Consider the following 107608-nt stretch of genomic DNA (forward strand, 5'->3'; position numbering starts at 1 on the left):
CTAAGTTCAGAGTTGAAATTTCGACGCCTGGACGATGTTTTGGTTTGTTCATGTTTTTTAAAATAATACATTTAACAGACGCGATGGTAGCAGAAGAGTAGGCTTCCACTCGCGGGCCCCCCCCCGCCCCGCAGGGTCTCTGGCAGGCGGGAGAGCTGCCGGGCGCGGATTGCACAAGCCGCGCTCCGCCGGGGCCGCGGCGCGTCCCTCCTCCGGCCCCCTCCGCTGCGCGGGACAGCGGCGCGCCACGTTCCCGTTCCTAAACAACCTTGCACCGGCACCGGCCCGCTCCGTCGGGAAATGACACGCCGGCATTCAAGCCTGCGCGCGGTGGCGGCCGGGGCTCGGCGCTGCCAGCCAGTGCCTTCTGCCGGCCGCGCCCCGCCGCCAGCCCTAGCCGGCAGCGGGCGGAGCGGAGGCGGGCGGGTTTGAAAGGGAGGCGCCGGCTGCCATGTAAGCGCTGGCCGGGAGGCGCCGCGGCCGCCAGGGGCTGAGCTGGGAGCGGCCAGCGCTCCGGCCCGGCGGTGCCGCCCTCGCTCCGGGCATGGGAGCGGAGCGGGGCGCTCGGCGCGGAGGGGAGCTGCCGCGCGGCGCTGAGCGGGCGTGGGGGCGGCCCCCGGGCGGCCCCCGGCCCGTGGCCTTCATCATGATGAAGAAGAAGAAGTTCAAGTTCCGCGTGGAGCTGGAGCTGGACGAGCTCTCCTCCGTGCCCTTCGTCAACGGCATCCTCTTCTGCAAGGTGCGGCTGCTGGACGGCGGCAGCTTCAGCGGGGAGTCCTCCCGGTAGGTGCCTCCGCGGCTCGCGAGCCGAGCGGCTGCGGGGGCGCCCGCTCCCCCGCAGGCAGCCCCGGCCCGGCCGCGGCCGCCCCGTTCCGACGGGCTCCGCTCGCGTCCGCGCCTCCGGCGCGCCGCGTCCCCCGAGAGGCAGGGCGGCCGCCCGCCCCCGCAGCCCCCTCCGCCCGCTCCTCGGGTCCCCTCGGCGGCGCCCCGCGCGGGGGCAGGGCCGGGGCGGGCGGCTGGGGCTCAGCCGGCTCCCGCGCTGCGGCGGCCGTTGGCCGGGCGGGCGGGGGTCGGGGGCCCGGGGGGGGAGCGGCCGCGCCGGCGGCCGCCCCGGGGCTTCTGGCGGCTCCGGTCCCCAGCCGGGGCCGGCGGCGGCGGGCGTGCTGTGCTGCTCGCCTTTCCCCTCGGGAAGGGAAGCGGGCACGGACGTGGAAAGCTCCTGTGGCACGGCTTGCCGGCGGGCGGGCTGGCTGTCTTCTCATGCCGCCCGCGTTATCAGCATCAACGGCAAGAGAGACCAGACCTGGGGGCACTTGTAGACTCCTCGTCTGCGTGGTTGCTCGCTGCTTGAAGTCGTAACGCTTTAAAATAAATGTTGAGGCTCTTAAACACTGAATTAAAGGGGAAATGAATCCGTGAGTGGATGAGGGTTGTCCTAGAGAAACGGGTCGCCGGTGCCAGAACGCCTCGCGCTACAAAGCCTGCCGATTGCAGGGGTAACGGAGGGGAAGGAATTGCTTGCCACCAAGTCTGGAGTCAGAGCTGTCCCCCGTGAATGTGAGCTGTGCCACCTCCATGTTTTATTCTGTTGGACACCGGCTCACTGTGTTTCCTTCTGTGGATATCTACATGGAGAGTTAACATAAACAGCTTCATGGAAAAGTCCCTTCTTATTTCCTGTACGTATTCAGGTCGTGTGCATTTGACTGACTTTGTTCATGCTTAATTCTGCAGTGCACGTGCAGCAGTAGACAGGTGTCTTTTTGCTTTTTCTTTTTTTTCCTACTTCTGTGCCTCAGCAATAGAGCCCTCATCTGCTGTGACGGTGGCTTCCCCATCCACTGGTGGCGATGGGTAACCCACAGAGCACAAGTGGGTTAATTTTTTCCAGGTACCAGGCAGAGGCAGAACCTTGTCAACAGGAAGGGCATGCTGTGGCTTCAGGTCTGGGCCAGAGGAGACTACCTTCCCATTACACTTGTTCACGTTGTATGGGTTATGATATTAGTTTAATGTTATTACAAAAAGGATTTACTGAAAAATGTCTCATAGAATTCTGGGAGCAGACAGAAATCAGTAACAGATCTATGAATATTCAGTTATTTTCTTATTAAAATACTGCTGTTACAGAGCTTGCTAAATTATCTGCTTTTGATTCTGTAAATAGAATTAATCAAGGAGAATAAAGAGCATAAAAATGGAACTTGGCCTAAACCTCCTTATTTCACCATTCTGTTATACTAGCATGTATAATTGAAGATTAATTTTTCTTCTGTGCGGCTGGAGGGTCTTCAACTCATCAGTGTTCTGTTCCCATTTCATGTCTCTTTTTCTTTAACGTTTTTCTTGCGAGCAACTTCTTCATGAGTAATAGATGATGATGATAATCATGATTTTTAGGCACTAATGCGCCATTGCTGTCCTAATGCAGCCCTTACTGCCTTGAATTAATTTTCACAGGTTGACATATCTCTTTGTCCAGATGCTTCTGGACAGCATCTCTATTTTAAAGGAGTTAATTTCAGCTGAGCTGATGTTTTTGATACATTATTGTGATCTTAGCCTTTTTTGCCTTGCCTGTTTACGACGCTAAAATTAAAAGCTTGAAAGCATACATGCATATCTTTATGAATGTGAACAGCGTATTAGAGTAAAATATGCATGACAGGAGGTAGTATGTGTACGTAGGAAGTGTCAGTGGAAGTGTGACGATGTAAAAAATTGTGCTGAAGTATTGTGTTGGAGTCAAAGCAGCTTTGAAATTCTTCCATTTTCTTTTCCTGGGGGTATGGCTTAACAATATAAACAGCAGTGAAACATATGCTGGTATATCAAAGTCCCTGTGAGTGTAACTGGCCCATTCCTGCTGGACTGAGAAGTGTTGAGGTATGCTGGTAGGAAGGTAAAGAATTCCTCTGCAGTGATCCTTCAGTGCCAATTTAGGGAGTGCCTTTGCTCTTGGCTTAAGAATTAACAGATGGATTTTCACAGTGGTGATTCAGCAAAGGTCTGAATAAATAAGGAAGAAATTAAGTTAACATCAGTGGCAGCATTTCAAAACTTGTCAGCTGCAAACTTTTTTTAGTGGCCATCATCTTCTAGTTTTATGTGTTTATTAGTTTCAGTGCGAGCTGGCAGTCATATCCTTAAAGGAAGTGATCTTTGTAGCGTTATAAAATAAGTTTGAAGAACTCCATTGTGTTTCAGAAAGTAATATACAAACCTATCTCAAATATTGTATAATACATGGAAAAACTGATCATGTCTTCTTAATAGCTTTTATTTTTATTACTGACTGAGGTCTAGCAAACTATAATTTTTGGGAGGAGAAGTTATTGAGAATTAAGTTCTCAAGTTTGTACTGATACAAACCAATACCCTGCTGCCTCTTGCCTTAAAAAAAAAAAAGGCAGTCACATCAACAGGCTATAAACCATTATTAGCATTTTCTTTCCAAAGCTTACTCATTGAGAAAGAAATGTCATAAGAACACAGGTTGGCAGCATTGGAGTAAAGGCCTATATGTAGTGAGTTGTAATGAAAACAGTTTCAAGCGGTCTTTTCGGCCCTGTGTGGATCATGCTATATGAATGATTAAAGCCCTGATCCTGCAAGCAATCTGATACCTACATCATCCCTCTGAACATTGAAGTGGGACAAAAAGACGACAGATAAAAGTTCAAGCTATTGAAAAATATTTTTTTCACTTCTCAGATCTTTACTGAGAAAGAGATATAGAAGAAATACGTTACGAAGATATGGCCCATGTTATTGGAGACTTGTTGTCGGAGTCCAAGTGTGTTTCTGGCTGACACAGGGGTGTGCCTGAAGTGTATAGAAATTCTGTGACCAGATAAAGCCAACTTGTATAGTGCAGTATGTAGCAATCTGGTTTGTGTACAAATAGCAACCATAGTAATTGTTTACACATCGCTGTGGTTTTTCTGTGTTTGTATGTAGTTTTTTTTAGAACCGCAGTTTGAAAACTTCTATTTGAAACTTCCCTATGCATATTTGTGAATATTTACTGTAGGAAAAGAAAATTCTGTATTATAATGCTAAATGCTTAAGTACCTGACAAAATATTCAACTTTAAAAAGTAATCTGCCAAAAGTAAAAAGCCAAATAATGTTTTGATCAAAGGACATTGAACAGCCAAGCAGTAGCAGTTTTTGAACCTGGGGGGAATGTCTGAGTGTGTGTGCAAGAACCGGACCCTGGAATTCCAGGGGGAATGAATGGGTTATAAGCTTTGACTCTACAACATGGAAAACGGTGAAGAGAGTTGGGGGGGAAGTTTTTTTTGGTTGTTTTGGTAAACTGCCAGTCAGCCATGCAGTGCAATTCCTGCCCTCCCCTGGCTTTCTAATATGGCTTCTGGATCTTTGCAATAGTGTTTTTGGATTTTCTAACAAAGGGTGGATTTTCAGCAAATAGACTGTGGATATGTGCAAGGTTATGCTAACAAACTTCATTTTCATTTAGAAAACTTTCTGGCTTAAGCCTGGCTTCCTATGTGGAAAGGCGCCGCTCTACATTTCTGTTTTTCCCTGGGCCAATGATAATAGGTATCTCTCTTTGAAATTGGATACATTAATACAGGATACTTGTGCAGGTTCCCGGATACCATGTATCTATACACTGTCTGGTCATAAAATATTGTGCAGATAATGTCTATTGCACCATGAAAGGACAGAAGTTTATTCCAGGGCAGAAATCACACCTATGAATGTTTTGAACAGAAAAATACTATTTTGAGGTATAGACTTGACTAAATACTAAATATATTCATTCAAGGCTAGTCTAATACGGACATAAATATATTGAAAGCATAGGCTGTCTGCATCTGCCCTCATTTTAATAGGCTGAAGAAATAATTGATGGGCCCCTAGAGTAGATAACTGTTCATAGGCTGAGTTGTTGCTCAACCAGCAGCAAAAGAACAGATGGGATATGAGGAAATCAAAGAAGTTTTGGAAAGTAAAAGATCTTATTTCTTGAGGGTGTATTTTCAACACTGTACTGTATAGATTTAGGCTACAGTAGCTGTAAGCCTGGTAGTCACGTTTTTAGCTCTATTTCCACCCGCACCCCACTCAAGGAAAAGACTTCTTGGTTGGTGTGTTCTTGCGGCTGCAGTCTTCAGTTTGGTCATATTCCCTTGCCTTTGACATCTGATTTCTGACACTTCAGACTGCTGACGTTTCTCTCTCCCTTCTTTTACAAAACAACATTCAAAACTAAGCAGCTGATTATGATCAGTATCTGTGTGACAGGTAGACATTAGGGGTGGCTGAGAACTATAACTTTTTCATCAAAACATTTTACTCTCCAACAGATTCCAGGGAAGCTTTTTTATGTACAGCACACCCTTGAGTCCTGAGAGGCAGTCTCGGAGATCTTGCATTACTCGCATGAACATATTCTTATTCCTAATAGATACAGGCTAGAGTATGTAATTGTCTTCTGTAGAAATTGATTTGTTATCTTCCAGATAATAAGTACTTCTTACTTCTAGTGATGCTTGGCTACCTCCTTCTCAACTGCCTAAAACTACATCTGGCTTTTGTGACTCCAGCAAGTACATTTTCTGCCTCACTGGACTCTTAAATTGCTTTTTAACCATTGTTTTCCCTGTTGCTGCTATTGTATTTGAAAGGGGAAATTTCTCCTGATATTAACACAGGTTAATCAGTTTTCTGTTTTTAAACAAAAGTACTTGTTAGAAAAACATACCTGTCACATGGAATTACTGTCCCTACCACTCTCATCTTCCTGCATGATGTATGAATCCCGTTGACAGTCTTCAGAGTTGGTAATGCATAATGCTACTTCTAATAGCTTTTCAGCTGTAACCGGATTTGCAGTTGGATAAACTGAAACAAAATAAGTTTTCAAGTGCCGTGAGGCAAATCGGCAGTGGGATAAAAGTCCTGGCTTGCAATTTTGTAGCTGCTCTTTTCAGATTCCCAAATACCCACTTAGTGTTTTCTCAGTTGTGAGACGGTTGAGCAGCTTCCAGGCCCTGTCCCTCTCTGTAGAGAGGAAGAGGTAAGAAGAGGAAGTTCTCTACACAAATTATAACTTCTTTTTTTTTTAATGTGGTTTCTTTATACCTCTTCAGCCTTTCATTAACAGTTAAAATGGGTTTAGTCAACAGATTTAGAGAACATGCTTGAGGAAGGTAGCGTGATGTGCAAGGGTTGGTGTGGATATTCCGGACAGGGCTGAAGGGGAAGAAACTAAAGCCAAAATATTAATGGGAGAGTCCATGTATAAAGGTGGAAGAGTAATGGTGTGAAATAAGAGGGATGAAGAAATCAAATCCGTGAAATAGATTGGAGGAAAATCAAAGAATTAATCAAAGGAGTAAAGAAAATAAAATCAGATCTGGAGAGAGTCGTCTTTGGGCTACAGTAGGAGATAAGGAAATATTTGTACAGACTGCATTTTGCATGGAATGTAACTGGTTATTGCAGTTACGAAAAGAGCTCATTCTTGTGACGCTTTTGTTACTGTAACTGTAAGCACTGGTAAGAGATTCAGCAACAGCTACCTTTTCAGGAAAAAGTTGCTGAAAAGAGACGCATGACAGGCATCTGTTAAAGAGGAGGTGGGGGGGAAAAGCTTTTATGCTTGATGTGTCTGGCTTGTGCAGAATAGGCACTTTGGTTTAAAAGAGCTGATGATGTTGTTGGGTTTTTTTTCCCCTGACCCCAGCACAGTACGTGGAGCACAGTATTTTGCTGTCATAAACTTGCCATTTGCAAGCACCGTAGCGACTGATTGCTTTCCTATTTTAAGGACTACTTCTGTTCATGGAATAATTTAGGGTGGAGGGGAGTGGTAGAGATCATGTAGCCCAACTTCCTGCTCAAAGCAAGACGCACGTCAATTAGATCAGGAAGCTCAGAGTGTTGTCCTGTCAACTTTAGAAAATCTGTAAGATTCCAGTCTTTGTAGACAACCTGCCCGTCTGCTTCACCACTTCTATTGTGAACATTTTTTTCCCTTATTTTATTGGAATTTCTCTTGTTATTGCTTTTCCTTTCTCCTCTCCCCACTAAGAAACATCTGGCTCCATCTTCTCTCTAACTCAATAGAGATAGCTGAAGATAGCAATTAGATCTTCCTTCACCTCTTCTTCAGGCTGTAAAAATCGCATGTTCCCAACTTCTCCTGCATGAGGTGCTTCATCTTCCTCATTCCTGACTCCAGACCCTCATCTCATAACCCCTGGACTTGCTTCGGTTTATCAGTGTCTTACTTCTACCAAGAGGGCCCCAAAAACAGATGCAGTGCTGCAGATACAGCCTCGCAAATGTTCCAACGGAGGGGAACAATTACTTTGAACTGCTGGCTACAGTCTTGCTACTGCAGTTTGCCTTCACAGTGCTAATTCCCTTTTAGGTCCCTGCACTTGCCTGTAACCAGCAGTTTTTCCTAAGTAAAAGTATTCCAAAGCTGCTCTATTTCCATGTGATGATGGGTTTATACGTATTTTATAAGAAATACTTGACATGAAATGTTGCTAGTTGAAGTTTTAACCTGTTTATTATGAGTAAAAACATGTGGAATAGAAAAGGATTGCTCTGTTACAGTTTTGCATGTACTAACAGCAAATTAACTGGGGAGTTGTGCACTGTAAACAAGTGGAGCTCTTCCTGCAGAGCCAGCTGTTTGCTGGTTTGCTTCGTGCTGAAATTTGGGAAACATTGAAGCTCTGTTTGTAAATGACTGGTTTTGTTAGGTTTTTTGCAATGCTTAGGAAAAAATGTTTTTGTTGGAGAGAATGTATCTTCTTATATGACTCAGGCATGGAGGAAGCACAGAATATTAAAGGAAAAGTAAACTGTATTTCTTCCTGAATATAAGAAATAAATTGAAACTTTGCATAAATTTATTACTACGGAGTATACTTTGGAGATCACGCTCGGAGCTCTAACTTCGAGATGCATCTTTCTATATGAAGACTAAATTTAACATTCTGGTTGTCAAATAACTTAACAATCTAAAGTAGAGCTTGGTATTTGAAAAGTTATATTGAATATTTTTTTGCTCCTTTGTAGCTCAACGTTCTTTAAATATGATGAGGTTGGAATTGGTACATGCGTGGGCAGCATGTATGTTACATGTATTAAGTTATGTGTATTAGATGCATAGAATAAATTTTAATAAAATTGGTAGTGGTGTTGATGATAGATCTCTTTTTATTTGCTTTAAAATACCTATGTTAATTTCATATTTGTCTATTTGTTTGTTTCTACTTCCATTATCAACTTAGTAGTAAGGATTTTAGTTTAATTTGAAAATGAAGGATGTCTTTGTTGGGTGATCTTGTTTACATTTTGTTTGTGTGTAGAGTAGAGATATTAAGAGAAAAGACATGAGTAAACCATATTGTTTGACCCTTCAGCTGCATGGATCTAAACCAAACAGGAAGACTACATTTCTGTGTAGTAAGAGTAATTTTCTTCTGAGGATCTTAACGCTTTACGAACACCAAGCTACTTGGCAGCTCTTGGGAGACTGAATAGTAGTGCACAATGTTTTACCTGAAAGAGGACCGATAAGACAGCCACTCAACTGCTCTGGGAGCCTGGTGCACGGGTACCTATATCTTTCCCTCAACTGTGAGACTGCACGCATTTGAAATGGAAGTAGATTTTGGGTAAGGGGGGTGCAAGAGGGTATTCTCTTGTATGCCAAACCATTATGTGTTCCTCAGTATAAATGAGAACTCTATATCCAACAATACCTTCCTAATGCTAAAGATAGCCTAGGAAAGGTGAAATCTTACTGTAAAGTACCTGAACCACTGAGGGCACTGAAAGTGTGGCTGAAAAACTTTTAGATTATAGGCTAATGCTTTAACTCCTGTCTCTGTAAGGTGGAATCATGACATTGGCATTCTTTGTTAGGTGCTCTGGCATTCTGCAGAAGAAAGATGTTTGGTTTTATATATGTATTAAAAAAGCATATATATTATATATATGAATGGGATATTGTTCCCATTTTAAAAGACCATTTCCTACACTAAAAATAACTCTGTGTTACTCCAATCTACTAAACACTGTATTTGTATCAGAAGAACAGAGCTAACTATTAAGTTTATTCAGCCAAGGGTTGATCAAAGGGAGCTGTTAGGTGATAAAAGTTCATACGCACACCCACAAATGAGCACAGGAAACAAAGGCAGGGGAGGGTGGGGGAGCTAAAATAATACCCTGCTCCAGCTACTCCCAGGCCTGTCGCAGGAGCCCTCAGCCCATCAAAGGCCCACCTACACAAGCCCAGGCACCCAGAGGCAGGTGGGGAACTGAAATTATGGACTTGAACCAGGGGACACCCTGTCCAGGCCCCTCCCAGGGCTGTCCCAGGAGAGCCCCAGCCCCCTTGTCCAGGCAGGAAAGCCATCGTGTTGAGCTAACACTAGAGCACCTTTTGGACTGAGGGGAGTTGCTGCATAGCACTGTGAGACACATTACGGGATGCAGGGGAAGAGGCTTAGTAGGGGATGCTTAGGGGAGGAACTAAAGGTGGAGGAAGGGATGAATTTAGGTGACTTGGGGAGGAACAAGTGTGGGGAAAAGAGAGAGGTAAGGGGATAAAAAGGCGAGGTAAGTGTAAATAGTTTGCTGGTGGGTACATTTGTCTGGCCATGCCCTGTTCCTAATCAGTGCAGTCTATTTTATCTTCATGTTAAGCTACTTTCTAACTCTTTCCTGGGTAAAGGGCACTCTGTTTTGTGTGTATGGGGGGGGTCTGAGTGCCAGCAACTGGAGTCAAGACTGCACATCAGAGGGCCCAGGTGTCTGTGGTGCCGGCAACAGGAGAGACCTGAGTGAGTGGACTTAAGTGGCAGCCACGGGAGTGGGACTGTGGGTCACAGGGGCCTGTGTGTCTGTTGTGCCAGCAACTGGAGTGAGAGAGAGTCTTGGTGCCAGCAGCTGACCTGGGATCGTGGGCCAGTGCACCCGTGTGCCTGGGTGCCAGCAACTGGAGACCAGATGAGTGAAACTAACTGCCAGCTGCCGGGCTGGGACCAGGAGTCAGAGCCCTGTGTGCCCGTGCTGCCGGCACCTGGAGCGAGTGCAGGTGTGCGAGTGTGTAAATGCTACCAGGGATCAAGCCGGACTAGCTGTCAAGCAGGTGGTGTAGCCTGGGAGCCATATATATATATATGGGTCTTGCTAGCAGACCTCTGTCCTGTTCGGCCCGAGAGGGGAGTGCGGTGAGGCTGTTGGCGCTGGCTGCCTTGCGAGTGCTCGGTGTGGCCGTGCTCGGTGTGGCCAGCGGTGTGTCTGTGGCATGTGTGGGTGCTTACCAGGAATACATCTTCAGCCTCGCTACTAGTTGGATCTGAGGAGTGGAGCTGCAGCAGCCTCACTTCTCTTGGGTTCTCTGATCAACATGATATATTTTCCCCTAAAAGAAACACGCAAAACTTAGGCAATATTGGAAAAGTTGCACTCACTCAGAGACAACTCTTCTAAGGGTATTTTATTCACTGTACTTTGGACTCTAAGAACCCGGCCTCAACAATTCTTAGAAGTCCAAAGCAACCCTCCCATCAAACTACCAGCTTTAAAAAATAATAATCACAGAATCTCGGAATCGTATAGGTTGGAAAAGACCTTTAAGATCATCGAGACCAACCGTAAACCTAACACTACCAAGACCACCACTGCACCATGTCCCTAAGCACCTCATCCAAACGTCTTTTAAATACTTCCAGGGATTAAAGTGTTCCAGGGATAATATTCCCATTTACCTCATGGAGTGAAAAAGCTTTTTTTTCCAAGGTATTTATAGTGAGGTGTTAGGTAACTCATGTTCTGTACAAAAGCTGTAAGTTGTCTAAGCAAACACCCCTTTCCTTAACATAAAGAAGTGTACTGACCCAACTGATTCCAAAAGTATTTCTAGAAGTAGTTTCATATGAAAGTAGTCTAATATAAAGACTGAATGGCATCTTAAAACTGAAAACAAATGCTCCCAATCTTTTGTTTCCTTAGTCACCAATGATTCTAAAATAATTGCACTAGAAAAACCATCCATTCAACATAATCATCTGCATATGGTTAAATGTTATAATTGGCTGTCTAGAATAATTCAGATAAAAACTTGAATAAACAATTTTCTAATTAATGGAAGACAGTAATTTGGTAAATGCCTATAAGGAGTTTTGGCTTCTTTGTTTCTAAGCCTCTCCTGCTAAAGTTTTTCCATTTAGCAAGAAGGGATTTTTCCCATGACACTTAAGGTCCTTAAAAGTAATTTATTTTTGCATTTGTGGCTACATGCTGAAAGAAGCCATTATTCATACCGTTTATCCATGTGGAAATGAACAAACAATCTGCTGGTCATAAACACCTTCAAAAAAAAAAAAAAGAGCCCATCGCTTGTTAACGAATTAGGATGAGGAATTGATTAGATTAGGATTTGTTGTTTCTTTTGTGTTGGTTTTCCTGTTGATTTTCGCTTTTGTGGATGAGAATAGAAAGAACAAGACTTTTATTCATCATTCTAAATTGCAGTTGTGTACAGTACATAAAATATATACAGAAGAATACTTGTCTACAGCTGAAATCTTGCATTTGAAATTTAGTCAATGTTAATTGTCCCTCTAAAGAAAAAATGTTTAATTTGTTAAACTGATGGTGACTTAAACTATACTTTGGAATTTATTTTTAAATATCTGTCTATTCGATTTATTCTTGGCTAGGTCTTACCGACAGCATTCGTTAAGTTACACCAAAGCACTACAACCTAGTATGTATTTGAATGCATCTTAGTAACCAAGATATATTTTGATTCGTAAAACAACTGTTTTTGCTTTGCATGTGGTAAAGTGACTGTGAGGCTCATAGGAAACTGACTCATAACGGAAAGCTTTCTCCAGGATGCCCTGTAGCACAGGCACCAGAAGTTATCTGGGTTCATTTCCATAGTGACCAATCAATATAACTGTTTATTCTCTAAAGGCCTTGCACTTGAACTAAGAATCTCAGAAACTTAGATATGACTCTTCCAAGTTAAAGGTTCTGATTATTTGACTTGTTTTTTTCAGCACAACTTGCTGGTGCTTTTCTTCACACTAAAATTATCTTCATTAAAGTATGTCAATTTTTTCTTTATATAATGGAATTAGAAGAACTGTTCAGGGGGGGCAGTTGGTTGGGGTTTTTTTTTCAGATTGTGTACGAATCTTTCAAATATCTTGTTTTTTAAAACAGCATGCCAGTGAGAGAAACTAATGATACTTTTTTTACATCCTTATGAGGAGGAAGGGGTATTCCTGGTTTTACTTGATTTGATTTTTACAAGGATTAGAGCACCAGTATCTCTAACTGAGGCATTTTTACTGTAACTTTTACTTTCTTCTTTGTAGGAGAACTTAAAAACCTGATCATCCCATTTAATGTTTATTAAATTATTTGCCTGAATAAATCCTGACCTGAAGTATGAGTGGATTGAGTCTTCCAAAAGCAGAGTGGTTTTGTACTATCTTCCTTGCCTGAACAATGATATACATATAGTAGTATTGGTATGTTGAAATAAATTCAGAATCCTTAAAGGTTTTAAGGACACTTACATTTATCAAGCAGGTGTTACTTACATTTATCTTGTATTTACAAGCAAAAATACTACATTTAATGTTCACTAAATTATCTTTTACTATAATGTTAGTGATACCTGGAATACTATATAACTGTACAATGTAAAGCTGCTTTGACTGTAGTTTGCTGTAGAGGTGGAAAGCTGTTCTGAAAAGCAGAAACATAACCTGAACCATAATGCTGACTTGTACCAAGATTTCGGTTCATTATTTTGACCTTATGAGTTTACAGAAACATCGAGAAAATCAAAGGCATTATTTGTAGGAAAAAGCATTTTTAATAACTGGAAATGTTACAGATGTAAAAACGCTACAAGAACTTAGTGAAATGATGACCAGGAGGAGGAGTGATTCTGTTACCGGTAGTCCCAATGGTGTCCTGAGTGATAAGGGAAGGGTGGGAAGGGTGATGACAACTGTCCTACTTGTATGATGAGCAGATGCTATGAGAAAGGATTTGCTGACCTTTATGGATGACAAGTGAACACTTTCAGTCTTGTAGCATTGTTTTATAGCCTTATAACGAATAACAGAAAACTTACATTGCTTCTAGTTTCCAAAAGGACACTCGAGACTGGATTGTTTTGCAGATATTATTGGATGCATAGTAATGTGCAAATGCAGGCTCCCCGTGGATTCATGGCCATAGCTGATATGCCTTGATCTGAGACTAGGGATAGAGCTTAAGTCAAAGGATTGCTCAGAGTTCTTGCTTTCTGAAATTGAATAAAGGTTTGTATAATTGCATGCATTTTAGCATTGAATAGATATTTCTGGTAAGATTTAATTTCAGTAACTCTTTAAAGGCCAGTAAAACAGCCAGCCGGCTACAACAATCGCTTTGTTTAGGCAACAGCATTTTTAATTATCCTCTTAATGTAGAGCTTTTTAATTATAGTGGTGTGTTAAAACTGAGATCCTTACGCTATGCTGAAACTACATACAAAATCTGATTCTGGGATTTTTTTGTGTTTATGCGTTTGGATTTTTTGGGAGGAATACTACCAGTGTGCCAAAATGTGATGTTTTAGTGAAAGAAAATCTTGACCAACCATATCACTTAGTTAATCTGCATTCAAGTTCACCTTCCCGCTCAGTCTTTTTAGTCTGACAAGCTCCTGACAGGGTAACTACCAGCAGGGTTGAGGGCGTGAGCAAGTCTATTGCCTTTCAGTATCAATGCAGGCCTGTTGCTTCTGGTGCTCACAAGAGGACGTTAGTATTGTTTCATAAGAACTTCTAGCATTCTCAATCTGTCCTGATAGAACTGTTGACAGAAGGATCAGAGTACTACAGTGAACCTAATGGCTTAAGATAGTGACGTAAATATCCCTGCTCTATTTGAAGCAAAACTTTGTAGCTAGACAGCTCATGAAAAAGGTAAAACTCATTTTGATGTGGTGGTGTTTTTGAGAGAGAAGAGGGTCTTTTATTTTTTCGCATAAAAACTTTTTTATTTTAGGATAAGCTCAAAATGTTAGACATTTTGTTAGACTTAGACAAAAAAAACCTTTAAAAAAAGAAATTACGGAGATTTCATTTCTCGGTTACCGGACCACTGTGATCTGCAGAAAAAGAGTGTTATCAGAAGTTGCATTATCTTTAAGCACAGTGTATGAAACCTGCAAATACGCAGACCCTGGGACACCCATGCAGTTGGATAGCTGTGTTCTGCTTGACAGTGGACATCTAGTTGACTATTTTCTTTACCTGAGAGTTGAGCAACTATCACATAAGTGCTACAAGTTATTCCTAGGCCTTCTAAGTGTAGCAAAGGTTAGCAGTTATCGAATATCCCTTTAAGGTTGTATTTTACTTGATGACTTCTTGCTTGAGCCTGTTTCCAGTAGAGGATGTAACTACTAGTAATTTGCCTTTTTTGAATTCAGGTTCTATTTTGGATTTAAATAACTGATATACTGGCAGTTTGGGATTTTCTTTTTCCAATCCAAAGCACAGGAAAGTTTACAATATAAAACATAATGGATAAAGGTAGGTAGCTCGTGGTGTACAGAGCCTGTTCCTTTTAGGTCACATGCTTGAATATGACTCAGTGTTGCATCATCAGAATCCGTTAGTCTGTTGTGGTCATTGAACTGACTCATTTTAGGCAGGCTAGTTTATTCCCACCTCAGGAAGTCATGGTGTCAGTGAGCGCTGTAGCTGGCAGCCCCACCAGCACAGCAAATCGGAGCTTTTGCGTGAGCCTTGCGAGTCGTCATTTGTCCACAGGTCATAAACTCTGACTCCAGCTTATGTGGAACCATAGAATTCTACCTCTGTTAAAGATGTCAGACTGGATCTTCAATAATAAGCTGCTGTAAGAAGTTAATATAAAACATAGGAATGTATGTATTGGAAAAATGGAAGAGAAAGAAAAGGACAAATAATGCTTTAATATGTGAAGACTGTACTTGAACGATTAAAGCAGTAAAAGAAATTAGCACAGTTTCTCCACAGTTCCAAGTTCTAAGTTTAGAAACATGAGACTAGAAAAGAGTTTTTGATCATTGAGGCAGGTCCCTCAGAATCACCAGCCCTTATGTCCCCTGTTATTGACAAACTGGCCCACCTTGTCTTTAAATACAGGAAGGTATTTTGCTCCTACTTCTCTTATTTGAAGGCCGTTTTAGAAACTTGCTCTGTGGTTTGAGACCTTGTAATTTTCAGTTTTAAATGGGTGTTTGATTATGCCTTATTTTGGTCCTAACTGCTTTTCATTTGACTTAAAGTTATTTGGTCTCTAAAGTATTTGAATTACTTAGTGTATTTTTATTATATGTAATTTTTTCTTATAAGATACAGTTTTCTAGTTGTCCTTCCTGTACCTGTTCCTTTTGGAGTCCGTTCTCGCTCAACCAGAGTTACCCAAACAGAATAATGTGTTCTGTTTGAGCCTTATATAATAACATGAATATAGCTGAAAGCATCCTACATTTTGCCTTCTTTTCAGCTGCAACATATTGTCAGCTTGTAATCCTCCTGCAATGAACAAATCCGTACAGATATTAGTCGTCATATTTTGCTGTCAAATGGCAAGCTCCCAGGATGTAGCTGAAATTCTTGTTTGCCCCAAGTGTATTACTTTGTATCTGGTTACGGTACACCATCTCCTTTGTACATTTCCAGGCCTCAAATTTATCTAGTTCTGCTTGTATGATGCTCCCTTTCTGTGTACTGAAAAACTACTTGTCAAAGATGGTATCTTGAGCACATTCCAAAGCTCAGCAGCTTGGAAGACAGTGCCTGGGAGCTGATGTTCAGGAAGACTTCACTCTCCTGAGGCAAACTGGAGAAATCACAGTCTCATTCATTTGCAAAAACACATGGCTGTTGAATTTTTCTGTAGGTCTGATATTGTGTTCAAGGTTTGAAACAGTTATTAGTCTTGCTACACAAAGAGAAGAATGAAGGATCATTATTCAGGCCTTGGATCAGATTTTGCATGAAGTGACCACTCTACAAACAGTGGAACCAATGTTTGTTCTTGAGCTGCTCTATTGCATTTTATGGTCCTGAGTGTATACGCAACTGATACTAAGCATATGCTCTCTATTTGCAGGGAGGTAGTGCAGGCAAACTGTGTCCGCTGGAAGAAAAAGTTCTTATTTATGTGTAAAATCAGTGCCAGTGCCACAACAGGGATTCTGGATACTTGCATTTGCAGGGTGTCTGTACGGAAGGTAAGCTGCTCTTTTTCCTTCCTTTCCTCTTTCCCTGCTCTTTCTTCGATTGTTTTGGTTTAATTTTTAAGTGTCTGATAAACTTCATAAAGCAAATTTTAGCTGCAACCATGTCAGTTATTCTTCTAGTCAAAATTTCATAGTAATCTTATTAATTACCTTATTTTGACTCATTCATGCCTTTTTACGTTTTCACTGAAAAGAACACTTATTCCAGTGGGATGGCAAAAGAATCCCTCATCAGTCTTTATGAAGTGAGCCCATGATAGATACATCTAGCAAGCAGCAGAAAACTTAGAAACCTTGAACTGTGCTAAGTACCAGAATTTTGTATGCAGCACTTTCTACCCGTGGGGCTAGACTTTGCGAGAGCCAAATGCTGGTCGGCGTCAGGCGACCCCCCATCTTCCCCCCCTCCGCAAGATGACAGTCTCCTGCTGGCCTGCACCGAGGACATTATTAACACCAAGTTCTAAATGACAACAGTACAGCCTAGCAAACGTGTGCTGAGCTATTTTAAAACGAAGATTAGTATTTGCTTTTCTAAAAAACCAAACCAAACAAAAAAACCCCAGTCAGTATCTTTAATGGCTTAATGGCATGTCTTTGTTTCTTTTCTCCTAGGAGTTAAAAGGAGGAAAGGCATATGCAAAGGTAAATTGAGATGTATCTAATTTTGCCTACAAATTAGCTTTTCTTTCTTGTCATTTTATGCCCTTTAAATTAATTCCAGAATAGTACTCTAATACCCATGATTTCATTATGTGCGTTATAGTGACACAGGGGCGTTGGAACTCTTGATCAGTGTGTTTAATAAGTATATAATAATATTATATCACCAGAACGTTTTTTTTCTTTCAATTTAGTATGTTGAAAGAGTTGATAAAAGTAACCCCTTCTGCATGTGTTTACTTTTAAAAAGAAAGAAAACTCTCCTTGTTCTTTTTTCTCTTGAGACTTTAATTTTTAACTGAAAATAGAGCTATGCTCTATTTTCTCTATTCTCAATAGAGAATTTGACACTCAGAGTTTGTTTTCTGCTTTTTGCCTTGGGCCACTCCCTTTAATGGGCATCCTCTTATTCATATTTGAGAGAAACCGCTGTTGCGTGGCACTCAATACTGTACATGTAGCAAGTACCTTCATTTAGTAATATGCTTACTACTGACTTTGTCATTTTCTCTTAACAGCTGGGATTTGCAGATCTAAATCTAGCAGAGTTTGCTGGATCGGGAAATACCACTCGTCGCTGTTTACTGGAAGGTTATGATACCAAAAATACAAGACAGGATAACTCCATTCTCAAAGTAATTTGTTTCCTTCATCATACTTAAACTAATAAAGCAGGGAACAAGTGGTATTATTAAGCACTTAATGAAATTTAAAACATATTTGCTGAACCTCTTTCTAGAACGAAAACTATTTAAAGTAAAAACATCAGCGTTGTTCAGAGAGAATCATTAAAATCCATGCCGTCAAAACCAGAATTTGTCCTACCCTTTGAAATGGAGCTGGACAGCTGTAAAAGAAAAGGTTTCAAAAGGTATTCCTATTCTAACAGGAATTGAAAAGTGGAATAGGGAAGCACGATGAAAAAGATAATACATTCATATAAATGTAGCAATTCTATCTTTAAGACTGGGCAACTTCCTGGGCAGCTTTTCTACGAGTGAATCTCTTAATTGGCTTATTTATGTGTAAGCCAGCTTCAACACCTCCATGACTCCTGGAACTTTCCCTTTTCTATTTGATAGTAATCAATGTAACAATTGGTGAGCATTGTTGGAAGAAACCCTGCCATTCTCTCCCATTAGTCCAAGGACTTTAAAAAATTGAATAAGCTGCATTAACCGGAAAATAATTACATACAGAATGTTACAAGTAAATTTTTAAAAAAAATTCTTTTCCTACCAAGACACTAGGATTAATTTCTCGTACTATTGAGTATACCATGTAAGCATGCACTTTCTGATTTCTTTAAGACAGTCATAGACTTTTTCCAGAAAACTTTTAATTTATGGCTTTGACCCAGCTAACAAGCCTTCTCAATGCATTGTTGTCCTATGGCATTATTTACCTTTTGTGGTTTTACTTTATCTCTGATGTTAGCACAACCAGTTCTCATACGCTAGCAGTTTGCTAAATGCTCTCAGCAAAGAACATACTTCAGCACCCGCTGTTTTAAACAATATTCTGTTTGCTCATTAATCTTTTAGATTCCCTGTCTCTCTGTTTTTCCCTTGAAGCCATCTTAACTATTAATGATTCTAAGATTCTTCTTGATCTACGTATCTTTTGCAGAATCTTGTAGGTGCAACTATGTTACTTTAAATGCTATTTTGTTTTGTTTGCATCTGTATTAAGAAAAAAGATGTATTTTTTTGTATAAGTGTGTTTATTTGCATATGTGATGATGCCATTTTATTTTACTTCAATGTAAGATTTGTGGCAAGTATAACTTAGTGACATGACCATGTATCACAGACCAATTCAATTTTTTTTTCTTACAGTGAGTTTTATTTTCTTAATGTGTAGGTTTTGATCAACATGCAGCTAATGTCTGGAGACCCATGCTTTAAAATGTAAGTTTATAAAAAAATCTGTGTGGGATAGTGTTTTGGTCATACAGCCCATGTGCAGAATTACACTTCTAATTTGTGTTTATAAACCTCTCAAATCTGGCAACAATTCTAAAAAAAAAAAAAAAAGAAGGAAAAAAAAAAAAGGCATGAAAAAATGCGATGGTAGCTGAATAATGGCTAACATGGTAAAAATACCAGTAGAAATATCACAGTTGTCCTTGCTGTTAGTTAGGGTATTTTCAAGCAAAGAATACTAGCCTGTACATCTGCAATTAAAAAAAAAGAAAAGAAACACTTAAAGAAAACTGTTCCTGCAGCAAGCTTATACAAATATACTTGGTATGGGGTGATCTGACTAATGCTTGTGTTTGGAAAATGTGCTGTTACACCTTTTATTCACAAGTCTCAGATGATTTAAAAAGATTTATTAAAAAAAACCCAACAAAAACAACAGAAGTGCGATATGACTTAGTACAAGAGAAAGCACTTACAGATATTTAGTTAGCAAAGACATTATGCAACTTAGTAAAAGATGTAAGAGGTAACATCTGAGGGGGCAGGTACCTAGGAAAAGACACTGCTATATATTCAGGACCCTTTGGCCTCATCGTCCTTAATCTGTAGTTAAGGAAATAGTTTTGCTAGAGCATGTTAGCTTCCATAAGTAACCAGGACAGAAAACTCACTCATGCTAGGGAAAAACCTAGTAATGAGTAAGATTAAATTGTTGCCTTCTTTCTAGACTAATAAGCCATTTTGTTATGAGGCACCCAAGCTTAGTGGATAACTAAACTGAAACAGTGCAATAGGCAAGCTCCCTATTTCCAGAGGACACCACTATCTTGCTAACCATGACTTAATTATCCTGATCAGTAGGAAGTGAAGAACTCTCACATGTCATTTGTATTATAAGAGATATTTTATAATAACTTAAATGCCATTCATTTTAAGGATAGGCTTAGAGATATGTATAGACTCTGCTTCCATGAATGCAGTGTGTGGAAAATTCCTCAATAGTTGCCAAGACTCTTAAAGCCACTGCTTTTCTGTAATTTAGAATGTTGGTAGACTGGGTTGTTCGAAGTGTATGTGCTTTTCAGTTTAATGTCAATCTTTTGTAATTCTACATGACAGTAGATGGCAATTTTGTCTAGATCAGGGTTAAACCAACTTAGTTGTATTTTACTTGTCACAAGATGTTTGGGGAGGGGGTTGATGAAATAATTCCTTCAAAATAAATTTGATCCCTTAAGTTCTAGTTTAATTTTTCTTCAGTTCACTTCATTGACCACGTTGTGATACTGAAAGTAGTAGGAGATGGAATCAAAATGAGAGGACGTATTTTCTTCCCTCAACATGCAATTAAGCTGTGGAACTCCTTGCTACTACATGTGGTGAATACTAAAAGCTCAGGAAAGAATTAAGAAAAATTCCTGAATAAAAAAATTATTGAGGGCTATGAAGTATAAAACATCTTAGGAGGCTCAAGAAATACCTAAGCTACAGATGAGGAGATGCTGGAAAAATATTCAGGAGATACATTACTATGTGTGCCATATTCTCTTAGCATCTGTCGTTTGCTGCTGACAGAAACAGGATGCAAGGCTAGACGGAACTCTGGTCTGAGAAAACGCGCTTGTTCTCATGTTAGCCTTTTCAAAAACAGTCTAAGGCAGAGTTCCAAGAATTACATATAACTTGAAAAGAAAAAATTAGCTTAAGGAAAACAATCTGGAAAAAATTGCTATCTTCACCCTTGTTATGTCAATCTCAACTTTTTGTGTAGGTTCTCAATTTTCATTTATACTTTCAGACTTTATGTTGGATCAAAGATATCTTCCACTGTAAAGATATAGTGATTACTTACAAACTGCTACACTAAAACACTTTTACTTCAGTACAGATTAGGTTTTTTATTGAAAATATTCTCATAAACTGAATTTAAACTCATCTTTTATCAGATTAATGTAGGCAATCAATGTCCCTCTGAATAATCCAGTGAAGAGGGATAATAATCTCATACAGGCTTAATCTGTAGCAGTAAACATATACTGAAGTCTTCCTTAAGTAAAAAAGATGGTGTTTAAAGTGAAATGAGGCTGCAGCTCCAAGAAAAGCAGCATGATCTCCTAAGTCAGTCTGAGGTGCAAGTATGAAGTAACTCATGATTTGTAGGTTTTATTAGGACAATCGAGAACTGTTTTCTGTAGCAGCTAGGGACTTCGTGCATTACTGCTGTGGCTGGATCCTTACCATTGTTTCTGAGGAGATCTGAGAATGTTGCCTGCACCAGCCTAGCTCAGATGATTCACTGCAGGAACTCTTCAATGTCCCCTTGCACCATTAAAGGCCCTTTCTCCTCTCTTCTAACCTTCAATAAGAAGAATAGAACACTGTGAAATCTCATCTTGTGCTTACTGAATAAATAGTAAGAGGGTATTATCTGAATTTGTTTGATTGGGCAAAGCTTTTCTGTATCCCTAGTTATGTAGCACCTCTTGATTGACTTTGAGTCAGACCTATTAACAAATACATCACTGATACTGATAAACAGTTTCTCAAAGGCAACTAACCAATCATTAGTCTTGTATACTAATAAAACAATGTATTTCTGTTCTTTACTGGCTGGTACCGAAGCAGTTGAAATTAGTACCTAAATAGTTTTCTGGCTCCCTAGGAAAAAATCTCTAACTGAAATTGTTCAGACTTGGCATTTTCTTCCAAACTGATGATATAACCATTTCCTGGAACGTAAACTTTAAACACAAACAGAACAAAAAATTTATCTAATCCAGATGTTCTTCGTAGAAGGAAAAATAAACCTTGAAACAATTTCACAATCTGGAATCAGCTATATATTTTATGAAGAAGCCTAGAAGGCTTGATGTTTAGCATTTAGTTCTTGCTTTCAAAAGTATGTTAGGCAGTTAAGTCACACAAGCATTATATTTCCAGAAGTGCTTTTTCTCTTTCTCTTTCTCTCTTTACTTTCAAACATGACATAAGAGGGGATATGTTACTGTACATAAAGACAGTGACTAATTTATTGAATGTGTCAAATCTAAAAATGTCAACAAATCTCCATTTGTATGCAGACCAACAGTCTGTTCCCAAAGTAAAAAATAAAAAAGCATTAAAACAACTGTAGGTAACATCTTGAAATGTATTTTAGTTGTACTTGCTTGCAAGAGAAGATTACTTTCACTTTGTCATTTTCTAATTAGTTTCTTTTGCACTAGCAAAACACAAACTTAGAGGTTTAGTCATTTTAATAAAATATCCCTTTGGGTCTTGGTATAAAATGAAACAAGCATGTAAGCTTTATTAAAAACTTTTTTAGTACTGAACCAAATTTAAATTATGTCATACATGATGCTTTTTTTAATTTGCAGGAGGTAGAACTTAGAGGGGAATACGTGGAGATGGTAACATAGGCCCCTTTGTTAGGTGGGAGGGTTGTCAGCCCAGAATCTCCTCATGTGCTGTAACAGAGGGGAAACAAAGCCAGGAGTACATCGCAGTGCACAAGCCAAGTAGGCCAACTGTCGTTGTGCGGGTTTGGGTTGTTTTTAATCTTACCATCTTGTCATGTATTCCACGAAGTACTGAATTATATATATTCTTAGCACATAAATTATCCTGTGATACATACACTTAAAAAAAATAATTAAGAACTTCAGAATAAACACATATCACTCCACCAATCATCAAAAAAGGAAAAGCTTTTCCAAGGATCCCCAGAAGCCTGAAGGACTGAGGGCTGAGCAGGTTGATTCTGTAAAATGTCCTGAAGCTCAACAGCAAAAGCCTTTTTTTTTTTTTTTTTTTTTAAAACGGGGGCTAGACAGCATGTTTTCAGAAAAAAGTTACAAGCCTATTAACTTGAAGCACAGTATGAATTATGCCAACTTACTTGAAAAGAAAAATCTATGCTGATCAATTTGGAGGGATTACAGCAAAAGTACAGCAAATCTTAACCACCTTTTTCTTACAGGCCTCCTTCCACAGCAATGTCTATAGCGATTGCTGGAGAATCAGAATCTTTGCATGAAGACAGGAAAGGCGGAGAAAACTTAAAAGTAGTACATCTGGGCATAGCAGGTATAAAATAATGCTCTTAATTTCTCAATTCTTTTATAACTGGCTTCATAGCTTCGAGGCGATATACGAAATACTTCAAATCTTAAAGGGATGCTGACAGTTGGCCCACAAAGGGACTTTCTTTGGTTGTTTGTTGAGACACACTCTCCTAGACAACATCAGTGGAATCTTTCTTTTTTACTTTTGTAACAGTTTATTTAATGGAAAGAAAGAACAGAAATTGGATTGATAACCTGCCTTTTTAACATTTAAAATCTTTCATTTTCTATGTGACACATTTCTTGATTTGCTTTGGATTTGTGTTTTGACTGAGCATTTAATTTGGCCCTTGATTTTTCAACTGATGAATCATAGGGATATGCATAACTGAGTAAATTTTGAGTGGTAGAAGTTCTAAGTATTGTTTAAAATTGAAGTAGTTACTCTGAAATTTAGACTGCTAGAAAAAAATACTGTTAAAACACTTTATTACAGGTTGAAATTTGGGGGTTTTTTGGTGGGGTTTTGGTGTTTTTTTTTTTTTTTTACAGGCTTCAGGCTCTTGCATAGCTTATTGATTTCCACCCTAAACACAGCTTAAGTTGTCCTAACCACAGTTACTTTTTCAGCAAGAAAACATCTTGCACACCATTCTACTACGGTACTATGGAAAGGATGGTGATCTCTTTAATGTCTACAGTGTAGACAAATCTAAAACTACATTTTATACAAATCTTTCTAACCCAATGGTACTCTCTGTTTTACTCAGACAGAAACGTATTATGATTTTTTTTTTTTTTTAAGGAATGCATATTTGCTAACATACATGGTATTTTTGCAGCACTTGAATCTTCAAAGGGTTTGTAGAAAACCAGTGTCAAGTCCCTAATCCCTCTGGGAAATCTGACATTTGAGTCTAATCAAGATTACAGGCAAAGTAATAACAAGCTGGCTTTAGCAACAGTATCTGACTTGCACATGTTGCAGATGTCTCATCAAAGAGTGCCTCAGTCCCCGATGAACTTGGTGCATGTGGACATTCCAGAACATCAAGCTATGCCAGTCAGCAGTCAAAACTGTCAGGTAGCTGTTAACAATTTTGTTATGAATTGTTGGAGTTTACTTACTTTCACAGTTTTAGACTGTAGAAAATAAGTATACTTTATATGTTTAAAAAAACAGTTTGAAGTTGAAAGGTTTTTCCTAGGAGCTTCAGGTGTGGGGAGGGTAACATTTTTTTCCTCTTAAAAGCACAATGAATTATCTGTTCATATCCGTTCAGATGTCGGACAGCTTTTTCCCTTAGCTCCCTCCAATTAACATATCTGAATGAGATTTTTACCTTTTCCATGTGTAAAAACAAATAACTTACAAATGGAGACTTACTTGTAAAAGCTGAAGGGGAAGTAATGACACCAAGTCATTACATTTATTAGGAAGCAAGAGTTATTTAGAACAAAAAGAAAACAGCATATGCTAGAATACAAAACCCAAAGTAAATTGCCTAGTTGCTGTATGCACATACATTCATAAGGCTTTTGAAGTCGCTTTATAAGAAGACAAAACACAAATTCTGCTTTCAGGATGGTAATATACAAGTAATGGCCTTGGCTGTCAACCACATGCCTAACCTAGCACTTTCCTCTTGCACTTTCCCAACAGGATATAGCACATGTCACTCTAGATCATCCAGTCTGTCTGAACTCTGCCACAGGAGAAACACCTCAGTGGGTAGTACCTCAACAGGAATTGGAAGTATTCTAGAGCCATGTGAAGAGACTGAGCCAAAAGTAACTGAAGCTAATATAGATACATCTGTTAAAGACGCACCATCAGAAAAACTCTGCAGGTACAGTTAACTTGGAAAGCCTTACCTAGCAGAAGTAAAACATAATTTACTATATCACTTTTAAGAGCTCTAAATATATTTTTGCAGACATCCTGTAAAGCAAGACTCTGTGGAGTCACAGCTGAAGAGGGTCGATGCTACCAGAGTTGATGCTGATGATATAGTTGAAAAAATACTCCAGAGTCAAGACTTCAGTTTAGACTCAAGTGCAGAAGGTATGGAGATAAATAAGGAAGCTTAGGGAAAACTGATGCACATTGCAGGCCTTAGGAAAATCCACTCTCTTCATAGTCCCTGTTGCTTGTAATCATAAGGACTGTGCATATGCATCACTACATTTTCTGCTTCATCCTGTCTCCCAGAAGTTGAAAACATCCTTGCATGACTCGGGTAACTTTCCCAGAGGATTACTTTAAGCCTGAAATAAAAGAGCAGGGGCAAATCTATGAGGAAGGTAGTTCTTCCAACCTATACCATGTGAAGTTTGGTTCTTCATTACTTAAAACATTTGCATCTGAAAGTATCAGTTACAAAACTGGTAGATTTAAAATGACTTAGTTTTAGCTAGAGCAACATTAAAGGAAGCTAACATATGTTAATTCCCTTGCTTTTTAGAAGAAGGTTTAAGATTATTTGTGGGCCCTGGTGGAAGCACTTCTTTTGGAAGCCATCATCTACCTAACAGGTATGTAGCCTGAACAACTAATCCATAGGTAATACTAAAGAAAAATGCATCTTATACAGCAATTATTCTGTATATACATTCTTGATCTTTGTATCTTTCTATTCTGTATCATTTAAAGGCACCAAAAGAACTAGATCATCAGGTTTTAAAACAAAACACATAGGTTAGTTCCAAAATAAAACTGGTGTGTCAGCCATAAGAATTATAACTTTTGGAGGTTCTGAAGAGTCTCAGTTCCAAAGTTTTCAGATATGAGCAATGTTTCAGTATGGACACAGGAAACAGGCACCAGTTTGAAATCTTAGCTCTGCAGACTTACTATGTTACTCTTCGGAGCTGGAAGAAAGTCTTAAATGTTTTTCACATCCACCTTTACAGTATCAAACTTTTATGTCCTCCTGATACCAAGCCTAATTTTCTTCACTTCAGTTTTGCTCACAGCTCCTTCTGTTTCCACACGCTATGCTACTCCTGTTTCAATGGCTTGTTCATCTTTCAACTATTTGTAGCCCTAAACGCTCTCCTTTGATAATCTGCTTCAGATTATCTTCTTGTAGTTGTTTTAGAACCAGGGAGATTTTTTTTCTTCTCTAAACCCTCTTCAAATACTCTGATATATGACTTGAGCAGAATGTATTAGAGTCTTCTCAGATGAGAAAACATTAAAAACATGTAAGAATATGCTCTAATACCATGATTCTGCAGTCCAGGGTAACTCTTAAGATTTTTCTTTATCTCACAAAATTAGTATAGCATCAGTATTTCAGCAATTTCAGCAAGTACTTCTGGAATTAGGTATAAAGGCAGCTGATAATGTGCTGAAAGTTATAAAACAAATCCATTTTACACAAGCAAGCAATACTGATGGTTAAAAGATAATTCATTGGCTTATTTGCAAACTGAGCACGCTATTTTCTATCTAGGATAATGTGTATGGTTACAGAGCACACTACAGTAGTATATAGAGATCTGTCCTAATTCAGTTGCCAGAACAGTCCAGGCAGAATATTATACTAAAGCAGAGCTTTGCCCTATTAATTTTTTACATAGTACTGCAATTTGCCATGTAAAACAACCCCCTATACTCTGTCATGTGGGGGGTGAGACAGTTTTGTAATTGTGCATTTACAATTCAGTGTGAACAAAAGACTGGAAGATGTTTTTGTTGTATCTTAACATAAGAAGACTATAACTTACTGGTTTTTTAGAGACATTTATCTATTTATGTGTAAATGTATATAAAAAGTATTAGCTGCATATGATATAGCTGGGGTGGGAGGGGTACCCGAAAGATAATGTTTAAGGAACTATAGAGAAGTCCAACAGTACCTTCTTTTTCAGTAACATTATTTATCATTCTTCATTTTGACTGTAGTACAACACAAAATGCATTAATGCATTAAACTGTAGGTTACTCAGTGGCATGGTAATTACGCACGTTCTCTACCTCTCACATTTAGCTGTTCCGGTACTAGCTGTTTGGTTGGGGGGGTTTTGTTGGGTTTTTTTGGGGGGAGTGGGTGGGGGTTGGTCGTTTGGGTTTTTTTTAAACGGTAAACTTGCTGATCTGTGATACTTGCTGTTTAGATTCCATTTAAATTGGAATTGAACTAACTTCTTTCAAACATTCTTTCAGAGAAGGATCTGGAGCATATGAGCAGGTGGTGATAAAACGCTAGACTAGAATGACAAGAGGAAAACTTGGAGCTTTGGCATTGATAGTTCTGGTTTTGTTTGCTCTGTTGCAAGAGTTGTGAAAGCCAAAATGAACTCAATGTGATCTTTTTTTGCAAAGTAATGGAATGCCTGTTGCTCATAGAGCTTCATCTTCTGTGGTATGAAGGCAATGTTTAGCTGTGTATACCTTGTGCAAGCACGTGGACTGTTTTTGTAAGCTCTACCTGATGTTAGTGGAATTACTTGCTTTTTAAGTTGTGTGAAACATTTTTGGAAGCATGATTAAGTGAGTCCCATTTCAGTATTTTATACAGGAGATCACTTGTGGTGATATACTTTGTAAATTCTTTTCTAAAGAAGCTTCTAAAAGTTGGTCTTAAATGAACCTGAAGAACTTAATTAATTTAATCCTACCTGCCATTTTAGTCTTACAGAAGCTAATTACTTTGATCAAGTCAAAATTAATATCAAGTCAAAATTAAGGCCTCCACAAAAGAGCCCAGCTATGTTTTAACACAACCAAAACCTTCTCTTAAGAGTACTGAGCATAACTTCATTGTAAGCTTGAACAGTAGAGGTGAACTTCACGTGCATTTAAAAAATAATACTAAATAGATCTAAACCAGGCAATACTCAGTTGTGTTAACTGTAAATGAAGTCTAGAGGCTTAAATGCATCAAATGTGATATCTGTTTTCGTGCAAGTGACAAAAGAAGTGGGATTCCACATCAAAATACTAAGGCACAGTAGTGTATTGTCAAGATAGCCAGCTTGATTGTTAAATCTGGAGTTCAAAAGCTGCTTCCATAGAAACTCACTTCAATAATGCATGAACCTTGAGATTCAATGGGATGGTACTGTTTACAAACCTAGTCAGTAGTTTACTACCACTTAGAACTTTTTATTGTAGCTTAATCCTTCACAGCTAGTTTGTGCTTTGCTTGTGTTTTGAATGTGCCTTGTATGATTGGGGAGGTACAGGGAGATAAAACTATTTACTAAGCAACTTAAGCTTTAAAACTAGGTAAACATCTATACTATTATCAATATAACTTATTAAGAGAAGCACTTTATTGTAGATGTACTCTGCACTCTGAAAAAGTCTTACTTTGTTGAACACTTCTTCCTTCATTATCGGTCCACTGTTACATTAATGTCAATGTACTGTATTTAAATTTGCACAAATAGTGATTTGCCTGACAGGCAAGAAAGATTAAAGATGTCTTAAAATTTTCATTGAGAATTATGAAAGAATCGATTTTTTTTTAAAGGGATGTGTTAAGTGATACAGTTCTAATTCAGGCTTGGCTCTGCTGTATTTAATTGTAAACTGCAAATGACCTTAATTTTGTTATGATTAGTTGTATTGGTTATCAGTAAGGCTTGGATTAAATAAAAATACAAACAGCTTGGCCATTTTTTAAAGCTCTGAACGCTTCAGATTCTGCTCACAGTGATGTTTGACATCCTTTTATTGAAGTAGGCCATACTTAGTAGGGTAAAGCAGACTTTGTTTTCCATAAATCCATAGTAAAGTTATTAAACTAATTTTTATTTGTGCTTTTTAAGGAAATTTCAGATTTTCAAGCTTGAGTACTGTTATTGAATATGATTAATATGAGCTATTTCTCAGTTATGGTACTTAAATACTTTTATTTCCTACTGTTAATTATAATCTCTTTGAAATGTTTTAATGGGTAAAAGAATTAATACAAAGATTATATTTTAGCTGCTGTTAATAGAAGTGTGGTATGATCCATTTCTGTCCTCCACAGGAATTTTAAACAGAAGCTACATAACTGCTAGTATACAACTATCTCTCAGAGCATGATAGTTTCCTTTCCTGTTATATAACTAATTTCTACCAAAGAAATCCTATTGCAAGCCAAAAGATGCATGAAATTTGAATAAATTAAGTTGCTTTCAGTACTCTTTAACACTGCTACACTTCTTGACAAATCTATTAAAACCAGTAGTAGTTAGATGGTAGTTTACTTAAGTTTACTAGGAAAAATAGGCATAGTTTGAGGAAAACAGACTTTTAAAAAACATTGTACACCTACTTACGTAATTCTTACGGGAATTTCCATAGCCCAGATGCATATTCTGTTAAAAGACATAGCTAACTGCCATAGGTTAGATATTTTATTTACTAGAAACCAATTATTTTCTTGCCTGAGCAGATCTCTTAAATAGGAGGGAAGTTTACATGAAAATCAGGCTTTTAATAAAACTGTATTCTAGTAATTTATTGTTCTCACTTTCAGTTACAACTCTTTATGAAGTGATTCTCTAATTGTGCATATTTTAAGTGGAACATAACCTTCATATTTAGTTGTAGTATTTTCTTTTTTGTAAACTGTTATAAGAATACTGGAGACTCATATAGTAAACTCTTCGGGATGTGTTGGGGTTTTTTTACTGTATTTAAATGCAAATGTCTCAGACATTCAAATAAACTCATGTCTTCAGCTTGGAATATGTTTCTAAACAATTATGTCTTTTTTTTAAATGCAAAAATGACAAACTTAACTGGAAGTTTGTGTCCATTTCAGTTTCTCTACTGCTTTTCAAACTTTACCTCTGCAGCTTATTAAACTTCATCTCCAGACCACAAAGTATTTAATGGCACTGTTACTAGTACAAAGTTATTCATCTGTCTCCTGGAGAGCAAAAGTAATATGTCAGTCTTATGCAAATGAAAATCAGTTTTAAAGTGTGAGGCATATTGGTAGGTTAATTATTAAGCAGACTCCACAACTAGCAGTATTTGGGGAAAGTGAGGGTACTGTGTATAGTCCCTCTGCATCTTGCAAATGACAAAATTAATCATCCTCATCTGAGTGTGAAGACTTACTACTACTAAAACTTTTCATAAAGTTTGTATAACTTTATAAATTACCTTCTTATTTTTCTAACAAAACTGCTTGTGGTATGTATTTCTTTTCTCATCAACGCATTCAAAATAACCAGTCTTTTTGGTACTGCAGTAAGCACCTGTTCTTACATAAAAACAACTAGATTGGTGAAAATTGCAGCTACCGATAACACAAACTATTTGGCACTCAGATCAGTAATCAATTAATTGTATAGTAAGGATTAAGATAAGTAACCGTACCATGTATAACCAAGTCTCAGTCTCAGCTATTTCAATTCAAAAGGAAGAAAATTTTTCAAAAATCTCAGCAGAATATCCTAGAATTTCTTTTGTGGGTTGTTGTGTCTCTTCTAGTTTTATGGATCAACAGTTTCTACACAGAATGAAAGGCAAATATCATCAGCAAACAAATCCTCCAGTTAAGGACTTCCCAGTGGAGAGTTTTCTCAGAAATATGAAGTATACATGTATATACATAAAACATTCATAGATACTAGTCACCTTACTGAATACCAGCAGCTGCAAGTATAATCACCAGGGGAGGTTTTTTTTTTAAAATGCTTTGCTTTTTCTACTTCTGTGTTTTCGCACTGTTTTAGTGACATATATTTTGTAAGGAAAATGTATCATTTAGACATGGTTCTTTAACCTGGAAGGAAAACATCTCATGAATGAAAACAAGGCTATGCAGCACTGTTGCATACACATATGTAATATACCAAGGCAAATCCATTATTGTGGTATAGGAAAAGATTTTCCTTTACTACTACAGAAAAAAAAAAGTAGAGATATGAAGTACCAGAACTTCAAATGCTGTCATTGAACACTTAGGTGCATTTTGTGGGCCCTCTGACGTGGGGCAACAACACCACAAAGATTAGCATGAGAAAAAATTACTTTCTATAATTCTTGAGGCAAAATAAGTAGTTCTGCCTTCTCCTCATCCAACTACTTGTTCTTGCTGGCTCTCCTCTTCCCACCTGTTGTACCACTACAAGTTTCTGTGACAGATTAGTTGATTGAATTCCCTGTATGGCCTCACAGCAGGATCTGCTAACAGGAAGGGGAAAGGCAAACACATCTTAATACATTTGTTAACATTTCTGTGGGACAGGTTATTTTCATTTCTTTGCTTCCTTGTTAAAAACTAGAAATTATTAAGTAACTTTTTTTTTCTTTATGTGAAGGGAAATCTTTAAGCACAAGCTAGCAAAGCTTTGCCTAAGTTCAGGGTTGTATGCACTGCCCTTCTGATCACAACTAAAATTGTTCATACACTTGTAAAGAAGGCACTAGTTTTCTGGTGGTGTGTTTTGTTTTTTTTTAATTGCCTTTTCTTATGATCTAATAATGATTTCCCAGCATCCTCATTTGAGCATATGCTAGTGCCAGTGCATTTTGTGTTGGGGATGTTCCCAGTGAACTGCTTGCATACAGGACTGCATTAAAATGTGTTAGTTTTGTGAATGAGGAAGAAAGTGCAAAGGACTTTTGCCTAAGAATTTTTCTGTCATTTCAGAAGCCCCTTCCTATATTTCTTCCACTCAGTTTAAATAGAAAAACAAAAAAGTCCCAACAATTAACCATTATGAGTTACACATAAACCAGCTGTAACTGAATGATCCAAACCTAATTTATCAACATAATGATAACAAGTATGGAAGAGCCCAATACCATGGAAACCCATGGGAGACAGGACAAACACATCAGAAATTTATTAGCTGCAAGATCTATTTGTTTGAGAAATCTCTGGGGAGACAGACAATTAACTCCTCTGGCTCTCACAATTAGGCAGTTGTTTTTTATTTATTAAAATAAGTGAGGAGATATTTTTAGAATTTATTTGTACCACTTTCTCACTTTATTAATCAGAAACATTCTGTTCAGCTATTCTGACCACAATCAATCCCTACTAACTTGCTCAATAGCTATCAAGTTATTTCCTTTATATTCAGGATACTGCACTGGGTTTTTTTGTTGTTGCTTGGGGTTTTGTTTTTTTTTTTAAATCTACTTTATTTGGATTTTACAGTTTTGAACTACCTAATGTTGATCTGTTTCGAGATGTGTGCCATCTCCTGGTCAGTGACATTGCCACGAGTCTAAAACATTTCATCTTCATAAACTTCCTTTCAGCATCCTGATTTGAGACATCAGAATTGACCTTGGTCAAACTGCAAGTTTAAATGGGACACAAATACTGTGTTTATTCACAAATATGCATAATAGTTTAATCAAAAGACCAACCGGATAATGAAGAGCTGTGCACAGTGAATCCTGTGAGAGGGTTTAACTGTTCCTGAAAAGATAGTTAATTCAGTAAAGAAAATCTTGATTAAAATTTATTTAAGCCAGCGGAAACATGGAAAGCTGGCACACAAAATAGCGTACCTTGTTTTAGTAAAAGCTAGCAGTCTCAATTAAAATGTATGTATTGTAAATAGCACTTCTGTATATGATATGTAATAGCTTCTTCAGCTTCAGTATGCATATGTACACTAAGGAGCACTGTGAACAGATAGGGCCAAACATCTGTAGTTTGACTTTAGATTTTCCCCAGGAAAGGCATAAGCAAGAATGTGAGAACTGATATTTGCCCTAGCTATCATTAAAAACTAAACCCTGTTTACAAAGAAGGGGGAGAGGATCCATTAACCCCTTAAAAATTGGATTAAGGTTTAGGCCTCTTCACATCAGCCCACCAAATACTCCCATAAACCATTTTCCAAATATAGCTACAAAGCCCTAAGGGTATAACGTTTTTCCTCAAAACAAGCATGTATTCGTATAGTCTTGTCTGTTCACATGACATTCCTGTAACTAGATGTTTTCCTGGATACAAAATTCAAGGCAAATATCATTCCAAATCTGACAGGTCCTCCTTCTCTTCCCTGTTCCTCATTTTAAAGTGATCACACTATAAAGTACACTAAAGATACAATGTTTCAAAAAGAAATGACACGGGGAAGAAGTTCTGTGGTCCAGAAATCTTCTAACTATAGTAAACCATATAGTGAACTGCAGAGATACTGTCTAGTAACAAACCAATGCTATTCTCAAACAGCTATGCTTATTAGTGTCCAAAGAATATTTACCAATTTTGAATTTTACATATATTTTAACATACCAACTACAGCAAGTTCATCGTATTAAATATTAATATCAAATTAATTCTTAGAATTAATTATAAATGATTAATTTTTAATAATCCCTGTGTATTTGTTGTAGGAAAAAAAACTCCCACAAAAGACAAAGCTTATTAAGTAAGCATTTTTTAATCATTACGACAGAGCACTGCAGATCATTCTTTTTTCCCTGAAATTCAGGCTGTTATAGATTCTGTACCATTTCTCAATTCAGAGAATTACAGCTGCCTTTTCCCTTAGTGTCTGATCTTTCACCTTAATAATTTCAAGTGAATTCCAAAAATTTAGAAGGTAGAATGCAGCCATCTTCTTTAAGAAACAGTCAGTCCTTACACAGAATTTTTTATTTTCAGAAAGTTGTGAAAGTTTCATGTTTCACAAACATGAAATCAGTTCTGGTAGTGCTAGCTCATTCAAAGCGCCAATGATATTGTGAAACATACACAGAATGAGGCCTTTTAATTAACCATCTCTTTAATCACAAGAAATACTCAGTTGAGATATTAAAATTATTGGTTAAAAAAATTTGGGCATGCGAATAAACTTAAAAAAAGAACTGCACTGTGTTGCTTCATTCATCCTGTATGAACAAACCAATCCTGAGCATCCTTCAAAATTTCTGTCCTCATAAGTCCGTTGTCTAACATTTGCTTACTGTGCCTTTACACATACAATTCAGCTCTACTTAAGAAGTCATCCTGGCCAAGCCAGTAAGCTCTACTATCTATAACACCTCTCCTTTTCATTTCTGCTGAATGTGTCATCAAGACTTTTTGGACAACAGCTGCACATGAAAACACAGAATTTTTTCTTCAGATATACCAAGGCCAGTTTAGCATTCACAATGACAGATTTGTTTGTTTGTTTTTTCAAAAACAGAATAGTCAAAGATACCAGTTTCAAATTAATTAAATTCAGCTTCTGGAAAGTTACAGGATGCAAGTTCTTTCCCAAGCAGCAGTTATCAAGAAAGTGGATAAAACAATAGGGCTAAATCTACCCTTTTTTTTTTTTTTTTTCCCACCTTACATCCAACATCATGGCACTCTTCCCCAGTATTGAATTTACTGAGCTATCAATGCTTGTGGCATATTCCAGTTTATCTGGAACGATAAATTTTATTTTCACGAAGGCTGAGTATGTGCTCATCTTGAAGAAGGCATCTATAAATTTTATTCTATTAAGAAAACACTTGCCCTAAACCTATGTTTGACTCATTATTCAGCACAACCACATAGTTCTGTGTTATCATCAACTATCCTTGGAGCTAACAAAAGATGACCAAAAAGAATCTAGTCATGATAGCTACAATATGGTAATAGAAAACAAACAGAAATACCTAAAAATTTTCTTCACAGGAATTAATTTTTTCCTTTTAGTTCCTGATACTCTACTTCAAAACCCTATGAGTTACTGCGATATTTGTCAGAAGCACTCATCTTCACTAAATGAGAAAGGTGCTGATAAATACTGGAAGGTTTATCAAAGATTTTGTGGTTCTAGTTAGCACACAGAACACACCATTTGACAGCTACTAAAAAAATACTTTGATTACTTTAACTGAACTTTGTATGAGAAATGTGTGATCTAATTCTCTTCATTTTCATGTTCAGTATTGAACATCACAGCAGAACCATCACTGCTCAGTGCGACCTTGCCAGCAACAAGCTTGCATAACTTCTCAAAGGTACCACAAAGTCGATTCACTTTGGGAAAAGAAAAGATTGTTTTAAGAGGTATATAAACCACATTTCCATTGACAAATGGTTCCATGCTTTTTTCAACAACCCAATTTCCAAGATCTTCTGAAAAACAGTTCATTGAAGGTTGGAATTTGGATTTTCTCTCAGTAGGATCATCATTATACTCCTCATGTTCTGACATTAAATGGTCCAGCAGACTTCGCTTAATGATTTGTGCTATGAAAATAACTTCACTGACCACTGCATTCTGTAGGTACTTCTCATCTTTAAGACTTGGATACACTGCTTTGAAGACCTTTACAACACATAAGAACACATAAAATATTTATAATTATCATAGGCTCAGATTTTAACATTTGCTTGTCAAAAAGAGCTTCTAAAATGTGAACATAATTTTTTATTCAATCCTGTTTTGCTTATTACTTTAAACATTTTCAGATAACAGAAAAACTAGACAATATGACTTGATTTTATGTATTACAACTACAATGGCAACTAGGTAAGTTAACGGAACTTCAAAAAAATCAGGCTTATATCTGCAAGCTACACTTGTAGATCAGGCAAGGTGAGGCCCTGCAATTCTTTAATTCTTTTTAATAATTCTCTTACATTCTACATTACTCATCATAAGGCTCTGGTGACAGTTCCACAGCTACATAGATTCTAAACTACTTCTGAACTATCATCTGGAAGCTGGGACTGCAGCTACATATTTCATTCTGTTTTCAGAGTAAAACACTAAATATGCTCACACATGCAGAGAATGCTAAAAAATAAATTGTGACATCAAAATCTGTGAACTTGTAGTGTGTTCTACATTGAGCTATACCTCCAAGGAAAAGAAGGAAACTAGGCAATCTCATTGCCGCTAGTTTACTAGGAAGTGCTTTATATCAACACACTACCACTGAAGTTCCACAGTCTATAACTATTTCTTCTTACTTTCTGATTACATCTTGAAATGTTGATTTATTCCCATAAATTAGTTACATAATAAAAACTAATTTGATAAGAAACATGAGATATAACTCTCTTGTTTAAACTCAAAGGATACTGATGTCAAAACTCCCTCCATAATGACCATGTAACAGAAGATAATGAAAGCAATTTCTAGTACATGTCAGTCACCTAGACATATTTCCAAGTTTGCTGAGCATTAAAGAGCACTTCATGATTCTGTTAAGGGCAGTAGATGACAGGTGAAATTTCAAATGTATAGAATGTCTTTATAGCTTGGAAACTACAAAAGACATTCCCATAATGTCACTTTACATTTCACTTCAGGTCACATGTCACTTGAAGATACATACGTATCTTTAAACAAAGAAGTGAAATATTAGAATATGTTCACTAAAACAAATAATTTAAGGCCTCATAACTGAAAAAAAACCCCCAATACATTTGTCTTTTTGCATTATTACTTCATGTTATCTCTGGAAAAAAAAAGTCCTTTGATTTATACCACATGGCACTCAGATGCACTAGGCTTTGTCAGTGTGACACACTGCAACATACAGCAGAGTACTTTACAAAAATATTACCTGATGTTATCTAAAGTGAAAGCCATTTAGTGCTAAAAACCAAAAAGGTTTGATGTGCGCCACTGGAGAACAGGGTACTTGGCAATATCCTAGGCCTCTGCAAAAACCAGAACTGGCTACCTGAAAAGACTGAAATTAGGGTGTAACATCAAATGCTACTGAGTAAGGCAAACCACACAAAACAGGTCCTGTCAATCCAACTTCTGGGAAATGCCTTCCTTCTGATAATATATTTGACAAGACTATGCAGTTCTGCAAAACATACACTCTGTTAGAAATGCTTTTTTATACTTTTTTTTACATATCTGGGAAAAAAATCTGTGTCAGTGCCAACAACCACATGATGAAAAAAATTATTAGAGGAACAATTATAAAAATAGTGTCACAGTATACCTGGCAGAAAGGAGAATTTTCATTCTAAGAATAACAGTATGTTAAAATAAGAATTATTATCCATATTGCTATTTAGCAAATAACCTAAAAGTTAAAGGCCTTTATCCAATTAGAAACACAAATCATGTACTTAGACTCTTTTGATCTGATGGTGTGTGTCAACCATCAGAGCTAAGACTGGATAGCAATAGCACACCACAGTAAGAACACCTTCACAGGCAGGTCAGAAAATTTTACTCTTTATTCATCCTCCTAAAGGAAGAAAATAATACTTACCGTTTTGTAAACTGCTTCAGTGGGTTTCTCAGACTGAGCAGATTCACTGGTTTGAGGATATTTTCTAACAAACACTCCTATTTGGGTACAAAACCCAACATTCTCCATTCCTGTTGGTGGATGCCCTACGCCAGTAAATTCCACTGAGTAATCATAGCGTCTAGCAGTCTCTAGAGCCCTAAGAAAGACAAATTATTCTGATCATACTAGTCAGCTTTTAATGTGCTAAAGATGCATCCTCTAACAGAAGCAAGACCCTGAGCCTGTGAATGCTTGAGCATAATTTATCTAATACTATTCACATGCCTGAAGATAAGCACTGTCAAAACTTGCTGTATCAGAGCTGTAATCATATGCCTACTGTAGCCTGAATCATGCAGTATTGGTAATTTAGGCAACCAAACATTACTGTTATTTCTAAAATACCTGCATAGAATATGCATGTTCACAGTTGCTTACTCACTGCCTTAAATGCATTGAAAGTGAGCTAAAACCTACCAATTTTAGAGAACAAAATTATTTGAGAAGAACCTATAAAAAACATACACACCCCAAACCCACAAGAGACCAGTTAATAGGAAAAAAAAAAAAGTGAGGTTTGTTGTAAATATATAAAGTCTACCTAAATCAAGGTTACAACAAGGTACATGACACCTAAACAAAAACCAGTCTTGTAGTACTGTGCATCAGCCAGTGTGAAAAAAGCGATGGGGCAAGGAACTAAAATGGCACTACCTACCTGCATCATTGTCCATGAAAATTAGTAAACTAGATTAATATCTCATGTATTTTAGAGAATATTGCAATACTTATATTTCACAACACAAACGTAAAGACTTTCTGATGTCTGCAGCTCAAAAAATATCACTCCTTCAGTTATATCAATATTTTTAATTCACATGTATGCAAAAGCAGAATCTAAATTTACTTTAGGTCATATAAATGGTCTCTAAGTTATTCATCCTTTATCTAATAATGCAGTATTTTAGTATTGTTACCTGGGGAAAAATGTATGCTTCAAGCTTTGCAAAACTATATACTCAAAAATCACTCCATACTTCAAAGTCTATGGCAGAAACAACCTAATTTAAGGGGCAAATTTTCCAAGATATAATTTCTGTCCAAGAGTTGGCTATTGAGGTATGGCATCCTTTACTGTACCATATATTTTCTTCCACAACTGCCTGACAGTTAAATGTTATCACAGGATATATATCCCACTCCCTCTTTGTTTTTATTACATCTACTGATATCAGAGTAAGATACACCTCATGCAACCCTCTGTCATGTATACATGTTTTGCATAAAATCTTTCATTGTGCCATGATCCACTAAACTATCCTTAACTTTATTCAACATGCTCTGCTACTGTGATTATTTGATAAATCCGCTTGCATACTCTTACAGAAAGGTCTGGAATAATTGAGTGGTTTGATTACACACCATACACGGTGAGCACACTTCTTAGGTTTTTATGAAGCGTTTCTATAGCAGGCTATTATTATGTGAAAAGGTTAATTAATACCTTACACTTCAAATGCATTAATTGTAATAAAGATATATAAAAAGGAAAGTAAAAGTTTTAAATATTTTTTGCAGAGCAGTTACAGTAAAAGCAAGCCAACTTAACAACCATCATAAAATGCAAAAACCCACAGAGCACGCTTAACTATTTACAACAGCAAAGAAATGTTTCACCAAATCAGTAGGTGTGAAACTCCACTGACACCAAACCACATAAACTATTTTGAAAATGTATAGCTATTCCTTTCTCACATTACTGAACACTAGAAGGCGTCTGCATACGATGTTCAGTAAACTTACCAGCTTTGAAACTGTTCTCGGTTCCATTCAAATTTGTGGTCTGGGTGCCTGAATAATGTCACTCCTGGAAGCAAAGGGTTAAATTCAGAATTCGGAGTACTGATCACAACTATGCTTGGAGCCATGAAACCAAACACCACTGCAGGAAACTTCTTCAGTTCTGATTGGTCCAGGTGCTCTATTCTGTAAAGGGTAAGTTTATGTATGTCTTTCAAAACACTCTACTATATTTCAACCTTCTTAATCAGTCAAAAAAACCCCCAAACCTGTATCTGTACCTTGTAATTTTAAGCCTAGCTCTGCAATATTAGCACTGGCACTGTGGCTGAGTGGCAGCTTAGAGGTTTTTGTCTGAGAAAATCTCCTCTTGCATTTTGTAGTTTTCATCAATATCCTTTTTCCACCAGAAGTTAGCACCACTTGAGTTTCTCAGTATGGTTAATTTAAGCACAAGTTAGAAGATGCCACATTCTGCTGCTCTTCTGCTTGAAAGGTTTGACCAAGTCTGTTTAGAGTATGGACAAAATTCCAAACTGAACCCTAATGAACTTAGAAAAATGTAGTATGTTGGCCTAATACTCACAGTTCAATACACGTCACCAAGTCAAAACCAAGCATGCAAGGATCTTTATGGGCAACTGAACCATGATGCAAGGTAACAGTTAGGGATCTTTCAGCTGGTTGCAAATAATCACCAGGAAGAGGAGACAACCTATGCCTACAAAAGTATTAAAAACACACGTGTCATAGAAAGGACCTTAGGACACGATAAATTGTGCATGTAACTGAACTAGCTAACACCCTACATAGATACCTTGTAAATCTCAAAAAGGGTAACTATTTTACAGGGATTAAAAAAAAAAAAAACCAACTTCTAATACAAACACTTTTTAAGACTATCTACAATAGGACAGAAAGAGCAGAGGAGTTAATCCAGCAGTTGTCCTTCATGTTTACAAAAATTTCCACTATACTCTCAAGCCACTTGCAAAGCTGCTTGTAAATTCTGATAGTAGCTCAACTCTAAACACATAGTAAGGCTGGCTTAGACACACTTTACAGGGTTTTTGGAGAAGTTATTAGGCAAGCATATTCATCTTTTTTTCCTAAATAAAATAGATTGAGAACTAAAATATATGTGCAAATCTCATTCTCAAATACTGCATCAGACAAAACACACCATAAACCTTAACTATAATAAAAGGCTACCCTTCTTCATTCTTGAGAAAGAGCAAGTGATAACGTCAGCATCTAGATCCTACATATTCATTGAAACCATATTAATCAGCTTTCAAAAGAAAAACTTTGGTGTTCCTCACCAGTCTGACCCATGCTTCAAAGATCACAGACTTCACATTTTAGAGCTTTCTAAGCCAGACATAAAACACTGAGCTAACCTTCCCATTTTGAAAGGATTAACAAGAATAAAATCCCCACCACGGTGGCTAAGAGTCACATGCACGTTTCAAAAAGATCAGACTTGCATACCACAGTAATGTCATGTATAAGCATTAACAGATACTACTAATACAATGTGTTAGTACCTTTACAAACTGTGTATTTCTCAGATGTACACACCTTCAGGGCCATTCCATGACTTGGACGTTTGCTATATTAGGTGATGCTATAGGCATCTACAGCCCAGTAGTCCCCAGACACAGGTGCAACGTAACTAAATAACAACAATGGGTAGCTCTTCATTTGCCAAGTTGGTATTTCTGCATTTACCTTCATTTTGAAATTCTTGACAAGAAATTATGTAACATGCCACTAGGTCAAGCCAAATACAAACCTTAAACTAACACAATGCAAGAGCTTACATTTTCTCTTTCATTACACTTGCACAGATATCTAGCCCAGCTAACACTTCAATGCAACTGCAGAATTTCAGCATCCAGAGAAGCGTACAGTCAGCACATCCTAAATCTGCCACCTGTAAATTAGATATTCAACAATGTATAAATGCTGCATATTCCAAGTAATTTGAGACTTTCATAAAATAAAAATTCCATATTTATGTCAAAATAACATTTTAGCAATAAAATAAAGCATTTCACACTCACAACTAAAATTTATAGCTGCAAGTAGGACAGACATGGATTTGAAAATTCTTTTTAAGAAATGTATACGAAGATCCTACAAGATGTTTTAAATGTATTAACCTTTTTTTATTACACCTATAAACAAGTACATGTAGAACATCTGACTTGAGGGAGAATGTCTTCCACATGAAGGCATATTCCCTCAAATAACTGTAAGGTAAGATTTTTAAGTATTAAAGCTGTAGCAATTTTCACATTCACCACTGCTCTTCACTGGCCTACTGTCCATCCAAAACACTGAGAATAGGCTCATCAGCAGCCAGGTTAGCAGCAAAGGATCTGCATAAAACAAGTTTATAGGCTCAGTCTAATGTTTAATTGGGGAAAGCTGGGGATATTCAGGCCACAAAGTCAAATATATAATAGATATTCTTTCCTGTAAGCTTAAGAGGTAGTTAAGTACGCAAACCAAACCCCAGTGTTCTTTTGCAAGCTAAGTCAAGGTTGAAGAACACTGTTCAGTACTCAGTGTGAAAATCCTGAATTGTTTCTACTCAGCTTACATCTACCCCGTGGGGAAACAGAAAGTTTACACACACCCCACCCCCATTTCACATCCTAAATCAGAAAATTCAAACCTTTAAATACAGATGCAATACTCCTGAATACGTTCTATTTAAAAGCAGATCATAGTGCCATGACCTCATAGACTGAATTAGATTTTTATTAGCTGCTAGAAGTATGATTACGTGACTGCACTACAGGTGCATTTCCCATCAATTTCTTGCACGCTCCCTAAGACATTAACATCAGTTTCAGAGTTAAACACTGAAGACAGAGGTATTTCTCAACTTTTTACATTTTGGAAGGAGGTGCTGGGAGGGAGGACATACTAGAAAAGAGCAAACACTACACAACATTACTTAAATTATTTAACTTTTCAAGATAAGTATTGAAACAAAAGCCCTGGTATATTGGGGGGGGGGGGGGGGGGCAGAACAGGAGGGGCTGACAAGACCTTAAGAAAGTGGAGGAGAGTTAGCCTTGCATAATCCCACAGTCTTAATGTCACTTGTCATCTGAGAACACCCATGTGAATGACGAGGTAACCCTGATACCGTAGATGGAACTAACAGCTCTAGAAAGCAAAACCAAACTATGATGAAAGCAGCTTGAACCAAAATCCTCAGCACTAAAACCAGAAAGCCACCTACTCTCCATTTTTCTTGTTTAGATTTTCCCCTCTTCCCATCAATTAACATTATTTATATGCAACCCTGAAAAACAAAACATTATTACCAAGTGTCTGTTAAGGCAATTCAGCTTTAACAACAGCTCCTCCACTGCTGTCATTTGGTAATAAGGTCAGCAGGTTATCTAGGCATTTCTCGTCTTCCTGAGATACCTAATTTTAACTTTTTTTCAAATTTATAACATAAAAAGACAAAACATACCAACCTTCTTAGGCTTATATTTCCCCACTAAATCTTTAATGAACTGGTAGCGTTGTTTGTACAAAGGAGGTGTAAATTTAATAATTCCTGTAAATTGTTCTTCTTGAAAGTTCTTATCCATAATATTTTGCTAATGCTAAAATAAAAAAGTTAACTTTTATTTTCTGAAGTACTTTGTAACACATCAAATTACAGAGTTTGCTGTTTTCAGTGGTGTTCAATTCACAATTAAGCAGGGGTAGACCTGATCCCAGCTCTATTCAGAGAATTACAAAAACATAGGAATTAGTGAAATTAGGCACTAGCTGCTCCCTCCACATATAATGATGTAAATAACCTTTTTATAAACAATGATAAATCGTATACAATCATAAAAATGCAAGTTTCATAATTTATCACTCTCCATCCAGCACACCTACATAGTGTTTACACAACTGCAACATATTTAATCTTCCTTAGCTTTTCTGGCAAGTGCAGAAAGATAAGTAATTTCTCTCTCAGGTGCCTGGTTTCTTGTCTCTCACCTAGCATTTTTTTCATCTTACAATTCAGATGATTTTATATCTAGATTTGTGTACCTGTGGCTCAATACAATTTCTACAATGTAACAACTAGTAGGAAATATCTGAATAATTACTGTGTTGTGCAAGAGGAAAGGTTCTGCTACGCCTTAGCTTTAGATTTACTATGAGCTAAACCTTGTTATTAGTGCCTGCATTTTATAGGTAATCTAACATAATTCAACATGGTATTAGAGTCATAACCATTAGTGCATTTCCAACTCTCTCACCTTCTATTAAAAACTACATTTTAGCACACAAATATTTAACAAAATAAGGCCCTAATGAATGAACTCCACAGGAGTCACGTAAGTGAACGTCGTCCTGTGCGCACATGGCTTTCTAGAGCCATCCTCCCAGACGGCAGCTGCAGCCCAGGGCTCACTCACAGGTCTAACGGATACCAGGTCCAACACAACCAAAGCAGCTGGGCCGAGCCTGCTGGCAACTTGACCACACCATAAGGTCTTTTATAAATAAAAATATTTAATTTTTTATATATGTGTACAAAACCAGGAAACAGGCTCAGTGTTCAGGCCAGTCATTTGCCTCCTCAGGAGCAAAGAGAACCTGCTGGACTCCCCTCACCAGTAACCGGCTGAGGAGCAAGCCCCCAGGCACCCGCCTCCTCATCCCCACACGCTCCTGACCCGCAGGCTGCGCCCCAGCCGCTCCCCAGGCTTGGTACCGGGCAGCCCGCGGCTGCCTCAGCCCTCGCCTCCCCGGCCAGAGCCACCTCAGCCCCGCAGCGCCAGCCCGGCCCCGGCCCTCTACCGGCACCAGGTCTCTCCCAGGGGCTGCTCCTCGCTCTCCGCAGGGCCCGGGAGGGGTACGGCGGAGCGGCGCTGGCTGCCCCCAGCCCCTCGACAGCCATTTCCTCACGCCCCTGCTGGCCGCCCGACCCAGCCATCCCCCTGCCCTCTCCCCGAGGTTTCTCCCTCCATCTTCTCTCCCTAACGCTGACCTCCCGCCTCGCGCGAGCAACCACCTCCCCTGGCGTGCAGCGCCGCCAGCGCCCGTCGCGGCGGGAAGCGCGCGCGGCGCCGCCTCAGGCGGGAGCTGTGAGCGGCCGGCCCGGCCCCGCGTCCTTCCTAGTGCGGGGCAGGCCTTCGCCGGGGCGCCTGAGGAAACGGGGCCGCCTTTCGCTCTCCTCTCCGCCAGGCCTGTACGCGTGTGTACGGATTCCTGAGTCAAATCTGCCCCTTCGAGCGGAAAGCCTCGACGCTTCGGCGTCAGCGCCGGGAAACTGCCACTCAGCAGCAGGAGGCCTCCCGGAGGGGTTCCCTCCGACCCCGGGTGCGGCTCCCCACGGCCGCACACCAAAACATTTGTTTACATCTTTTAACGTAGGGGGATATCCTCTAATCCTCTTTAATGCAAGACGATAGATTAGCATCACATGAGCATCCAAAGGTCCACCTGTTGTATTTATCTCCGCCTGTGCCAGCCTCCCTCTGTGTAATTAAAAGGGGATCAGCGGGAGGGTGTCCCTAATTTTTACACTAAAAAACAAAAATCCCACTACTCCTTGTGCTACTTCTTTTAGGTTCTGTGTGACTCGGTACAGCTCCTGTGTCTGCAGACATGTTTGTTATTCTCCATAGGGGAAGCTTACGCTATTGCACTGGTAGTGACATGCAGTGAAAGAGCTCTACCAGAGTGAGTGAGGTAGAGACACAAAAAAAGAGAATTGATGTCTTTTGCAGGATTTCATTAAGTATTTTCCACTTTGGGGCAGGATTTGTCTCTCAAAGAGCAAGCAGCTGTTTAGATGCACAGTGAAAGCAGAAAGGAAAACGGCTCCAAATTTCCTGCTACTTTTTCTGTTCACATGTCAACCATTTTGCTAATCACAGGGTGGGGCTGCTATATAAAAAGGGTAGTGTATATTGTATGTCTGTGACCTAAAAGGAGGATTCTAGTGGCAGTAAGGGTTGAGATTTGTTAATGAAACTAGACCATAACTCAATGCTTTTTGTTTTAGTTTTCAGAAAATACTGGAAATTTATATGCTGATTATCTGCCTGTTATGGCTTAAACTTGAGTCTTGGCTAACATTGTACGTTTTGCAGGATGTGGCCTAGACAGAGCATACCTAGTTAACAGCAGGTTAGCTATGTTGTTTACTCCATAGCTAGGAAATGTATGTAAGTGTGCTTGCAAACTGGCAATCCAGACATTTTTTCAGAAATTTCAAGTTATTGGAATGGTTCAATTCTGTTCTGTTTGAGCTTCTGTGTTTTTCAGGTTTTGGAATACAATAACCATTAGCTTTTCCTTATATTCATTTAGGTTTTTGAGTAGTAGAAATAGGGAGCTTTCTGTACAATTTTACAATTGTTTTTCTACCATTATAACAGTGAAGTGCTAACAACAGTGTATGCAAGTAAGGCAGCCTGAAAGTTGCTATTTCAATTGGAGTTTGGATTGCAAACAGGTTTTAAGTAAGTGTTGTAATATTACCAATCTTTACTTACATAGGAAATTTATTTTAAAGTATATATAACATCTGGTCAATTACTTTTCTAGGATTTTTTCCCCAACAAGATTTAAAGCAAAGACAGAAAAACAAAGACACTGTAATTGAAATAAGGGTATGAATACCTTGTGCAAGAAAAAAAAAAGATAGGTTGGAGGCTCTTTGTTTTATAATTCAGTTGCTCTTTTTGGCTGTTGAGTCATTAGTTAACCTTGAACTACCATTTAGTACTTATGTCTCAGACTGTAGACAATCATCAAATCTATATTGATTATAGACAATCTATAAACCATGCATAATATTTTTTGACCCCAGAGAGATATTGTAAAGTTTATTAATAGAAGTTGTGCTGGTTTTGGCTGGGGTAGAGTTAATTTTCTTCCTAGTAGCTAGTATGGGGCTGTGTTTTGGATTTGTGCTGAAAACAGTGTTGATAACACAGGGATGTTTTTGTTATTGCTGAGCAGTGCTTACACAGAGTCAAGGCCTCTTCTGCTTTTTATATCACCCCACCAGTGAGTAGGCCAGGGGTGCACAAGAAGCTGGGAGGGGACACAGCTGGGACAGCTGACCCTGACTGACCATATGATGTCATGCTCAGCATATAAAGCTGGGGGAAGAAGAAGGAAGTGGGGGGTGGAAGGTGTTCAGAGTGATGGTGTTTGTCTTCCTAAGTAACTGTTATGTGTGATGGAGCCCTGCTTTCCTGGAGATGGCTGAACACCTGCCTGCCGATGAGAAATAGTGAATTAATTCCTTGCTTTGCTTTGCTTGCATGTGTGGCTTTTGCTTTACCTATTAAACTGTACTCATCTCAACCCATGAGTTTTCTAATTTTTACTCTTCTGATTCCCTCCCCCATCCCACCGGGGGGGAATGAGTGAGCAGCTGTGTGGTGCTTAGTTGCTGGCTGGGGTTAAACCATGAAGTCTTTCACTTCCTGGCTTAAAATGCTATAGATCCTGGTATCCTGTAAAATTCTACTCATAATTCAGTATGACATACTTAAGAACAAAAGAAGTACAGGGAAGAACAGTAGTAAAGTTATAGTATACAGTAAAAGTAAATTTGTAACACATTGTGAATTCACACAATTTCCTAATAGTCTGAGGCTTCACCCCAAAATGTACCACTAAGTGAAACCTTCAGAATTATCAGACATTTCATTTTCCATTATCAAACAATATAATCACAGAAATATCTTTTTTGATTGTTCCATATTAGGCAGTGAAATTGTATTGGAGATCCAATCTTTTGAAGAGTGGCAGCATGAAAGAGATGGAGAACGCTATTAGCAGGTTTCAGCTGGACAATCTGCTTTGACTCCAGGGTGTTTGATCTTTTTCTTGCTAGAAAAAAGTTTTGAAAAATTCTTCTGATTGTTCCCCATTACATCAAACAAATTTTTTGTATTATTCTCTCCCTGAAAAAAAAAAAATCCTTTGATTTAGTCTGTCTAAAGTTTTCAGGTTTTTTTCCTTATGCAGTGGTACATCTACTTGACAGTCTCAAGGAATCCTAGAATAATTTATGTTGGAAGGGACCTTTAGAGGTTATCTAGTGCAACCCCCTGCTCGAAGGAGGTCTAAGTCCATGAGGTTCCTCAGAAACTTCAGTTCAAAGGTAATTTTCACATTACCATCTGTAATTTCAAACTGAATATTCAAGTTGTATTCAGCTCAATATGCCCATAAATTAAGCAGGTGACTTTTAGAGAAGCATGTTACTTTTGTACTATACAGAGAGCAACAAATTATATGACTATAATGAAATAAAAGTATCTCACAGTATAAAGTCATGAATCAAGAAATCCTAAACCGCTGAAACTTATTTTATCCTTCAGTAACTGGGATGAGAAAGACAACTGTATGCAATTCCTGTACTTTCCCTTTAAAGTTGCAGTGCATATAATTAAATGTGATAGCAAAAGAAATCTAATGGAGCACTACTGCCAGAAGACACTAGTCCACGCTGATATTTGTCAGGAAAATACATGCAGTAATACTGCTTAATCTATAATCCAAGGGTTAACAATCATTCTTTTCAAACCAGATTCAGAGGATGTTTAGTAACCAAGTACTAGTATCTTTCTCCTCAGCTTCAACTAACAGATTAGGCCTGTTTGAGAAAATTCAGAATTAATCTGTGTGAATGAGAAGTGAGGCTAGGCTCTTATGCACAGATCAGTGTACTGTGATCTGTATGTAAGTGAAAATCACCTCCTGGTTGATTTTTTTTTTTTCCCCCTTTGGCTCTATTCTGTATAAAGACCAGCTGGGATGCTTGAGGGAAGGAAATCTAATTTGGAGCAAATGAATTTATAGGTTGCAGCTATATCAAAGGTTTCAGCATTGCCACCAAAGAGGGACTGCATAAGTACAAAAATGCTATCTTATACAGAGGAAAAACACTGAGCTTTTGGAACATATTGGCTAAATATTCCAACAGGAAAAGATAAATGCATGAAAACACAACTTGGGTAATATTTGAAGTGATTATACAAGACAAATTAAGGAAGTGCTCGAAGAGTCAAGGGTACCATAAACAACAACAAAACCACTCAGCTTCCAAGTTACTACTCTAGCTAACTGTCTCCAGAGCAAGATTACTTCACTGCTATAAGGACACTTTCTTAGAATTAATTTTGTGATTAGTTCTTTAATTTCATGTGAGATTGTTAAATGGATATTTACAGCATCAAGACGGTAGAGTCCTGCGATAAGTAATAAAGGTTTTGTGAACGTCTTTGGAAATCATCCAAGATGGGAAGAGGAGGCTAAAAGGAGGCTGGTGAAGTTATTCCTGGAAAAGGGGAGCGAAGAGCCTAGATAGCAGAACAGGCAGCTCAGAGAAACTGTTAACTGTCAGGGCCCTGATAAGAATGCTTTTCTGCTATAGTACGAGCTCTAAGGCACGTTAAAGGGCCAGAGTAACAAAGATGAATTACTGTTTCTCAGGCTTTCAATGTGTCATGAAGAGTGAAGATATTCTAATGTTACTTCCAGCAGTATTTATCTCCTCGTTTTTAAATTCAAAATCTAAAGTAGTTTTAAATAGCACATATGTAGAGATGCTATTTCCATGGATGCTTCCATACCAACTTCTCTCTGCACCTGTTTCCTGACGCACTGAGCAATGTGGAGCCCTCCTCTGTGCATATAACAATGTATTTTGTCCCACTATGCCCAGTCTGCAGTCATTTTGGTGGACTTTCAGTTATTTTTTTGCAGTCATTTGATGTTTAGAATCTCTTGGCAATTGTTCTGAATTGTGCATTCAGTCTCCCTTTTGTATTTCAGGTTAAAGCTTGACACCAAAGTACGTAACTAGGTTTTTTGCTTTTGCAAAAAAGCATGTAATTCAAAACCTGCTGGAAACCTTTGACTAATGAGTTAAATGTAACGTGGAAATTCAAGTTCAATTCATCTATCAGACATATTTCAGGCAAAACTGGAGGATTTTATCTTTTCTCTGTTTCCTGTTAGCATTTAAATGTAGAAACTTTCATAAATCCAGCTGTTTGTTTTCAAATGCATTAACCTAATTCTGATTGTTCCACGTCTGTGTGTAGTGTAATTTCAGAAAGAGGTGTTCAGCTTGAATTCAGCAGCAGGATATAGTTATTATTTCCTTGTGTATGACAAGATTCTCAGAAGCCGCTCAGCCATTGCCAGGTGCCGGCCGGATGAGTGGACCTCATAACCAGCATTAGTTTCAAGTGAACAGGCTTTAATGTATCCTGGCCGTACAGCCATCAATACACGCTTCTTCACCCGAGGTTCCTGCATGCTAAACAACTCTGTCCTTATTTCTCAGCTTCTCCGCTCATGCGGAGGCAGAAGCAGGCGGCCAGCGCTCACTCCCCTGCTCCTGCTGTGCCCCGGCCTCACTGCCAACGACAAGGATGACCGATGGGCGCAACTTCCAAGTCTGCTAAGTCGCTGGCTTAGTATCTCGTGTTACGGTGGCAGCAGCTGTCCCCCGGCACACCGCAGGGTCCCCTCGCTTTCCGCGGCGGGACCTCCCCGCCCGGAGGGCCCGCGGCCTGGTCGTCAGGCGCCGCCCGGCTCGAGGCAGCCCTGAGGCCGAGGTGAGCCTCGGGCCAGGGACAAGGCGACTCTCGGCGGCTCAGAAGCGAAAGGGGCGAGCTGGCGGCGGGGTGGCTCTCGCCCCCCCCGGCTCCCTGAAGCGGCCGGCTAACAGGAGAAGGAGGAGGAGGCGGAGGAACCACGCGGCCGGGCCGCGGGAAGGGGCCGACCCCGGGGGGAGGGGGCGCCCCAGCCTCTTCCCCTTCTCTCCCGCCCCCGCCTTGCGCCGCCGCGCTCGCCCGCGGGGATTGGTCGGCTTGGCCCCGGAAGGCGGCGCCGTCACTTCCGCAGAGTCCGCCATCTTGTCAGCAGTTGGCGGAGGCAGCGCCCGGCCCGGCAGCCCGCGCTCTGGTGTGGCGCGGCCGCTCGTCCGCCTTGCAGGCCGTGTGCCGCCGCCCCGCTCCGGGCCCTGAGCCGCCATGGCCAACAACAGCCCCGCTGTCGGCGCCGGGAACTGCCAGGGGCAGCAGGCGGCCCAGCACCAGCCTGGCGCCGTCCCGCCGGCCCAGCAGCAGCTGCAGAGCGGAGCCCCCAAGCCGGCGGCCTCAGGCAAGCAGGGCAACGTGCTGCCGCTGTGGGGGAATGAGAAGACCATGAACCTGAACCCCATGATCCTCACCAACATCCTCTCGTCGCCCTACTTCAAGGTGCAGCTCTATGAGCTCAAGACTTACCATGAAGTGGTGGACGAGATCTACTTCAAGGTGAGCCTGCGGGCCGCGCCCTGGGCGCCGCGGGCTCCTCGGGGCTGTGCTGGCGCCTGTCCCGAGCCTCCCTGTGGCTGGGGTTTTTGAAGGGGGAAGGCTTTGATTGCGGCCTGCGGGTGCTCTCTCTTGCCTTCCTGCCCCTTATCTTGCGGTAAGGGATGGGAGCACGTCTCCTTTTTATTGTTTAATTGGGGGAATCCAAGGCGCTGCCTTCTTTCTTACGAAAGAAGTGTGTTTCGCGTCGCATTTGGAATTGCGGAGTGGTGAGTTAGTTTTGAAGTGGGCAGCGTGAGCCAGGGCAATGGGGATGAAATGGCCGTCTAAGGACTGCGCTCTCAGTCGGAGAGAGTGGGGAGGGGACCCGATCTGCATGCCACGTCTAGAGACGAGCACTCCCCGCAGCCTAGGAGTTGCCGACACATCGTATAACCGCGCAAAAGGTATGGTGGTGACTGTAGGTGGTTTCAACAGGAGTTTGCATGTGGCCTTCTTCCTCAGTTAGAGCTTAGGATCCCCCCCCTCCACACCAATCAAAAACTAGTTCGTTTTAGTGCTTTTCTTGGCGTTAGGTAGGATGTGCTGGGGAGATAACTGGACTGTATCAGTGCACCCATGTCTCAGTTCTTGTTTTGTTAGCAGGATTGAATCAGTTTTGCAGCGAGGCTTCCATCAAGCCAGTCTCCCAGGTAGAGGTATGCATAATTAATGCTCATCAACACAGCCACATTCTTTGTTCTGATAGTGAGAGCAAAACTTAGATAATTCAGGCTGCTGTCTTCAGTCAGCTGTACTTTGGTGGTTATTGAGATATCTTTCTTAAGCAAAGCGATTCTGCTTGATAATGTTACTGTGTCAGTGGGTTTCAATATACTTTGAAATAAAAAAAAAAAGGTAGTCTTTTTGTGTCATTCAACTAGGGCAAGTCAAGTTACTTACAGCACTATAATTGTGAAAAATAACTCCACGGAAGTATTTGGAGATTTTTGGCATTGTTTGCACTTACTTATGAAAACAGTGCTACCGTTTTTCCTCTTAATGACAGCACTTCTCTGCTTGCGCTCTGTCATTTGGACGAGACTACTTAATTCCCCTAATACTTAGAGTAATATAGATTGTCGACAAAGTATCTCTTCAGTTAATTTACCATTTGCTGCATATGAGATAGAAATAATTCATTCTGACTATCAGACTGGAAAGCAGCAAAGTTTAGTTTTGCAAGTGATGGCAAGAGCTGAAAAACTTCCTAAAAAAATATTTTCAGAAAATTTGAGAGCTTACTGTATTTTACATGGACCATTTCAGATGTAGTAAAAAATACTTGGTGTGATTCGTCATCTTAGTATTGGTAGAGCTCAATTGCAGTAGGTCAAACAGTTCATTTGCTTGTCTCAGTGTTTCATTCCATAAGTGGCTTAATCTTAAATTGGGGAAGAATTTTGACATACCATTAAATATCCACTTATTAATCTAATGTAAATAAAGTTTGTTTAGTGAACTTGACAGTTATTCTGACTCAAAACTGCATGCCAAATAAAGAGAAAACTCAGCCCCTTACTTACTCATGAGTAATAAATGTGAGGGAGAAGATAACCTCATGCTTAAGGTACTTCATGGATATTCAGAAGATTTGAATTCTGTTTGTGTTTTAAGATTCCTGAAAAAGTGCTGAGGTGGGGTTTTTTTGTTGTTGTTTGGGTTTTTTTGAATGAGCACGATATCCACCATAGCAGGTGTATTTTTGAGTGTATTTGTCTTTGGGAACCAAGTGGCTCATTTAAAAAAATTGAGAATGCTGGGTGCTGAATTCTCAGGAAAAATGATCTTAAGTCACACAGGCAGCTAATGATAGGGACCATCTCTAAAGATACGGATTCTGTCTAGATATTTGAATTAATTCACTTGTTCTGGTCTCCTGTTTCAGTTCTGTATCTGCAAAGTGGATGACTTCCTCTTTCTTTATCCCTGATCTTAGCACCATGTGCATGTCCTCAGCTTCATTTAAGCTGTATACTTCCAACAAGTTAAACATAAGCAGCAGTCTTTGTAGTATCAAAACTTTAAATACTGTTTTCTGAAATGAGTATTGTTTTCAGGGCTTTGGGTTTTTTAATTGATATCTGTCAAACCCAGGATGTTTACATTGATTGTGGCCAATAAATGTAACTGTAATTAAAAAATTTGAAGATTACCACTGTGATAGTGTCATACTTGATCCTTTGACTAAAAAATATTTTTCATTTCCTGTGAGAGGCAAAACCGAAAATAATCAGAAGGATGCGCAGTCTTATTTACGTAGTATTTGTGAACTTCTCCTATGATGCTAATAATACAGGAAGTCATAGTGGATTTTGAATTCTATGGTATTGGCATCTCTCATCTTTCCTATTTGGATGAGGCAGTAACTGTAAAAAAAAAAAAAAACAGTTCAGCAACTTCAGCTGTTAGTATATCTCTGATTTCATGTCATTGTGTACATAATTAGTTTTGTTTCATGTATTGTTAAATAATTTTATTTTGTGAACTACAGTACAACTTGGCCACACACTCTTAACCCCAATCCAGTGTAACACCATTGTATCTTTTTTTTGTCTTGCTTTTACTTATGTTTTTAAGTTGACATGTTTAGGAAATGTACTTGTTTATTGAGCCAGACATTACTTCTCTGAATTTCACAATTTCAAATGTAGCTTAGGCGGTTTTATGGTTCTTAACTTGTTTATGACTGTTATTGTCAAATTTAAGGAATGGTGTTGGTTAACTGTGTTCATGCACTCATCTCTCAGTGCATCTCAAAAGATTTGAATTAGGCAAGCTTTACTCAGTAGTACTTAGGAACCCTTTTATCTAAAAACATCACTGCAGTCTACAAGAAAAAACACTGGCTTTTTAGATTAAAATACTACACTTCATGGACATCTTTCTTTTGTCCTAATTGTACGTGATACTCGAAATCTAGTTAAGCTCACTGCATAAATGCGATTTATGAATATGAGACTGTTGATTTTGACTTCTGTAGCTGTCATCAGCAGGTATCGCTAAACTTGTTAAGAGACAGTTTAAGGTAATTGTTTAGTCACCACAGAAAATAGTAATGATGGGGTTTAGTCATAAAGTATTTGAAAGTACATGGAGTACAGAATAAGCATGGATGCTTGCTTTGGTGTGTTTTGTTTTTTTTTTTTTTAACTTCATCCATGATTTCTTCATGTGGTAATTAAAAAAGCCAAATGCTTCGCTTTAATGACAAAGCAGACTTGATCTTGAATTTGATAGGAGAAGACAAGGTATTTAAGATTGATTTAGGATATCCATTGTTTAAACTAAATTTGTATACACAGCTAAACATTATGGAGGTTGTAATTGTCATTTTCTTTCTTTCTTTCCTCCCCCCCACCCTACCCTTTCAGGTTACGCATGTTGAACCATGGGAAAAGGGGAGCAGAAAAACAGCAGGCCAGACAGGGATGTGTGGAGGGGTAAGTAGAAGTACGTGCCGCCTTAAATTTTTCTGTCTGGTAAATAAATTCCCCAAGCATAGCTAAAACCTGCTTGTATGTTGGCTCAGTCCCTAGATGTAAAAGTATTTATTACAGAGAGTTGATGTATTCCCCTTGCTTCCAGAGCTGTGGATGCAAGTAGTGTTACTTGTTCCACATAGCTCTGTTTGTAGGTTTAGCGTTTATCCTGTGTTAGTTCTCATATTCTTTGGTAGATTTGGGATAATATCTTTGACTTCCTGCATTGTCACCTAACTTTTTTTCCTTTTGAAAGGTGCGTGGTGTTGGAACTGGAGGAATTGTGTCTACTGCCTTTTGTCTGCTCTACAAATTATTTACCCTGAAACTCACTCGTAAGCAAGTGATGGGCCTTATTACTCATACAGACTCTCCATATATTAGGGCTCTTGGATTTATGTATATTAGGTAAGTATCAATGTAATCAACTAATGACTAATTTAATATACAGAAAGCTGTATTAAAATTTTACATTATTTTTGTACTTAAAGGTACACACAGCCACCTACAGATCTATGGGACTGGTTTGAATCCTTTCTTGATGATGAAGAGGTATGTCGGCGAGGGTAATAATTTGTTTTATTTTGTTTCTTTTCATGTTACTACTGTAGGCTTAAACACTGTTTGATAAGGTTTTCTGTAGTTTGAATGTTGCAATGTTATGTTCTTGTAATTTCATTAATTAGTGCAGGAAGCAGATCTGAGCTGGGACCTGGGTCATTTTTCTTAGATTTCAAAGATTTAACAGAATTTTCCATTGGTTAGGATGTTACTATGCCAAATATTACAAAGCCATGTGAAACAGGTTTATCAAATCAGAATGCAGACAGCAGGCTGTGTGAGTGTGGCTTCTGTGCAGTTTTTTGAAAAATAATTATTTTTAAGCAAGGTATAGTAAGTCTTGAGAGTGCTGAATTTGTATTTTTCATTTATTACTGGGACAGGGGGAACTGGTGTTACATAGAAGAGTGGGAAGTATAAAGTAAAAACCAACATTCACCTTGAAAAAATATTACCAAAATCTCTCTGGTTGTTATTCATGTCCTGGAATAACTAAACCCAGGATTTCTTCACAGGAGAAACAGCCAGCCTAATTGCTGCATAAGGTGGTGTTGTTTCTAGTAACCTTAATGTCTTTGCTAAGGGGGCAAAAAAAGAAACATGAGTTGCTAACTGAAGAAGTTCAGTAAAGAGCCTGCATTATTATGCAGTCAGATAGGAGAATACCTTTGGTACCATAGTCCTGATTTACTGTTTGGAGAAATGGAGTAGGAGCTGGTGGGTGACATTTCTCAGTCTATGAAGTTGAATGTACAATCTGCTACGTACTGTTGCAATTTATATTTATTGAGCAGGTTTTAAATCACATCCTAGATTTAAGAATGGAACAGGAAGGATCACTTGCCCTCTTCAGTGTGGCAGTAGGCATCTACTTCAAGAAATTTCAAATGTTGCAGTTGCAAATGATGTCCGAATACTTGCGTTAAAAATAGCGTTGATTATACCTGTATCTGACTGCAATGCAGTGTATTTATTTTAAACAGCTTCTTTTATGCTAAGTATCAAAAACACTGTGCAAAGGAAACAGCTGTTATTTTAGGTAAACCTGTGTTGTTGTATGTTTGTAACAAAAATCAAAACAAATTTAAATCTTCATCGCATTGCTGTGATATCCTCCTTCTCCCCCAGGTGGTGCTAGTTAATATGAACTCTTCTCTGCAATGTTGCATTGTAACCTTACGAGGAGGATTGGGGTGGCTTCATTTTTAGGGTCCCACAAACAAGTTGATTCCCAGGACAATAAAGCAATCACAAGTGCGATTCATTGTGCAGGGCTTAACTGGATCATTATTCAAAGCACTTTTTTTAGTTTATACATATCAGTTCTTGCAGATACTGGTTATCATCATATATTTGTTTATTGTTGTTTAAAATCTCCCAGTATATTTTTTGAATTAGTGTTTCTTTCCCAGCTGCTTTCAGTAGCTTTGTGTTATGTAGGAAAAAGTGCTTGGGGCTGCTTGTCTTAAGTTTCTTACCAGTCCTGGTGAAGCTCGATAGGATGAAGCAAATTTGTATATATGGAATTATTTAAACCTACAGGACTTTTTTTTCCTCCAGTTCTTAAATATGTGGAAGCAGTTCATCTTTTGTCATGCTGCTGTGAAAAACTTCCCAGGATACAGAGTTACTTTTCAAAATGCTTCTTATATTTATTTTGTTTAACTGTACGTACTCTCCAGGTGCTACGTTTAACTCCTTTTTTTCTTCTTTAGATCTCTGCAGCGATTATATTTGGGAAAACTGTATATCTGAACACTTAAATGTGTGTGAGTGCAAGCAGTTTTACATTTAGATTTTCTCTTCCTGTTTAGATAACAAATCTCACTTTCCTTGTGTGCTTGCACTATAGGTTTGGGACTGACAATAGCTGACTAACATGTCCTGAGCTGTGAGAGGGCATAGCAAGAAGGCCTTCATGCGGTAATGACCCTTTTCAGAGACAATGGTCATCATGGATTATGCGTTTCCAATTATTTGTTCATTTATTTATTTTTTTACATATTTCTAAATTAGAAACCTCACTGCTTCATGGCAGTTGGTTTGCTATTGCTTCCAATTCTGTTAGGATGCCATTTTGTACTAGAGGTTTTTCTATGATCATTTTTAGATAGGCAATGATGTAGTCCTTAAATGATTTAGGCCACAGGGTTGGGTATGATGATATGCAGTTGTACATCACAAAATGGAGTATTAAATCTCGTTTGAGAGGACTTCTCAACTTTGTGGCATTTAAATAAAATACAAGATCATACCATATAACCAGACTGTGTAAGGGGATTTTGCGTTAATCTCTTCATCGACAGTCCCTTACCATCCAGATGGCTGCAGGATTAGTATGTGCCTGCATGCATATATATTAAGTCCCATTCCCTATCTGTAACATACTGCCAAATCCAAAGGGTGCAGAGTTTGAATTTTTCTAAGGAAATGTATTAGAATATGAGACAAGTAAACTGTCATAATCATGAGACTTCAAGAGGGCAGTAATGTAGCAGCATTTTTTTTTTTTTGAAAATCAGTAAAGAATATTTTTGACCATCAGGATATTTTTTGCTTGTATTTTGTAGGACCTGGATGTGAAGGCAGGTGGGGGTTGTGTTATGACCATCGGGGAGATGCTTCGTTCCTTCCTCACTAAGCTTGAATGGTTTTCCACATTGTTTCCAAGAATTCCTGTGCCAGTCCAGAAAACCATTGACCAGCAAATTAAAAGCAGACCCAGAAAGATCAAGAAAGATGGCAAGGAGGGAATGGAAGAAATAGACCGGCATGCAGAACGTAGACGTTCAAGGTCATACACACGTTATATTGAAAATGAATGTTAAAAGTTCGATGTTGAACTACTTATTACCAGAAATGTGTTGTCTTTTCACTGAGATAGTTTTTAAGGCAACAGGCAAAACAGTTTATGGATGCTAATGAATTAAAATAATCAGATGATATTTGGTATTTAACATTACAGACTGTGTATGTAAAGTATAAATTGGAAAGTAAAGAGGCTCCCTTAACTTTAAAGGGTTGTGTTTCATATTGAATATCTTTTATTTTAAAAGGTCTCCAAGACGATCCATCAGTCCCAGGAGGTCTCCCAGAAGATCCAGAAGCAGAAGTCATCATCGGGAAGGCCATGGATCATCTAGTTTTGACAGAGAGCTAGAACGAGAAAGAGAACGGCAGAGATTAGAACGTGAAGCTAAGGAGAGAGAAAAAGAAAGGCGGAGATCTCGAAGTACTGATCGCACACTGGAACGAAGGCGAAGCAGAAGCAGGGACAGATACAGAAGCCGTAGTCGAAGTCGTGACAGGAAAGGAGATAGAAGAGACAGGGATAGGGAGCGAGAGAAAGAAAATGAACGGAGCCGGAAAAAAGAGAGAGATTACGATAAGGAAAGAGGTAGTGAGAGGGAAAAAGATCGATCTAGAGAAAGATCAAAAGAAAGGAAAAGTAAGGGTGATATAGAAGAGAGAAGACACAAGGATGACAAGGATGACAAGAAACACCGGGATGACAAGAGGGATTCCAAAAAAGAGAGAAAACATAGTAGAAGTCGAAGCCGGGAAAGAAAGCATAGGAGTAGGAGCCGAAGTAAGAATACAGGTAAGCGCAGCAGAAGCAGGAGCAAAGAGAAATCGAGTAAACATAAAAATGAAAGTAAAGAGAAGTCAAATAAACGAAGTAGAAGCAGAAGCAGAGGAAGAACAGATAGTGTTGAGAAGTCCAGAAAACGAGACCAGAGTCCCAGCAAAGAAAAATCTAGAAAGCGTAGCAGAAGCAAAGAACGTTCCCACAAACATGATCACAGTGATAGCAAGGACCATTCAGACAAACATGATCGTCGAAGGAGCCAAAGTACGGAACGGGAGAGCCAAGAAAAGCAACATAAAAACAAAGATGAGACTGTGTGAACTCTTTCAGAAGTGGATCACATTGAATCCTATAAATGTTTGATTAAATCCTGCTTATTTTTTCTTAAAGTTGAGATTGTGCAGTAGTTGATGAGCACTCTTCTCCAACCTCCCTCTAGGCTGCAGATTGTCATTTCCTATTTTGGGTAGGGAAGTGCCTTTGTATACCCATTCAATGCATTGACGGTTTCAGACCATTTGTTTAGTTTAATTTGTAATGCAGAGATTGTTCTTGCATTTTTATTGTTCAGATGTTTCTGAAATGTACAGTCTGTACATATGTCCTGAAAATGTTTTAATTCCTTTGGCATGGTTGCCATGTTGGTTAAATTTGTATGAGGCAATAAACTGCCACTAATTCTACTTTCGTTTTGCAGACGTGGAATTATGGTTTGTATCCTGAAGTTAGCATGGCTGTGCTTTACATAATAGGATGGCTTTTAAGGATGGATCTTGAATGTGTATTATAGCTGAGATATTTATGTGCATACAATGTACATTGAGGGCTGCAGATTTAGAACTAACATTTATGTCCACTGTACCTGCTGTTTTTTCAAAAGCTTTTAAAATGTATTATGTTGTTGATCACCACTGGTGTTAAATTGAGAGTGGACTTTCAAGGAGATAGTGGTTTTGAGGCAAAGACTTAGATTATGTTGGGGCTTGTCTAGTAATTCATTAGAAAGGCTACCTCAAGTAGACACTGTAAAGGTTGATGGATGAGTACTGTAGCCATCTATGCATTTTATTTGTTTGGAAAATATCCATGTAAGCTTCCATTTTTTTAAAAATGCAATTTATCCATTTGTGGTCTTCTAATGTTTTTAATCAGCAGCTGCACTCTGTCATTTATGGTAATCCTGGGCTAATAAAGGCATTTAAGATGGGAAGAGGGAGGTAGGAAGAAGAAAATTATTACAAAGGATTTCAGTTTCAAGCTTCCAAAGCATTTTTATAAGTGTAAACATTTAAAATAAGAATTACCTGATAGTGTCCTTTTTTAAGTCATATTTTCTACAAATAGTAAGGATTGCAGTTTGTGCTGAACATTTCATCTGGCAGATTTTTTTTAAAACAGGTGGTTAGAAGCAAAAACCAAAATGCGTTATAGAAAAAAAATCATATCATTAAAGTCCAAGTCTATTTGATAGATTATTCTGATGACTTGTATACTAAGTGAGGAGAACCATCTGGAATAAACTCTCAATTAATTCCTTTGTATTGGGTGTCAGCTTTTCCCTGCATGTTCATTGCCAGTTGAAGAGTGTTTGGGTTCCTCCATGTTTCATTTTCAGACTAAGTGAAACTTTGTATTAATAAGGGTTTTTCTGTAATAGGTACCTTATAAGGAAGATGTAGCTAACAAAGAAATGCAGCAGCCCAGAAATAGGAAGAACGTTAAGTGTGACTCATTCATGACCATGAAGCGACCTGAAGGTAGAAATAAATTGATGTTTGTGCCTTTTTTGCTTCTGTGTGATGCAGGTCATCTAGGTATGATATTTAAATATTAGGATTTTTTTAAAGGTCCAGAAGGAAACAAACAGTGCTTGAATTTCCAACGGTGCACTTCATTCCATAGTATTCAAAGAAGCAAAAATAACAAACTCAATTTTTTTTTCTTCCTCCCTGCTCTTATTTATTGTTTTCTGAATTGTTAGTCTTTCCTTTGTCACCATGATCCTTAGTATTAGAAATCTTTTAATACTGAGGTTGTTCAGGTATTGTCTGCTTATATTTTTGTTACCTGATTTTAAATCTGAGCTTGAAACAAAGCTTACACTGCAGTGGAAAGAACTTGTTGAAGCTTAAAACTAAAATACTGAGTTCTCATTTAATATGGGAGGAGAAAAACTGTATTGGCCATTTAAGAAATACCCTGGCTAGTAGATTATTAGAACTGCCTTTGCAATCTGCCAGGAGATTGCATGGATTCTGTCAAAACAATGAGGACAACTTTAATTTACCTTATTTGCCACTAGAAGGCTTCTTTTGGTCTCATTAGTTTTTAACCTGCAGCCTATGAGTTTCTGAAACAAGTACATTCTTGGGCAGAGAGGCTGCAAGGCTAGTGTTTTGTCAGGGAGAATGGATTACTGATTTCCGATTGTTCCTTCAGTGTGCCTCCTCCGCTGCCATTGTTGGGAAATACAGTGAAAGAATGGTTTACTTGCAGGCAAAATCCAGGTATTTGAGAAACAATCTTTGACCTTAAAGTGGAGAGAGCTGCCTAATTACAATGAAGATAGTGAACACTTTGATACAGCTTGTGCAAACAGTAGCTTGTGCTAGTCTCTCTTACAAGTGCAGTAATTTGAGGACTTTGCTTTTATTTTTCAATTAGTAGTCCTTTCTGACTTTTTGATTCGTATTATGTACTTGAGCTAGCAGTGTAATGGATAGCACAATATTCATGACTGACCAAGACCCATGAAAATTATTTAAACCAAGACACCTGTCTTAAGTTATCATTGGGATTTAGTATCTTGCAGCTCTTGGGTTTGGATCCAGGGACTCTCTTAATTCCTTTTTGTCTTTCTGATGCCATTTCATTTTGTATGACCTTCCTTGAAACCAGAAGGAACAGATCCACAGAACTTCTACAAAGCAGCTCTAATCAGAAACGGTAAGATCAGTGGAGTCTCCAGTGCTGACTGGTCTGATGCAGTTGCTAGCAGTACAGCTGCAGTGGGCGTTTGGCTTGGGGTCATTAGAAGAAAATGTCTGCCAATTTTAATTGGAGGTATTGTGAAGGTTTTCCCAGGAGGTAAGGTTGCGGAGCTTTTGTGTGACAGGGCCTATGCAGTTACTCTTCAGTTCTCCAGGTGAAAGCGCAACAAACCGAGCACTATGAACCTGAAGTTTCCATGGTATGTCATGTTTTCATAGTTGCCTAGCTGGGATAGTCATTCCTCTGGAAGCCTAATCTGTCTGAAATTTCCTGTGGCTCCAAAGATAAGTACTTATCTGGACTAACAATACTAATTTGAGAAATACACCTCTACTTTGCTTTTACTTTTTTCTTTTGAAGATACTACTCAATTAGCTGAACAATATTTCAGATCTTAAGAAGTAGCAAACTGTCATTCTGTTATTTTAAGGCAGGGTCAAGGCTTTGGCCCCAGAAATTCACATCTACCTACTGCCACATAACTATGCAGGTAATTGGTATCAGTACAAAAGGACTTGTATGTATCTGACTTTTAAACATAATAGGAGTGGTATTTTGATTGTCTATCTGTATTGAAAAAAGTAATGAATGGCAGGGCAATTTATCTGACCACCCTGGCGGGTACTTAGTACACCATGCATACCCATGTTTTTTATACTTTCATTTATATGTTGATGAAGAAACATGACTGAGCTCATACTTTTAGTATTTACAGCTGAATATTACTGTACTGACTCAAAGACAGTATACAAACAGCCAGGATCTCTTAAGGGGAACCTGTAAGAATTAGATGACTTCTACTGGCTTTGGTAGATGTTTGAGCCCTTTCTGGACTGCTATGAAGTGCATGTAACTTTACATATAGGAGATAACCACCAGCTACTAAGCAAGGTAAAACAGCATTTAAATGCCACTCTTGAGGTTTTGCAATGTAGTTCTTGTTGTATCTCTCTTTTCTCTTCTTTCTTTTCCCCAACAGTAGTTGGATGTGGGAGAACACTTCTTCAGTCTCAGCAATTTTGGGTCGAATCTGAAACCAGCTGAAGGACAGATTTTTGCCAGTTTCTTTACTGGACTGAAACAGCCTATCTAACTTTTGAGCTATTACTTCTGTGTAAAATACAATTATGAAAAATTTGTATTTGGAACAATACGTACAAATTTTTTTGCAAGTGTTCATCTTTGTGTAATTGCAACTAATAACATCTTTAAAATTCAATTGAAATTTTTATTAAGCATTAATGAAGGCATCCATCATGAAATAACCTAGGTGTTTTTAATCACCTAATTTGTTAGTATAAGAGATCTCTCAGATACTGTTCTGAAAGCAGTCATTTTACTTAGCGTAACAATATGCTGCCTACCTCTGGGTCTTGAACAGGAAATTTCTTGATTATCAAGTTTTTCTTCTTTTAAGTGGTTTGTGGGGTTGGGTTGCTTGTTTTTTTTGTTTGGTTGGGGTTTTTCTTTTTGTTATTTTGGGGTTTATTTGGGGTTTTTTGGTTGCTTGCTTTTTTTGCTTTATGAAGACCAGAGCTTCATACTGGTAAATAGTACAGAAACTACATCTATGAAAACACTACATCTGTTTGTCCTTTCCTGTGATCTTAAAACAAATCGGTGTGACCCATAAACAAGCATTTGCCTCAATCTGGAGAGAACCTGAAATGAATCCTGACTAAAGTTTTTTAATCATCTCAGTGAGTGCCAGTGACATTTCACATACCAGCAGTGTTATTATTAGACAATGTCTAATGCCTGAGTAACAACGCCTGCAGCATATACACAGCCACAGTAGGAGGTGTGGATCTGGCTCAGTTTGGTTGTGTTGCTTTTCCTCCCCGTTTTGGTAAATTGTGTACATCTTCTACCTACTTTTTTTGAGCTGAATCAATGTGTGGTTTGTTTTTAATTTTGACACCTCCTCAGCTTTTTTCTTTCTCTTTTTTTTTGACATGCAAATAATACATTCTGTTACAATTACACTTCTCGTTTTCAATCATGAAAATGAGAGGAGCTGATGAAAATAGTACTACAGCATTGTCAAGGTTGTAGTGTGTAATTTTGAGATGTCAATGTCTGTATGCCAGGAAGAATGGAGAAAGAATAGACCAACAGTTTGTAATTGCTTAAAATACATTAGAGTTACTGTTAGAGCATGGAACTATCAGAATTGTTTGTATGAAAAGAAGCAAGCTGTGGCTTGAATTTGATTCCAAAAGAAACTGATTGCTTTAGACCTCTGAAAATCCAGTTAATAGCCACCCGGTTAAACACTTAGGCTTTGGTGACAGTGTTTGACAATGATGACTGCAAAGAAAAAATATTTAAATAGAACCCTCGAGGAAGAAAGTTGTGAACAATACTTATTTTTATGTTCTTAAATTTTTTCAAATCAAGTGAGAAATAAAACCAACTTTTTATTAAGTAATGCAGGGCAGTTTTAAATAATGTTTCCCAAAGGAAGATTTGTTTGACAGTGAATAAATGCAGATCATTTTCTAAGAAGCAACATATAATTCTTGGGCCTTCTACAATCAATTTATTGAAGAGTGACATTCCCATGAGATTATTTGGGGCAAGTGATCAAAAGCAGTGACAGATACCCAGTGCAACTGTATTCTGTGAAGAAAGGAAACTTTCAGAATGCATGGTGTCTATTTTTATAAGCTGAAAATAGTGTTAAAAACCCTATTGCCTTTGGTGACTGTTACACATAAGCTTCTAAAGACTGTTTTTGTAAGGTATCTTTGAGTAATTGTTTTACTTTTTATGTGTATGTAGAACCCTTGAACTTGAAATTTACTTTCTGTGTTGGCTGAAAAAGTAACCACTGTGGAGTACGAGAAAAGGTGCCTTTTCTGAAAAATGGGAAATTAAAATTTTAGTAGTATCTGTCAGTTCTTCATTAGCTACAAAGGAAAATAAGTCAGTTGATGTGAAGACGACATTATGTTTACCCTCATGAGTCACCTCTCAGAATTGTAAAGGAAGTAACTTTTTTTTGAAACTTAAATTAAAATTAAATAGTCTTAGAACACTTGATTAAGCCTCAAGCTACTTTTAATTGAGTGCACCTAAACTGCTGCTTTTTTTTAATAAGTTAAATTTCACTCTTATAATCTTTATTTCAGCCTTTACTATTTCATTGACACAGGTCTAGAACACACCTACTGATTAATAACTGTCTTGGAAGAGCTTTTAAAACTCATTGCTTTACAGGGGAAATTACAGTTCAAGACTATGGAGATCTCTATCAGTGTTCATTTGCATTGTAAAAATTATCCCATCAGTTGGGGCTCAAATTTGATGTCCTGGATTAGATCTCGGATATGGCTAGGTGTTCAGCTTCCCTCCTGCCAGTCCTCAAGCAGCTGTGACTGTTGCAGTTAAGCACAAATGTCATCTTCCCAGCTTCAGGGAAAGAAAGACTGAGAAGAGCACTTAGGGAGAATGGCGTTATCAACAACCTTAACATCCAGGATAGCTGTAGAACAGCAGCAAAGAGGAGATGATCAACCTTGGGGGGAAAAAAAGTCAGCAGTGACTTCTTGCTATCCTTTTTGAGACAAGGGCAGTAAATAGTCCAGAATGCCAGTACTTTTGTAGGAGAATGGGCAGTTTCAGCTAGCAGAGAGAGAGAAAGTAAATGAATGCTGAAGAGTATCTCGATCTGTTTGGGTTTTGAGAGCTTTTCTGGGAAACTATAGGATAGTATTAGAAAAAGCTTAATGAAGTGAAAGAGGGTTTTATTGTAAATGGAGGAGAGGACAAATCAGTATTGATAGTAGGAGTAGACGACATGAGGTTTCTGAGGTAAATATGGATTTTAACAAACCAGTTCTATTTAGGATATACAGGATTGGTGAATCTTATCCCTCCAATCCCAAAGATTTATGCAGCAGGAAAAGTTTGATTAATACATCCTAATCTGAATTACAACTCTTATAACTTACCTCCTTATCTGAACCATAATTTCAATCTAGATATGTTGTTCTGCATTGCTCTTTTCTCTATAAATCACTATAAAAGAATTCAGAAATTAAGACAATTTCAGTTATGGAAAAGCAACTGTCTTGAGAAATGTTTGTTTCAGTGGCTGCTTTTGAAGTTTTCTAGCAGTTTACATAGGCAAATAAAGCACAAGACTATGCTGTTGAAACCCCAGAAGAAATAAGGTAAAATAGGTTGAGGTAAACCACACATTTTTTCAATTTTTTTTAAATAAAAATCAGAAGTGTGACCTAGTTTAAATTGTAATGGGATATGGCGAGGCTATAAAAGATAAGTCTCCCTTTTATTATGTGCTATCAGACAAATGGTAAATGTCACAGTGTAGAATGAACGATTGTATACAGGCCACAATATAGGTAAGATTTTTTTTTTAAATTATACATTATAAGATGGGGGGTAAAACAACCCTGCATAACACTAACACAAGCCTTGACTATCAAATATGTATTATTTGCATCTTATTTGGAGTTACGTGATGCTAATATGTTTTACAAACATCATGGACTGGGAATGAATGTACTGTGTGCCCTTACCCATTCCAACAGAGCTTCCAGAACAGGTTACTGAAATGACATGAAACAGTAATATAAATGTTAGGTGTCAGGTTGTAAGCTGGAAAACAGTAGTAGTTCGTAGAATGTAGTCTGTGCTATACAACTGTGCAATCCCATCAGATAGCAGTAGTTTTAGAATGGATTAGATTTATGCCCTGGGAAAGGAATCCCAAGGAAATTACTACTACTTTAAACAATTTTTACTTAAAATATGCTCTTAGGAGCGGTTCATAGAAGGTCTTGATTTGTTTCTTTATTAAAAAACAATTCTATAAAACAAATCAGAAAACAACAATTAAAAATCCTTGTTTATTTGCTTCTGTATTCTAACCACTACTAACCTCCCAACTGAAAATTAACTTCTCTGTATTCACCAGGTTATGGGTGATCCAGTTAAGAGGCACCTGTGTAGATAAGCATGCCCAATCTCAAAATGCTCCTGTGAAGTTCCTGTCACAGATATTGCAAGATAGCACCCATAAAGTTTACTCTGGAGTCGACACTAGAACAGAAAAGTTCTATTCCATGCCACCTTTACTTGTATAACTTTGGATTACATTTTAACTATCTAGCATGCATGGACAAAAATACATAATTCAAAGAAACTTAAGTTTTACCTGAATATATTTTTTTAGGACAAAATGTAAGCTTCGGCCCCTTATCAGTAACTGGAGATACCTTGTGGAGATGTCTACACAGTGGTATTATCTCAGTGATATCACAGTGACTTAGACCTGAGCTAGGGGTGCAGGTGAAATTGCCTTTTGAGCCATGTAAACCAGTATTGTAGTTTATCATTTCTTCAGAAGCTCACCAGTATACCCTGATACCATTATTGCCAAGTCTATATAGCTTTACCCCAGAAGGGCAGCAAGCACCTAATAAAATAAGAAACATTAATAAGCAAATTTGTGAACCCACAATACATGATAAATTCCTATAAGGCATTTTAAACCAGATGATGCGATTACTATCACACTAGATACCAGCATTTCAGTGAGAAATTATTATTTCACAGAAAACCAAAATAATTCTTGAACTGAACTAGGGAAGAAAACGTTCTATCAGACTCATATTCCAGAGCTGGAATTCAGCCATTGTTTTATATGTTGGAATATTGTTGCTCTCTCCTGACTATGGAGGCACCAGGACTACTCTAGACTGCCCAGAATCCTTTTGTGGTCTCTAAAATTTAATTATGCTATAGCATAATTTAAATTAAAAAATGGTTCTGGAGCAGTGTTATCAAAATTTCTTTATATGGCCACCTGATGGCAGTTATAAGAACAGGGTTTAAATGTTATGTGAAAATAATCCGAAGTGCATTTATTTAAAAGAGAGAACTGCAAGTGTATTAACTATGTATTGAATTTCAGCTGCACTATTTGTATGAAAGGAAGACTATACAAAGTAAGTTGTATATTGAGTCTTTTTCTTCCCAACTGCATTTACAATTTACATACTGGAAGAATATCCTTGATACGTGCAAATGGATGTCAAACCCGTTTCACTGATCGCTTTCAGAGATACTGTATAGTTGGTGCCGCATGTGATGCATCCCAGGAGACAGTAGTTTTGAAGTGTGACACTTTGCCTGTCCTTTTGGAGACTCCAGTGTTGTTACATATGCCTGTGCACCCATCCCAACAGACCAGCTGATATTTGTTACAGACTTTGTCACCTGAATTAGTATCAGGTCATTAGGGCAACAAGGAGCTTAAAAAGAACAAAAAATAGAGAAGTCAATTCTGTTTTGTACTTGGAAAACGGAAGGTATTTTGAGGGGTTGCAACTAGAATAGTACATGACCAAGAGCAAAGGAATGAAGACTTGCATACTTTTCAGGCAAACTTTAGCATGCTGAAAAATACTTGACTATTTTGGCAAGCTTCTAATAAACAGAATGTCGATATAAGATCAATTTGTCTATAACAGTGAGTTATAACCCTGGAATTATTATAAGATGATTGTTCACCAAGATAACTAAAAATTACTAAAATTTGTCATCAGAATATCACGATACATCTGTAGTTTAATTAAGCAGGGTCTATCTCTACCCCTCAAGTCATGTAGCTCAGTCCAGCTGTCTCTGTTTAAAGTCTCTTCCTCTACAATGTGAAATGACTGCAGCCAAACTGCCCGCTAAAAATAGATCCTGGTGTACATTAATCTCTGAACTGTGCCTGGGGATTGTCTGGGTAAGTGGTACAGGACAAAACTCTGCTAGTAAATTAATAGCAGGAATGGTGGGTAGGATGTACTTTAATCTGTTCTTCACACTGTTTATTTGTTGACATGAACATCACCTCATTGCCTCTCCCGCTAATATTAAAAGTCAAAATGCTGACAAGGAAGCTATGCATTACATTAGTGAATTATGTTGTTAGATTTTAGTTAGCTGTGCCAGATTATAATTGGTTGCACTAAGGCTTCTCTGTACGAGGCAAGTGCCAAGTGATCCTTCCTTCTCACATACACAAAGATACATACACATTAAAGCAGAGGACATCTGGCATCCAGCAATAGATAGTATAATATGCACACATTGTAATTAAGAAAAAAAAAGGCAAAAACATATAAAGAGACATAGAACTATTTTAATATTATGCTGCTAAATATTTTCCACTATATACAATTCCCTGTCTCTACAGGGACATACCTATGTCTCTACAGAGACATACCTGTCTCTACAGGGACACTGTAGCTTGGTAAGCTCTGCCCTGCTGGTGATCTTGCTATAGCACTCACAGAGAAAGCAGATCCACAGGGAAGATTAATTAGGGTACAAGAATTTCCAGAGCTTGCGCAATGCCAAAGTCCAGCCTCTCCTCTGGCAGTGACAATATATGTAGCTTCTTCATTGTTAGATTGCCAGTGCACACTGATTACAGAAAGAGCCTCCTTTGAGATATTTTTAATTTCAGGACTGCAGGGAGCTGAAATATTTCATATTAACAGTATTTAAACAGATTGTTTATGCATACTATATAAGTTACACGTGAAAATTAACTTCCAGTTAGAACTGACAAACTACTTTGGAAAAGTATATGATCCTTAAACGGTTACTCCTGGTGAGAATTAGGAACTTGTGACAGAACTGACAACATAAGGATTTTGCATACAAAACCAGAGATGCATTGTAAATCTGATTTTCAAAAACTTGGAGCATTCAGAGCTTTCAATCCAAATCTGTTTTTAGGTGCCTGCTTACAGTATATTTTTAAAGACTTCCCGTATTTTATTTAATTTTTATCAGTTACAGTAACTTAGCATTCCAGTAATGCTTTTCATCCATGAATCGCTGCAGTGTCTAAGTAATTATCTCGTCTGCTAAAGGAAAGTAAGAACGATCGTAATACCTGTTGCCACGTACTTAGATGCACACGACGTGTTGCTGCCCCTGGCCTCACTGAAAGAATAAACCGTGATATTGTACCGGGTGTTGCACTGCAGAGCCGACAAGGTGCAGGCCGTAGCGGTGTCGCTGCAGAGCGCCCCGCCGCTCCAGCCAACAGCTCTCGTTTCGTACAGTTCAGCACCGCGGACAGGAGCCCAGGTGACGCGCACCGTGTCGCTCGACGGGAGCACGGCCCTGAAGTCGCTGGGGCAACAAGGGGCTGGGAACAGAGAAGGCAGAGAGGGAAACTTGAACGCGAACTGAAAACTGGCACGAAACCGAAGAGCCTTGTTTCGTTTGTCTATGTGCTTCATGTCCTGAATCTCCAAAGGCGACCGATATTGTGCAAACGGTCCCATTAATCCCAGACTTACTTCTTGAATAAATTCAGTACCCCTCCTTCCAAATCAATAGAGGGCACTCTAATGTATAGGTAAGACATAGGAATTATGTGTATCCTTGATTTAAAATTTCAAAGCATCTAGAGGTTAAGTAACTCTAATGATGTTCTTCACAATTTCCCGTTGAACTCGTTATTTTTTCATTTTCCAAATATGAAAACTCTCTATGAGGAAGTTTAAGACTTCGGTACACCCTTCCTAAGGCAATAGAAAAAACAACCAAAACAGGACTAGAATTCAAATGTCATGCCAGGACTGTGTGTTTTTCATATGTCCTTGCCTGATGATTGTGAATCGTTAAACTATTTTCAAGTTTGTGAGCATGTTGTTGCACTTGATTACACAAGTTAAATTCAGCTGCAATGTGAAGTGGTTCTTTTTCTCTGCCAACCTTTGTGTGTTTTGCCCAAAAATTGAATAAAAATAGAAGCTTAAGTCATTATCTTCCAATAAAAATATCCAATCAGCTCTACCGTAAACACAGTTAAAGGATCCAAAATGAATTTGCAAGAATACGTTGTTACTTACCAGTAGTGTAATTGAATACACCACCTAAAGGACTCTGCCCTGCCTTGTTATATGCAAAGACACTAATGAAATAAGTGAAGCCACAGCCTGACTGGAAATGGCATTGAGTATGTGATGTGTTGCAGTGCTCTTCCAAGCCATCATCACTCTTCACAAAAACCACATAATAATGACCAAAATTGACGCTAGACCATGATACCAACAAGTGGCCAGGTTCATCCTCTTCAATTGATATATTTACCGGTGCACAAGGAACTGAAAAAAACATTTTAAAAAAGAAAGAAAATAATAATTGTGATCAGAATATTTTTATTGAAGTTATACTTTTGGGGAATAAAGGAAAATCAGGCATATAGAGAATTATTCTACTCAGCTTGAACAGTTGTTCTGTCTTGTTCAAGAAGACAGCAACTCATCTGCCTTTACAGAGGATGCTACTTACATTTAGATGAAAAGTGAGTATGGCTTTTACAGAACAAAATAGATGCTACCTTCACATTTTACAGAAAAGAGATCTGCTTAAGGAGCCCCTGTGAACAAAAACAGTGGCATCAAGCAGTATTTCAAAAGGAACTGGCACAGTCTGTGCTCACAAATAGTAGTTTTGGATGACAATCAGAATACTAGCTTGAATAGCAGTTGGCATCCAAAAGCCTTTATGTGAAAACCCTTTATATATTGCTATGAAACTCACTGGCTGTGTCTCAATAGAGCTGTCCTTTGCTCAGGTTTCCTTTCTGGTGGCATCCCAAAATGTCACATTAAACTGCAAACTCTATGGCTTTTGCTTAAATAACATTTACTTTCTTTCTAGTTCAAAAAGTTTAGCTTGCTGCTATTAGAATGAATATACATGATCTAGCTGAAGCAATAATGGCTGAGAAGATCACAGCCCACAGCTTCGAAGTTGTCTCCTGCTTAAGGCTCTCTCATCCTGTTAGATTCAACTCTGAGCTGCTCACATGGATGATCTCATATCAATGAGAAGTCAAAATGAGGCAGGTTACATCAAATAAGTAAATAATGTTGTGACTTTAAGGTAGCACATAATTACAAAAATGGTTTAGGTTTTGCTTAGATGGGCAGTTCATCTAACAGGTCAGGAAGCAATAACCTCTGACATGGCAGTGGTGCTAAGTAGCTGAAATGAGCAACCTTTTGTCCTGACAAAGCTGCTACCTCCGAATGGTCTGTGATGGTATCTTAATTTAGTCTAGTGGTGCTACTTTAGCTGAATGTGGTTTTGTTGACCTCCTTTCTAAGTAACAACTAGGTTTAGCCTAGGGCCAGTCCTTAATGCTATTTCCTCACAGATTTCTCTTAATATATTTGTGAAAGACCTGACACAGTAGGACAGATCTGTTATTCCTTACATTAGTTTTACACTCGGAAAATTGACTTTAGACAGGTACTTCTGGTAAGAAGGAAATGCAGGCTTACTGCTCCAGCCAACCAGTTTTTTGGTTGGCTGAACCAGTAAGGTTGGTATTTGGAAAATGCAGGCTTACTGCTTCAGCCAACCAGACCATCGCAAGTTTTTCTCACAGAAATATGAAGAAAGTTTAGGCTATTATACCCAAAATAGAAAGGTATATGGCACAATTCATGCACAAAGTTCAGAAGCAGAAATAACTATTTGAGAGCTACTCGTGAATTGTAACAGACTAATTTACATTTGAAATTAAAGGAATGTATGTTAAAATGCCGTAAGCTATATAAGGATCAACGACACATACTAGTTTTTAAGCTTACTGCATCAGTAGGTTTACTGGATCCAGCATCATTGTATGCTGTGACAGAAACATAATATTCAGAGCCGCACTGGAGTGATGGCACCATGCAGGAGGCAGAAGATGTGTTACACTTCAGTTTCAAGAGCCCACTGGAGGCTGTCACACTGTAGGTTAGAGCTCCTTCCATTGGCATCCAAGAAACAATAGCTCTTAAAGCACCACTGTTGAAAGTTACTCGAACATCCACTGGTGCATTAGGACCTATAGTACATCAGTTTGGAACACATAAATACAACCTAGCATATGGCTTACAGACATGATCTTTTTCATAACTTGCAAACTAAATATAATTTTTGTGGTGCAGACCTTACCCTCATTCATATTAAAGTGACAATTTTTTAAAGAAATAGTACTAGTTGTACACTGTCACAAAGCTTTCTGTTGAAACTCCTTGTCTTATTTGAATATTTGCTTCTCACAGTTAGAAAAATCCTCAAATCAGTCTAAGCTTGTGTAATCCTTACCCAGGCCTGTCCTAGGGACACCTTTAGTGGTAGTTTAATGGTATCTTTGCCTCAGTAATATTAATTAAACATAGCCATGTCATCTGAGCTTTCATGAACTTTGAGATGGGGTAAAAATTATATGATCTGAAAATCTACCCAATGTATCTTTGAAAAACATAACACAATCACACATACACATAAATACTTCCTGGTATTTCTTTTTTTTTAATGCTTACTTGGTTTCAGAAAAGAAAATTTCTTACTTGTTCTTTGGTTATATGTGAAATCATCTCCAGGTATCCCACTGACATTCCAGGCATATGCCTTGATAGTACAGAGAGCTCCTGGATCTAGATTTGTAAATATCAAGGAGGTATTGGTGGTGTTCTCCTTCAGCATTCTGCCCAAGCCATCTGATCTCATGAGGGACACAGAGAATCCAGCTGCCATATACACAGCTTTCCAGCTCACTGCAATAGAGTCACAACTCGGAGAACTGACAAACAAAATTGGAGCAGCCAGGACTGTTGAGAAAGAACACCAATTAAGCTTTTGGTTTTCAGTAATACTGTTTGAAAGGGCCAAATTTCAAATGAATGCACAGACACAACAACCACCAAGCTCTGAGAGACAAATTCAGTGATAACAAAACCAGAAAAATAAATGAATGCAAGACTGACAGAATAAATATGGAAACCGATTTGGTGCATCCATTATGATATTACAGGTTTTGTAAAATGAATGTAACTCATACACTAAGTGTGAAAGGTTGAGTGTGTAGAAGAATGAAAATCACCAAGAAGATACTGCATTTCCTGTCCCCTAAGTTTTACATTGTCTTATTATTTTATACTTTTAGTTGTTTCTTCCCTCAAGTTATGTCTTTTGTTAAAATAAAATTTGATTTTGTTAAAATAAAATACATATATTCACACAAGTTCTAGTAAAACTTCCTATTAAACATTTAACTTATAATACTGTCATAGAGTAAACCATTAATTCAGACTCTTGTCCTGGTCATTAAGTCAGATGGCCGAATTCTAGTACTCAAAAACTGAAACGAGAATGTCATCAATACAATTTGAAATACAAGATTATAATAATTCAGTACTGGTACACGCCTGGGCTATACTGTTTGTTTTCTGTTCAAATAAAAAAAAAAGGATGCTTGTATAAATGCTTTATATTATAATAATATGAAATAAGAATAAGAATTTGAAAGTCCACCTGTTTTTGCTTTTCTGAAAGGTGAAGGCTGGCTTTTTCCTCCTGAATTTATAGATCTGACAGTGATGCTGTACAAGGTGGCAGGTTTCAGTCCTGTCACTGTGCCTGGAGAATTTGTAACTACAGTTTCAATGAAGGAATCTCCATCTTGTGCAGTCAGCAGATAACTAGTAGCCCCAGATACCGCTCTCCGTTCCACTGTGATACTGTTGCTAAGTTTTGAATAAACTTGGTCAATAACAGGTATGTCTGGAGCTAAAACAGAAATAACAATAGACAGACTGAAGTTGGGGAACTCAGCCCTGTGAAATGCTAAGTGCTCTGAACATTTCACAAAGACAAACTGTGGGACAAATGGCCTACACTTCCTATGAATGTTTAAAATTTAAGTTAAATGGAAGTTTAAATGAACATTAATAAAATACATGGAGTCTTGAGATATTCTAGACCAACTTTAATCTTTCAATAAAAATATTCTAGTACCCTTTAAATCACTATTGAAAATGACCATTATTTAACCTAGGTTGCACTGACAGGTCTCTTTTTTTTGTCTTGCTCTATAGCCAATTAACTATACCATTTATAGAAAGCATACTATGTTTATATTATAGTATACTATTTCTATACTATGTTTATAGAAAGCAAAATACAAGGCAATATAGACAAAAAGAAGTGGATGTTTGTACAAAGCAGTCTGAAATAGGATGCTGAATCATAGGCATTTCTATATCAGAGCAACATACAATAATTTAGTTTGGAAGGGACCATGGGAAGTCATCTTATCCAACCCCCTGCTCAGAGCAATTATACTTAGATATACAGTAATATAACATATCAAATATTGCAATTAAATGCTTTTCTATTATGCTATGCTGCAGGCCATTCAGAAAGAGCTCTTGTGTACTGCAGTCACAAAAGTAACTACAGAGGGTGTATTTCTTAACTACAAGTAATTTATGTTCAGTAATCAGGATTTTCAGACTAGAATCAGCATATGTAAAGCAAGTCCATATATTGCAAGGCTGCAAAAAACTCACTAGAAGAGAGAAAAAGATAAAATGAAGGTGTATCCCACCTAAAATTAAGAAAAGGAATGAAAAAGTATTTGGGATGAAAGTATGCGCCTTGAGGCAAATTTATTTATAGCAAGGCAACTAATTTGGGAATTCAGAGACCCTAGCAAGTATTATACACGGTTATACAACTCCTCAGCGTTATGTCTTCTCTCTTAGTCCCAAGCATTCTCTTATTCAGCTATAGCCAGACACCCTCTTTTGCCCCATTTGTAAAAATGGTAACATATATTCTGTATGACCATGCCTATGGAACAGTTGCAGGTGTGTCTTTCGCGATCTTTGAGCAAGCTTATTGCACTATGATTTTTTTTTTCTTTTTAACATATTGTCTTTAGTAACAATTCATAAAAATTTCTGTGCAGGAAATCCTTATGCAAGTCTAAGGGAGTTGCTTGCCTAACAGTCAAGTAGAGAATATATAGCACATGATTTATATCAGAAATAAGTTACAGAACATTAATCATTAATATCTGTTCTCCCATAACTAAGCTAGCAATAGAGGTTTTTTCATACTTACCAGGATAAACACTGCTACTTTTTTATTTTCAATTTTTATTGTAATAATTACTTTTATAAGAAACAAATTCTACTGGAAAAATAATGGCTATTTCTAAAAATTATCAGTTAAAGTACTTTAAAAACAGAATTTCAACAGAATATTTTTTCAATTACATTTCAGTGATTAAATAAAAAAGCACTTCTGTTGTTTATGTAGATTCTTCTTCAATATCCATCAATGACTTATATGCTACAAGTCCTTTTATGAATGAAACAAAAATACCATTTATCAGCATCAGTACTTAAAAATGTATATAGCTTCACACCTGCATTTGTAACGAAAGGGTAGGTGATTTGGAAAGCTGCAGTCTGAGCAAGCTGTGCGTAGCAGGTCAGGGAAACATATCTGTTAAAAAAAAGCAGAGGGGAAAAGGAGCTAATCATGCTAATATTGAACTCAGTAGGAGAACCAGCAAAAGGCTTCAACAGGAATGGCAGCTATTCCCTACCAGTACAATGAAACACCAAGGATAAAATCCCAGACCTACAGAGTCCATAGAAATTATACATCACAAAGTTTCTCTTACTAACCTGTTGACTGCATAATCTGTGTTTCTGCAAGAATAATTCCATTCTTGTCAATGGCTTCTGCTTGTATAGCATAAATAGTATTCGGAATTAATGAAGTTAGAGTTCCTTTAAGTGTAACATCACTAAAATGAGCAAGTAATGAATGGCCTACAGTATTCACAGCTGTAGCTGTGACTCTGTAAGAAGAGGCTCCTGAAAACTTGGGCCATCTGAGATAAATGCTTCGTGATGTCACATTGTATATAGACATAGAGAAACCTAAAAAAAAAAAAATCATTATCAAAAACCCATTTCAGTCATTCCTGAATCTAGTTAAGTCTTGACAAGAAGATTGTTCAGTGCCTTATCAAGCATCTACGTGACCTAATTTTCAGACAATAGGCATTCCACTGAATTTGGAGTGCTATTTCCCTTGTTCACTTTTGTAATCCATTAATTACTGTAATAACTGCTGCTTGCTCTCATAATATCATGTTGTGATGATAGCTATTTTTCTTAAAAACCCCATATGCTGTAGTCTAATTATTTTTAAAAATAGTGGGTATAATCCATATGTGGATATACAACCAATGTCAACTATTCCACACATGAATAGGATCAAATGCTTGTTTTGCAAATCATGAAAAGAATATGCTACAGTAAGTAAGTGTTCAGATACTGCAACAACATATCTGCAACGATTAAGCGTTTAAGACTCTTGACAGTGCTGTATATGCAGGAACGATCACCAAAGAATGAATGAATTTTGAGGCATTTCTTGTAATCTTGCATTCCTCATATTTTACACTAGTCAGTATTCACATTTAAGGAAATAGGAGCTGTAGGCGCAAAATACGAGATTGAAGAAAATATAAAATGTGTAAAACATTGGAAATATTTGTGCTTAGGAGATCATGCTTCTTCTGGTGTGTTTTTTGGGTTTTGGGGGCTTGGTTTTTTTTTTTATTAAAAGATACAACAATTAATTGGGTGCAAATATGGCACAGTTTGAATCCTATTTGTAGCATAGTTATGTAGGTAATGAACAGCACAATTTGTCCAGCTGAGTGTTCTCCATGGTTCACGCTAGTGTTAAGGCATAAGTGGCCTGTCAGAATCTTTGCGCAAGTGTCTGACAGAATTGGGACTCCTAAAAATGAGGTTTAAAATTTATAAAGATATCAACATAAATTTTTTTAAAGCTGAATCAAACTTGAAAACAATTTTTGTTTATAAAGCTGCTAGAAATTACAGAATGTTTTATTAGAAATCACACAGGTGCGTGTTCTCTTCAGACCCATTCAAAAATAAGCAGGCAAAACCAAAATACCATTTTGAAGATTTATCTGTGTTAGCTGAAAAGATCTGAAAAGGAAGATGTAAAAAAATTAGAAATACAAAGTGAAATATTTTATTTGGAAAATTAAAAAACTAATAATGTTAGTAATAACAACAACAACAACAACTTAAAATACTATTTTTTAGCACATTTTACTGATATGATGTATTTGCGAGATTCTTTAAGCACGGAAAGTTTATGCAACCAGTGAGATTTGGTACAGGGGTGCAGATCATATTACTTCTTCATTTTCCTCTCTGAATCTGCCTATTGATCCAGTTTTCAGTTGTTGACAGACTTCGAAGACCTTGGGTCCTAATATATTATTTTTAAGTCACTAGTAAACACTGCAAAAGTGTAATAGTAACAAAATATGAATGTAGAAGTGGATGTCAGATAGTCTGTACCCTAACTTTTAGTTTACTTTTACAAAGAGTACAATATCATTATGGAAAATAGTTTTAAATAAAATGAGTTGCACTCACCATTTCTAGGCAGTTGAAAAGCAGTCCAATAAATATTAATGATTTACTTTTTGCACGGCACATGTTCTCAGAACTTTGTTCCAGCCTTCACATGGGGATGAGCTCAGGCCGATCCCTGCTGTGACCAGTAATATTTTGCAGCAGTGCTGTCACTGTAGGTTTACTCCCTGGGACGAGAGGAGGTCGCATTAGGTTAGGCCCTCCTCCCCGCTGGACTACAGCCTGCCAGCGGCTACCAAAACCGTGGTGAAACGAGTCCGACATAGCCTTGAACTTTTAGGCGGGTGGGTGGTGGATTTTTTTCCCTTCTGTTATAGGATGCAGTTTCTGTATTGCTTATACAAGATTCATAAAATAATTAAGCCCAATGTAAATTCGAAATTTGCTGTTCAGCTTGTTATCTATTGCCATTGTTGTCCACTTACAAGGATCTTTTTTTCTGTCAGGAATGACGCCCTCGTCGTACTCCCCTTTGAACGGAACACCGCCATACCGACTGGGAACCACTCTTCCTCATGCTTTGCGTTGTGGGAAGAGAAAGTTTCCTCTAATTTCTTCGTATTCATACCAGCTGCTGTTTCCCCTTTGACAACAGGCCTTTATGTCTTCAAACTATAACTTCTGACAGACCATTTTAGGCGTCAAGAAACGGTATCTTTCTATGAACTGATAGTGTTTTCTTCGGTGGCTTACACGGATGTAACAGGGAACCCGGGGACCGTTTTTATGAGGGAGCCACGGTGGCGATGGGAGTTTTACACCCCGAGGGGACCCGGGACCACGGCAGGTTTCGTGGAGGCTCCCCCGGCCAGGCGGTCTGCCGGCCCCCCCGGGTGCTCCACACACCGCACAAGGAGCCGGCCTCGGGGCTCGGGAGGCGTCCCGGGCTCACCTTCTGACAAGCAACAGGACGCTCCTTCCTCAGGGGATGAGCCCTGGTCACCGGCTACTATTCCAGCGGGAATTTCAGACCCCATCACCGCAGAGAAAGGGGGCCCTGCAGCTGGCACGGCTCCTGAGGTGCTGGCACAGCCGGCGGGAGCCCGCCGCGCCCCGCCCCACGAGCGGGCAGCGCACTCCGCCACGGCCGCCCGGCTCCGCCCGCCGCCTCTGAAGAGGGCGCGGCGGGGCTGGGCAGAGGAGCGGAAGGGAGCGGCGTGAGGTGGAGCTGGCAAACAAGATGGCGCCGGCGGTGCGGGGGCTGAAGAGTTTGGTGTGGCAGAGTGAGTGTGGCGTTCCGTTCTGCGCCCCCTTCCCCCTGCCCCCCGAGGCTGGGAGCGGCCTGGGGCTGCTCGGTGGGCGGTGGCGCGGGCCGGCTGGGAGCGTTTGCCGCTGCCGCTGAGGCGCCGCCTCCCCTGAGGCGCCGCCTCCCCGTAGCCCGGCGTGTTGGGGTCGGGAGTCCCCTGGTCGCCGAGGTTGGGGCCGCGGTCCCTCCTGGCGCGGCTGGAGGCGAGTTAGGAGCCGCGCTGCGTGTCGGAGCTAAGGCGGGCGGTCAGGCCTGCCGCGGGCGCCGGGAGAGTTGGGCTGGGCGCGGGCGGCTCTGTGGGGAGCCGGTCTGCGGCAGAGGCTGGAGGTGGTTGTTCTTCCCTGGCTGTTTCAGCTAGTGACTCGTCGGGGTGGCGGGAGGCGCCCGCCCCGGCTTGCGGCGGTGTCGCAGGTGCCTGCAGTAATAGCACCTGGATGGAAATGTTTTTGCCTTATTGCGAGATAAAGGTGAGCTGTGCAGGATATAACCAGCTATGCTAGCTCTTGAAGAGGTTAAACTGCAGTCAGCTTTTCAAGGACTTCCCTGTTGCTTCCAAAACGGCAATTTTGGAGAGTGCTCCCGACTTCAGAAGGGGCCCTCTGGTTGTCTGTCACAAAGTGGCACTGCCTGCTCTATGTTGGGCTTCAGACTTTTCAGAAGAAAAAGCAGAAGGTGTCCCCAGGTACTTTCATAAATGAACTTGTCCTGGTTTCGGCTGGGATGGAGTTAATTTTCTTCCTAGTAGCTGGTATAGTGCCTGTGTTTGGGATTTAGTATGAGAATAATATTGATAACACACTGAGGTTTTAGTTGTTGCTAAGTAGTGCTTGTCCTAAGTCAAGGACTTTCCAGCTTCCCATGCTCTGCCAGGTGCACAAGAAGTTGGGAGGGGGCACAGCCAGGACAGCTGACCCCAGCTGACCAAAGGGCTATTCCATGCCATATGATACCATGCTCAGTACATAAACTGGGGGGAGTTGGCCAGGGGGCAGTGATCGCTGCTCGGGGACTGGCTGGGCATCAGTTAGTGGGTGGTGAGTGGTTGCATCACTTGGGTTTTTTTTCCCCCTGGGTTTTGTTCCCCTCTCTCTTATCGTTTTCCTTTTCACTACAATTTATTATTATATTTTTTCAATTATTAAACTGTTCTTATCTCAACCCGCAAGTTTTCTTACTTTTGCCTTTCCAATTCTCTCCCCATCCCACCGGGGGCGGAGGGTGAGCAAGCATCTGTGTGCTGCTTAGTTGCTGACTGAAGCTAAACCACGACAGTCCTTTGTGGTGCCCAATGTGGGGCTCTACCCATGCTCTAGAGTCCCATGCTCTACTGACTGAGCTGAGGAAGAAAATTAACTCTATCCCAGCCGAAACCAGGATAAACTGCAGCGTTTTATTGCCATGTTTAGGAACAGGTTCTGCCGGTGTTTGGTGCAGAAAATGAAGTTGTAACTACTCCATGTCTTGGTGGAGTAGAAGGGCTAATAGTATTTCAGGTACTGTGAGACCTTTGGGGAAAAGCATTAGCAGCCACCTCACACCGGACTTAATTGTACTGAGGTTGTGACTCCATGAGCAGCTCAGCCAGTCTAGTGACTGTCACGGAAATGGGAAGGTCCTGCTGCCTTCTCATCTGTGTTTTCCTCCTCTGCTCCCACCTGCAAGCTCCAGTCCGCTTGCTTGTGTCACTGGAAGAGAAAATAGAAAAAGGGGAGAAAGAGGAAAGCGGACTGTTCCTGTGGTGTTCAGTCCTTGATTGCTGACATCTGTACCCTGCTCGCATGAGTTAGATACCTTTGTTTAAAACTTGACCTTTAAAAATCCCTAGTTTTGCTGCTTTGCTTGTCCTGTCTTGCTCTGTTAAGTTATTTGTGCATTTGTCTGTAAAGCAATGGATTTGTCCTGAGGTCTTTTATAGAAGACTTAGACCTGATCAAAGTGCTAGTGCATCATTAGGGCGTATAAGGACTTTTGAAAATGGCGTTGCCAGTGCAGACAAGACCATGAAGAAGAAAGATTAGAGTGATGGTGAAGTGGTATGAATAATAAAACATTTATATTGCAAACTTTCTAAAAAGGGACCTTCTTCTGAAAAGAATGCTTTGTTAGATAAATAGTTACTTTTGTCTTTCCAAGACTACACCAACAATGAAAATTGACAAACTAAGTCTTAGACATTGTCTGGCACTTCGTTTATGGATAATTGAAGGCCATAAACTGCTGCTTTCTAATGTTTCAGCAAATGTGTTTGGTTTTTTTTTTTAAGGCTGGTTTGTCTGAAAATGTGTCAGTGATGCCGATGCTTCATGTAGCAGCTTGTTGTCAGTGTGTATCTTATTCCTGTTCTGCTAATAGGCAAAGAAGTTGTACCTGTGTCATGTGTACAAAGTGTTGTACCTGTGCTCTGGTATGGTGCTGTTAAAAACCCTTCTTTCCATTGTGATAGCCCTTTCTGTAAGGTGCAATTTTAGACTGAATCGAAGCAGAAGTGTGTGAAAATGTTACATCACCAAAGCTTGTTGTCAGTGAAGTTCACGGTTACGGGGGTGGGGGAAGCTACCTGTATTTAGGAGGTGGTAGTTCCTGTGGATAAAATTAACTATATACTGCATCTCTGTGTGTATATCTGCAAATAAGGTTACTTCTACAAGGAATTCTGTCTTTGTTTTTTTTTTTTTTTTACAACTTCAAAATGTGTTCTAGACTTGTATAATAAGATTATAGCCTAGCCATAGATATCTATATTAATTTTTTAAAATGATCCAGCATTTCTGCAACTTTATTTTCCAGAACACTTGCTTACAGTAAAAGCTGTTTTAGTCCTTTCTTCAGGAAGTGTGTTATAAATGGGTCATTAACTTTGCCAAGGTGTGGTTTGATTTTTTTTTTGTCTGTTTTTTTTTCACACAGGGATTTAGCAGTCTGCTGTTCCGTCAGGGTTGCGTATAGTTCTTATCTGGATTGGGAAGTAAAAGTAGAAGAAAAATGCCTTAAACTAATTGAATGTATTCAGAGAAGACAAAATTAGAGAAGGTAGTTAGAATGCACGGTTGGTATGAAACTTGTGAGAAGGACGTGAAAGCTTAGACAAAAATGGAGCACTATTCATACCTGGGTTTATGATTGGTTTTGGTACATTCAGAATGCTTACTGGAGACAAATGAGATGATTTTGAGAGCCTGTAAACCAGTGTAGGTCAGTTATTTGGGTAAAGCAGCTGCAGATTGAGGATGAAACAAATAGCAGTTGTAATGTTTCAGGGACAAATACACTCACTGTATCTGGTACACTGATAGCTTGGAATAAAATTTCTTTTCATGATGGGAGAAGGCTGACTTGTATTTTTAACTACAGAAATTAAGTTCAAGACACAACTGGATTATGCATTTGTATGTTCTGGTTTATCTTATAGGCAAGTAAGTTAAAGTATTGTAGAAAAAATATATTTGAGATTTTGGACAAGGCTCTCGGGCGCTTAATTTAAGAACTCTGTGTAATGCTGAGGAGACTGATTCCTTGGTAAGAGTGTTCTCAGAAAATATGAAGGTTAATGAAATTTTAATGAGGCTAAAGATTTGTTATACCTTGTATACAGACCTAGAAAAATGTAAGTAACAAATACACAGTATAGAAGTGACAGGAGAAAATGTGCCTGTATTACATCCTGCATTCAGGTATTACCAACAAATATGTCTTGGTAGCAGCTATGGAGTGATGAGCGTTCTGCAGTTTTGTAGAGAGTATATCCAAAGAAGTCATGAGAGTCTCTACACCAGGCTAAGCAGACCTAGAACTTGTTGAAAACTGTGGATTGTGTATAACAGGAAGGATGTTGAAGTGGAAGCAACCCAGAGGGCAAGTTTGAGGAATGATAATGGATTTCAGGAGTTGTATAAACTGAAAAGGGTTCAGGAGAACTGAGCTTGAGTTCTGTTGTTCAGCAGCATAAACAAAATACACCAACTGCATCCCCTTGAAACATGTGCTTTTTGCTTAAATAACTTTTAGACCAGTGGTTTTGTCAGTTTATTAGGTGAAGCAGAGTGTAAGGTTTTTAAGTTCCTATGAAGAATGTCAATGCTGCAAAAAGTAACTTGAGCATATTGGAAAGCTAAAGCATAAAGTACTCATCTTTCAAAAGAAACTTCTTGTGTGAAAGTTAGTGTGAAAGAGTCTGTGTTAGGACATCTTTGTAAAATATAACCATGAGAAGCATGAAGTGTGACATCTTGGGGTGTTGCGTGCTATGCAGTGTTAGAGTTGTGAAACTGAAATGAAATGAAGGCTGAATGAGCAGGTAGGCTGCTCAGCTGGAAGAAACTGCTGAATTCTGAGGCACTGGAAGTTGGGGGTAGAGATGAAGTGTCTTGCAACAGTGTCATGCCAAAGGGACTTGGACATAAGTGAATATATTAATATTTAGAAACGTTGAAGAAATAGGTGTACTTTTTGTTGTATGTCCACCTACTATTCTGAAACTTCTCATGGTTCTTTGACTAGGCAGTAATAACAATGTGTGCTGAATTTGTTAATTTGTATTTCAGGCTTCTGTTTCTATTACTTTCACTTTTTCATTTGGGGAAAAGCTCCAGCTATTTTAATAGCAGTAGTCATCAGCTTAACCTGAAATTCTGTTCTCTGGGAAAAGAGAAAAAAATAATCAGACCTCTTTATTCCTATGTTTCTAAGCACCAGGTTTTCAACAGTTCCCAAAATCTTCTGACTTTTAACTAATACATACCACTGCTGTGAGACCAAATCTGCATTAGCCTGATGACACCACTCCTGGAAGTTGCAACTCGTAGTTCTGGTGATCTTTAAAAGCGGTGGGTCATAACTAGATGCTGACGCCTATTGCTGAATCCTGTACAAGCTTTTTAATTGACATTTCTTCCAAAGTTGTAATAGCAGGAAAAGATAATGGATAACTTATTTAAGATAACCTTCACTTCCTGAAAGAACTGGTATTTTAAGATAACCTTCACTTCCTGAAAGAACTGGTATTTTCTTAGGCTTATTCTGGAATTCCAAAGAAAGAACAAGGACACCTGAAGTTAGCATACATTTTAAAATAGGTCTGTTTGTGAATGTGTTGGTCCAGCTGCCTTATCTTAAAGAGTAGCTTAAACTTTTTGTACATGCACAATCCATTTAGTGGAAGAGTTCGCTAAAAAAATAGAAACAAAGTGAAATATTTACAGACCTGTGATCACTCAGACTGGTTTTTATGGACCTGTTTAATATTAGCAAAAATGAAAAATTTAGCTACATCTTTCTGAAACACAAGGACAGTTTGTGGTCAAGAATTCTGTAGAGGTATTTATCAGTGGGTTGGTGTGGGTTTTTTTTGTTCCTCCCTTTTTAGGTCTCTAAACAAATGAGTGTAAATGGGTGAATTATTTTTTTGGTAACAATTTGATTCCTCTAACTGGTAAACTGTCTATCTCTGTTTCTTCTTACAGAGCTAAAATCATCAGTATTTGATGACTGCAGGAAGGAGGAAGAATGGAAGGTATAGTTTTGTTATAATTTTTGTAAGAATGTTAGAATCACTGGAATAAGTAATCTGTATCACTGAGTACACAACAAATAAGTATCATTTAATGGCTGTCACTTTCACTTAAAATTGTTTTCTATCCAAGTAATGGATTTTAGTTCTGTTAACTTGGATCTCTGTATAATACGTAATTAAAAATAAAAGGGCTAGCGGAGTAAGAACAAAGAACAAATGGTTAGTTGTCTCAATTCTTTTTTTAAATTTTTGGAAAAAAAAATTAGAAACTTCTTCTGTTTGTCTTCACTTTTCTTCTGAAAGATTTGTATCTTATTAATTTCAAAAATTATACTGCTGTGCAATACATGTGGAGCAGGATTCAGTGGTACAATACGTGTTAGAGCTGCTTAAGCTGTAAAACAGTTTTAGAATAAGTACAGATATATTTAAGCAGGCCATGGGGTAAATTAGGCAGGAATTCAAAAGACTTGTGTCAAAGTGAAAGTTTTTAAATACTTTCTAGTAGGAGTAGTGGGGGCAGGCTACTTATTTAAGATGGAGCTCATCTTTTGAAATCCTGTATGTAGGGAGCTGCCTTCTGAGGCTATTTGAGATTAATTTCCCACTGCAAAGTTGCTGTATGCAGGTGATGAAAAGATGTAGAGTAGTAAAATAGATTTCATCTTCAAATTTCCGTGGCAAGTTAAGGAAATAACATGGGTTTACTGTAGCTGATTAATTTATCTAAATACCTGTGTTTTTTTAATATATCTAGGTAATTCTTTTAGATGATTACACTACTAAATTACTGTCACTGTGCTGCAATATGACTGATCTACTGGGAGAGGGTATCACAGGTAAGCATAATTCTTTTTAATATACAGATGGCAATATCCTGATCAGAAAAAGGGAAAGAATAAAATTGATGGTACCCTTGCAAGAAATTGTCTTAATTTGGTTGATTAAGACAAGTAGCTATGATACTAGATGAGCAGACTTTCTGGCTTGTACAGTAATTACCCAATTATCAAATTTTTTTAAAATGAAAAATCAAATATTTCTCTGCCGAGAAGCTAAAATCCTTTTTATTTTAATCTTTTTGCTAAAGATCGCTGTAAGTTGGGGGTGGTATTTGTTGTTGGTTTTGAGCTTTTTGTTGTTTTTGTTTGGTTTGTTTGGTTTTTTTGTTTTGTTTTGGGGAGTGGATGTTTGTTTGCTAATGTCCAGAATGGGGTAAATGAGAGAGTTATCTGTCACAGAGTAATTCTAGGGATATTATCTGTCAGTTGAAGTTAAGGGAAAATGAGCTCAGTAAAGAATTAAGCAAATGTTAGTAAAACATATAAGAATAGGCAAATTGCTCTGCATTTTTTCCTAATGTGTTCTGTAAATCAGTACTGTCTGCTGCTTTGAATTCATTTATGCTCATGAACAGCAAAATTAGGATACAAGGGCAGAGAAACTTAAGTACTGAAGACAAAATGAGAACAGGAGACAGTAATAGACAAACTGATGAGAGCTGTTTGCAAGCAAGTAGATGTGATAGAGGGAAGAATTTGTCTAAATACTTGTGAATTTGAGTTCTATGTTGTGTAGATATATTTCTTCTCAAAACAAGAGAGCTTTTGGTAATTAAAAACACAACACAATAAAAACTTGAAACTAAATTATGTCAATGATTATTTCAACTAGCATAAACTCATAAGCAACATTAACAGTAATTAGATTACTACTTTTCCAAACAATTTGGAAGTAGTTTCTAGTGGAGTGGAGTTTCTCATCTGCTGGCATGTCTTTCCTGTTCCTTGAGTTGGCCACTATCAAAAGTGAATAATAGATAGATTGTGATAGATCTCAGTTATGTGGTATGCCTGTTTAGATAAGATTTTGTTCTTGTACATGTATTTTAAAAAAGTATTTTCTCTCTAGTAAATTTTATGGGCTTTTCTTCCCTACAACTTAAAAAAAGGATCTTTTTCCTGACATAAAACACTTTTCAAAGTTGCTTTTTATGATTGACCTTTCTGTAATGTTTATTAGCATATCATCCTGCCAAACTTTTATCCTGTCTGCTTTTGAAATTGAAATGAGTACGCAGAATGTAAATTATGTAGTTTTTAATTAGCTTTAGGTTTAGATTTTGATTTTTTTAGAAACACTTTTGTCAGAGAGCAGTATTTAGACTTAGTTATTTTTCCACAAGTAGCAAGACTTCTCTTATTCCAACTATTCAGTATAACGTTCTTCTGGACGTATAATAGCAAAGCTGTATGCATTTCACTTTTTGGAGCGTATTTTTAATCATAAGTACTGCTTACCCTTTGTAAGAAGCTTTCAGTGAGCATGTATCCTGTTCCATCAATAAGAAACCTTTTATTTTTAGTGAGTATGCTACTGAAAAGAACCTGTCTTTCCACATCCAAAAGTCTGTCATTACTTATCTTCCTTGTTCCTTCCCCTCAAAATTACTGAGCAACATGGATCTCTCTGCATTCTCAAGCTAGTGTATTGCAACACTATATAGTAATGACTTGATTAAACAGAGAAAACCAACAGTTGAGTGAAGCTGATTTGCTGAAAATGTCTAATTGGTGCCTGCAATTATATTGAAACAGAATAAGTGCACAGAAGTAGGCAAACAAAGGACAGAAGAGGCTCTAGTCCAAAATGATGCCCTGCATAGTTTCATTCTCCCTCTCCTTCAATGTGCTGCAAAAAGAACAATCTTGCCAAGGCAGTTCTCTAGCAAGATATTTCATACTGAGCCCCATAGTTTGAGGATGCTTGTATTGCCATACCTTTCTGCGTGAGGGCAAAACTCTGCTTGTGTAGAATAGCCAGGAAAAATTTAGTCCTACAAATTTAGTTGACACTAGACTGAGGGTTGAAGAAGTCTTGTGGTAACTTGCTGTATTTAAAATAATAAATAAAAAATCAAGGCTCTCTTGGCAGAAGATAGGTCCTTGCCACTAGTTTTGTGGACAGCTTGATTGGTGTTATTTTATTTTTATCACCTCTATACTAAAACATGGTGCTTTTCTTACAGATGCATAAAGCTCTTAATTATAAAAATGTAATATTTCTTACTTTATAGTGGTGGAGAAAGTATATGAAAACCGTGAGCCTGTCCCACACATGAAAGCAATATATTTCATAACTCCCACCAAAAAGGTTAGTATTTTAAAGAAAGTGTAGCAAGATCTTTCAGACTGAAAAAGCAATTTTATTTTAAAATATTTATTTACTGTGTACAACTATGCAATACTTAATTTTCACATTTTGTGTGATGCTCCTCTGTGTGATGCTTAGTTTTCAATCCTGAAAAGACAATGCAGTGTCACCATAGAGTTTGTTGCAAATGTGTACCTTTTGATCAATGGAGGCACTGTTTCATTGCTTAGATATTAGTAACCTCACTGAAAGAGATGTTATATCAGATATTGATGCAACACATCGAACAATAGAATCCGAAGTAATGGTTCTAATAAGAGATTACTGTTACTTCCTAAAAATTCTTGAGAGAATAAATCTCAGCACTATTGTAGGTGGAAAATGATGCAAGTATCCTGCTTTGTTTGCTTCCTAAAGTGATCTTGGTGCATGACTGACCTTCTGTAATTGTTCATTATTCTTGGTCTGGAATTAAAAAATCCTCTACTTAAGTGTTTTCTTTTTTTATATGTTGATTTGCAGTATTCCTAAGCAGGACTGGGTAATTAACAGGGCAGGAGGAGAGGAGGGAGAAGCTTTGTCTGGTATGTGAGGAAAGGCAAAACACTGTAATGATTTTTTTTCCTACCCCCTTAAGTCTGTAGATGGGCTTATTGATGACTTCATCACTAGATCATCCAGGAGATACAAAGCAGCATATGTGTATTTCACTGACTGTAAGTAAGGTTTGTGTTGTAGTTTGATAACTTTATATATGTAAATGAGTAAGCTTCTCACCTTTCTTTTCTATAGCTTAGTAAATGAAAATTTTGGGTCCTGTTTCTTGAGAGGAGATTTGAGATTCAAGTCATTAAACGTATTTGGTCACCGCGCCGTGTGGCAATAGTAATTTCTTTCACAATTACCAAACAATGTTGATCATTCCCCACCTCAGCTTTTAATTTAGGTAGCCTGGTTTTATTTTTAAAGTATTCCAGTCTTCTCCTATGTTGGAGAGTGTAGAGGAAGACAATTAAAGTAAAACTATGTATCTCATATAAACAAAATAGTACTCAAATATAAATGCATGAGAATTTGCTGCAAGAACAATATTTTGTAATTGGTTATTTTAGGTAGTTCCTTCAGACTTGAGCCAGCTTTTGTTCCTGTCACCTGAAAGAAGGTGCCTACTTAGCCCTGGCATGCACGATACAAATAGCAGAGCAGAGACAATTAGTGCAAATGGAGTTAATGTGACTGCAGTGTGACTAAAATGGTCGTATAAAGGATGGAAAACAAAAAAACCAAATCTGCCACCGAAGGCAGAGACTGAGTTGTGGCTGTCTCTGTGGATGGTGCATATCTGCTACTGTATGTTCTCAAAGCAGTTATCAAATTACTATCAGAAACTCTTGGTTTCTTGTTTCATTTTATGCTGATGCAGCAATTCTTGTTCTGGAAAAATACTGCTATCTTGCTGTATGTTCCTTTGTTGCAAGTGCGCAAGCTTTCAGTTTGAATACTTGCCAAAGCTTTTCATGTTGAGAGGAGTTTGAGAAACAGCTCTGTCACTTCCAAGTCTGTGTAGTATTCATGTAATCCAAATATTCCTTAAATTCAGTTTTTAGACTGGGATCCAATGTGTCCTGTAAGTGTAGTGGAACACACTTGAGATCTATAACTAAATTCCATATTTCTGTGTTTTGATGTTTGATATGTACACATGATTTCTCCCTTTAACCTTTTTGTAGCTTGGGAAATGTTTCCTCTCTCCTATATGAGAAGAAATAGCAGAAACTTTTGCTTTGTTAAAATAAATATCCTTCACTGCTGCAGACTGCTAATGAGTGTTCTACAACTTTGCTTGCCAAAAGCTAGTAAAAACTGATCAGTAATGCTTCTTGAAAAAGATCTCAAACACAAAATATTGATTATACATTCTCTTTCACTTTAGGAAGATTTGGCAACTTTTTTGTATGTTACTGTTAACTGGTTCTTCATTTAGAATTGTCTGTCTGTTCTGAATACTGTAAGCTTATAAATGAGTTAACAGCTGGAACATGCACAAATGATTTATACTTAGAATCTTTTTCTTTCCTAGTTTGTCCTGACAACCTCTTCAATAAAATTAAGTCTTCCTGTGCAAAATCAATAAAGAGATGCAAGGAGATCAACATTTCCTTCTTCCCATATGAGTCTCAGGTAAGTTTTATTCTTTACCTCATTCTTTACCAATAGTCTGGAGGACTATTTTCAATGTTGTTGACCTGCTAGAGAATAATTAAATAGAATGTAGGATTTTTGTGATGTGTGTTGTTTTTTTTGGTTGTGTTTTTTTTACTGACAAACTGTATGAGAGACCTATTGCTGTTTTGGCATATGTCCAGTGTTTGCCTATATTTTTCAGATAAAAACAATTGCTGTTGTACTCAAAGGTTTACTGTTTGTGTTTGACCTCTTTGCAAGACTTGAAGTCAGTTGCAGTAGAGAGGTTAGAGAAGGAATCTATTCCTTAAGAGAAGGAAAGTATTCTGGCTTGTCTTTAGTAAGCAGTAGAGTTTGTTACTGCTTATATTGAGGTGTTATTTTGGCAGACTGGGTAGGTTGGTGTGTAAGAATAAGTAGAACTAACTACTTGGTGAAAATCAGAAAAGGAGAGCAAACAGATTAAGAGAACTGAAGGGAAGGGGAACAAACCCAAAGCCTCACAAAAAAGAGAAACAAAACCCATAACAACTTGGCAAACTTTTTATTGAGAGGAAAACATGGAAATCCATGTTTTCTCAATTAAAAATTTGAGACCACCAATGGAAACCAATAAGTGGTTTCCATGTGAAACCATTTGGTGGGTATTGTGTTGAGAAATAATTTGTTGCTCATGCACTTCATCAGATACAGAAGGCTGAAATACACTCTGATACTCGCTAATACAGTGAAGTCCCCAAACCCTGTCTACTACTGGGAGCTGTAGAACTAACCATGAATGTTTCCCACAAGTCTTTCCTGTATTCTTCAAACCTTATGAACATATCAAGGGTCAGAACTCTTATGTATACCAAGTGGTAGGTGAATATAGCAGAGGTTGCTGCTATTCATGTTGTATTGTGATGCAGTTTCCTAGTTTGAAGACACGCTCCTTTTTATAATACAGGTTTTTATTATTTAGATTGAGAAGCCATCACAGAATAATTAGTGTGGTGGTTTGTTTGGTTTTTTGTTTTCCAGTGGTGTTGATGTTCCCAAGCTTTGTTTCAAACTGGTTTTGGAAGTTCTGCTAAAGCTGCTCTTAAAGTTTTGTAGCTTCCTCTACCAAATAAGGCATACGAAAATTTTATTGTCCTGGTTCTCTGGAGGACTTATCATGAAAGTATAAATTGGGACTACTTTTCTAAAGTTGAAAATAAGCAGCACTTAGTATCTTCTTGTTTTCAGTTTAGTTTTGTGTTCTCAGTATTTTGGGTTGTGAGAACATTTTGAATCCTTAGCAAAGGAACAGAGAATGTTAACTGGTTTTCCTAATTTAAAATCCCTGGGCCTTTTTTGGGGTGATAAGAGTAAATAATCAGACTGAGCTCTGGGCAAAGTCCAAGTGAGTATCTCCTCGAATGAAATAAATGTTTTTATCTGGATGGATGATGTTCTTTGGCTCTGTAGTTAGAGTCCCTCTGAAGCTGGAGAGAATCCATTTACTGACAGTGGGATTGTTTCCGTGTTTGCATTCCATTTACTAAACTGTTGAAAAAGTTTTTAATCTGTGTAGTACTAAACATCTTTTATCAAGGTTTAATGCATTTAAAGAATTTCAATTCTTGGAGGTAAAGTCTTCTTATAATAAACAGATACAATATGTAAAATTCTATTTGAAACAAATTTAACTTGATACTTTCTGTGATCATTCTGGTATTGCATTGTATGGCTCTGTATGAGACACTGGATGGTATTTAGTTCTGCCTGTATCAGGTTCCTCCATCTGTGCAGACAGTAAGCAATTTGGAAAATAGTGATTTACATAGGGGAGGAGAGTAATAGAGGAAAAGAGTGTGAGAACAAGAAGCAGATGAGCTCAACAGGACAGAGAGAGGAGAGAAGTGTGGATTTGCTTTTTTTTTTTTTCCCCAAAGTATATTATGTGTGACTTCTTTACAGCATGTAGTTTTAAAGTATTAGCAATTCTTTTACCAGATATTTTAGAAATATATGATTTAAGCTAATTTTTTTTTCTTGGTTGTGCTTTACATAGGTATTTACTCTCAATGTCCCAGATGCATTCTACCGCTGTTACAGTCCAACTCTGGAAAAGACAAAGGATAAAGATGCTGTAATGCAAGTAATGGCTGAACAAATTGTTACCTTATGTGCCACACTAGATGAGAATCCAGGAGTACGATATAAAAGGTGGGACAAAAATAGTGTTGTATAGTGTAATTGTTTTCACTTCTAGGACTTCCCACATTGTTTGGTAATAGCTTGAGGCTGCAGCATAGTTTCTTTTATTGTGGATTAATTGGTTTTAATGCACAACTCTGAAATATGGAATGATAGGAATTTGAAGTGTAGGCAGAGCAGTGAATTGTTTCTCTGTGTGTATTCATATAACAGTACTTACTATACTCTGTTTTGTTATAAACTGCTTGTTCCATGTTTGGTCAGTAGGATGACACTCTAATTTACCACATGCATAATCCTGTAGCAGAACTGCTGCTGTTGGTAGTTTTGCAGCTCTGCTTGGCATCCAGGAATTCATAAATTGCTGAGGCAGATGGGATCAGGATTTCTTTGTAGTAGAGATATTGAGGAGAATATCTCTTTTGAGCTTTGATAGAGAATACAGAGTAGTATCTCTGAAGTCAAAGTAGGCATCTGAAATTATGCTCAACAATTGCATTTTGTGGTGTAATGTGAAATGGTGTCTTATTCTCTGCAAAGGTAACAAAGAAATAATTGCTTGACTGTTTTTTTTTCTTTTCTCTTTCTCTTTTTCTTTTTTCTTTCTTGCGTCCTGCCTCTGAGTGAGACTTTTAGGTGCTGGGCTATATGCCAGCTAATGTCAGTCTTTTGGCTGAAGCTGTTTCTACTGTGTGAAATACCTGAAGCATTCAGAGAGTGGAACTGTAATGTAAGAGTGAAAATATATTGGAAATACCTAGAATGGAATTCAGAAACTGCTCGTGAAACCAGAGGATCAATCTAGGGAGTTCTTTCTGTTTTAAAGGTAGCATTTTAGTGTTTTGATGAATAAATTTAAGTTATTTTTGCATGTTTCCTTTTTTCCCAGTGGACCATCTGATAAAGCCAGCAAACTTGCACAGCTTGTTGAAAAAAATCTTGAAAACTACTACAAAACTGATGAGAAAAGCCAAATAAAGGTAGAAAGTGAACTGAAATGTTTGCTTCTATTTTGTAAGTCTGGGGAGAAAAAAAATCTTTGGAATATGTTTTGACAATAGGTTCTACAAAACCAGATTTTATTTATTAATCAAGGCAACTAGCTGCTGTTTAGTTTTTGTCTATGAAAGCAACTTAGAGGTAGTAACTGATACAGTAAATCTGTATGTAAGCAAATATAATTTACATGATCAAACTAATTGTACTTGAAAAATTGGTCTTATGATAATATAGGGGATGATACAAACCTGAAGAAAAGTGGATAACTTCTGTTTTAACATCACTTTCCACAGGGCTATGTGTAGAAGGGGCTTCACTGGAGAATTGAAATGTCTCCCATTAAGGGATTTATTGTCCACAAAGATACAGCTTTTCACATAAATGTTTTTGATCTGTCACTGCAGATCAGGGCAGATTAGGACAGCTGCCTAAATGCAGAAGTATGGGGCAAACCATTCTGACTTGGTGACATTCCTTTCTGCTACAAAAGTAAATGTACCTGATGCTACTGCCACTCTGCTAAACCCCAAAGTGAAACTTTCAGTTGAATGTTTGGAGACGATTTTTTCTGTATTGCAGCACAGTATGGATAATCTACTCTGAAATACAAACAATACACTTATTTATTTGTGAAAAGTCAGTGGGAGGCCTTTTTTGTGTGTGTGGGGGGTTTTTTACACTTTTTGTTCATTAGGTGAGGTTACTTATTGCATTGTAGTGGGCTAAGAGCATTGCCTTAAAATTAGTATTTAAAACCACTGTGTTCTGGTTATCATTTAAACATTTGTTTCTATTTATGTTGGTAAGCACTTGGACCATACTTTTTTAGGTTTGTTTTTTCAGTTATTTTTCCAAAAATGTCTGCAGTGCTGTAACTTCCTGTAAATAGATTTAACATGCATTAACTTTGTACTGTATGTCTTAACTTTACATTTATTTGATGGCTTTCTAGGCTAAAACCCACTCCCAACTAATAATAATTGATCGTGGCTTTGACCCAGTATCAACTGTACTTCATGAACTCACCTTCCAGGCAATGGCATATGATCTGCTACCAATTGAAAATGATACTTACAAGCAAGTACTTTTTAAAAAAAAAATCTAAATGCTTTTTTCTTGATCACAAAATCTATGGAATTGTTTAGCTGAATTGCACTGTAGCAATATTAGCTGCTTATATTACATAAGGGTTGTTTCACTTACTGTTAGTTTTTTCTCTTGGTTTTGTAACTTACTCTTTTTGTTAACTTCCTTATTGAGTTGAGATTATGTAGGATCTAATTAGCATTTTTGCTAAGTTTTGAGTGTAACCAATTGCATTTGTTTAGAAACAAAGAACTTTGTACTACACTTAAAGCAAAACCTTGGTAGTGCACGTTCAGGTTTTCTACCTCTTCTTTCATATTCTCAACCTTCTTGGCCTAACAAGGCAAACAAGACCAGTAATAGAATACTAAGAAAAAGCTTAGTTATTTCTCGGGAATGCTCACTTTTATAGCTCCAGTCATTTAATTTGTGTAGTTGTTAAAATTTACATGTTTCTATCCTAAATGCACACTTAGGTAAGCCATGTTCAGTTTATAAGCATTATTTTATCACTATTTGGAATAGCATGACATTGTTTTGCATAAGGTACGTACTTTGCTGTCAAATTGTTCTGACACCAAAGATTTTAGTAAGAGTTTGTTTTCTGATGACCTACTACAGCAAATGAGACCTAATTGCCTCATCTAGTTAAGCAAACAGGAAAGTGTATCTTCTCTGTTGGCAACACTGAGTGAATGTTTTCATAGAAAATTCATAGAGTTCTATGAATCTGAAATTTGCTGAGTGTGAAAATGTGGCAGAGTATGTTTTCTAGGTAGCCATGATCTGACTTTCACAATTCATCTTGTAATTTTTTAATATTTTTCTGCTTTCTGGCTGTATACACTGTGTGAGTTTCTGTAAATGTGGAAATGTTATGTAGTATGATTGCTGTCTTGCTTTATAAGTTTATTTCTGTTTGTAGAAAAGTAATAGCTGGTCTGTAATGCTGTGAAGCATGTTTCTTGTGTATGTGAAGTAATTTGTCCTACTTAGTCTATTTTGTGGGTGAAAGGGACTTCATTTTCCTTCAGAGTTAGTGTCTTATAGTAGATACAGAAAGTTGCACTTTGCAATTTCAATGTGTATTACTTTGCACCCAAGTTGCATTTGAAGCCAAAGAGAAGTTGACATTGGAAGCTGAAGAGAAATTGAGGTGCATGTAAATGTATGATTGAAACTCTAGTTACTGTTGGTTTAAAAGAATGTCCAGAAGCTATTGCCCCAAAGAGTCATTCTAAAATTCATGTGCCTCTTCTGTGTTCAAAGATATGATCTTTAAAATCCCTATGTAAATTATATTGTGTTGGGCAATAGCTTGGCTTATAAGTGAGAACCTGTGTATGTTACTGCTGTTACCATGTATGTTGATTAAACCATAACAGTTAATACTCTAATGAGTTATTAGAATGAGGGAGGAGGGAAAAACCCAAACCAAACAACTGTCTGAATTTTCTCTTGGAAGATACAAAACAGAAGGACCTGCTGGGAAGGAACGGGAGGCAATTCTGGAGGAAGATGATGAGCTCTGGGTGAAGATTCGGCACAAGCATATTGCAGATGTGATAGAGTATGTGAATAAATAATAAAAAGTAGTAAAAAATGCAAGTTATAAAAGTTTATTTGAGAGAGAATGTATCTGAGCTGTTAAGAAAGTAGGAATACAGGCAGTAGTGAAGATAGTTTGCAATGTAGACCGCATCCTGTTAAATAATCGATGCCAGGAAGAAAACACACTTTCAAAAATACAGTATGTACAGTTATGCAATTTTTACTAATATTAATTACAGTTCTTGAGGAAAATGGAAATTATTTTCTGGCAAGTATCTTCAAATCTTTTAAATCTGAACGGATTATTTTGCATAAAGTACTAGCAAGTTATTGCATCAAATGACATTATGCAGATAGAATAAACAGAATGTTTAACTTCAGTTTCCTTTGTCAAAAAACCACTATCTTCTCTGAAGGAGACCTGTATTTGAAGCTTTTACTTTTATTCAGACGTTCTTGTTGCGCAGTTCTTTTAAGATTTTAAGTAAAGATCTTAAGTAAAGTTTTAAGAACTGTGGTGCTGTTGCATTTGATTAATTTCCTTTGTTTTTCTCAGGGAAATACCAAAGCTTTTGAAAGAAGTTTCATCAAAAAGAAAAGCAACAGAAGGAAAAGTAAGTTGTTTAAATTAATGTATTGTTGTTTTTCCTGGTAATTTAATTATTTTCAGCTGATCAGATCTGTGTAATTCATGGAATTACAGAAATTGAGGCTTGTCTCAATGGCAGTTTTCAGGGGAAAGAAAACAAAAAGCAAGGCTGCAACAGGAAGGGCAATAAGGATGTCAAATATTGGGGAGGGAAAAATTTTCAACTTGTACCATTTCTTCACAGTTATCAATATCTGCTCTGGCCCAGTTAATGAAAAAGATGCCGCACGCTCGTAAAGAGATTAGTAGGGTAAGGGGACTTTTGTAACTACAACTTCACAATAAATAACTTTGTACGCTATAATTTTCTGTGGTGTTTTATTCTTTCATTTTCCTGTTAAGTGTGCTATATAACTTTTTCTCTAAAGTTATAGAGTAATCTACAGTTATAGAGTATATAATTCTATAGTAGGTATGTTCACCTACTATAAAATTTTGAGAAAAAAACTTGTTTCCAGGTGTTTCATTTTAGTATGTAAAAAACACTTAAAGGATTTGTGTGCTTTGAGGGTTGGAGATAGCGTAACAGTTTAGTGTTTTAAAAGGTATTATGGGGGGGTCAGTCTCTAAATGAAGGGTAAAACAAGGAAAATGCATGGTGGTACTGAAGGATAGTTGGAGGATTGACTCTTGTAACCAGTAAAAATGATTGCTTGATGTGTTTTTAAAAAAGGCAAGTTACAGCAACTTGTGATTTTTTTTTTTTTAATCTTCTAGCAAGTTGTCCATCTTAACTTAGCAGAAGATTGCATGAGCAAGTTCAAATCTAACATAGAAAGGCTCTGTAAAACTGAACAGGTATGTTTAAAAAACCACAAACCAAACAACTTACTGCAAATGTGACTTTTTCGTTAGCAGGCATGGATGCTTGTTTTTAATTGACAAAAGTAGTGTGTCTCTTGCCTTTTTTTTTGTGATCACTTCTTGAGGTAGTAGTATTAAAGCTAAGTGAGATATACGAGGCTCTTACTCTGCCAATAAAGGAGGTGCTTTTAGAGTTCTGGTTTTTTGTCTTCAAATCTGGCTGATTTGTATAAGGATCATCTTTGTGTTTTCTTTGTCCAAAACTCCTATGGTTGCCTTACTATGTTCTGCAGAAGGAAGCCCTTTTTAAATGTCTGGGAAAAGCATCTGTTAGGGTGAGGCATTACACTGTACTACTAATCTCAAGTTAAAAACTATAAATTTATATTTACATGAATTCTAGATATCAAACAGTTTGAAATGTGTAAGTGTGTTATGTAGTGTTATTATAATGCTGTAACTATTGAAATAATTATGTCAAAGACTTTTCACATTGAGTTTAAATTGATGCAGCTTGATTGTCTCCTGATACCTACCGCTTCATAAAAACACACTTCAGAACACACAAACCAATGCTGCTTTTAATGATTACTCACTAAAACAACTTTTTTTTTTTTATAATTTAGGACTTGGCTCTTGGAACTGATGCAGAAGGTCAAAAAGTGAAAGACCCTATGAGAGTCCTCCTTCCAGTTCTGCTCAACAAAAATCATGAGAGCTATGACAAAATTAGAGCTATTCTCCTGTATATCTTCAGCACAAATGGTATGATAAGCTGCTCTGTGTAGTTTTTTTCTCTCCACACCCTCCCCACCCCCACTCCCCCCCAGTGCCGTGGACTTCAACTCAAGTTTTGGGGTAGTCCAGTATTTTTAGTTAACTTAAGCATCTGTATTGGAGTTGATGGCAAAGTTTGAAAGAAATACTGTCCATGCTCTGTAGCTTCTCTTCTCTCAAATGAGTAGCAAAGATATATTGATAAGGAGTTAAGAGATTCAATACAAGTGCAGATCCATACAGTGTTTTAGCATCATTCCTGTGCTTGGATGTGTGCAACAGTTTAAATTTTCTCCTTTTCACATAGTATTGAAGCTGTTAAAGGGGAAGTTCCATGTCCATTGCAACCTAAAAATGAAGTCAATGGGGAAGAATTTCTAGTAGAGGAGGACAAAATTGATAGAATGTGGGTCTGAGGAATCTATAACAATATTGAGTTTTGGTCTCAAAAATGGACCATTGAACAAAACTTTATCTAAAATATCATGTTAAACTTAGAGTAGACTGGCCAAACAAAACAAAAAAAAATTCTGGACTAAATAACAGCCCAGAATGTGTAAGACAAAATTGGTCTTACTCACAGTCACATGGTAATTAAGTTGTATGTTTTCCTTGTATCAAAGGAACTACCCAGGAGAACTTGGACAAGCTGATCCAGAATGTACAAATAGAAAGTGATAGTGATATGATAAGAAATTGGAAATACCTTGGTGTTCCTGTTATCTCTTCAGTAAGAATGTTTTTTTATTTTGTAATTTTCTACTACTGAAGCACTTGTCTACAGCTCTTTCAGCAACTCTTTGCGGTATTATCCAGGTCTTTTTTTTGGAATCCGGCAATTACTAGGAATTCTTGTTTTTATGATGTGTCTAAGTGGTAAATCCTTTAAACAATTAACATGATAATTTTCAAAGTAAGATACCTATAATGTTCCTTCTAAAATCATCAGATGGTGACTTGCGCTAGTTGGTTTTAGAAGGTGCCAACTTACCCAGTTCCTTGTCTCTGAAATTAGTATTTCTAGTGATCCCGAATTCTACAGGTATTAATTATTGTTCTTTGTTGCTGCTATTTCTTTATTAATTATTTCTTTAAAATTTCCTTCTGATCCCTCCCACCTGCTACTAACTGAGAATAAGTTTCAAAAAACCAAATACACTGTATAATACAACCATGTTTTGAAAATCTTTTCAGTCTGCTGCTCAGCAGCATAAACATCCAAGAAGGGACCGTTCTTCAGAAGAAACTTTTCAACTTTCTAGGTGGACGCCTGTTATCAAAGATATTATGGAGGTAAATTTCACCAACTAGCTAATTCATGGGTGCAGTGCAGAAATGTCCTCAAGTGAGCAGTTATAGCCAATCTTTTGAAATTCCATAGTATCTTGAGTTACTTTTGTTAAATATGTTTGTCGAGCAAAGTGATCGCTTCCAGTCTGTCTCTAATATAGAACATTAGACTGCTGTGTGTTAGTGATGCTCCTTATTGGAGGTCGTTTTAAAGGTGAAGCAAATGAAAGTGACGGCAAAGTCTTTCTGAACAGCTTGTCCTGTGATTGGCAGTGTTTAGTGTAATTTAAAGATCTGGATTTTTGTTCTTCCTCCAGTGGATCTTTAAACTGTAATTCAAATCTAAACTGTAGATCAGTAGAGGCTGGAAAATGTTACTTGCCAGAAGTGTAGTTGCTTTGTTCTTAAAGCTCTTGCTAAGCATCAGTTAGTGACTGATGTCAGACAGAATAGTGAGTTCACTGGACCTTTAGTCTGACCCAGTGCTGTCATTCATGGATTCTTGGTGATTTTCACATGTTCTTTTGTGTCTTCAGGGGACTCTAACTTCTCTCATGTACTGCTGTAGAGAAATTAAGTATGTTAGGGTCGTTACAGATTAAAAGCTGCTAGTGAAATCTGAACAGTTAAATCAATATTATGCTTTATAAAGAAAGCATATGTACTCCCAATTCCTTGTGATGTACAAACGCCTTGTAATAATTTTTAGCATTACATGGTGTAGTATTTTGTTAGGTAGGAGTGCTGTTCGTGAGATGCTGCTTGCGATCGGTGGTTCTAAGAAATTGCATGTGCTGGCATTAAATTCCAGTTAGACTTCCTTACTGGAAGTTGAAACTTGGTGGGTTTTAGGTCTACATGGCTGTTTAAAGTGAGTCTTTGTTTTGCCCTTTAGGATGCTATAGAAAACAAACTAGATTCAAAAGACTGGCCTTATTGTTTCCAGTGTCCTCCTACCTGGAATGGTTCAGGAGCAGTAAGGTAAATTCTTTAATTTCCTGAAATGTAATTTACCTATTTCTCAGTATTTTTGTCATGTACATTCTAAAGTGTTATAAAAGTGCACTTACTAAGCAGTGAAATAACGTATATAAGGTAATGTTAATGTGTAAAACCTATATTTTTATCTAAAACGTACTGAAGTTGGTTGTTAGTTTAATAACTCTTAGCTGTATACAGCTCTTTATTTGGAGTATCTCCCTTTTGCTTCAGAGTTAGAAGTAACATTTCCATATTCCCAGAATGAGAAGTTTAAACCATTGAGCTTTTTAGTGTGAAGTAGTTTCAGGAGTGGATTATCAGCATGCTGTGACTTAGGCAAAAAGAATGTTTTCATTTCTTCTGAAAGTTATTTCTGCTGTGGTAGTGGTGGTGTCATTCTTAAAGTTAATGACTTCAGTAAGTTAAATTCAACTTCTGTAGGCTCTCTTATTAGGGAATATGGGCCTGTTAGACATTTGACCCCTGTTGTCAGGGGATGGTTTAGAGAAGTCCAGAAAAGTTGGAGGTCTTGAAATGAATTCTCTGCTAATGAATGTGAAATGGTGTGTTGCATGTACTTGCATACTTACTGAGTAGCACTGAGAGGTGATTCTGGAATTTATTTTTTTTTTAGCTCACTAACTTGTATTTCCCTTCTTTCCCTTTTTAATCCTACTAGCTCTTGAACCTCATGACCAATACCTGCCAATCTGACAGCTTCATCACTTTTGGTAGTGTTATTTAAATGGTGAGACAGCTGCATAGAGATATGAGTGTTTCTATCACAGGAATGCTCATTGTGCTAATCAGATGCTGGAATTCATAGGGAGGGAAACATGCATATCTTAAATGTGAAGGATGCACTTGAATTGGAATTTGTGCCTTACTAAATAAAAGACAAAAGGTGTATATACACGGCCTTAGGAAAACAGCTTTGTTACTTCCACTACTAACCAAACTGTTGGTGTGTCTTTATGTTCATGGATATGCACTGTGGTGATCAATGCAAGGAAACACTAGGGCAAGTCCCTGTACGTGGTAACTGGATCTCTGTCTTACAGGCTGCTGAAATCTGGGAATCTTTTAGGCACCCTAGCAAGGAGAGATTAGGACTGCAGATGATTTAATCTGAATCTGCAATTACTATATGTGTGTTAGAAAGTCTATTTTAAGAGCTTTATTTTTTTTTCTTGTTCCTAGCTATCTGAATCTTATTTGATAACAGCCAAATATCTTTTTTTAGTGATTGTGTTCATGTTTGGAGACTGAAAAATCTAAGACTCTAGCTTTTTCAAATGAACCTCATGAAAAATGCCACTGGAATTGTAGCATGCAGAATTAAGCTGCTCAGTAGAAGTCCTTTGTGTGTGAGCTGTGTGTGCAACAAGGTTTTTGCTTTGTACTTATTTTCCCCCTTGTGATAACTGAATAGTTTGAGTATTGTGCTAACTTGTTTGCGTTAAAATTCTTTTAATTATCAATTTGTCTAAATTCTTTTGCTGAAATTATAATCAAACCACGAACTGCATGACAGAAATTGTTACTGCTTGTTAAGTGTATAACTCTTACCAAAATCAATCAGTAAAGCTATATAAATGTCACCTTGTGAAATCTTTTACAGTGCGCGCCAGAAACCTAAAGCTAGTTATCAAGATGAGCAAAAGAGTAGTGCAAGACTGATTATATTTGTGATTGGAGGAATTACATATTCTGAGATGCGCAGTGCTTATGAAGTTTCTCAAGCCCACAAGTCCTGTGAAGTTGTTATTGGTAAGCTTGTCTTGGGAAAAGGGTGGTATGTAGGGGTTTACTACAGGTGTTTCTGGAAAACGTAAGGATCCTTTTTTCTTACATTCCCTAAGTTGGTTCAGTAAATTAATACTATAACCAGTGTATTTCTTAAAACTGTGCACTTAGAAGTATTATCTACATTGCTTGATGTTTGGGCTTTTTTTGCAACAAGGTATTAAGGGCAATAAATACAGTTATGCTCTACAGAAGAAGAATCATGAATTATGTGAACATATATTATGAATAATCATTATATATGTCATGAAATATATTATTAAAGTAGCCTGATGGATAGCAAAAAGGATTTAAACAGACCTATATTTCCTTTCATTACAGTTTCCCCACAAACTTTTCCCTGTGCTTTACCTTCAGCTACACTTACTACTCTCATTGCTTTTGGAAGCAGTAGGAAAGCTGGCAGACTAGTGCAGAATTACTCACTTTGGGAGGAAGGGAAGATAAGTATATGTTTAAAAAAAAAAAACCAAACAAAACCCCAAACAAACAAAAAACCAAACAAAACCCCCACCCCCACCCACCCCCAAAAAAAAAACAAACAACAAACCCACCAAACCAACAAACAACACCGCAAAACCCCAAATAAAACAAACCAACCAAAAAAACTTTTTCAGTGTAGCTCAGTTGACTTTGCAACATCTTCTAGTTCTTGTCATGGCTTCTTCCAAGACTGTACACAAAACCACACGATGATTTATAGCTTCTGCCCTGAAAACTGAAGTAATCTCCCTAATCTTCTTAAGATTCAGCAGTAAATGCATGAATTACCGGCTGGGGTAGTAATCTCTCAGTTCATACTTCAGAGGCAGCAAATGCTTGTTCCATCAGCTGCTGTGCTTCAAATAATCATTTCCTGTAATGCTGTTTAAATTTAGCAGCTAAAACATTTGCATATATGAATATATCAAAACAGAGCTCCTAAATATAGAACCTTACCAGAGACCTGTGTCCACCTGCAGTGGCAGCTGGTGTCTGGGTGCAGGGTCATCTAAAGCATTCTAAATTGCTTGAGGTGCCTATGTCTGGAAATTAAACTTAGTTTTGAGTTTCAAAAAGGATTAAATCTATCTACCATAATTTTAAATAAATATTCTTCCCTAAAGCAATGACAACGTCGATTCTGAGATCTAGAGTCTGTTACCTCAAAATAGTGGGGGGTGTTGTAGGTGTGTTTGTGGCTGGTTTTTTGGTTTGTTTATTGTTTGCTGGTTTCATTGATGGTGGTTGAGGTAGGTTTAACGCTGGTCCTAGTTTTGAGTTGCAATGGAAAGACCAGGACAACAGGAATGGAGTTTAACAAGACTGTTTCTTCATCTGAGACTTGTTTACAATACCATGTTTAGTGTAGGTCACTCTTTCACTATAATATCTAGTGCTAACCACAGCACCATCTTCCCTTTTGTTTAGAGATGGTTCTTGTAGTTTTGTTGTAATCCTGATTTCTGAGGGAAGGTGATAATTGCCAAATTTCCATGCAGCTTACTGCAAGATGAAAATCTTCCTGTATTCCTGATTCGGAACTCAAGGAATATTATCCCATTCAGATTGACACTATTAAAACTAAAGATTTCAAGACAGCCCTAATCTTAAACAGTTAAGAGTTCCCTTTATAACTGTAGGGTGACCCTTCATGGCAGAAGTTATAATCACTCTCGGAGAACAAGAGAGGTAGTTGTGCACTCCTGAAGAATAATAAGGATTTTCTTTGCTGCTCCAGACTTGGAATTTGTTGCAAATTTTTCAAGGAAATGTTAGGCAGTAAAAGCCGATTTTCTGTAACTGGTATTTCTGTGGAAAACTACTGTTTGTGATAATCTTCAGTCCAGATGATTTCTTGATTCTAGGATAAAGCCTGTCATTAACTCACCCTTTCACAGAATGGGCAGATTTCTTGCAGGCTGGGGCAATTACATACAGCAGAAGTGGCCCAGGTTCAAGCCTGTGTTTCAAACTGGGCAGAGCAGGGACTTGAAACTTGTATCCAAAGTAAGAGTCCTAATCTGGATGTTGGGATGTCTCTGTGTGTGGAAGAGGGACACTGCCTACCTAATGGTGACATTTATATTTATATGATGACACTTTATATGGCAACACATAAGTACAACAGTTCAAAGTGTTTTTTTCAGTTTTCCAGGTACAGTAAAAAACATTGACATGTAACTTTTTTTTTTTTAAAGAAAGAATGTCAGAATTTCGGACTGATACAGTTAATACATATGTTCTTTTGTCAGGTTCAACTCATATTCTGACACCTAAAAGACTACTGGATGAAGTGAAGAGCCTTACTAAACCAAAGGATGTGGTCTGCATTAAGGATGAATAGAAATGGTGATGTTTATGATGCATTAGGAAAAGACAAATAGTATGTACATATTCTTATGGAATTGACTTTACTGTACCAGGACACTACATAGTTCTGACTAATGGAATGTCACTTTATAATTTAAATTTGCTGCTCTTTTTGGGGGAGTAGAAGGCAGAGAGAGGAAAAATCAACACCTGTGTTTCTTAGGTTGTATTTAGTATAGACAGTGTAACACTAAGTGCTTTTTCAAAAGGGCATGTTCATTCCTAACATTATGGTAAAAGTTATGTGATTATATATAAACTGGAATTGTCTTAGAACTGTGAAACCTTTCTATAATAGAGTTTATTTGTAAAAATGACTGAATTAAAAAGGGCCTAGGTTCTTAGGTAGAGGCTTCAGAAGAAAATTTGTAAATATGAGTTTATGGTAAAAATATTTCACACAAGTGCAGTGTCTTAAACGAATTAATTTTCTGTGAAATAACTCACTAAAAATTCTTTAAATATGTAATTTTGAAAAATCAAAAGGGTTTTTTAGATGGTGGTGGGTAACCTAGGAAGTTAATCACAAAAGTACTAAGCACTTCTAGTTTCAATAAATAACTTTGGATAAATGCTGTCAACTGTGCACTGAAGTACACTTTATATTTAAGTATATACAGGGATTATTACTAAAGCTTTTCAAAAAACCTTAATTTCTTACAAACTTCCTTATGATTGTGTCTACATAGTCTGTTTTAGAAGTTGAATTGCCTGTGATATAGAAGTTCCAAAACTTTAAGCTTAAATTCTCTTTTTGAGGGAGTGGAGGCAGGGGAAAAGGAGGAGAAAAGAAGGGAAGCAGTTGAATCTTTCAAATGGCTTGGTAATTTAAAAAAGAAAAGCAAAAAGCAAACCAAACACCAAAACCTCATGCATTCAAGAGAATGTACTGTTTTCTTCTACTTTGTTACATACTAAGAAAAATATATAATTTTTTGTTGAAGGGGATCAAATAAATTCTAAATTGTAATAATTCTGTAATACTGGTAATGTTTAGATTTGTCTTTAAAAATTACTTAATTAAAATTACTGAACTTTTAAAGGGATGTTGTATTGATGTGCCTTCAAATGTTTGTTTGTTGGGGGAGAATGATATGTATAATCTGAGAGAAATGTCATAATGAAAAATAACAGATTACTTACGGCTTTTTATTTACATTTTTCCCAACTGTAAGGGTATTAATTTTTTGTTTTGCAGAAAGGTGGTTTTGTTTCTTTTCCCTTAATTTTGCACTTGGTTAACTAGTAGATTAAGAGAACACTTTTGCTAGGTAAGTTCATTCAAAGTTAATTAGAAGGTGGAAAAAGGTCAAATTCCCCTGCCTACATCAGAGAGGAATGATTATGTAATGATTCTAAAATGTTGCAGGACATGGGGCATGATGAGGGTAAGTGGCTGTAGCTTTCAAATGTTTTGTGGTTTAGCCCCAGCTGGCAACTAAGTACCACACAGCTGCTCACTCACCCTTCCCCCCCTGTGGGATGGGGGAGAGAATCAGAAGAGCAAAAGTAAGAAAACTTGTGGGTTGAGATAAGAACAGTGTAATAACTGGAACAACAAAATAATAATAATAGATTGTAATGAGAAGGAAAACAACAAGAGAGCAAGAGAGGAACAAAACCCGGGGGGGGGTGGGGGAAGTGATACAACCGCTCACTGCCTGCTGACTGATGCCCAGCCTGTCCCCAAGTAGTGATCGCTACCCCCCCTGGCCAACTCCCCCCAGTTTATGTACTGAGCATGACATCATATGGTATGGAATAGCCCTTTGGCCAGCTGGGGTCAGCTGTCCTGGCTGTGCCCCCTCCAGCTTCTTGTGCACCTGGCAGAGCATGGGAAGCTGGAAAGTCCTTGACTTAGTAGAAGCACTACTTAGCAACAACTAAAACCTCAGTGTGTTATCACATTATTCTCATACTAAATCCCAAACACAGCTCTATACCAGCTACTAGGAAGAAAATTAACTCTATCCCAGCCGAAACTAGGACAAAATGCACCTACATGAATTAGGCATCTAATGTATGCTGACTTTATTTTCAGTAGGAATACAGGAACAACACCTTTTTAAAATAACTGGTTCATCAAACATCATGTGCATCAAAAATTTTAAAAAAATTTTTAGCAGAAATATCTATAATGTTTTCCTGAATTCTGGTTTCTAACTATAAATACCACAGAAAAAATCCAGAGTAAAAGTACGTATTTAAGAAATGCAGTGTTCAACATTTTCGTACTGAAGATGCACACTTTGAAATCAGTATTAAACAATTACACTTAAATTATATATAGTCCTTATACTTTGGCAAGAACCACTCAAGTTTAGTGTAAAAGCTATATGTAGTTGCAATTTTTTTTCCTATTCCCGAAGCTTAAAAGCAATAAATACAGAACAAAATAACTGATATCAAAGTGTCCTACTTAAGGACTGAAATAATTGATTTCAGTAGTATATAAAATCCATTGTATTGATGTTTATCTGTTGCACAGAGTTGAAGAAACACCAGCTTGCATATGCAGCAGTTAGACTTTTTCCAAGTGTCTGCTTTAGGCTTAACAGCTATCACCAGCTCAAAATTTGATAGCTGATAAATACAAGACTAAGACTTTTGAGTTTTGGAATCCATCACCCACTTTTTCCAGAAGGCAAAGCCAAACATTACTGTGAAGGTGGATTAACAGAGATGCTTTAAGATAAGAATTTGTAGCCCAAAACGTAAGCAATATGTAGCCCAAAATAGCTCCTGGTTTCTTATAGGAGCTGGGGGGGGATATAATTCTTGTAAAGAAGTTTATTTTTTTTCCAAGGATCATCTTGGCTACTTTTTTTCTAGATCAAGAATTGTTTTATCAAGATCAAGAATGGGAAGGAGTTGTATCAAGATAAATGTCTCCCCCCAAAACCTAATATTTTAGAGTACATATACATGGTACATTATAATTTTGAAAGTTCCTGTTTTCATATTATGCATCTTAAAATAGATACCTAGCCCATACATGTGGGTCCAGATTCACATAAGCACAAATGTTGGTCTGATTACCCTAGATAATAAAGATACATGTTTCCAAGTGCAATTTATTTCTTAAGTTGAATCTGGAACTCTGGACAAGATTCAGAGATGACTAAGAGGAAAATCAAAGGTATGGAACAACTTCCATATCAAGAATGGCTAGAACAGGATCCTTGATCAAGGGGAAAAAAGGTGATGCAGGAGTATGATGGAAGTCTTGAAAATAAATCATGTTAGTGTGCAGACTGAAGAGACAACCATGCTACCTTCTTATTCAGTGTGTGAAGGAACACATGAAACTTGCAGTTGTCAAATTCAAAGCAAAAGGACTTCTAGCATCTGACCTATCATGCAGTAATGACATGCTTTAAATTGTTATATGAGGGGAAAAAACCTTGATGTACATGAGAGAAAAATCTTTACAGGGCTCTTAAATATAAAGATACTACTGCTGATTTGGAAGGACTCTGAGCTTCCAGTTTGCCAGAGAATGTTCTGAGGAAATGTCACTACGGGCTTGTCATCTTAAATACATCTGTTCTCAGGCATTTGCTGTCAGGCCCAGGACAGCAGGTTCAGACAGTGACCCAGGATAAACAAAAGGTTTAGCTGTTCTTGTGGTGTAGAAAGATTTCTATGGAAGAGATTAATCTTTTTTTATTGGATCTAGGAAGCCTACAGCAATTACTTCAGCTATTAAGTTCACTTGCAAAGTAATGATAGGGACATTCCAAACATTCATCTAGCACAGGGGAGTGAGCCTTTCACTATCCTGTGC

The 107608-nt window shown here is 38.0% G+C and overlaps 5 protein-coding genes across 9 annotated transcripts; 3 read left to right on the forward strand and 2 right to left on the reverse strand.

Annotated features, from left to right (window-relative positions):
- Positions 1–494: 494 nt before the first annotated feature.
- EEIG2 (EEIG family member 2) lies at positions 495–29657 on the forward strand. Of its 2 annotated transcripts, XM_072867489.1 has the most exons (11): positions 495–783; positions 16185–16305; positions 16930–16959; positions 17496–17612; positions 18841–18887; positions 22882–22988; positions 23955–24050; positions 24630–24816; positions 24904–25031; positions 25432–25501; positions 27138–29657. In XM_072867489.1, exons 1-11 carry the CDS (start codon positions 545–547, stop codon positions 27178–27180), a joined length of 1185 nt encoding a protein of 394 aa, XP_072723590.1. In that variant the 5' UTR covers positions 495–544; the 3' UTR covers positions 27181–29657. The 2 variants fall into 2 exon arrangements, with proteins under 2 accessions (XP_072723590.1, XP_072723591.1); XM_072867490.1 differs by lacking the exon at positions 23955–24050.
- Positions 29658–33504: 3847 nt separating this feature from the next.
- HENMT1 (HEN methyltransferase 1) lies at positions 33505–44054 on the reverse strand. Its single transcript, XM_072867491.1, has 7 exons — positions 43960–44054; positions 42440–42571; positions 40760–40872; positions 39523–39657; positions 38940–39122; positions 37116–37293; positions 33505–35200 (listed from the first exon to the last, which is right to left on the reverse strand). The coding sequence occupies exons 2-7, from the start codon at positions 42554–42556 to the stop codon at positions 34790–34792; spliced, it is 1137 nt and encodes a 378-aa protein (XP_072723592.1). The 5' UTR covers positions 42557–42571; positions 43960–44054; the 3' UTR covers positions 33505–34789.
- Positions 44055–49862: 5808 nt separating this feature from the next.
- PRPF38B (pre-mRNA processing factor 38B) lies at positions 49863–63937 on the forward strand. Its single transcript, XM_072866492.1, has 6 exons — positions 49863–50266; positions 53677–53745; positions 54041–54192; positions 54276–54336; positions 56916–57139; positions 57402–63937. Exons 1-6 carry the CDS (start codon positions 49982–49984, stop codon positions 58252–58254), a joined length of 1644 nt encoding a protein of 547 aa, XP_072722593.1. The 5' UTR covers positions 49863–49981; the 3' UTR covers positions 58255–63937.
- Positions 63938–64907: 970 nt separating this feature from the next.
- FNDC7 (fibronectin type III domain containing 7) lies at positions 64908–78481 on the reverse strand. The gene is given in 15 exon segments (XM_072866493.1): positions 64908–64948; positions 65473–65502; positions 66111–66371; positions 66957–67072; positions 67074–67209; positions 68175–68429; positions 68853–69110; positions 69820–70074; positions 71556–71813; positions 72322–72582; positions 73286–73540; positions 75451–75610; positions 75612–75708; positions 76760–76794; positions 77254–78481. Coding segments are annotated over 15 exon segments (2481 nt in total). The 5' UTR covers positions 77317–78481.
- STXBP3 (syntaxin binding protein 3) lies at positions 78322–104802 on the forward strand. 4 transcript variants are annotated; one of them, XM_072866489.1, is made up of 20 exons: positions 78459–78476; positions 83186–83322; positions 83959–84008; positions 84766–84847; positions 87085–87161; positions 87799–87877; positions 89242–89342; positions 91381–91535; positions 92416–92506; positions 93478–93602; positions 95077–95181; positions 95719–95776; positions 95996–96061; positions 96529–96609; positions 97242–97380; positions 98016–98122; positions 98587–98685; positions 99578–99663; positions 101285–101433; positions 103704–104802. In XM_072866489.1, exons 4-20 carry the CDS (start codon positions 84817–84819, stop codon positions 103793–103795), a joined length of 1641 nt encoding a protein of 546 aa, XP_072722590.1. In that variant the 5' UTR covers positions 78459–78476; positions 83186–83322; positions 83959–84008; positions 84766–84816; the 3' UTR covers positions 103796–104802. The 4 variants fall into 4 exon arrangements, with proteins under 4 accessions (XP_072722589.1, XP_072722590.1, XP_072722591.1 ...); XM_072866488.1 differs by lacking the exon at positions 83186–83322 and having other exon boundaries at positions 78322–78476; XM_072866490.1 differs by lacking the exons at positions 78459–78476; positions 83186–83322 and adding an exon at positions 78916–78966.
- The last annotated feature ends 2806 nt before the right edge of the window (positions 104803–107608 follow it).

The sequence above is a fragment of the Ciconia boyciana genome, chromosome 7, assembly GCF_034638445.1.
Source record: "Ciconia boyciana chromosome 7, ASM3463844v1, whole genome shotgun sequence".
Taxonomy (NCBI): Eukaryota; Metazoa; Chordata; class Aves; order Ciconiiformes; family Ciconiidae; genus Ciconia; species Ciconia boyciana.

Excerpts from the sequence above, each read along its gene's own strand:
- HENMT1 (XM_072867491.1), bottom strand. The coding sequence starts at position 42,556 with ATGGATAAGAACTTTCAAGAAGAACAATTTACAGGAATTATTAAATTT. Across the intron at positions 40,873-42,439 it reads GGAAATATAAGCCTAAGAAG|GTGGCAGATTTAGGATGTGC; the intron begins GTTGGTATGTTT and ends TCTAATTTACAG. Across the intron at positions 37,294-38,939 it reads CGAGAACAGTTTCAAAGCTG|GGCTCTAGAGACTGCTAGAC; the intron begins GTAAGTTTACTG and ends TGTCTTTCTTAG.
- STXBP3 (XM_072866488.1), top strand. The coding sequence starts at position 78,434 with ATGGCGCCGGCGGTGCGGGGGCTGAAGAGTTTGGTGTGGCAGA. Across the intron at positions 92,507-93,477 it reads ATGAGAAAAGCCAAATAAAG|GCTAAAACCCACTCCCAACT; the intron begins GTAGAAAGTGAA and ends ATGGCTTTCTAG. Across the intron at positions 95,777-95,995 it reads GAAAAGCAACAGAAGGAAAA|TTATCAATATCTGCTCTGGC; the intron begins GTAAGTTGTTTA and ends ATTTCTTCACAG.
- PRPF38B (XM_072866492.1), top strand. The coding sequence starts at position 49,982 with ATGGCCAACAACAGCCCCGCTGTCGGCGCCGGGAACTGCCAGGGGCAG. Across the intron at positions 53,746-54,040 it reads AGACAGGGATGTGTGGAGGG|GTGCGTGGTGTTGGAACTGG; the intron begins GTAAGTAGAAGT and ends TCCTTTTGAAAG. Across the intron at positions 54,193-54,275 it reads CTTGGATTTATGTATATTAG|GTACACACAGCCACCTACAG; the intron begins GTAAGTATCAAT and ends TTGTACTTAAAG.
- EEIG2 (XM_072867489.1), top strand. The coding sequence starts at position 545 with ATGGGAGCGGAGCGGGGCGCTCGGCGCGGAGGGGAGCTGCCGCGCGGC. Across the intron at positions 17,613-18,840 it reads AGGATAACTCCATTCTCAAA|GTTTTGATCAACATGCAGCT; the intron begins GTAATTTGTTTC and ends CTTAATGTGTAG. Across the intron at positions 22,989-23,954 it reads AGTACATCTGGGCATAGCAG|ATGTCTCATCAAAGAGTGCC; the intron begins GTATAAAATAAT and ends CACATGTTGCAG.